At 32.8% G+C, this 144,179-nt stretch overlaps 9 protein-coding genes and 3 pseudogenes across 11 annotated transcripts; 5 read left to right on the forward strand and 7 right to left on the reverse strand.

The window, feature by feature from the left end:
• Positions 1-1,717: 1,717 nt before the first annotated feature.
• LOC120146138 (proteasome subunit alpha type-1-B-like) lies at positions 1,718-5,108 on the forward strand. 2 transcript variants are annotated; one of them, XM_039159795.1, is made up of 3 exons: positions 1,718-2,255; positions 4,404-4,782; positions 4,840-5,108. In XM_039159795.1, exons 1-3 carry the CDS (start codon positions 1,905-1,907, stop codon positions 4,893-4,895), a joined length of 786 nt encoding a protein of 261 aa, XP_039015726.1. In that variant the 5' UTR covers positions 1,718-1,904; the 3' UTR covers positions 4,896-5,108. The 2 variants fall into 2 exon arrangements, with proteins under 2 accessions (XP_039015726.1, XP_039015725.1); XM_039159794.1 differs by having other exon boundaries at positions 4,404-5,108.
• Positions 5,109-5,575: 467 nt separating this feature from the next.
• Positions 5,576-8,815, reverse strand: LOC120145817 (gamma carbonic anhydrase 1, mitochondrial). Its single transcript, XM_039159542.1, has 5 exons — positions 8,654-8,815; positions 8,104-8,247; positions 6,728-6,853; positions 6,483-6,634; positions 5,576-6,115 (listed from the first exon to the last, which is right to left on the reverse strand). Exons 1-5 carry the CDS (start codon positions 8,766-8,768, stop codon positions 5,831-5,833), a joined length of 822 nt encoding a protein of 273 aa, XP_039015473.1. The 5' UTR covers positions 8,769-8,815; the 3' UTR covers positions 5,576-5,830.
• A 3,864-nt stretch (positions 8,816-12,679) lies between these two features.
• LOC120146094 (phenylcoumaran benzylic ether reductase TP7-like) lies at positions 12,680-14,145 on the reverse strand. Its single transcript, XM_039159750.1, has 5 exons — positions 13,847-14,145; positions 13,618-13,755; positions 13,278-13,521; positions 12,979-13,182; positions 12,680-12,897 (listed from the first exon to the last, which is right to left on the reverse strand). The coding sequence occupies exons 1-5, from the start codon at positions 14,027-14,029 to the stop codon at positions 12,731-12,733; spliced, it is 936 nt and encodes a 311-aa protein (XP_039015681.1). The 5' UTR covers positions 14,030-14,145; the 3' UTR covers positions 12,680-12,730.
• Positions 14,146-18,141: 3,996 nt separating this feature from the next.
• Positions 18,142-35,987, reverse strand: LOC120145921 (annotated as a pseudogene).
• A 19,048-nt stretch (positions 35,988-55,035) lies between these two features.
• LOC120146095 (eugenol synthase 1-like) lies at positions 55,036-56,766 on the reverse strand. Its single transcript, XM_039159751.1, has 5 exons — positions 56,516-56,766; positions 56,295-56,429; positions 55,773-56,010; positions 55,480-55,683; positions 55,036-55,392 (listed from the first exon to the last, which is right to left on the reverse strand). Exons 1-5 carry the CDS (start codon positions 56,696-56,698, stop codon positions 55,226-55,228), a joined length of 927 nt encoding a protein of 308 aa, XP_039015682.1. The 5' UTR covers positions 56,699-56,766; the 3' UTR covers positions 55,036-55,225.
• Positions 56,767-58,466: 1,700 nt separating this feature from the next.
• Positions 58,467-62,243, forward strand: LOC120145922 (annotated as a pseudogene).
• An 8,765-nt stretch (positions 62,244-71,008) lies between these two features.
• Positions 71,009-71,670, forward strand: LOC120146044 (mucin-5AC-like). The gene is made up of 2 exons (XM_039159714.1): positions 71,009-71,332; positions 71,432-71,670. The coding sequence occupies exons 1-2, from the start codon at positions 71,100-71,102 to the stop codon at positions 71,544-71,546; spliced, it is 348 nt and encodes a 115-aa protein (XP_039015645.1). The 5' UTR covers positions 71,009-71,099; the 3' UTR covers positions 71,547-71,670.
• A 10,586-nt stretch (positions 71,671-82,256) lies between these two features.
• On the reverse strand, positions 82,257-83,030 carry LOC120145923 (zinc-finger homeodomain protein 5-like). The gene has a single exon (XM_039159627.1). The coding sequence runs from the start codon at positions 82,668-82,670 to the stop codon at positions 82,257-82,259; it is 414 nt and encodes a 137-aa protein (XP_039015558.1). The 5' UTR covers positions 82,671-83,030.
• LOC120145860 (zinc-finger homeodomain protein 5-like) lies at positions 82,747-83,087 on the reverse strand. The gene has a single exon (XM_039159584.1). It carries the CDS (start codon positions 83,076-83,078, stop codon positions 82,755-82,757), a length of 324 nt encoding a protein of 107 aa, XP_039015515.1. The 5' UTR covers positions 83,079-83,087; the 3' UTR covers positions 82,747-82,754.
• Positions 83,088-95,711: 12,624 nt separating this feature from the next.
• Positions 95,712-98,175, forward strand: LOC120146135 (annotated as a pseudogene).
• Positions 98,176-98,479: 304 nt separating this feature from the next.
• LOC120146136 lies at positions 98,480-103,523 on the forward strand. Of its 2 annotated transcripts, XM_039159792.1 has the most exons (7): positions 98,480-98,488; positions 101,369-101,644; positions 101,729-101,836; positions 101,942-102,072; positions 102,250-102,350; positions 103,122-103,181; positions 103,332-103,523. In XM_039159792.1, exons 2-7 carry the CDS (start codon positions 101,386-101,388, stop codon positions 103,414-103,416), a joined length of 744 nt encoding a protein of 247 aa, XP_039015723.1. In that variant the 5' UTR covers positions 98,480-98,488; positions 101,369-101,385; the 3' UTR covers positions 103,417-103,523. The 2 variants fall into 2 exon arrangements, with proteins under 2 accessions (XP_039015723.1, XP_039015722.1); XM_039159791.1 differs by lacking the exon at positions 98,480-98,488 and having other exon boundaries at positions 101,327-101,644.
• Positions 99,377-100,410, reverse strand: LOC120146137 (50S ribosomal protein L27-like). The gene is made up of 4 exons (XM_039159793.1): positions 100,308-100,410; positions 100,030-100,116; positions 99,806-99,930; positions 99,377-99,709 (listed from the first exon to the last, which is right to left on the reverse strand). Exons 2-4 carry the CDS (start codon positions 100,112-100,114, stop codon positions 99,476-99,478), a joined length of 444 nt encoding a protein of 147 aa, XP_039015724.1. The 5' UTR covers positions 100,115-100,116; positions 100,308-100,410; the 3' UTR covers positions 99,377-99,475.
• Positions 103,524-144,179: the final 40,656 nt, after the last annotated feature.

Genomic DNA, 144,179 nt, shown 5'->3' on the forward strand with positions numbered 1-144,179 from the left:
CATTTACATCATCCACGTCTAGTTGCTCCACTTCATTATCATTGACAATCTCTCATAGGTCTTGTCCTTGTAAATATTATATCATGCAAGTTGACTATGTATTGTAGTTGTCATTGTTAAGATTCCTCATTATGCCAACGACATGTAAGTCAGTCATATTGTCAACAAAGAATTATCAAAAAATTAAATGAAATAGTGAAAGTAGTCTGTGAAAAATACATCAGGTAAGTACCAAAGAAAGAGAGGTGGATCACACAGATTGCTTAAATACCAAGTCTTTCAAGTATTTTTCTAGACATGCATTGTCACACTACCACACTACTTTAGCAACAACCTAACAACCCTCGCCAAAACTCTGGTACCAATTATTGAACACCCCACAAACCAACAAAGGCTCAAAACAATTAGAGGAAGAAATGAATAAATGGAAGATAATACTTGATTTAATTATGGTATTTTGAAAGTTAACATAAAGCTTTTTTATATAGGCACTTGAATTACATAACTTTCAAAACAATTAAATTTTACAAATTAAACTTAATATTAATTGAAATAAACACGTAAACTAAATCAAATATGTATACGTTGGTGTTGATATTTCAACATAGGCTTTCTTTACACCTTTTAATGTGGTAATGAAGTATTTTTCATTGTTAAATAGAAGACATCTTAACTTTTTCGGCCAGTTTTAAAATACAATGAGGAAAAATGGAGAAATATCCATATTTGAGGTTGGCATAAAAGGTAACTCGTCGCCCTTAAAAAATCGATTGATGAGTGGAGGTATCTTTGTTGTGGTAGAAGCAATGTAGGGTATTTATCATATCGTGCTGAGAAAAATGCATCTCGACACTTATAGTAGAAACAAAGTAATTCATTTTATCGAGAGGGGATCTTACACTCTTAAGCAAACTCACAAAACAATGGCAGTTAGAGTGTAGGACAACTCCTTCTCGTTATGAATTAGACGGATGTATCTCAATACTTTAAGATGGAAACTTCTCAACTTCATATAAAGTGATGATGGAATAATATATATTCTAAAGATGAAGGCATCCCAACATTTTTCGGATAGTGCTGAGAAGAACTTATATAAGATGAGAGACATCTCAACGCTCCCGATCACTTTATGTGGGACAACTCAGTTTGCAACAACGCACAACAAGTATAATAGAGAGATCTCCATGCTTCAAAATTTTGTAAGCGTGTCTGAGACTTCTTTACCTTGGTAGAAGTGAAGAGTTGAAATTATTCTCGCTAATATAAAAGACATCTCGATGCAGTGTGTTTGCATTGTTATAAGACAAAAATAAATAAACTCTTAAAAGTAATATTTTTTTTGAATTTAAACTTGTTTATTTACACTCTAGTTAATCTTAAAATTTAATTTTTTAGACGTTTATTTTTTTTTAAATGATGAAAAATAAAAAAATTATAAATCTGAATTAAACCAAATCAAGCCAAAATTTTTGGTTCTTATGTAATTCGATTTTGATTTCAGTTTCATTTTTAAAAAATCGCATAGTACGAGTTGATTAATATTTTATTAAAAATTAAACTGAACTGAATATATCCCCATTTAGATGTAAGAATGGTAGTGAATCAGATATTTATAAATTTTAAATTATTCTAATATATAAATCTGTTTAAGAGCTCAACTGAAACCGATATTAAATCTTCATGAGGCCTGTCGGCCCATTTCCATGTCGAATGACCCAATTGTATCGGCATAGAACCAAAAGCCATCAAAGCTCAAAAGGGCTTTCGTTTTCCACACTGTACCGCTCTCGATCTGTCTTGAAGAAGAAGAAAACCCTTTTAAAATACCCACAGGGAAAGAGAGTTGAAAACCTAGTTTTTTCAATTGAGGAAAGCTAGTAATTAAGGCGGTGGCGTAGAGGAAAATGTTTAGGAACCAGTACGATACAGATGTGACGACATGGAGTCCGGCGGGGCGGTTGTTCCAAGTGGAATACGCGATGGAAGCCGTTAAGCAAGGCTCCGCCGCGATTGGGCTTCGATCTAAGACCCATATCGTTTTGGGTTGCGTCAACAAGGCTAATTCCGAGTTGTCTTCTCATCAGAAGAAGATCTTCAAAGTCGACGACCATATCGGCGTCGCCATCGCGGGTCTCACCGCCGACGGCCGCGTTCTATCTCGGTATATGAGGAACGAGTCCATTAACTACAGCTTCACGTATGAGTCGCCGCTTCCTGTGGGCAGACTTGTCGTCCAACTTGCCGATAAAGCTCAGGTCTTTTTCATCTATTGGAGTTCTAATTTTTTTTTAATTTCTTTAAAATGAAAAATGAGCTTCATTTTGAGTGTTCCTAAACTGATGGGAGATTTTGATTTTTGGGTTTTCTTTGAGAAATTGCAATTGAAAACCCTAGTTAGTGGGTCTCTTCTAAGGCATTGAAGTAAATAGAACTGCAAAATTAAGCATAAATAAAATGGTAATTTACTTAACCAGAATATGTTCTTAACCAAGTTTACCTCACAGTTAAAGCTTTTGTTTAGGAAACATTGATAGAATAAATAATGTGGAATTAAAAGTAAATTGAACCTCCCATTTGCATTACTGCTGAACTGATCCATGATTAATATCCGATGTTCAGTCTGGAATAGAGGGAAATGAAATGGGTAATGAGGATTAGTATGATACAAACAGAAAAAAAAAAGGGGGGGGGGGAGGGGAAGTTGTTGATGAGGGTTTGACTGTTCTTTGCTTCAAGTGATTTGGTCAGATAACAATCTCGTGTGTGCTTTTTGCTTCTGACTGAAAACCTCGGGGTATAGAGCAGGCTGATTTGAAAAGATTGTTGGAGTTATGAGTTCCAATTACAATTTTAATACCTTGATATGCTTCTGTTACTCGAATGATTGGAAGTATAATAGGACAGAAGTGCAATCGAGGTTTGAACAGGCTAATGGTTTCTCTGCACCCAAATCAGAGAGCTTGGCATACCTTTGTGTGCTCGATTTTAGTAGTGCTGCTGGTGTTATGTGATCAAGTAGCATTTATTTGCAACTTTGTCATGATTACTTGATCTGTATATTTGTTGATGCTAATGTTGAGATTGAATGATTTCAAGTCTTTGAGATTGGTTATAGTCGGTGGCTTTAACTTGTGATAGGCTATCAAATGGTTTCATATTCCTGTATGATAGCAATATAAAAGTTGAAGAAGCCCTCTGTTTTTCAATCTTTTGCTTTGTGTCCTTACTATTCTGTGCTTACCTATTGGGTTTGCCACTGAATTTGGTATACTACTCAACAGTATCAGTGGCATGATCTTAGGGTATGTTTGTTTGGCTTTAATTGATTTTCCGAAAAATGAATTACTGGAACTAGAAAATGAATTATTGGAATTTGAATTCTGAAAAATGAATTACATTTTTGGAAAATGTTTTCCGTAAAATGAATTACATTTTTCTGAAAAACATTTGGAAAACGTTTTATAATGTTTGGAAGATGTTATTTAAACATTTTTTCCACTAGTTGAAGAGTTTTTTAAAAATTATTTATTACAAATATTAAATATAATAAATAATATTATTATCATAAACTTAATATTATTTTTAAAATATTAAAATAATTTATTTATTATTAAATATTTTTTTATAATTTTATTAATAAAAAATATATTTTGTATATTTTAGTGAAATAAATATTAAAATTATATTAATTATTTATTAAAGTAATAGTGTTATATTATGTTTTAAAAATATTAATTAGTATTTTAAATATCTTTATTAAAATATTATTTAAATATAAATATATATTCATTATTAAATATATAAAAAAATTATTTATATTATTAAAATAAAATTATAATATCTTTATTATTAAAATATAATTGATTATTATATAATATTTAATATATATATTATAATATTAATAAATAAACAATAATATTTTGATGAAAATGATATTAAATATTTATTAATATTTCATAAATAAAATTATTTTGAGTATTTATTCTTTTAAGTGAAAAGTTCGGAAAATGAATCCGTAAGTCATTTTACAGAAAACACAAAGGAAATTCTGTTACTAGGAAAATGAATTACATTCCGGAAAACCAATTACGTGAAACAAACACAGGAAAACATTTTCCGGAAAACGAATTACGTGAAACAAACACGGGAAAACATTTTCCGGAAAATGAATTACATGAAACAAACACGGGAATTCGGGGAAAACCAATTCCTTAATTCTAATTACGGCAAACAAACACACCCTTAATTCAGTTGCATATTTGGGGATCACTTTTAACCCCAATTCAATGAAATGCAGTTGGTGCTAAAGATGGCAATTTCCTGTGGAACACCAAACCTACTAACATAATAGGGTTATTGTTTTGTACAAATTGAAAAGGGGAAATGCTTGAGTTTGTTGGCAGGTGTGTACCCAGCGCTCTTGGAAACGACCTTATGGCGTTGGCCTGTTGGTGGCTGGCTTGGATGAATCTGGGGCTCATCTCTATTACAACTGCCCGAGTGGAAATTACTTTGAGTACCAGGCTTTTGCCATTGGATCCCGCTCACAAGCTGCAAAGACATACTTGGAACGGAGGTTTGAGAACTTTGCAGATTCCTCTCGGGACTATCTGGTCAAAGATGCACTTATGGCAATAAGGGAAACCCTGCAAGGAGAAACTCTAAAAAGCTCAATATGTACAGTTGCTGTGGTAGGGGTTGGGGAGCCGTTCCATGTTTTGGATCAGGAAACTGTACAACAAATGATTGATGCCTTTGAGATTGTGGGAGAGCAAGAAGGACCTGCTGCTGAACCGGATGCTTCTGCTGTACTAGAGGCTGCAGCTGAGCAAGGTGCTGCTGCTGCTGATCAGGGTGGTTCTACAGACGAAGGTGTGGCCCCAATGGATATTTGAGGATACTCGGCGCGTCAGTGCATATCCTCGTCTTTAGATAAGATTTTCTAGCATCTGTTTGTGGATTTGAGTGTGTTCGTGGTAGACATTATTGTGATGGATATTTCTTTCTTTATTTTCCAAACTATCTTTTTACCATTGCTGCAAACATGCAAATGACCTGAAATTAAGTTTTACAGTTTTACTCGAGATACAATCTTTGGTGTTAGATTACTTGAGTGTGTTATTACTGAATTTGTGAAATTTGATGCTGACATGAGGATCTGTGAACGGCATTTTTTAGATTTATAAATATTAAAAGATTGTTTGATCATTTACATAATTTTTTTATTAAACGAGCGGCATTTCAAACGTATTTGAGTTATTATGGATAAATTATTGCTCCCCTAGTAGAATTCAAAATGCTTGAATTCGAGAAATGTATTTTAGCAGGAAAATTGTATGCAATTTGCTTTACATTTGATCATTTTATTTTATAACCAAAGCATGCATGATCCTTGGCTTTATAAGGGGAAACCTTGGATTTATTCACCATTGTTTATTACAACTACCAGAAGTTCTGGGCCTTGGACCACTTGCAATCAATGTATAAGCACAGCAAAGCCCGTCACCTGCTTCACACTGGAGTGGTTCATATTGAGGCGGACCAATTATACGTAGAAAACAAGCATCTTGGATACCAAAGAACACTAGACATCAAAATACATTTCAACAGCAATGAACTGAGTATCCGAGTAACCATACGAACAGTATAGTTTTATAGCTAAAATGAAGCCATGATTCTATCCTAAAACATGTCCGGCATTATTCGGAAAAGAAAAAGAAAAAGAAAAATCATCCCTCTGCGTGTACTTGAACATAACAACAATTTTTCCTTGATGCCAAATCTCAAGGCTTTTGGAACAAATAGAAAGCAACTTGTGAAAACAAAAAGATCATTTTTGAGAAGACTTCTGTTCTTTATCTGGTAGGATATTGTCTGGAAGAATTAGTTCTGGGGGAGTTTCACGGACAACGCCAAGCATCGAGTCATACTCTTCATCCCTATGAGCAAACTTCTTGCGTAGAACTTTCTCAAATTCAATTTCATCGAAGGGTTTTGCATTCTCAGCTGCATGTACCTGTGCAAGGTTGGTATAATTGGTGGCTGACTGGGAAATAAATGCTATCTCTTCATCAGTTAGCTTCCTCAGGAACTTAGCTGGATTACCTCCCCAGACCTAACAGTGAAGATTAAACACCAATCATAAGGTAAAACTTCTAAGTACATTTTCTCAACGCCTGGCACAAAATATTAATTCAAGCAGCAGAACAGTCTTTAAGTATTACACATGTTACCAAAATGTATCCTAACAGTGACACCTGTTTTAACTTTATACTTGCGGAACCCAAGTGTTTTTTATTTCTTTCCAAGTTTGACAACTTCTCATGCATGTTGCTAGTTTATTTTTTATTCATACATGCTACCATAATAAGAAATGAATGTGCCTTTCATAAATGATAAACAGATAAACCAATAAAGTCGTCAAATATTTTCAAGAACATGGCATAAGAACTAAGTTTCAGAAAAATTGGAGTTCACAGTACCTCCCCAGCAGGGATTCTTGTATTCTGTCTCACGAGGGCTCCAGCAGCAACCATAGCATGTTTCTCCAAAACTACACCATCAAGAAGTGTTGCTCCCATGCCAACAAATGATTCATCCTCGACAGTACAGCCATGTAAAACAGCACTATGTCCTGCTCATTTCGATGTTTCAATCATAGCCTATTAATGGAACTTTTAATCAGGTTAATATACATGAAATTTATGGCCGGTGCCACTTTACTCACCGACAGTAACATTGTTTCCAATGTTAGTTGGTAGCACTTTCCCACTGAGATTAGACTTTGCCACATGCACAAGGGAGTTGTCTTGTATATTAGTTCCAGATCCAACACTAATGCTGTTGACGTCCCCTGTTCAAAGCAAAACTAGGATAATATTATCAGCAAAAACTAGTACAAATAATGTCAAAGAAATGCCCCTAATACCCCTCTACACATGGAGTTTAAAAGATAGCGTGGTAGGGTGTGATCTCAGGAACCATCCTCTTCTAGAGATTATAATACTTGAGAGTCAAAATCAACTACCATACATTAAAAATGTATTATAAATGGGAGATGCCCTGAATCTACATTGTAGAAAGGCTTTGCTATGTGGTATGACTGCAACAAATCAATTTTCAACTTTCTCATTAGAATAAAGAGTTAACTGCAGTCACACATATGGTGCATATACTACACGTACCAGGGGATTTCATTTCAGGAAAGTATATAATTGTCTGAACTCTGAAAGCAACTTTTGTAACCAAAAATTCTATCTCCTCCATATAAATAAACACCAATTTATAGTTGAGGAGAAGAATGATGATAAATACTCCAAGCAATAAATATGTTCTATGGGAGAATAAGTTTTCCATCTTATGCATGGTGGCTGTACTTAAGGTTTTAAGAAGCATGTGGAGTTGCAGATATGAATCTGGTGGATTTGACAAGGTATAAGGTACCAGTCGCAAGCATCCCACTTGTGTGTGTAAATAAATTATTAATGAAAGCTAATAGGCTAAGGAAATAGTAATGCGGCAAATGCCTATCAGGAAGACAATATATCACATCATTAATAGAAAATAAAATTAAAAAAATACCAACAATTTATAGTTGAAACCAATAGTTAAATTTACAAGTTACATTCCTCTAAACCAATTGTTAAAAGTTGAAACAATTTATATCCCTCAGAAAGACTGGCCATTTCTTCTGGACAAGTGATAAGACTTAATCTCACTATCTTTATTCATAGTTTTCAAACTTAAACATTAACAATACCTATTTGTTTCCAATAGTTAAATTTACAAGTTACATTCCTCTAAACCAATTGTTAAAAGTTGAAACAATTTATATCCCTCAGAAAGACTGGCCACATTTCTCTGGACCAATGTGATAAGAACTTAATCTCACTATCTTTATTCACATAGTTTTCAAACTTAAAACATTAACAATACCTATTTGTTTCTTATGTCACCATTTAAATGTTCATTGGCATAGTCTTAAACCTTTGATATGCTAATTTATAGGCACGAAGTCAGATACCATCCTTGAATAACTTTAGTAGACCTGTAGGACATTATCAAACAAACACAACAAATTAGGCATAACATGAAGGATCTTACCCCTTAAAACACACCCATACCAAATCGATGATCCCCTTCCCACCTGAACATCGCCAATGACAGATGCGCTAGGGGCTACAAATGCATCCTTGTCAACCAGAGGAGATTTGTCAAATACGTTCATCAAAGTCCGATGCCTAGAAACTAAGAAAAGAACAAAAAGAAGCACGTGAAAACCCTATCTTTGATTACAAAATACAATGATAACAAACAGCCAAATTTCACACAAATTAGCAAAGAAAATAACCAGCACAGGTCAACTAAACAAAGTTATTAAAGATTCTGTTGGAAAGGGGAAAAACAACACCCAGAGTTTAAATCATAACTACACTTGGTGCTTTCATACGTAGGCAGTCCAATAGTTTCACAACAACATCAAAGGAAATGTAAGCTATAAAACGAAAAGAAATTATTTGGTAATTGAAATCAGTTGAAGAAACCCCACAGGTTGAATCCATATTTCAATTCGTAACTAGCAGATATTAGCTTAGGAGTGGATTTTGAAGATGGAAAAAAGAAACGAAGCAGAGAGAAATGGGATGAAACTCACGTTGCTCTTGGAAATAGTAGTTGCCTTGGAGACGGCAGCCGAGGCGATCGAGAGCCTGGCCAGTCTCGCGAATCCAGAATCCGACGGTGTAAATGGCTTTGCCAAGGCTTCCCATCTTCAGCTTTGATCGGTGATCTTTGGGGTTCCCAGGTGAGCGAGTGATTGGGAAATAAAGAGCTCCAAATGATGATGCTCTTAGACCTTAGTTTAGTGGTAAGACTGGTAGGGTTGAATATCATGGGCCTGACTCAGCCCAACTATAGCTGTTCACAAATCAACCGCGTCTGTTGAGTAATGTTTTTTTAGAAGTAAATTATAATTTTATCCTTACTAATGCATAGACTCTACTTAGTTATGTATTTATATTTTATTTTAATAATTCAATACTAACATCTTAAAATTTTTATTATTTTTCATTATTTATTTTAATTGTTTAAAAATAAATAAATGTTATGATTTATATATTAATAGTGAGTTATATAAAATATATATTTATTATAATTATAATTATAATTTATATATTTTATTATAGTTTAAATTGATATAATTTAAATATAATAATATTTTTAAATTTATTATAGTTTAAATTTATGTGATTCATATATAAGTGTAAATATAATTTAAATGTTATATTTTTAATTTACAACATAATGTCTATAATATTTTAAATTGATATAGTTTAAATTGATATGATTCATATGTAAGTGTAAATATAATTTAAATACTATATTTTTAATTTACAATATAATGTCTATAATAGATATTTTATCTTTTTAAACTTATTTTTTAACTATAATCTCAAACAATTAAACTTTAATATGTACTTTTTATAATATTTTTAAAAATTACCTTTTAAAAGTTATATCAAACTGATATGTAGAAAGTAAGAGAGAACTTTTGTTTCTTAAACAAACATAACGCTCAAAGTTGAGCGATTAAAGAAAATATTTTTTATATAATTTCTTGTAAATAAATAGTGCTTAATTGGAACGAAATTATTACTTGAAAATTATATAACAAAATTTTATAGACTTATTTAAATGTAAATTTTAAAATAAGTGCTTAATTGAAATAATTTTATATTGAAAAATATTAACTGAAATAAAATTTTATTTAAGAGTATATTTAATTATCACCTGATTCGAAAGGATTAATTTATCAAATAATTTTTTAAAAGATAATCATAATTTAGAAACTTAATGTGTAATTTAACCCTTTTAAAAATAAAATAAAATTTTTACAATTAATTCCTTTAAAAAACTATTATAAAATATGAATTCAGTTTTAGTAATTAAGTTTTTCTTTAAAGTTTGCCTTGGTTTAAAATCTAATTCTTGTGTGCGATTGATTCTTCCACCTTCACGATTTAAAAATATTTTGTAAGGAAAATTTAGCGCAAGTCGTATGTCGAAACACACCGATACACTAAAACATATTATTAACTAAATTGTACTTATTAAATAAATATTAAAAAGATAAATTACACATTTTATACTTAGATTATCATTTTTGTTTCATTTTTATATCTGATTTTTAATTTTTTTTAAACCATTAACGGTAATGTATATGTGGGACATGTCATTTTCTTAATTTTTAATTACTACATCACATTTTTATACTATTTTTTAGTTAATTTTATTCAACCAATTAGGTGATAACACGTGTCACCGCATATGGGGATAAAATAGATAAATATCATTCTTACTCATAGTGTGAATTGAACGTGGATCTTTTACATGAGAAACAAATCAATCAACCATTGAGTTAAGTTAGTTATTTGAATAAATTTCATCACATTTGTATTTAACTTATATAACAGTATCACCGCAAAAATAAATATTCATTTATGATTATAAGATTCAAATATGAGATACTTTAAATTAATGAACGAAAGCTTAGTCACTCACCTATAGTGTGAATTTTATATTGAACTTAATATTTACTTATATCATTATTAAATTAAAAGACTAATTTTTCATTTTATTTGGAAATAAAAAATAATTAAATAATTTATATATGTTAGAAAAATTATATGAAATCGTTATAAAAATATATTTATAATACTATAAAAATATTTATTTAATTTTTAAAATTATATAATTATTTATTTAAAATAATTTTATTTTTTAATTATTTATATAATTTAAAATTTGTAGTCAATTATATGATTTAGTATTCAACTATCACTTTGGTTTAGTATAATATTATTTAAAATTAAATAAATAATTTTAAAATAATATTATTTCAAAATAATAAAAATTAAGTAAATATTTTAAAATACTTTTAATAATATTATAAATATTTTATTTAGAATAATTTAATATAAATTTTATAAATATATTTAGTGTATTTAGCTGATCCTATGCCCATATGTAATGGGGTAAGGGGAAGGTAGGATAGTAGGCTGCCCCTAACACCGGGTTGAGAGCAGCTTCCGTGGGAGACCTCCAGCAGTCAGAATTATGAATAATTATTTAATTATTTTTTTATTTCCAAATAAAGTAAAGATTTATTCTTTAATTTAATAATGATTTAAGTAAGTATTAAATATGATATAATAAAATATATTCACATTACAGTTGAATGATTAAGTTTTCGATCGTTAATTTAAATTGTCACATATTCAAATTTTATAATCATCGAAAAATATTGATTTTGTGATAATACTGTTATATAAGTTAAATACAAAATATGATGAAATTAACGTAAATGGCTATCTTAACTCAATCATTGAGTGCTTTGCATTTCATGCAAGTGGCATAGGTTTAATTTATGCTAAGAGCATGAATAATTTTTTTATTTTATCGTCATAGTTGGTGATATGTGTCATCATTTATTTGATTGAATAAAATTAATTAAAAATAGAGAAATAGAAAGGTGATGTGAAAATTAAAAAAATAAGAAAATTGATACGTCATACCTCAACAGTATTTTTGTTAATAATTATGAAAAAAAATTAAATATTATAAAGAAATAAAATTGATAGTATAAATATTAAGCGTATAATATTTACTTAATAAAGATAATCTAATTAATGATATATTTTGATGTATTATTTTAATAATATATTACTGTGTACGACATATGCTTTACACTCATCCAAATTTTTAATCCGTTGAAACTTCATAAAGGAAAATTCTCGTACACATTTTGGTTAGGTGAGGGTTATGTATAATATTCGACATTCTAGAAACTAGATGAACGTGGACTTGAATGCTATCCAAATACTTTATACGTTTTCATACGAATATTTAATATTCTAGATATTTTAAGGGAAAAGTACATAAATGGTTCCTGACTATAGGATATTATTTTATTAAGTCATTTGATTATTAAAAGTTACAAAATGATTTTTTGACTATAGAATGTTGATTTATTAAGTCCATCGACTATTAAAAATTACAAATTTATCACATGACTATTGATTATATTCCAAATTTGTTCTTTTCTGTTAAACAATTAACGATTGTCTAAGTTGGATGTTAACATGATGACTAAAATATGATAGTCATTTGAGAGTTTGTAACATAATGAATAGTCGAGGGACTTAACAAAATAACACTATACAATCAGAGAATCATTTTGTAGCTTTTAATAATTGAGGGATTTAATAAAGCAGTATATTATAATTAGGGGACCATTTATATACTTTATCCGTATTTAAATTTTAAATTAACTATTTGAATTGTAGTTTGATATTAAATTAATACATAAAAAAGAAGTTTTTGTCAATAAATTTATTGTAGCACAGATGATTAGGGTATTTGCTCTCTCTTTTTAATGAGAAAATTTTGTGCGCCAATTGTTATTGAATTTTATTTACATATAAACGGATTATTTTGGTTTTCTTATCAATTCTGCAAATCAATTATCCATATATTATTTGAAGTTTTTGTTGGAAAATTTAGATTTGCACAAACACAAAACACGATGACTTACGACAAATAAAACAGGGTTCAGATTTTATTGAATGACAGAAAGTATATACTTCTGAGAAACCACATCAACAGCGGCACGGGCAGCCGTCCCTCGGAGTCAGTTCCTGAATTATTCAAAACAAAAAAGATCCAACTTCGCTCAAACAAAACGTCTCAGCCCTTCTTCCAAAGTGGTGTATTTCACTTCGGGGTATAGCTCAGAAGCCTCGAATCCGATGGACGGTTCGATCTCAAAGTTGGCGCAGTCACCGTTGACAAAGATCGAGTGACTGAGTGCCAAGAAAAGATTGACCGGCATTGGAGACTCTGCAAGCGTTCGATGAAATGCGTGAATAAAATAACAAAGCATATAAGATTTCCAAATCAGAGGCAGGGGATTTTATCAACCTTGGATCTGTTTGAGCATTTGTTCCTCTGGAACGTATGTTTTGTCAAGTGTTTTGCCAATCATTTTCTCCCACAGGGCGACGAGCTCGTTGTACGAGTAGGTGTTGTTGGGAGGCCTGATGAAGAGGGTCTTGTTCAATGTTCTCGGGTCGTCGACGGTCTTCACAGTGTAGGTTGCGATATCGGCTTCGTGGTTTATAACAACTGCGAAATGGTTGTGATTACATATATATGTGGTTTGTTCAATCTCAAAAACCAAGGGTTCATCAACTTTGTGATCATAATTGCTTATAGTTTACCTTTAGGATTTCCATCGCCTAGGATAACCACCTTATCTCTCGGAGGAGAGGCGGTTCCCGGCGGTGCCACCGACAGAGATGGAAGAATGTAGCCTGCAAAGCAGTTGGAAGCCACATAAGTGTAGGGGATCCCTTCGACCTCGATGGCACGACGGATTTGAGCCCTGACTGCGTACATCGATTTGGCTGGCTCGACCGCAGTATTTAGGTCCGAGTCCAACCCAAATTCCGATGGGAAAAATCTCTGATTCGTGATTATTAAAAAAAACCCCATTAGAATGGAATGTAGAAATTGAGGAAAAGAGGAAGAGTAAACCTAAACTGAGAAAGAAAGGCCAACCTTAACGTTACCAGCTTCTTTAATGGCAGCAATGATCTTAACTTGATCTTCTATCTGCTGACCGACACCGACGGTTGAAATCACGACGTCAACGTGCTTTATCGCCTTCACCAAACTCTCATGATCATAGAGATCCCCCTGTGCATAGAATGCCCATAAAGTCAAAATAAATAACATAAATGCACAGCCATGAAATATGAATATGCATGTGAAGAGGTCATAGACTTACGATCAAGATTTGGACCCCTAAGTTCTTGAAGTTGTCGATGATTTTACACTTAACAGGGTCGGAAAGAGTGCTCTGTCTTACCAGAGCAAAAGTGGGGTGACCCTCTTTTGCACTGGCTTCGACGATGAACTTTCCGATGTATCCAGTTCCTCCGATGATCAAAACCTTGCTCTTTTCCGCCATTGATGAGTTTCTTCTGCCACGGGAACAAGAACTATGATGGTTCGAAAGAAGAGGGTTTGGATTATATCAGAGTTTCAAATCACGGTCGCGGTCGTGTTTTTAGTTATTTCGGATTTACTGTGATTGTGGCCGTCGCGGGTAACTCGGACAACGGCGAAACCACTATATTGCGGCCGAAATCACGATCCCAGAATTTTTTTTTGTGATTGCGTTCAATTGTATTTAAAGTGTTTTATTAATATCAATCTAATGATCTTAATAGTTAAAAATTTATTATTATTTCTTGAAGTCTCAAGTTTGAGTAACATATATATATATAGAAGAATAATTATCGTTAAATAGTTAAGAGTCTTTGAACATTTATTACCATCTTAAATTTATTAAAAATATTTTATTAATAAAATAATAAAAACAATATAATTGATAAAGTCCAATGAATCAATTTTTAAAGTAATAAATATTTTTTCATTAAATAAAAATCTAATTTTTGTTAATATTTGTTGTAATCTAAAAAAAATTTAGTGGACTTTTCTGTAATATCCTATTCTTAGATTTGTGTTTCAACTCTTATGATTAACACTCTCCTCTGATGATCAAAAGCATGCTCTTTTCATCCATTGATGGATTTCTCCAGCTAGAAGCGAAAACTATGTTGGTTCGATAGAATAGCTTTTGGATTGTGATTATCGTAATGAAATTTGACCGATAAAAGAGCACAATTTATCGATGAAAGAAGGATCTGAACTTGAAAGAATAGTCTTATTGGTGGCGGTGGGAACTTAATGCCCATGGATAGACTTTTCCTACCATATTTATTCTTCAAAACAACAAAAGGGGATAACACCGAAAAATCACCCTGACGCACTTTAATTATCTGTCAGACACCCTTTTATTTTTATTTATAGATCTCACACCTTTTGCAGGAAGGCGCGCCCCATGCACCGCGCTAGTCGCAGTTTATACCCTGCGTCTTGTAAAACGTGTAAAATAACGGGTGTTAATTTAATCGCGTTTGTTGAGTAATATTTTATAAAAGTTTGATTACAAATTAATGTCAAACGGATAAAAATTGAAGAAAAAATTGTGGTGGAAACGTTGATTTTACTAACCATTAAAATTAGAATTTCTATTTTTTCATTTTTTAAATTTGCGTTTAGAAGTAAATTATAATTTTATCCTTACTAATGCATAGACTCCACTCAGTTTTGTATTTATATTTTATTTTAATAATGCAATACTAACATCTTAAAAAAAATTATTAAAACAAATGTTATGATTTATATATTAATAGTGAGTTATATAAAATATATATTTATTATAATTATATTTTTATTTATATTTTTATATATTTTATTATAGTTTAAATTGATATAATTTAAATATAATATTTTTAAATTTATATAGTTTAAATTTATGATTCATATATAAGTGTAAATATAATTTAAATATATTTTAATTTACAACATAATGTCATAATATTTTAAATTGATATAGTTTAAATTGATGATTCATAAGTAAGTGTAAAATAATTTAAATACTATTTTTAATTTACAATATAATCTATAATAGACATTTATTTTTTAAACTTATTTTTAACTACAATCTCAAACAATTAAACTTTAATCTGTACTTTTCTATAATATTTTTAAAAATTACCTTTTAAAAGTTATATCAAATTGATCCGTAGAAAGTAAGAGAGAACTTTTGTTTCTTAAACAAACATAACGCTCAAAGCTGAGTGATTAAAGAAAATAATTTTTTATATAATTTCTTGTAAATAAATAGTGCTTAATTGGAACGAAATTATTATTTGAAAATTATATAAAAACAATTTATAGACTTATTTAAATGTAAATTTTAAAATAAGTGCTTAATTGAAATAATTTTATATTGAAAAATATTAACTGAAATAAAATTTTATTTAAGAGTATATTTAATTCGAAAGGATTAATTTATCAAATAAATTTTTAAAAGATAATCATCATTTAGAAACTTAATGTGTCATTTAACCCTTTTAAAAATAAAATAAAATTTAAATTTTTACAATTAATTCCTTTAAAAAACTATTATAAAATATGAATTCATTTTTAGTAATTAAGTTTTTCTTTAATAATTGCTCCAGCAATAATAATAAGTTGTGTAGGATAAAATTTGCCGTGGTTTAAAATCTAATTCTTGTGTGTGATTGATTCTCCCACCTTTACGATTTAAAAATATTTTGTAAGGAAAATTTAGCGCAAGTCGTATGTCGAAACACACCGATACACTAAAACATATTATTAACTAAATTGTACTTATTAAATAAATATTAGAAAGATAAATTACATATTTTATACTTAAATTATCATTTTTGTTTCATTTTTATATCTGATTTTAATTTTTTTAAACCATTAACGGTAATGTATATGTGGGACATGTCATTTTCTTAATTTTTAATTACTACATCACATTTTTATACTATTTTTTAGTTAATTTTATTCAACCAATTAGGTGATAACACGTGTCATCGCATATGGGGATAAAATAGATAAATATCATTCTTACTCATAGTGTGAATTGAACGTGGATCTTTTACATGAGAAACAAATCAATCAACCATTGAGTTAAGTTAGTTATTTGAATAAATTTCATCACATTTGTATTTAACTTATATAACAGTATCACCACAAAATAAATATTTATTTATGATTATAATATTCAAATATGAGACACTTTAAATTAATGACCGAAAGCTTAGCCACTCAACTATAGTTTGAATTTTATATTGAACTGAATATTTACTTATATCATTATTAAATTAAAAGACTATTTTTTATTTTATTTGGAAATAAAAAATAATTAAATAATTCATATATGTTATAAAAATTATATGAAATCGTTATAAAAATATATTTATAATACTATAAAAATATTTATTTAATTTTTAAAATCATATAATTATTTATTTTATATCATATTTAATACTTACTTATATCATTATTAAATTAAAGAATAAATTTTCACTTTATTTGGAAATAAAAAATAATTAAATAATTATTTATATATTTTTAATAAAATGTATATTAAATAGTATAAATAGTATATTTATAATATTATTAAAAGTATTTTAAAATATTTACTTAATTTCTAAAATCATATTATTTATTTATTTATTTAATTTTGAATAATATTATACGAAACCAAATGATAGTTGAATACTTAACCATATAATTTACCACAAATTTTAAATTAAATAAATAATTTTAAAATGTGTCGCATATTCGAATATTTGACATTCTAGAAACCTGATGGAATGCTATCCAAATACTTTATACGTTTTCATACGAATATTTAATATTCTAAATATTTTAAGGGAAAATACATAAATGGTCCCTAACTATAGGGTGCTATTTTATTAAGTCATTTGATTATTAAAAGTTACAAAAATGATCTTTTGACAATAGAATATTGATTTGTTAAGTCTGTCGACTATTAAAAGTTACAAATTTATCACCAGACTATTGATTATATTCCAAACTTGTCATTTTCTGTTAAACAATTAACGATTGTCTAAGTTTGACGTTAACATGATGACTGAAATATGATAGTCATTTGACAGTTCGTAATATAATGAATAGTCGATAAACTCAACAAAACAATATTATATAATCAAATAATCATTTTGTAACTTCTAATAAATGAGGGACTTAATAAAGTAGTATATTATAATTAGGGGACCATTTATATACTTTATCCATATTCAAATTTTAAATTAACTATTTGAATTATAGTTTGACATTAAATTAATACATAAAAAGGAAGTTTTTGTCAATAAATTTATTGTAGCACAGATGATTAGGGTATTTGCTCTCTCTTTTTAATGAGAGAAAAATTTGTGCGCCAATTGTTATTGAATTTTATTTACATATAAACAGATTATTTTGGTTTTCTTATCAATGCTGCAAATCAATTATCCATATATTATTTGAAGTTTTTGTTGGAAAATTTATATTTGCACAAACACAAAACACGATGACTTACGACAAATAAAACAGGGTTCACATTTTATTGATTGACAGTAAGTATATACTTCTGAGAAACCACATCAACAGAGAATCCGGCACCGGCAGCCGTCCCTCGGAGGCAGTTCCTGAATTATTCAAAACCAAAAAAGATCCAACTTCTCTCAAACAAAACGTCTCAGCCCTTCTTCCAAAGTGGTGTATTTCACTTCGGGGTATAGCTCAGAAGCCTCGAATCCGATGGACGGTTCGATCACAAAGTTAGTGCAGTCACCGTTGACAAAGACCGAGTGACTGAGTGCCGAGAAAAGATTGACCGGCATTGGAGACTCTGCAAGCGTTCGATGAAATGCGTGAATAAAATAACAAAGCATATAAGATTTCCAAATCAGAGGCAGGGGATTTTATCAACCTTGGATCTGTTTGAGCATTTATTCCTCTGGAACGTATGTTTTGTCAAGTGTTTTTCCAATCATTTTCTCCCACAGGGCGACGATCTCGTTGTACGAGTAGGTGTTGTTGGGAGGTCTGATGAAGAGGGTCTTGTTCAATGTTCTCGGGTCGTCGACGGTCTTCACAGTGTAGGTTGCGATATCGGCTTCGTGGTTTATAACAACTGCGAAATGGCTGTGATTACATATATATGTGGTTTGTTCAATCTCAAAACCAAGGGTTCATCAACTCTGTGATCATAATTGCTTATAGTTTACCTTTAGGATTTCCATCGCCTAGGATAACCACCTTGTCTCTCGGAGGAGAGGCGGTTCCCGGCGGTGCCACCGACAGAGATGGAAGAAAGTAGCCTGCAAAGCAGTTGGAAGCCACGTAAGTGTAGGGGATCCCTGCGACCTCGATGGCACGACGGATTTGAGCCCTGACTGCGTACATCGATTTGGCTGGTTCGACCGCAGTATTTAGGTCCAAATCAAATTCCGATGGGAAAAATCTCTGATTCGTGATTATTAAAAAAAAAATCCATTAGAATGTAGAAATTGAGGAAAAGAAGAAGAGTAAACCTAAACTGAGAAAGAAAGGCCAACCTTAACGTTACCAGCTTCTTTAATGGCAGCAATGATCTTAACTTGATCTTCCTGCTGACCGACACCGATGGTTGAAATCACGATGTCAACGTGTGTCGTAACCAGTTTTCGCCCGGACACAAAAATTTTACTCGGCGGGAAAAGTGATGTGAATAAATAGTTTTTGAAATGTTTTGGGAGTCGACATCGGCCTTTTGGGTCAGGTAAGTCGAATACCTAAAAATTATATTTTAAAAGAGTTTTTAAGAAAACATCAGTTAAAAGATGAACTGATCTGCGTTTATAACCAAAAATTCGTTCTTTTTAATAATAAAAAGGGATTCGTGGTCGGTTACGTTTAGGGAAGGATTAGCACCCCTACAACGCCCAAAATTGGTACTTATTAATTATAAATTGTCTCTATTATTAGAAATTTAAAAATTCAAAGATATATTTAATTTATAATTTTGTTTTTCAAATTTATAATTTTGAAAAAAATATTAATTTATATATATTTATAAATAAAATATTTATTTATTTAGAAATATCAGAAAATGACTTCTAGGTGCCTTAAGACAGTTCTTTTCTTCGATATTAAAAATAAATAAATAATTAAAACAATTAATATATAATTTATAAAATAAGATATTTAATAAAAATATCAGAAAACAGACTTCTAGGTGCTTTAAGACAGTCATTTTCTTAATATTGAAAATAAATATATATTAAAATATGATTAAAAGTAATTTATGAAATATAGGATTTTAAAATAAACAATATTATATTATATATATATATATATATTTATAAATAATAAAAAATATAATGAAATAATAATTAAAGCAATAAATAATAATAATATATAATAAATAATATTGCAAATAATGATTAAAATAAAAGGAATTAAAAATAGTATTAAAATGTAAAATATTAAAAATCATAGTCAAAAATGAAAATTTAATGATTAAAATGTAAAATTATAAACTAGAGTACTAATTCGAAATATAAAAGATGGGCATTAAAAGTGTAATTTAACCATAATTCATAATACGGGACTAAAACAAAAATATTGAAGTTATTGATGACTAAATATTTTATTTATCCTAATTATATATTTATTTACTGATTAATGACTAAAACATAATACATTAAAATTCGAATGCCAAATTAAAATAAATAAAAATAACTGGTGGTGACTATTTTGTAAAGATTATAAACATGGAACACCGCGGATGGGGTTTACCCCTTTACCCAAAACGCACAGTTATACCCATGAAACGACGTCGTTTCATATTGGGTATAAATACCCTATAACCAGCCGGCCCTAAGGGCCATTTCTCATTTGCTTCTTTTCTTTTTCTCTCTCTAATCTGAGAGAGAAAATTTTTCTCTCTTCTCTTTCTTAAAGCCTCCGGCCGGCCGCCTTGTTCCGGCGCCGACGCTTCCCGCCGGCCACTACTCACGGTGGCCGGAAAATACAAAATACCCTTAAACTAAAACCCCGATTTTTCTAAGCCTAAATCCAATGTCGTTTTCGCATAAAGTCTTACCAATTTTTGTAGATCTAAACGAAACCGAAGTTTTATCTTTGATTCTACACTGGTTCAGGCGCCGCTTCGAAGTCCTCCGATGATGGTAAGTCTCTCCCTCTTCTCTCGGTCGATTTTCGTTGCTTTGTGTATGGTTGTTTTCTTTTTTTCGTGGCTGTTGGTGTACTTGCTCTTGGTTACTGTCTGTTTCCTCGTCGTTTTTGTTATCTCCGTTCTTTGTGTTCGTCTCTTTCTCCGTTGCTCTCTGTTTTTTATTTTGCAGGTGAGTCGAGGCTTTTATAGCCTTGACGAAACACTCCTCGAACCGGTCACAGAAGGGTTTCTCAGTGAGTCACCATGCTATGGTGGTGACTCACCATAGAGCTCGACGTGGGGTGATGATGAGGCGTTTCTGGAGGCTTCGATGGGGGCGGCGTGGCATTACTGAAGCGTCGGCAACGGACGTGTGGCCTTCTGGAATCAATGGCGGCGGCTGAGGACTTCTGGAAATAGTAGAGGCGGTTGGGATAGGGTTGAGAAACCCTAGCTAAAACCCCAAATCAGTTCAGGGTTTATATTTGGGTCTGGGCCGGTTCTGGTTGTGCCTGGGATTTGTATTTGGGCTCCCAGGATCTGGGCTTATAATAATTATTTAATAATAATATAATATAATATAATATAATATATATAATAATAATAATTTTAATAATAATAATAAAAACAAAAATGAAAAAATTAGTGTATACAGTTGCCTCTCTTTGCTTATTCTTGTGTTAACAAGAATAGAGCAAAGACGAAAAAAATAATAATTTTGACTTCTTTTGAGTAAGACTGAAATGTTGAAAACATCATTCCAGAGGTCTTAAAACACATCATGCACTGAAGGGCTTACAGCTGACCCGAAGGTTTTTGAAAACATCAAAAAGCTCCCGAAGGCTTTTTGAAAACATCATGCACTGTAGGACTTACAGATGACCCTAAGGCTTTGAAAACATCAAAAAGCTCCCGAAGGCTTTTGGAAACATCATGCACTGTAGGACTTACAGATGACCCTAAGGCTTGAAAACATCAAAAAGCTCCCGAAGGCTTTTGGAAACATCATGCACTGTAGGACTTATAGATGACCCTAAGGCTTTGAAACATCAAAAAGCTCCCGAAGGCTTTTGGAAACATGCACTGTAGGACTTACAGATGACCCTAAGGCTTTGAAAACATCAAAAAGCTCCCGAAGGCTTTTTGGAAACATCATGCACTGTAGGACTTACAGATGACCCTAAGGCTTTGAAAACATCAAAAAGCTCCCGAAGGCTTTTTGGAAACATCATGCACTGTAGGACTTACAGATGACCCTAGGCTTTGAAAACATCAAAAAGCTCCCGAAGGCTTTTTGGAAAACATGCACTGTAGGACTTACAGATGACCCTAAGGCTTTGAAAACATCAAAAAGCTCCCGAAGGCTTTTTGGAAACATCATGCACTGTAGGACATACAGATGACCCTAAGGCTTTGAAAACATCAAAAAGTTCCCAAAGGCTTTTTGGAAACATCATGCACTACAGGACTTACAAATGACCCTAAGGTTTTGAAAACATCAAAAAGCTCCCGAAGTCTTTTTGGAAACATCATGCACTGTAGGACTTACAGATGTGGAAAATAGTTTACTAAGTAAAAAAACTAAGAAAATCGTTTTCTTACTTTTTAACAATTTTAATTTTAGAAAAGATTGAATGAGAAACTATGGAAATCGTTTTCTCATTATTTTTCGAAATAACATGTTGATTGGGTAACATGCCCCAATCTCAAGATAATGCTCATTCTTGTGGATTGCGTCCATCTATTCTTCAGATGTTGGCGTGATTCTTGTATTCGAGGTTTTAAAAACCTTCTTCTTGTAAGGTATTTTTTACCATGAATCTTCTTGTTCTTCCGAAGATATGTAAAACTTCATGTTTGAATGCACTCAGATGTATCAATGTAATGCATTGTCTATTATATAAATGATATTCTTATGAATGCATGAATGTTGATGCAATCTTCATTTGACTTCAAAGTGGTGAACTTGGTCTTCCTTCACTTCATCATTTATTGCCAGGGTTACCTCTGGATATCAGTGTAGAAACTTATGCTATCAAGCTTGCATTTCTGCAGAATCATCTGATCAACTTGTATCTTGGTTCCTTCTTTGCTTCATTTAAGTCTTAGAAGAAATGTTTCATTTATGGAACTCTTGTCATAGTCAAAATTATGACCCTGATACCCCATTTTATCTTGGATAAAACCAACTTTATTTGCTTGGACTTGTGTATAAATCCCATAAAGCTTTCATATTTGAAAAGAGAATCTATCATCTTTAAAAAGAGAACCTATCATCTTTGAAAAGAGAATCTATCATCTTTGAAGAGTGTAGATGTAGATATGTCTGACTCAACAGGGATTAATTAGGAGAGTAGAGTCTGTTCTAATTTAACTCTTGAAACACATTACAAGGAAGATTTATCCCAATTCCTTTCATGTCTCCACATATAATCAGATCTCGAATAAGGCAACTTGGACCATATCATGTCGAGATGCTTAACAACAACCTATCGTTCAACCTTAGTTGGCGCCACTAGTTTCTTGTTGTTAAAATTTCAGCTCTCCTTCTATGGAAATAAATCTTCATCATATCTCATTTCTAATCTTGGGGTTGAAGAAAACAGACTTCATCTTGGATCAATATATGGAAACCATATGATCACAATATTGGTTTAGCACCATAATTACTGGTTCGTATTTGACATCACATTCACCATTTCCTGTGGCTTCTGCTTGGATTGCTGGTCAGGAAAACTCTTTGCACAGTTTTTAAATATTTTGTATGATGTCACAAGACCACTTGAGAACAAAACTCAGTGGGAATACAAATGAGATATTGGTATGACCAAAAAGTTGGTCAAATCCACAAGATATGCTAGAGTCGAATTGAATTAGAGATACCAACTGATCTTGATATCCTCTCGGGCAAGGGCAAATGTGATACTTATCATATTTTCTTCTGTAATGAGCATTATAGAAAGTAGAAACACTTCAGATATATGATCCATGTACAGAACGATATCCATAGAATTCTTGATGCTGGGGATGAAACGTACATGATAAACCCAAAATAGATGAAAACTCAGTTCATCCTAGCTGGCAATGATAACCCCAATAACAACGGGAATAACAATAATATAAGTGAGTTGAGTCTCCCTTTTCAATGTCATCAAGTAAGCAAAAACTGATGTGAAAAACAGCTTCATAATCCCAACAGTATGGTTGAAACTAATTGCCATGAATCTCAAAGAAATATTTTCAATTATCACTGACACACAAAAGGCCAAATTCAAAGCCGAGATCTTGAGGAACTGAACCCTGGATCGAGTAGTCTGCCTGGGGACCATCTTTATCCAACCATGATGTAGTTTAACAAAGAATACATTATCATGTGACATATGTTAAGAATATTGGGTATTTGAAACCATACTTGCTGAGTATATATTTGTTCAACAACAACATGATCAACATGTAACTGCTTGATGAACGAATCAATTATGTATAGTCAGCTAGACTGTCACTGTTTCACCATTTTCATTTTTCATACCTTTCTATCTTATTGGAAATATTTGTTCAAGGCAATAATCTTGACACAGGATGATATGGGTCTTCAGGATGCCCCAACATTTGCTGATACAGACATTCAAAATTCATCAACATTTCTGATTCTGATTGAAATGGGCTTTCAGGATGCCCTAGCATTTGTTTCTTGCTGATCCTTTAAATGTTCTACATGGATCTGTATGAAATAACCTTTAAAATGCCCCAACATTTGTTGATACAGATGTTAAAAAATGCATTCAACATTACTTCTTGTTGAGATAAGCTTCCAAGAATGCACTACATGGATCATTTCTGTCTGAAATGGCTTTCGAGATACCCCAAATCTGTTTATCTTGAATACACTCAATCTGGTATCACTAAACAGCAGTAACTGGAGGAATTCTCTTCATGTTGTCACAAACTTAAGAAGTGTTCAATTATTCTGACAGAAACGTCTGAGATATGTGAATGAGGTGATCATCTTCTGGATATGGAGGAGTCTAGTCAGACAGAGCGGTATAAATCGCTTGGTAATCCATTCCAGGCCGATACAGTGGCTTATCATCTTTCAGTGAAGGCTATTTCTGGAATATAATTTTCTGTAGAAGAGAAACCAATTTATGTGAACAGTAATCTGATGCAATAGCAAGACTACAATATACAGTGGTATAGGCTCTTGAAACATCCACACCCATGCAACATGTTAATTCTGATAACTACTCATCTGATTATGAAGCGATCTTTCAGGATGATTTCACAGATATTGATAGTTCTTCTAATATCGAGGAAATCCTAAATTCTGATTCTGATGAGGAGAATAAACTGTTATACTTGACGAAAATGGGGTACTCAGAAGCTGAGGCTTCAATAGCCATGAAGATATGTGGTCTGAATTCATCAATTGCAGAGTTGACAGATTTTATATGTGCTGTTCAAATATCAAAGGCTGCTGACGCACTTCTTCTGATAGAAGATAGGAATCCATTATGCAATGATCCTAATTACAAGAAAAGGCAAAACTCGAGCTATGATTTTTGGGAAAGGAATAAGCAGAAGAAGCTTGAAAAGAAGCTTCTTAATGAAGACGATCATGCAGTTCATCTTTTAATTCCAATGATTGGTTCTGGGGTTCCTACCGAACCAGATCAGATAACTCAAAGAACACTTCCAGAAGATGCTATTGGGTCTCCTTATTTCTATGAGCAATTCATCTTTCAAATCCAATGATTGGTTTTGGGGTTCATACCAAATCAGATCAGATAACTCAAAGAACACTTCCAGAAGATGCTATTGGGTCTCCTTATTTCTACTACGAGAACGTGGCACTTGCTCCAGTTAATGTTTGGACCGAAATGTCACGGTACTTATACGATGTAGAGCCAAAATTTGTAGATTCGAAACATTTTTGTGCTGCTACCCGGAAATGGGGCTATATTCATAATCTGCCAATTAAGAACAGATTTCCTCTTATTCTACTTTCTCATTGCACCATACATGATGCTTTTCCATTGACAACAAACTGGTGAGTTTCCTGGGATAAAGTTGAACTGTTTACAAACATGTACAGGAAGTGCCAAATTGATAGAAAGGATCCGTAAGGCTCTTGAAGCTTATGACGATGAGTCACCTTCGAGTGTCCAGAAGTATATTCTTGATGAGTGCTGAAAATGGAATCTGGTATGGGTTGGAAGGAATAAAATTGTTCCACTTGAACCTGATGAGGTGGAAATGCTTCTAGGTTTCCCTAAAAACCATACATGAGGAGATGCTAGAGACATGTTCTCCGGTGATATCAATGTCATATCTTTTTCTTTTTTTTTGGATCAGTGATGCAGAGGTCGCCTTCTACTGTCTTGGCATATCTTTGAAAACAGATGTGCAAGAACTGAATAATGATCGGTTGGAGCAATTGATGAGTAGATTTGTCGAATTTGACCTTGTTGTCAGTGGCATCCAGCGTAACAACCTTACTGGAAGAAATAAACATCATAAGGATGAACTAGAAGATTTTTGTTGGTGAATTTTCTTGCAATGACTACTAAGACAACTATCTCTTCTGCTGCTCCAATATATCCCACTCTTTTCGAATCATGGAACGATTTAGTTGACAGTAAAACTGGTCATCTTCAACTTTTGGAATCCTGTAACCAATGTTACCATATATAAAAGGCCTATAAGGGTATATTCTGTTCCAATGTCTTATTCTGTGCCATATGTTCTCAATTTCAAGTTCAGAAATCTTCTGAAAGACATAATGGATATAATCTTGTCAAGGAAATTGATCAGCATGGAAGAAATAGCAATGATGTATCAAGACTTGAGCCAGCATCACGGTATAACCAGAGTGCAGGTAGTGACTTGTTCATTCCCATAATACATCTTACTGGACTTATATCTCTGTGATGTAATCTGCCAGAAACATGGATTAATGGTTGGGGAAAATAATTTGTCTGGTGATGCTTATCGCCCTCAGCATGAAATAAGCGATAATCTTTCTTGATGTAATATGTCATAGGAGAGTGTCACAAGTTCAATTCTCCAGACTTTCTGGCTTCTTGGACCACTTGCTTTCAAAAATGTGAAGTGTTTCATTTTTCTGGCCTCGTTCATTCTTTTTCTACAACAGAGGTAGAATAAGCAACAATTGCTTCAATGACCTTCCTCATTTGAGACTGTCATGTTTGAAAATGTTTTTTCTCCTTTCTTTATCGAAGAATGAAAGAATTTTGCAAAGTAATGCCCTTCTCAGGTTCACAATATAATCAAATCATAAACAATGAATTTAATGAATATCAAATAAATCAACTATATTTTTAAATCATTCAAAAATCATAGTCCTATGGCAAGTGTCAAAATTATTAACTGATTTAAGGTGTAGGTGAATTCTGGTAAAGTAAGGTCTCTCAAATTAGTCCAACATATATGTCTCTTTGGGTTAACTTGAAGAAATGATTGTTATGCTCATCTTGTAGAGATACTTCTCGTTGTTATGCTCATCTCGTAGAGATACTTCTTGTGTCTGACTCTCAGGAACGTCTTTTGGGATGTGCGGTGCTTCATTTAAGAGCTTAAGATCATCTCTTATGTCGTTTGTTGCACCATTCAATATTCGAGCCGCCTTTTTAGGTTTTCAACTCGAATCCTCCTTTGGTTCTAAGATTTTATTTAAAAATTTACATCTTGAACCCCCTTTTATCATTTTTCATATCATGCATTAAGGATTTAAAAAACTAATTTTTGCAAATAAAAATCAATCTTGAGAGGCAGAATGAATTCTGAAGATATTCTCTTTAGATGCCTTCAATCTTGCTTTACTTGACTTGGATCTGCCTTGCTGGGGATTTTTCCATCATCTGGATCCCTCTAGATTTCCAAATTTTGGGTTTATTTCCATTTTCTCATATCTTCATCATTTCTTGCTTTTCTTATTGAATATGAATCTTTGAATTAATTGTACTTGATCCATCTTGTAACTTGAGGCTCCATGGGTTACCCATCTTGATTCAATTTCTCCTCTCTTTTTTCCCCCTTTTCTTTTTCCTTTTTTCTCATTTTTCCTTTTTCATCTTTTTTTTTCATCTTCATCTTTTTTTTCTTCTTTCTTTGTTGGATGAGTATAATACTTCAATTGCTTTGAATGCCTCCTTTTCCTTTTGTCATTTTTCTCTTAAGCATAATATCTCTTGACAGAATCTGAGTTTATTTGGTTTCTCAGAACTTTCCCATCCATTTCTGCCAAGATCGACGCTTCTCCGGAAAAGGTCTCTATTTCCCACGAAAATCTTTATGTAACAGCAATACTAGATCACACACTTGGAACTCTCTAGGATGTGATCTTTCATAATCCGTTTCTAATGCATTTGCTCATGGTAAATAGCTTTCAATTGATTCTCATCAATAAGGTTTAATTGATCAAATCGAGCTTGGATACATTCAGTCTTCTCCAATTTGACCTCCTTTAGGATACAAAATGGGATCTCAACTTCATTAGTAACTGCTTCCATCCCATAGACTAAACAATAAGGTGTTGCCCCAGTAAATGTTCGCACAGTAATTCAATATGCATATAAGGCAAAAGTTAGCTTCTCGTGCCAATCTTTGTAAGCTTCAGTGGTCTTTGTAATGATCCTCTTAAGGTTCTTATTTGCTCTTGCAAATGCCCCATTCATCTTTGGGTGATATGACACTGAGTTGACGTGCTTGATCTGTGCGCGAAGTTTAGTCATCTCATACATAGAAGTCCTTGTAAAAAGAGGTATCTCCAGGGGGATGAATATTCAAGATTAACTTTCATTTACATGAAAACAATGTAATTAATGCATGATATATTTATTTAAATCAATCATTTTTTCTTCTTTGAGTATGCCCTAATCACTCGAAATTATCTTCAATGAGTTGGTCTATGATACCTCATCTCGTCTCTTCTTGTAGTAAGATTCACGGATAATTGAAAGTTTGGTTCTTTTGAGGTCTTTTGGTTTATGACGGTTTTGTGTTTGGAAGGACAAATGTGTGACTTTTAAAGTCATGTATATGGTGGAAGGTAGTATAATGAATCGATCAACTCTACCCGAAAAAGTAAACATCTAGAGTTGGTATCTCAAAAACAGGTGGAGACATTACTTCAAAGTCTCAGATAAATATAGTGTCAGGATTTGGTTTTGGTAAGGGTCGAGTAATTGGCGTTGAATGAGATATGGAAGATATAATTTTACCACTTGCCAAAGATCTATAGCTCTTGAAAATTTAAAAGAATATTTAATCTACTTGATACTCAATAATCTCAAGGTTAAAACTTGATTCCTTGCTCATAACCATAAAAGCAATACACATTTATTTATAGCACAAAAGGTGGAGAAAGGAACAAAAAAAACAAGTTCAAACAAGATGTTGAAAATAGAAAGTACTACAGTGGTAGATAACATTTCCACTTGTTTATGCATCATGGCTCATTATTCCTATTATGTTGGGTATGTAATCGGATCAGGGTTCTTTTCTTCATTTGCCCCCCATTTCTTGATCATTTCTTATGTCAAAACCCCTTTATCAACAAGCATATCAATTTCTTTTAACAGTGGCCTACAATTGCCTGTAGAATGCCCCTTTACCCCCAAGTGGAAATTACAAACACTATCTTGATCATAGCTATGAGCAGAAGGGTTTGGTGTCACTTTAGTTGGTCTTGGTGTGATGTATTGACCTTTAACCAAATGAGGATACAAGTCTGAAATGGAAGTTTAGAACACTTTCAAAGTTTTTCTTGATCGCATGACTTCTTTGGTCGACGAACAGTTACTTGTCTTTTTTTGCAATTGCGAGGACTCTGGATGCGACACTCATTCACATGATCAGCTTTTACTTTTTGATCCGCCGGGCTCCTGGATGTGACTTTTGAGTTTCTTCATTGATTACATCTCAATTAATTTTCCACTTGTCACAAATTCTCAAATTCCTTCGTCGGGTTTGCCTGCATTAACTCGAGAAGGCGCTGGAAGGGAATCACGAAACTACGTGATATCTCTTCTTCTAACATGGAGGTTGAACTTTGCTGCCACCTCTCCATCTTAAGGCATATTCTTGAAATATTTCATTGGTTTTTCTTTACTCTTCGAAGATCCATACGTGAGCTAAGCCTTTAACATACCGATATTGTCCCAAAAATGCCAGCTAAATCAACCCATCTCTTGATCTGTTCTTGGTCAACTGATTACCAGACTACTGTGGGCCAATAAGGCTATCATGGAAAGAGTGAATTAACAGATCATCATAACTTAAATATCCTTCCATTTTTCTGCAAACATTCTCAAAGGATTAAGGGACAATGGTGCCATCATATTTCTCAAAATCAGGCATTTGAAATCATGGGAATAACCAAATTTGGAACCAAGCTGAGCTCTCTTGCTTCTAATTCTTTGTGGTGGGCACTAACATCTTTCATGTTTCTGATTGCTTTCTCTTCCCTCTTAACTCTCTCCTCATATTGTGAATAATGAACAAGGCTATTCTTTGGGTTCAATTGAGATTCCCTAGAGGGTTTTACCATTTTCGACCCTCCAATCTGACAGCATGGTTGCTCTTTATCAATTACTCTTCTTTATCAGATGCCACACACTGAATAATTTGATTTGATCCATCTGGTGAATCTGATGTTTCTTTCCTTATATCCTGAGGTAACCCTGTCAATTGTTCTGGCCATTGATCTTGTAGTCCCTCATAAGATTGCCATTGTTTTCATGATGATGGTACAAATATGAATGAATGATCTCAATTTTACTGTTACAAACCTTTCATGAAGTATTTACATGTTTTTATAATTAATGTATATAACAATACTTAAATAATAAATGTAATGTAAATGCAAAAATGTATAAATGTAAAAATAAGAATGCAAACTGTGCAATGTAAAAGCATATATAAAAGTATGAATACAAAATGAAAATGCAAAGATGTGAAATTCGTGCATTAAATAAAACTTTTACATATAGGGGATGGCTTTTACTCCTAACTTCTCTATTTCCCTTAAAAGCCAAACTAACTTCCTTTCATGCTCAGGTGTGGAGTTCTCAATCTGCTTTAATTCTCTTGCGAAGCCAGCTATGTCCACCAACTTATGAGCCACATTGTTTGCTTGAACAACAGCTTCCTTCATGATATTGTCTTTTCCTTCATCTTTTGCATTAACTCTCGAAGTTGTAAACATATTGTTCATTTTTCTTGTGAGAGAATCTTTATGTTCCAAAAGTTCTCGTACAAGATCTCCATAATCATCTAAACATTTCTTCAATGTCTTGTTCTTATCGATAGTGGCTTTAATTCAGTATCAATTTCATGCTGATGTATCTGATATGATGCTTCCATGTTGGTCATAGCACTATTCAACATTTGATTGTCGACTTGATATTTTCTCGATTTCATGACAGTTGTATTGAGTCTTTCTTCTGCAAATCGTAAATCATGAGAAAACTTCTTGGCTCGTCCTTCATTTATGTTGCAATTCTTTTTCAGTTTGGTGATCCCTGTTATCTACTCTTCTGGGGTGTTTCCTATGCCAGCATTTTGAAAGGCTTGACTTACCTTCTGGAAATCTTCCTGTATGGTTTCCATTTTGGTGCTCAATTTATCGTTTTCAATCTTTAAATGACGTATTTGAGCTTCAAACCTCAGCAAATCTTCTTCTCTCTGGGCGCCCCTACTGATACTCTTACCTTTGAAGATTTTTGGTATTAATCTAGCAGGACCTTCGGTTACCAAACTAGGTCGAACATTTACCATAAATTGTAAGGTTCCATGATCCAAAAGACTTTGGACTCGACGTTTGAAGGCAAGACAATTCTCAATAGTATGTCCTTGAGCTCCGGCATGATATTCACAATAAACGTTGATGTCATACCAATTCAGATATGGAGGTTGGAACGGTTTTATGTAGTACGGGGCCACTTCTTGCCCTTCAAGTAGCTTTTCATATAACTCTTTATATGATATAGGTATAGCATCAACATGAGAACCGCCTTTTATCTTGGATTGAACCTGAGTTTTAGACGTCGGGAGCAGACTAAACTTCATTGATTTTAGATTATATGATTTCTTCTCATCTCTGGGAGCTTCTTCTCATCTTCTTCTCTCTGGGCGCCCCTACTGATACTCTTACCTTTGAAGATTTTTGGTATTAATCTAGCAGGACCTTCGGTTACCAAACTAGGTCGATCATTTAACATAAATTGTAAGGTTCCATGATCCAAAAGACTTTAGACTCGACGTTTGAAGGCAAGACAATTCTCAATAGTATGTCCTTGAGCTCCGGCATGATATTCACAATAAACGTTGATGTCATACCAATTCAGATATGGAGGTTGGAACGGTTTTATGTAGTACGGGGCCACTTCTTGCCCTTCAAGTAGCTTTTCATATAACTCTTTATATGATATAGGTATATCATCAACATGAGAACCGCCTTTTGTCTTGGATTGAACCTGAGTTTTAGACGTCGGGAGCAGACTAAACTTCATTGATTTTAGATTATATGATTTCTTCTCATCTCTGGGAGCTTTTACAGTTGTCACCATTTCCTTGGTATCTCCAGACGATTTGTGAATACGAATGATGATTGTTTGTAATTTCTCAAACTGGTTAAGATCAAAAGTCCCTTGTGCATATGACATTGCAGAGTTAGGTTCATTGAGCTCTCTCTCTTTCTGTGTAGGGGTTTCTTTTTCTTTGTCTAAAACAGATATTCTATCCATCATCTTGGTCATCTGTTCTCTTATTTCGTATCCTTTTGCTCTTCAATGGGCATACGATCTTGGGTGCATAGCTCTCATCTATCCTCGGAGTTCCCTCAGGATGCATTTTCTTGGCCGCATCATATTTTGTTTGATCATAAAACTTTTTGTCCATTTACGATTTCTTTCCAATATGATGAACAGTCTTTCAAGTAAACACCTTTTGATTATGCCATGATCGTGCAATGCAAACAAAATAAATTCATGCAAACAAGTTAGAGCAAAATAAAATGAGAAAAGAAAATAAATTGGTTAGTACCAATTAATAGAAATAAAAATTCTATCTATCAATGTATAAATCTTAACCTCATGCTTTCTATTTCCATGCTTTGTTTGGAAAAAATTAACCTAACCGCATGATTTCTAGTTCACATGCATTTATTCAGGAAAAAGAAAATGAAATAAAATAAATTAAAAGCTAAAGCTTATTTCTCCTTTGTGTATACCTACTGACAAAATTTCGGCATGGTTTCAGATCGGGAGAGTTTCTAGGGTTTATTATATGCAAGGTTTCAGTTCTAGGAGTAAAGGTACTCAAACTGTCCTTGTTGATACCCCCTTAGGCTGTCAAACCCTCAATCCTAGTCCATTACAGACTTTAGTGGATCGAGTTCAATTCGAGGGGACACATTTCTCTATGCCTGACACGGAGAATAAATTGTCACAAAGACATAGAGCATATGAACCCCGAAAGTTACTTGCTAGGTCTGACACAGAGAATAAATTCTCACAAAGACGTCGCTTTCACTCCCACTTAAAAGGGACAAGCTTGATTAGAAAGCTTATGTTATACAATGCAAGTGTTGTGTGTGAGGAGAAATGTTCAAACCTCTAACAGACAAATAAAATAATTAATACCTGAATAAAATAAATAAAAAAATATTAATAAAATAATATAAAAATAATAAGTAATAAAAAATTTCAAAGAAAAGAATTAAAAATTAAATATATGAATTTTTAATTTCCAACTGATAGAGAATATTTACAATTGATTTTAAAGTTTGACAATCCCCAGCGGAGTCGCCAAGCTGTCGTAACCGCTTTTCGCCCGGGCACGAAAATTTTACTCGACGGGAAAAGTGATGTGAATAAATGGTTTTTAAAATGTTTTGGGAGTCGCCATCGACCTTTTGGGTCAGGTAGGTCGAATACCTAAAAATTATCTTTTAAAAGAGTTTTTAAGAAAACATCAGTTAAAAGATGAACTGATCTGCGTTTATAACCAAAATTCGTTCTTTTTATAATAAAAAGGGATTTGTGGTCGGTTACGTTTAGGGAAGGATTAGCACCCCTACAACGCCCAAAATTGGTACTTATTAATTATAAATTGTCTCTATTATTAGAAATTTAAAAATTCAAAGATATATTTAATTTATAATTCTGTTTTTCAAATTTATAATTTTGAAAAAAATATTAATTTATATATATTTATAAATAAAATATTTATTTATTTAGAAATATCAAAAAAGGACTTCTAGGTGTCTTAAGACAGCTCTTTTCTTCAATATTAAAAAATAAATAAATAATTAAAACAATTAATATATAATTTATAAAATAGGATATTTAATAAAAATATCAGAAAACGGACTTCTAAGTGCTTTAAGACATTCATTTTCTTAATATTGAAAAATAAATATATATTAAAATATGATTATTAAAAGTAATTTATGAAACATAGGATTTTAACAAATAAAATATTATTTATTATATATTTATTTATTTATATAAATAATAAAATAATAATAATGAAAATAATTAAAGCAATAAATAATAATAATAATAAAAATTTCAAATAATAATTAAAAAAAAGGAATTAAAAATATAGTATTAAAATGTAAAATATTAAAAATCATAGTCAAAAATGAAAATTTAATGATTAAATGTAAAATTATAAAACTAGAGTACTAATTCGAAATATAAAAGATGGGCATTAAAAGTGTAATTTAACCATAATTCATAATACGGGACTAAAACAAAAATATTGAAGTTATTGAGGACTAAATATTTTATTTATCCTAATTATATATATATTTACTGATTAATGACTAAAACATAATACATTAAAATTCGAATGCCAAATTAAAATAAATAAAAATAACTGGTGGTGACTATTTTGTAAAGATTACAAACATGGAACACCGCGGAAGGGGTTTACCCCTTTACCCAAAACGCACAGTTATACCCATGAAACGGCGTCGTTTCATATTGGGTATAAATACCCTATAACCAGCCGACCCTAAGGGCCATTTCTCATTTGCTTCTTTTCTTTCTCTCTCTCTAATCTGAGAGAGAAATTTTTTCTCTCTTTTCTTTCTTAAAGCCTCCGGCCGGCCGCCTTGTTCCGGCGCCGACGCTTCCCGCCGGCCACTACTCACGGTGGTCGGAAAATACAAAATACCCTTAAACCAAAACCCCGATTTTTCTAAGACTAAATCCAAGGTCGTTTTCGCATAAAGTCTTACCAATTTTTGTAGATCTAAACGAAGCCGAAGTTTTATCTTTGATTCTACACTGGTTCAGGCGACACTTCGAAGTCCTCCGATGATCGAAGTCTCTCCCTCTTCTCTCGGTCGATTTTCGTTGCTTTGTGTATGGTTGTTTTCTTTTTTTTTGTGGCTGTTGGTGTACTTGCACTTGGTTACTATCTGTTTCCTCGTCGTTTTTGTTCTCTCCGTTCTCTGTGTTCGCCTATTTCTCCGTTTCTCTCTGTTTTTTATTTTGCAGGTGAGTCGAGGCTTTTATAGCCTCGAAGAAACACTCCTCGGACCGGTCACAAAAGGGTTTCTCGGTGAGTCACCATAGCTTTGGTGGTGACTCACCCTAGAGCTCGACGTGGGGTGATGACGAGGCGTTTCTGGAGGCTTCGATGGGGGCGGCGTGACATTACTGAAGCGTTGGCAACGGACGTGTGGCCTTCTGGAATCAACGGCAACGACTGAGGACTTCTGGAAATAGTAGAGGTGGTTGGGATAGGGTTGAGAAACCCTAGCTGAAACCCCAAATTAGTTCAGGGTTTCTATTTGGGTCTGGGCCAGTTCTGGTTAGGCCTAGGATTTGTATTTGGGCTCCCGGGATCTGGGCTTATAATAATTATTTAATAATATAATATAATATATAATATAATAATAATAATAATAATAATAATTTTAATAATAATAATAATAATAAAAATGAAAAAATTAGTGTTTACAACGTGCTTTATCGCCTTCACCAAACTCTCATGATCATAGAGATCCCCCTGTGCATAGAATGCCCATAAAGTCAAAATAAATAACATAAATTCACAACCATGAAATATGAATATGCATGTGAAGAGGTCGTAGACTTACGATCAAGATTTGGACCCCTAAGTTCTTGAAGTTGTCGATGATTTTACACTTAACAGGGTCGGAAAGGGTGTTATCTCTTACAAGAGCAAAAGTGGGGTGATCCTCTTCTGCACTGGTTTCAACGATGAACTTTCCGATGTATCCAGTTCCTCTGATGTTCAAAACCTTGCTCTTCTCCGCCATTGAAGAGTTTCTTCTGCCACGGGAACGAGAACTATGTTGGTACGAAAGAAGAGGGTTTGGATTATATGTTTCTTTTTTGTGATGGAATTTGACAGACAAATGCTGCCATTATTTATAGTTTGAAAACAGGATCTAAACTTGCTACAATAGCCTTTTTCGTTGAAACTTTGTGCCCACGTGCATACTTTTCCCGCCAGAATTTTCTTCCATTTTTTATTGCCTTATGTAATCACCATTTTTTACCTTGATTAAGATGGTTTCCTGCTCTAATTAGCACCTGCAACAGTCCCTCCACGTTACAAATTCTAACTTCACATTCCAACAACTTCTACCCACAAAAGCAACCCCTCCACGTTTCAGCAAGCAAAAGCAGCCCCTCCACACGTACCAACAACAACCACACATACAAGGAGGAAAAAAATTATCTTTGATTCTTCTTTTGTAAACTGGGGCTATAAAAATCCCATAACAATATGTAATTTTTACAGAGAAAATCTAGCAGCAATATGTAATATTTTTTAAATTTATTATAGTTTAAATTTATGTGATTCATATATAAGTGTAAATATAATTTAAATGTTGTATTTTTAATTTACAACATAATATCTATAATATTTTAAATTGATGTAGTTTAAATTGATTTGATTTATATGTAAGTGTAAATATAATTTAAATATTATATTTTTAATTTACAATATAATGTCTATAATAGATATTTTATCTTTTCAAACTTATTTTTTAACTGTAATTTCAAACAATTAAACTTTAATCTTTACTTTTATATAATATTTTTAAAAATTACCTTTTAAAAGTTACATCAAACTGATTCGTAGAAAGTAAGAGATAACTTTTGTTTCTTAAACAAACATAACGCTCAAAGTTGAGTGATTAAATTAAATAATTTTTTATATAATTTCTTGTAAATAAATAGTGCTTAATTCGAACGAAATTATTATTTGAAAATTATATAACAAAATTTTATAGACTTATTTAAATGTAAATTTTAAAATAAGTGCTTAATTGAAATAATTTTATATTTAAAAATATTAACTGAAATAAAATTTTATTTAAGAGTATATTTAATTATCACCTGATTCGAAATGATTAATTTATCAAATAAATTTTTTAAAAGATAATCATATTTTAGAAACTTAATGTGTAATTTAACCCTTTTGAAAATAAAATAAAATTTAACCCAACTTAAAATTCTCTTTTTCTAAATCATTTATTTTGATTTTTGAAAAATCTAAATCATTTTTCAAAATTTCATTTTGATTTTCAAAATCAACTTTTGCTTTCAAAATCAAACTATCTTTAATTTTGAGTTTTGAAATTAATTTCGTATATTTGGAATTCATGATCTGAAATCCCAAATACAACCTATTATAAGCATCTTGTAACTCTTCAAAAGTAAATGAATTAAATTCATTTGAGTAAGAAGATACCTTTAAATCTTCATGAGTGGCCATTGGGCATAGGTTGACTACTTCATCATCATTAGAGTCATCTTCATCACTCCAAGCTGCCACATATGCCTTCTTCTTGGAAGATCTCTTCTTTCTTAGAAGGGAACAATCATACTTGACATGTCCTATTCTTTGACAATTAAAGCACACCGGGTGACTCTTCTTCTTGGTTGATTCATGCTTTACTTCCTTGGAAGTCATGAATCTCTTTAACTCTTTTAAGATCTTGACCATCTCATCTTCTTGTTCATCATCGTCTTCATCCACCTCATCACTTGAATCTTGATAGCTTTTATTGGTGGATTTGAAGGCAATGTCTACCTCCTCCTTCTTCTTCTTCTTGTTTTTCTCCTCTTCTTTTTTTTCATCTTGTTTCACCATCATCTCATGAATGAGAAGGGAACCAATTAGCTCGTCGAGAGTGAGAGACTTTAGGTTTCTTGCTTCGATAATAGTTGTCTTCTTCGATTGCCACTCATTTGGAAGATAGTATATCATCTTTCTTACAAGCTTCTCATTAGGGATTACTTATCCATATCCCTTGAGACCGTTGACAGTCACGGGAAATCTATCCGTCATAGCTTTGATGTCTTCATCGGGTTTCATCTTGATGTTCTCGTAGCTATGGTTGAGAAGACTTTTCTTTGATTCCCTCACTTCATCGGTTCCTTCATGAGTGACTTGGAGCTTATCCCAAATCTCTTTGGCACTGGAACAAGATGAGATTATTTCATATTCATTGGGGCCTAAAGCACACAAGAGAATATGTATAGCCTTAGAATTAAGCTGGAACTTTTTCTGCTCTTCTTTACTCCAATCGTTGTACTTGTCGGGTGGAGATGAGTAACCATTCGTAATTGTGTACATCATCTTATTCTTCCAATGAGCATAATTTGCTCCATAGAAGAAGGGTGGCTTGTTGACCGGTCGCGAATCCATAATAGGTATATCTTCAAGGTAATAAGCACCGGTGGTTGAAGCCATTTCTTTTTTGGTTGCGTCAGGAATTGGTAGAGCTTCTTCGAGGATCGTATCAAGGTGGTTAAACGTTCTAACGAGTTAGACTCTGATGCCAATTATTGAGATTTTTGGAAGCTCGAATCGATAATCGGAACGGTTTGTAAAGAGGGGTCGGAACTGTTTTTGTGTTTAGGGAGTAAAGAGATTGAAAGATAGAGAATTGCACAACGATTTATAATGGTTCGACTTCTCAACCGAGTCTACATCCACTACCTTAGCTACTCACCAAAGATTTTCAAACAAATTCACTAATTTGTTCTTTCTTTTTCAAGGACAAAGAGATAACCTTTACAACTCCCTAGTTTTTCAATGGCTAAACTAGAACCTTTCCCTAGCTTTTACACGGGCTTAGCTAGAGCATTTCCCCTTTACAAAATGATAAAATAAGTAAACAAATAAATCTCTCAAAGGTATATGTTTACAAGAATTAATCTCACTAAAACAATATTTACAAGAGAGAATGAAAATAAGAATGAAAAACTTCTTCTCTTGTGTTTGATTGCTTGGATAGTTGTTCTCTTGCTTCTTCAAGTGTCCTCAGCTTGTATTTATAGATTGGAATGAGTTTGAAGTTGTATATAGCCGTTGGGGATATTTTGGAGCCATTTGGGGATTATTTTACTACAAAAATAGGCTGCCCAAAACAGAGTGTATTGGTACACTATCAAGGTGCATCAATACCCCTTCATTAAATTCGAATTTTATAACCGTTGGGCTGCGTGAACAGTGAGTGCATCGGTACATTGTAGCAGTGCATCGGTACACCTTTTACATTCGATGTTTTTGAGCATCGAGTATTGTTCACCACTATTCAAAAAGTATCATTACTGTTCAAATAGTATCAGTATTATTTATACAGTACATTACTATTCATAAAAACATTTTTGTGCTCAATTTCAAATTAAATAGAATTTGAATTATTTTTAAACCTTTTTAAAAACTTTGAATAAATTCAATTCAAGTCCAAAAACATTTTACCTTTAACTTTTTTATATGGAAACATAATTCAACATATATAGTTAAAACCCATGCCAAAATCGACCATTTCCCCATTTGTTTCCTTTATTTTTCTATCAAGGGGAGAGAGAGAGAAAGAGAGTAAAAGCTCTCAACTCTCTCCTCTTCCCTCCTTATTTCCATGCCGTAGGGAAGAACAAAAAAGCATGGCTGCCGTAAATCGACGACGATAGTGGGGTGAAACCAAACCCCAAGACTCCTATTTTTCCTCTACTCTCCAGAGCCCACCAAATCAAACCATTTTACCCCTCAATTCCCCAAATCGACACAAGAAAGAGAAGGCTTTTTTACCTTTGGTGGGACCTTTTCTTGACTCTGATGAAACCAGCGACACGGTCGACAAGGAAAGGTGAAAGTTTTTTTTGCTTGGTTTTGATTATTTTTTCTTTGTTTTTTTCTTGGTTGTTCGAAGTGGTCATTGACTTTTTGGTTCCCTTTTCTTTTTTTGGTTTGTTCAAATTCCCCCCAAATCTCTGGTTGCATGTTGAGTTATAGATGATTTTAGGGTAGGAATCATGAGATCTATTTTGGTATGGGAATAATTTTCCTCGATTTATCGGGATTTAGACGAACTTTTTAATGGGTTTTGGATTTGGGTTGGTATTTGGTTGATTTGAGTGTATTTTTTCATTGTGCGTCTGATTTGTTGACGGCGACAACGTGGAAGTCCTTCGGAGGCGGTTCATGCTACGAGGAGCAAAATGGTGAGGCTTACGCACCGATAAGGTGGTCGATTATCACGGGTGGCGGCATTTGGCTCCTTCACATGTTAAGGTAAAAACATTAATTCATCACAGATCTGGATCGTTGGATGGGTCCAAATCACACGGCTAAGATGGTGCGGCGCCAAAGGTTAGGGATGAAAAACCCTAACCGGGTTTGGGCTTCCAAGCGGGTTTTATTCCTGGGCCGAGTGGACAATTGTATCGGGCCTGTGGTGTTTGTATTTTGGGCTTGCTGGGTTAGATCTGTAAAAATATAAAAATATTATATGTTAGTGTTTTATATTTTATTACTTATTTATTTCATATATATTTAATATTTAATAATAATTAACAATAATAATAATTAGTAATAACAATAAATATTAATAATAATAATAATTAATAATAGTAATTAATAATCATAATAATTAATACTAATAACAATTAATATTTATTAATAATATTAATTAATAATATGCAAAATTGACTTTTGGACAAAATTAGGTGTATACAAAATAAATACTATTCCTTATGGCCCCATTCTATTGAAAAGATCAAGATTTTTTTTCATCTGCCTACCTACCTATTGTTAAATTCTCTCAGGTTTAAAACCTACCAAGACTTTATTTCAAACAGTAAAATAATACTTTTAGGTTCTATTTAGAATTTACATAATAAGAAAATGGTTCGAATTTTAAAATAGTCTTTTTGGTTTACATTTATAAGATCTTATTATTGCATTCAATGTTTATTAATATATTTTATCAATTATATTATAGTTGAAATCAATACTTATAAAATTTTAAACATATAATTAATTTAATAAATATACATTTAATATTTCGACTATCATTTTTATTTTGGTTTGGTCACTCAAGTATTTTTTTAAGTCATACCTAATGTTACATTTTAATATCATTTTGATGATTCGTCATAAAAAATTAACATAATTATTGATGTGATATTTTTTATTTTTCATTGATGATATTACATTATCTTATTATGATACCTCAGTATTATCGTTAATTTTTTTTTAACAATAGACAACTAAAATACATTAGACTATAATTTTAGAAAAGATATAGCTAAATGATTAAAATATAATAAAAGTGATAGTTCAAATGCTATAAGTATAATTTACCTTAAGTATTTTTTTTAGAGAAACCCTAAGTATTTTTCAGTTAAAGTGAAGGTGGGGACATAATCGCACACAATAATTAGATTTTATGGTAAATTACGTATTTAATATTTATTTTATTAGTTTTGGTCTGTTTTATTACTTTTTTTTCAAAATTGAAGACACCAAATTTTGTCCTTTATTTACATTATAATTTATATTATATGATATAGTTCACATATTTACATATTTGTTACAATTTGACAGGCCCAAAACCATAACATGCGTGGCCCAGCAGCAGCCCGTTACACCCTATGTTCCCAAAACACGTGGTCCACCAGAGCAAAACCGGGTTCACGACCCGAACTAGCAAGCTAGGGTTCCAGAACCCTAGCCTTTTTTCCACTTACGCCGCTTCACTCCAACCGTCTGATCCAGGGATGATCTAAAGGCCCAGATCGAAGATGAAACTAGGGTTTGACTCTAGTTGCTTCCAGCCGTTTCTCAAACCCTAGCAGTTTCTCACCAGCGCCGCATCACCAAGACTCCATGGGTATCACACCGCTTCAGCCCTTCTTTCACGTTGTCAGCACCGAGTTTCACGGCAAGGTACACCATTCCTCACGCAACAACGTGGATGTTTGGGACACCAAAAAAACAGCAAACAAGCCATTAGTTTAGTTCGATTAGGACTCCGAAAATAGACTAAAAATAGGGATTTATAAATCCTATAAATGGCATGTAATCGAACACACATTATACAGGCGATTTTCACAAGAGTACTAGGAACAAAATACAAACAAGAATCAGCCGAATCATTAAGGCATTTGTAACATTTTTGAAAGAAATAAAAAGGTGAAAATTTTTACCTTACTCGCTTCATCGTTCTTGCATGCTTGTTTTTTCCGATTTGAAACTCAAAGAGCCGATGACCAGAGGGGGTTATTTTCGAAATTATTTTGTCAGATCTACACCCCCACGAGGCATATTTTGAAAAAACTAATTTGATATTTGAGTTGGGGAGGCGAAGGGCTTTCGAAGAACAAAAAAATCAGCTTTTGTCGCCGATGGCCGACGGCCGGCGTCGATCAACGGCGATGGCGAGGCGACGTACGATGGCCAGTTTCTGGGTTTGTTTAGACCCACGGCCATTTTTCTTGAGTCTCAAGAACACATGAGAGGAAATTAAAACAGGGGAAGGGGATTTTGGTTTGAAACGTGAGAAATAAGCATTTTTTTAAAAAAAAGTTGGCTTTTATACTAAAGCCCATGGAGCAGATCAGTGACCCGTGTGTCGACCATGACCCGGGAAGGATCCGCGTGTTTTGGAATTAAAAGGGGTTAATCCCCAATCCAGTTCTCATGTTTTAAAGCCTTATCTTAACCCTATATTCATCTTAAATTGATCTTTAACTTTGATTTTCTTTTGATTTGGCCACCCAACTTTCTTTTATTTCAATTTAATCATCATATTTTTATTTATTTTATTTTTTAATTTATTCCTATTTTATTTCAATTTAATCATCATATTTTTATTTATTTATTTTTTATTTTATTACTTTGGTTATACGTTATTATATATATATTTCCATTTATTATTATTATTATTTATTATTAACGTGTATATATATATTTTTCTATTTTTATTCATTTTTTCCTTTATTATCATTATCCTTATACCTACTCTTTTTATTTTTTTTCTATGATTACTATATTTATTTATAAACTATATTATATATATATAACCAAACAAATTTGTTGTTTTCTAAGCTTTTCTTCTTAGGCCCCCTTGTTTCATGCATCATCTCTCTCACCATATTTTTCCCGGTGAATTGATGACAGTAGGGCCCTCCTTATTTTGTTTTATTTCTTATTTTCTTTCTTTGTTTTTTATCACGTTTTATATATATATACATAGATATTTTATTCTAACTTATCTTATTTATTAAACACTACATTATGTATATATTTTCTTTTCTTTCTTCCCTTCATTTTGTTTTGTTTTATTTATTTTATTGTTTTGTTTTATTTTTTATTTTATTTATTTTACTTTGTTTTCTCTTTTTTCGTTTTATTTTATTTTATTCTTTATCCATTTTCTGGTTCTTATTTGTTTTTCTTGTTTAATCTTGAATTTAGCATGGTTATTTTTTTTAATTTCGTTAGTAAACTTGTTTCCCTTACATTATTTTATTTTTATTCCTCATTATTATTATTTTTTCATGAATTTTAATATGTGCGCTTTATCTTTATTTTCAATTAATTCCTCATCATATACATTCTTTAAAACATTGTAATTTAACCCTTTTCGGTTTTCTGGTTCAACCTTTTTATCTAACATTTTATCATTTAAGGGTATTTTCGTAAATTTTTTAAGGGTAAGCAATTTTGATCACTATTTTGACCTTTTAATTTAACTTGCAATTTTCTTAACTAAAACAACTGGAAATTACTTAGTACCGAAAGGGCAGTTCAAGAGTGCTAACCCTTCCTTGACTGTAACCAACTCCCGAATCCGACACATCTTTGGTAAGACACAGATCAGGTAAGAAATAAGGTATCAGATCAACCCATTTGTTTTAGATAAATGATCGGTTGCAACTCCAATCCGTTTAACCTAAGTTGAATCCTAATTCCTGGCCCAACCGAAAGACGGTTCCGACAACCTGACGACTCCGCTGGGGACAGGTAAGTGAGTCAGGCTAAGGTAATTTCCTAATGTCTTTTTAACGAAAAAGGCAAGTTTAAATTTTAAGGTAACATTTCGATCCTTATTGCTTACTTTTGATTATATTTTCGAGTAAATAGTTGTATTAACCGTTTTCTAATGATTTCAGCTTTCCAAACTTGTTTTTCACTTAAGGCTCTAAACTCGAGCTCCAAACCTTATTTAAGTGGGGGTGAAAGCGACGCCTTCGTGTGAATTTATTCACCGCACAGGCCTAGCAAGTAGCCTTCGGGATTCATATATCTTATGTCTTTGTGTGAATTTATTCATCGTGCGGACATAAGGGAATGTTTCCTCTCGAGTTTAACTTAGTCCACACAAGCTTGTAATTGGGTTAGGACTAAGGGTATGGTAAGCCCAAAGGGGCGCCGATAAGGAGAACTCGGGTACCATTTTTTAGAACCTAAACCAGGAGACTATGGAGAATTAGAGGCCACCCTGAAACCTCATTTCAAACCCTAGGCTGCCTGAATTATTTCCTGCTTTACTTTCTGTTCAAAGCATGCGAATTAGACAAATATGCGGTTAGGATTTGTTTGAAATTAGCATGTGGGATAGAGATCATGTCCGGGTAGGAATAATAAAGCATGTCGGGTAAGACTTTTCATTTTCATTATTGTTTTGATTTACCTCACTAACTCTTTTCATTTTTTTCTTTCATTTTAATTTTCATCATTTGCATCATTCAAAAGAGGTGTTGATCCATCCAAAAACGTGTTCGTTAAACAGAAATAATTTGCATTAATGGACAAAGAGGTTGTAATACAAGAGATGAAAATGCAGAGGACAATCTACAAGACGACTATATGTCACATTCAATCCAGAAGAAGTGGTACCCACAATTGAAGAGTATATCACTCTGCTGCATTATAAAGGACTCATAATGAACCGGGTCTACATCAAGCACAATGAAAGTCTATCTTTGAAGAATTGACTCGCAGAGGTTGCAGGGGCAAGATGAAGGCTATTGATCTTGGGAGTCCCTTCAAAGACAACAATGCCAAAACGATAGCTGAAATTGGAGACCATTACTGACGAATTCAAGAAACAGATAAATGAACTTCACATAGTTCCTATCAATTGAGGGTTCCAATGACGTATTCGTTGGGAACAGGTTCAACAAAAGATACATGTTAGAGATGTAGTCATTCGAGACTTCTTGGACCAGGACAAAAAGAAACTCAACATTTGCACGGTTCATCCAGAAAAGCCGGAGCGGTTCGACAGGTATTCGACGAAGTCAGAATTGCTCAAATCGAGGAGAACATGTTAAAGCTCCAGAGAGAGTTGGAAGACAAGATAAACCAGAGTAGTCTGAGTACTCTAAATACAATCATGAAAAACCAAGAGTCCTTAGTCGATCAAATTGTGGTCAAGTTGTCCAGTCTATAACAGACCAGTGCGCATAGGGCATGTTCACTGGAAGGGGTAACTATACCACCAAAGGGAAAGCCATATCTGTTGCAGATGTATAAACTTCTGCGACTAACACTGACAATCATCCGGAAGATGATCATATCCCAGATTTTGACGATGAGGATAAGGCAAATAAGATGGAAGAGAAGATCAGGATGTTAGAAGACCAGATGAAGATGGTTAAAGGTGACCATGATTATTATGGAATAGATGCCATTAAGCTGAGCCTAGTTCCAGATTTTGTGCTTCCACCAAAGTTCAAGGTCCTTGAGTTCGAGAAGTTCGACGAGAACAGTTGCCCCTCAGCCCACATAATTATGTTCTGTCGGAAAATGACAGGGTATGTGGGAAATGACCAACTCCTGATCCACTGTTTCCAGGAGAGCTTGTCTGGTTCAGCTATCTGGTGGTACAACCAGCTCAGCCGAACTCATATCAAGACATGGAAAGACTTGACTAAGTCTTTCTTGGAGCATTATAAATATATTAATGATATGAGACCAGACCGGGTTATGCTACAAAGCTTGGGGAAAAAGCATAACAAAAGTTTCCAATAATACGCACAGCGATGAAAGGATTTGGTTGTGCAAGTTCATCCACCCTTGGATGAAAAGGAAACTAGGAATCTATTTGTACAAACCCTGAAAGTACCTTACTTCGGGCACCTAGTGGCAATCACATCGGGAAGTTTCTCAGATTTAGTTATGACTGGTGAGATGATCGAATTGGCCATAAAGAAAGAAAAAATTGAGGGAGATGACTCCAGTAAGAAGCCTCCCATGAAGAACAAAGAGAGATAGATCAACACTTACAACGCCAACAAAGGTGTTACAATCTCAAGTTCAAAAACCACTACTGTTGTACCATCCGAAACTTCTAAACAAACTCAAACAGAACCAATGAATGAAAGAGAATCTTACCTGACTAATATGGGGATTAGACCTCATAATATTTTCCATGAAAAGATTCACATCAGTAAAATCCCAATGACATATGAGGAGTTGCTCCCAATGCTAGTTGAGAATAATCTTGTGACTCCGGTTCAATCCAAACCTAGAGAGGCCCCATATCATGAAGGCCATGATATTAACGCCATATGTAACTATCATATTGGGAGCTTAGGGCACACCACTGAGAACTGTGGGGCATTGAAACGTAAGGTCCAAGATCTGATCGACTCAGGGGTATTAAATTTCAATGTGTAATGGGGCATTCTGATCGAGTTGATTGGGGCATCCATCAGGAGTTTTGATGTATTCTCATCTTGTTTGAAATTGTTATTCTTTTGTGCTTCTTATGTTTAAAGGTCACTTGACATTCAAACATTTTTCTTCCTTATGAGAAAATGATAAAATTTTAATCTTGAAATCCTCGAATATCACCTTAATCAAAAACTTTTTAATAATTGAGGTTGTAAATCTTTGACAAATGAAAAGATTGAACCCTACAAAACAAGGACCACTTTTGATCCAGAACATACACTGGAATACATACCATTCTCTTACATGAACCAAGCTAGCCCTCTCCTCGCATGTATATCCAATCAAAGAGCGAACAGAATAGGGTAACTAGCACATAAAATGGAAAAACTAATTGGTTTATACCTTTGTTTATGACGTTCAATGATGATCATGATCTTATTAGATAGAATGGTCAAGTAAGTGAATCTAGTTTAGATCAATTGCTTGGGAATTGAACTCTAACGATGAGATTTTCTGACTTTCAACAAACACCTAGACTATAACAGGTTCTCCTTAACAAACTTAAGAAATTGGATCCATATACCCAGATTATAATATTATATATATACTATAAAGCTTGAGTTGTCCCTCTAAATCAATTGGTTAAACGCCCCGACTTTATGGATAAGATTAAGCTAAGCCTAATAAAGGTGATTATAATTTACAATAAAACTTGAGTTGTCCCTCTAGAGAAATTGGTTAAACGCCCTAGCTTTATGGATAATATTCAGCTAGCCTAATAAAGTCGATTATAATATCTATACAATGATATTAAGTTGTCCCTCTAGAGCAATTGGTTAAACGCCCCGGCTTTATGGATTCAACTAGCCAGACAATGGCAAATTTAAATAAAGAGTTTCGGTAAAAATGGACTAAGGGAGTTGAGGAACACCTGTTATAGTCTAATTCACACGAACACTCGGAAATCTCATTTTTAGGCCGATATTCCTGCACTACCTTGACTAGGTGAACCTACGAAGCTTAAACAAATGGAATATTTCAGAGAACTGAAACAAAAGTCTTCTGAAAGGTCTAGCCATTGATTATGCTAGTTGTATCATTTTGTTTGCCTCTGATTAAAATGCCAAATCAAGAAAGAGGGACATGCCATGATCTTCACGATGACCAAATCGATGAAATAAACCCACCTCTAAATCAACTTTTCGATTTTGATATCTGTCAAAGATTTGCAGTTATCAAAGTTAAAAGAGAATTTGATTCTTGTGATATCCAATGAACTCTTGTTTTATGATTTGCTTCAATTGTGAAACCTAGAATGGGACAATATTTTTCAAAATTCCTCTTGATATTTTTCAAAATTTTGAAAATTCAAAGGAAGAAAAGAATTTTCAAACAAGATAAGTTCTCTGGAAGCATATCTTGGAATTCAAAAAATATCTCTCCCAAGCTCAAGAACGAAACTGAGGCAAAGTAAGCCATTTTTGGGGGAAAATTTGATAGGGGAAGAAAAAATTATCTTAGGTTGAGGTTTGCAAGAGTACACCCTGGTGGAAATAAAGATAAAATAAGTCAGGGATAGAATGAAGAATGCACACACAATCATTCCTCTCACATATCAACATATACATCAACACATACATATATGACGCATGAAATTTGTATCTTTGCATTCATCATCATGTGTAATAAAGACCTTGATTTTTTCTCTCTTGAGGACAAATTCAATAAAACGGAAAATAAATTTCATCTTGGCATACATCAAACATCCATCATCAGGATAGTTACATCCAAATACATTTTACAGATCTTTCAGGAGAAGATGAGATTAAAAGACAACAAGACATCCTCATCAAGAGGGAACAATCATCTTCATATTCAACATTTCCAATATAAATTTTGTCTCAGTTGAGACAGTCTCATTTAATGCAGATGGTTTATCTCGCTTGATATTGTTTTTCTTAAAATAGACTTTATCTCACTTGAGACTATTTTACTCGAAAGAAGATTTCTTTCACTCAAGTTTTTTTTTCTTAAAACAAGATTTGTCTAACTTGAGACCATTTTCACTCGAAAGAAGGCATTTCATTTCACTCAAAACTGTTTTTAATCTCTCTTGAGATAGTTTCCCTCGAAATAAAAGATTTTGTCTCGCTTGAGATAGTTTCCCTCGAAACAAAATTTTTTATCTCGCTTGAGATAGTTTCCCTTGAAACCAAATTTTGTCTCCCTTGAGACAGTTTCTCTTGAAACATAAACATTGAAAACATTTCCCTTGAAATGAATTTTGTCTCTCTTGAGATAGTTTGCCTTGAAACAAAATTTTGTCTCCCTTGAGACAGTTTCTCTTGAAACATAAACATTGAAAACATTTCCCTTGAAATGAATTTTGTCTCTCTTGAGATAGTTTCCCTTGAAACAAAATTTTGTCTCCCTTGAGACAGTTTCTCTTGAAACATAAACATAGAAAACATTTCCCTTGAAATCAATTTTGTCTCTCTTGAGATAGTTTGCCTTGAAACAAATTGTCTCCCTTGAGACAGTTTCTCTTGAAACATAAACATTGGAAACATTTCTCTTGAAATGAATTTTGTCTCTCTTGAGATAGTTTCCCTTGAAACGAAATTTTGTCTTCCTTGAGACAGTTTCTCTTGAAACATAAACATTGAAAACATTTCCCTTGAAATGAGTTTTGTCTCTCTTGAGATAGTTTGCCTTGAAACAAATTTTGTCTCCCTTGAGACAGTTTCTCTTGAAGCATAAACATTCAAAACATTTCTCTTGAAATGAATTTTACCTCTCTTGAGATAGTTTCCCTTGAAACGAAATTTTGTCTTCCTTGAGACAGTTTCTCTTGAAACATAAACATTGAAAACATTTCCCTTGAAATGAGTTTGTCTCTCTTGAGATAGTTTGCCTTGAAACAAATTTTGTCTCCCTTGAGACAGTTTCTCTTGAAGCATAAACATTCAAAACATTTCTCTTGAAATGAATTTTACCTCTCTTGAGATAGTTTCCCTTGAAATAAAATTGACTCCCTTGAGACAGTTTCTCTTGAAACATAAACATTGAAAATATTTCCCTTGAAATGAGTTTTGTCTCTCTTGATATAGTTTACCTTGAAGCAAATTTTGTCTCCCTTGAGACAGTTTCTCTTGAAACATAAACTTTGAAAACGTTTCCCTTGAAAAATAAAATATTTGAATCAGTTTCCCTTGAAACGAGTTTTTGAGACAATTTCCCTTGAAACACCCACATTTGAGATTGTTTCCCTTGAAACGTGTTTTGTCTCTCTTGAGACAGTTTCTCTTGAAACACCAACATTTGAGATTGTTTCCCTTGAAACAAATTTCATCTCGCTTGAGACAATTTTCCCTTGAAACAAGAAATTTTATCTCACCCGAGAGAGTTTTTCTTAAAACAGATTTTCTCTTGAAACATAAACTTTGAAAACGTTTCCCTTGAAAAATAAAATATTTGAATCAGTTTCCCTTGAAACGAGTTTTTGAGACAATTTCCCTTGAAACACCCACATTTGAGATTGTTTCCCTTGAAACGTGTTTTGTCTCTCTTGAGACAGTTTCTCTTGAAACACCAACATTTGAGATTGTTTCCCTTGAAACAAATTTCATCTCGCTTGAGACAATTTTCCCTTGAAACAAGAAATTTTATCTCACCCGAGAGAGTTTTTCTTAAAACAGATTTCTTATTCATTTTCATCCAGATGTTGAATATTTGACAGGAATTCCAAAGTTAGCAGAGGTTTCATTACACAATTCCATGTTGAAGTAGAAGATTTCAACGAAAAATCAATTCACGTCTTTATTTTTTAAAGAAGTGATCTCAACAAAGATCCGAGAACCTTCGGGTCAATACCTTCGGCTACTTCAAACACAATTATTACTAACACGTGATAATCTTTTACATGTTTGAAAATCTTTAGAGAAAAGATAAACCGATCAACACTCCCAGTAGAGAATTCATAATGAAAAAGATTGTTTAACTTTTGCTTGATTCCATCACCGAAGGAGTTGGATCGGTATCAACTTCTTGCTCGATTCATCACATAGGGGGTTGAATTAGTAACACCTGTCTTGACTGATCAACATTTCTGGAAGAAAGATCAAGATGAAAAAACTTGCGACTTGAAGAACTGAAGATGAAGACTCAACCAAGAGAACAAAGCAAAGATGGCATCATTTGTAGCAAAGAGCATACGATTCTAACTTCACAACGAAGGGTATCGTACCCCAACAGATCGGCCCAACTTCACGACGAATGAGTCTTCTGTAACACAACAACACTGAAGTCTTCAGGTCAAGTTTCAGCTTCACGACGAAGTATCTTGGGCTAGAAGACGATCCAAGAGCTACTTTCTAATACTCTGAGTTCGATTTCAACTTCACGACGAATGATTTCGTGCTCATAATTTCCAATCCGACTCAACCTCACAACGAGGGAGTCATTTTGGGATTCAATTTGAATTAACAGGTCGGTCATTACATCGGATTTCAACTCTACAACAGAGGACATTCGATATGGACGACATTTGTGTCTTTTTATCTTTGCTCTATTTTTGTTACATGATAATGAGCAAAGAGGGGCAATTGAAGACACCAAATTTCGTCATTTATTTATATTATAATTTATATTATATGATATAGTTCACATATTTATATATTTGTTACAATTTGACAGGCCTAAAACCATATCATGCGTGGCCCAGCAGCAGCCCGTTACACCCTATGTTCCCAAAACACACGGTCTACCAGAGCAAAACTGGGTTCACGACCCGAACCAGTAAACTAGGGTTCTGGAACCCTAGCCTCTTTTCCACTTGCACCGTTTCACTCCAACCGTCCGATCCAGGGATGATACAAGGGCCCAGATCGAATATGAAACTAGGGTTTGACCCTAGTTACTTCCCGTCATTTCTCAAACCCTAACAGCTTCTCACCAGCACCACATCACCAAGACTCCATGGGTATCACGCCGCTTCAGCCCTCCTTTCACGTTGTCAGCACCGAGTTTCACAGCAAGGTACTTCATCCCTCACGCAACAACCGCAACAACGTGGATGTTTGAGACACCGAAAAAATAGCAAACAAGCCATTAGTTTAGTTCGATTAGGACTCTGAAAATAGACTAAAAATATGGATTTGTAAACCCTATAAATGGCATATAATCGAATACACAGAAGACATACGATTTTCACAAGAGTACTAGGCACAAAATACAAGCAAGAATCGGCCGAATCATTGAGGCATTTGTAACGTTTTCGAAAGGAATAAAAAAGCTGAAAATTTTTACCTTACTCGCTTCATCGTTCTTGCATGCTTGTTTTCCCGATTTGAAACTCAAAGGGTCGATGACCGGAGGGGGTTATTTTCGAAATTATTTTGTTAGATCTACACCCCCCGAGGCATATTTTGAAAACTAATTTGATATTTGAGTTTGGGAGGCGAAGGGCTTTTGAAGAACAAAAAAAATCAGCTTTTACCGCCGATCAACGGCGGCGGCGAGGCGGCGCACGGTGGACGGTTTCTGGGTTTGTTGAGACCCACGACCATTGTTCTTGAATCTCAAGAACACATTAGAGGAAATTAAAATAGGGAAGGGGATTTTGGTTTGAAACGTGAGAAACGAGCATTTAAAAAAAAGTTGGCTTTTATACTAAAGCCCATGGAGCAGACCGGTGACGTGCGTGTCGACCCTAACCCGGAAGGATTTGCGTGTTTTGGAATTAAAAGGGGTTAATCCCCAATTCAGCCCCCCTTATTTTTTAAAGCCTTATCTTAACCCCATATTCGTCTTAAATTGATCTTTAACTTTGATTTTCTTTTGATTTGACCACCCAACTTTATTTTATTTCAATTTAATCCTCATATTTTTATTTATTTTATTTTATTTTTTATTTTATTACTTTGTTTATACGTTATTATATATATTTCCATTTTTATTATTATTATTTATTATGAACGTGTACATATATATATTTTTCTATTTTTATTCATTTTTTCTTTTATTATCATTATCCTTATACCTACTCTTTTTTATTTTTTTCTATTTATTTACTCATTTTATTTTTATTAGTATTAGTATTAATACTATATTATATATATATAACCAAACAAATTTGTTGTTTTATAAGCTTTTCCTTCCTAGGCCCCCTTGTTTCATGCATCATCTCTCTCACCATATTTTTCCCGGTGAATTGATGACAGTAGGACCCACCTTTTTTTGTTTTATTTCTTATTTTCTTTCTTTGTTTTTTTATCACGTTTTATATATATACACATAGATATTTTATTCTAACTTATCTTATTTATTAAACACTACATTATGTATATATTTTCTTTTCTTTCTTCCTTTCCCTTAATTTTGTTTTGTTTTATTTATTTTATTTTTTCGTTATGTTTTGTTTTTTGGTTTTTGATTTTATTTATTTTACTTTGTTTTCTCTTTTTTCGTTTTATTTTATTTTATTCTTTATCCATTTTCTGGTTCTTATTTGTTTCATTATTTGTTTTTCTTGTTTAATCTTGTATTTAGTATGGTTATTTTTTTATTTTCGTTAGTAAACTTGTTTCCCTTACATTATTTTATTTTTATTCCTCATTATTATTATTTTTTTCATGAATTTTAATATGTGCATTTTATCTTTATTTCAATTAATTTCTCATCATATACATTCTTTAAAACATTGTAATTTAACCCTTTTCTGTTTTCTGGTTCAACCTTTGTATCTAACATTTTATCATTTAAGGGTATTTTCGTAAATTCATTAAGGGTAAGCAATTTGGATCACTATTTTGACCTTTTAATTTAACTTGTAATTTTCTTAATTAAAACAACTGGAAATTACGTAATACCGAAAGGGCAGTTCAAGGGTGCTAACCCTTCCTTTACTGTAACCGACTCCCGAATCCGACACATCTTTGGTAAGACGCAGATCAGGTAAGAAATAAGGTATCCGATCAACCCATTTGTTTTAGATAAATGATCGGTGGCGACTCCAATCCGTTTAACCTAAGTCAAAGCCCAATTTTGGGCCCAACCGAAAGACGGTTCCGACAAAAATCATACCTAACATTTATTTTTTGTTTCATTTTAATACTTTGCCTTTAAAAACTTAAATGTGTTCAGCACTTAACCGTCAGTTTTGATCCGTTTTAGTACCTAAACTTAAAAAAAAATAATTCAAAATTTAACATTCAAATTTGAAAGTAGTATTGAAATAAACAAAAATTAAACTTTAGGTATGATATTGGAAAAAAATACAAATTTTAATACTAAAACGAACCAAATCTTGATAATTTAGATATCAAACACATAATTTTTAAACTACTGCATAATAAAAACCTACACAACTTAATATTGTTGGAGCAATTATTAAAAAAAACTTGATTATTAAAAATGAATTCATATTTGATAATAGTTTTCTAAAAGAATTGATTATAAATATATAAAACTTATTTCTCACAATTAAGTATTTTCCTGAATGAGATTTTGTTTCAATTAAAGTTTCTAAGTGAAACTTTTTTTCAAATAATTTCTTATTTAAAAATATATGGATATATTTGATTATAAAATTTTAAATAACGATTAAGTTGAGATAATATTTTACTTAAAATTTTAATTGAATATTGTTTATTTCAATAAGGGATCAATTTATTATATAAATTGTCATCATATATTAGTTTAAATAGTTATATGATTTAATATAATAATGATTTTAATCCTCAAAATTTATACAACCTATCAAATTGATCTTAATTTAAAACAATTTTATAAATATAATTTTTTATATTTTAAAATTTCATCTTTTTTATTTCTTTTAATTAAAGTCGTTAATTTAATAGATATGTAACTTTTATATTAATTTCATTTATTTTTAATAAAAAATAAAACTTCGAATCATTAAAAAAATCATTATACCTTAAAGAATGTTGATACGAGAGGAAATAAGAAGTTAAGCAGTCATTATTATTGAAACATCATCATGACCCGAAGGTCACAAGTCTGAATGAACCGAGATGGGTTAGGTAAAACACAATATTTTATCGCTATATCTAAAAAAAATAAAGCAAACAAAACCGATCTAACGAACTCGGGCCGGCATAAGACAGAATATTCCAATTAAGAGATAAACTTATAAAATTTTAGAAGAGATAAATCTATAAAATTTTAAGATAAAAATAAATTATTGATAAAAAAATAAAAATAAATTATTTAAAATATATAAACATTAAATTTTTAAGAAATACGACTACTTCCATCTATTCAACTTTGATCCATCCCTAGATATATATGTATGCTCATGTTTATAGATATTTCATAGGTGTAAAAAATATGAGACTTGGTATTGGCTTTTGTGGAAGTTTTTAAAAGAAAAGCTACCTGTGATATTCATTGATACGAAATACGAGTACAACACAACAACAACATGGTTCGCATTAGCATTATGGTGAATAATAGTAATGATAAACTTATGAACACACCAACAGAGAAATCCGCAGTTTCTGAATTATTAGTCCAATAACAAATATTGGGTTAGAATTCCAGGTTTTGTCAAACAAAACGACTGAGGATTTCTTCCACAGTGGTGTATTTCACTTCAGGGTATAGCTCAGAAGCTTCGAATCCTATTGATGGTTCGATCTCAAAGTTGGCTCCATCACCATTGATAAAGATCGAGTGACTGATGGCCAAGAAAATATTGATTGGAATCGGAGACTCTGCAATGCATGAATAAATTACAAAGCATAAGATTTGCATGAATTGCTTGAAAAAATTCCAAATAAGAGCCAGGAGATTTTATCAACCTCGGATCTGTTTGAGAAGTTGTTCCTCTGGAACGTATGTTTTCTCAAGGGTCGTGCCAATCAATTTCTCCCACAGGGCGACGAGTTCATTGAACGAGTAGGTGTTCTTGGGAGGCCTGATGAAGAGGGTCTTGTTCACCGCTCTTGAATCGTCAACGGTTTTGATAGTGTAGGTTCCGATATCGGATTCGTCGTTGAAAACAGCTGCAAAACGAAATGGATGCAAATGGTGATTACAGTTGCTTTGTTTAACCTGTCTTGGTTAACTTTCAGATTATCAATACTTTGTTTACCTTTAGCATTTCCATCGCCTTGGATAACGACCTTGTCTCTTGGAGGAGAGGTGGCTCCTGGCTGTGACAAAGTAGGAAGAAAATAGCCTGCAAAGCAGTTAGCAGGCACATAAGTGTAAGGGATCCCTTCAGCCTCGATAGCACGTCGGATTTGAGCCTTGATTCCGAATGCTGATTTCGCAGGCTCAATGGCGTTATTAAGGTCAACGTCCGTTCCAAATTCCGATGGCAAAAATCTCTGATCAAATGAAGATGAGACAATGCTAGTTACCAGCTAACTTGCTGCAAATTTCTTGGTCACCAATTAGGCAATTACCAAAATGTGTTCAACTCTCATATATGTGTACAAAAATGTAAATTTAAAACTGTTTAATTTGTGCTGTCATAGACGATTCATACCCGAATTCTAGTAAACACATTTACTTAGAAACATAAAATAACTTGAAAATTTTCAAAGTACCAAAGACCAGCAAATAAAAAACAGAACAAATTGAATAAAAATGGAAACGGAGAAGCACCAACCTTGACATTCCCAGCTTCTTTAATGGCAGCAATGATCTTAACTTGATCTGCAATCTGCATTTGACCCACGGTTGAAATCACCACATCGACTTGCTTGATTGCCTTAACCAAACTGTCATGATTGTAAAGATCCCCCTGCATTAAATGCCCACAAAATCAAATTAAAGAATTTTTTTCGCAACCATGATCAATTTATGTGAACTCGATCGAAGACTACTTACGATCAAGATTTGGACCCCTAAGTTCTTGAAGTTGTCGATGATTTTACCCTTAACAGGGTCGGAGATGGTGCTCTCTCTTACTAGGGCAAAAGTGGGGTGACCCTCTTTTGCACTGGCTTCGACGATGAACTTTCCGATGTATCCGGTTCCTCCGATGATCAGAACCTTGCTCTTCTCTGCCATTGATAAGCTTCTTCTGCCACGTGAGCGACAACTACGTTGATACGAAAGAAGAGGGTTTGGATTATGTGATTTCTTTGTAATGGGACTTCAACAAAAATGATCCCTCTATTTATGGAGCCTTCTTGATGTGATGTAGTGCCTGCCACTAACATTAATTTAATATATACTATTATTTTTTTATCAATTAGTTTAATTTTATAAAAAAATAAAATATTAAAAATATCATTAATCCTTAGAAAATCTTGGTATGAAAGCAACTAAGATGTTAAGGAGTCGTTATTATTGAAATTTGAAACATCATCATGACCCAGAAAGTCTGAACCGAGCTGGGTTTGGTGAAGCACAATATTATTATCTTAGAAATAAGGGTAAAGTATTGCTCGACAATATAATAAAAATAAAAAATTGATTCATAAAATATAGTTAAACGACTTTGAAATTATATTTTATCATATTTTAATTAATATCTTAAAAAATATTCTGATTTTTTCATTAAAAAAATATAAGTATGGAATATATGAATAGTCGAGTGATTATTTTATAACTTTTAATAATTGAGAGACTCAACAAAATAACGACCTATAATCAAAGAATCATTTGTATTTTTTAATAATCAAGTAACTCAACAAAGTAATATCCTATAAATAAAGGATCATTTGTGTATTTTACCCTTAGATAAAGGAAACAAAACCGACCTATTCAACATCTAACATGACATTCTAGAAGACCGGATGAACCTGGTCAACATATTTATTTCAATACATTTGGGCCATTCCGATACAATAGTTGGTAAGTTTTCATTCCAAATATACTTGAAAATATGTCAAAATTACAATGCTCTATTTCAAAGATGGCAATAAACAATTAAACTTGCCACCAACAATCAGAACTATTTAATCTATTCTCGACGGTAACATGTAATTAAATTGTACGAAAATGTGCAGTTTTATAAAAAAAATTCATTAAAAGTCTTATTGATTTATAACTTTATTAATTGATTCGATAATAAAAAATATCAATGTTCTTTCATGGTTCAAAACTTAACATTTATCTTAAAAAGATAAATATTTATTTACATAATCAAAAGAGAATACTTGGTAGTGAGTTAAAGATAAAATGAATAATTATCGACTCAGTCCAATTGTCATATTTTCTCCACTCAAATGATTACCCTCGAATGAAGGCGATCACTTTAGGTTATTGAAGTGTTTTTCATTTTAATTTTATTTTAGGATATATGTTTAGGGTTTGTAGTTTTTTTTTCTCCTAATAATCTGAGGTGGTTATAAAATAATATTTGTTTAAATTCATTTATAGTCATTGACAAATGCATACTACAAGAAAATATACCTTTAATGACACAAGAACTATGACACACGCTAATTTATGACTTGCAAAAAATGTGTGTCATAAAAAAATGTCATGTTTCTTAAAATTTGAACGATTTATGACTTACAATAATATATGTCATATTTAATAGTCATAATCCAAAAAATTTAACAAAACACGGAGCACACTTTTCATATGTCATCTCTAAAAATCGTCTTTTAATTTCCCTATAATTTTCATCACGTACACATGCTTTCCCGCTTCTAATCCATTTTGTGTTTCAAAAACAAAATTTTCATTCAAGGATACTGGGACAAAATGGAAAACAACTTCGTTCTCCTGTGTCCCAGTATCTTATTCGTTATCCTCTCCTATCCAGTATCTTATTCGCTATCCTCTCCTATCCAAGTATCTTCAACTCCATTTTGTCGTTTCAAAAATGGCGGCACTCGTTGCGGGGACGCCATGGATGAGAATTAGAGTAATCCCTGAATTCGCTCCTCTGCTTATTTTCCGGTGCCATTTTCGTAGAAATTTCTCCGTTCGTGCTTCAATTGACAGCAATGCACCAGTCAGAGTCCGTTTTGCTCCTTCTTCGACCGACAATATCCACGTCGGCGGCGCTCGAACTGCTCTCTTCAACTACTTATTCGCTAGGTTTTTTTCCTCTCTTTTTTTACATCTTGTGCGTTGTTATCTTGTTTCTAACTTCGTAGAATTTTTATGATTTTCTCTTTTCTTCTCTTTATTTTTTCTCTTAAGATATAAGGGAGGAAAATTGATGCTGAGAATCGAGGATACTGATTTGGAGAGGTCGTCGCGAGAATCGGAGGAGGTTGTTCTTCGAGATTTAGCTTGGCTTGGACTTGACTGGGATGAAGGTAATATTTATATGTCATTGCCATTGTCTTTCCGCTTTAATTAAATTGGTTTGAAATTTATTGCTTCAAATCTTCAATTTTACATGTATGGTTCGATTGTGTTTGTCACTTTTAGCATTAAGTTGATATTGATTCTATCACTTGCCACGTAGGCCCTGGCATTGGTGGGGATTATGGTCCTTATAGAAAATCTTAGAGAAAATCTATGTATAAACAATATTCTGAGAAGCTCTTAGAATCTGGTCAGGTTTATCGTTGCTTTTGTTCCAATGAGGTAATTGATTTGAAGACATTGCAAATGTGAGATATTTGTACCTTGAATGACAATTTTTGTCCTTCATTTCATTGGAATGCCTCTAGGAATTAGAATAACACTATTCTTTTGGAGACAAAAGTGTGAATTTTGTGTCTCACAGAACATAACCTTTAATTCAAATGAACTATGATTATGTGTTTCGAAACATGCTCGGATTTTAACATTTGACTAATAAGGTTTTTTGTCTGTTGATTTGAGGATTTTTGACGTAAAACATTATTATCTTTAAGTTTCAGTGGTCCATCAACAACAGAATGTAGATATATCTGTAATTTACTTTTACAAGCACTAATTTGTTTGATAGTATCATGAAGGTTAGCTGGAAATTGGACACACTTGGGGATTTTGTTATAATGAGGAGCAATGGTCAAGCTCTTTACAACTTTTTTGTTACTGTTGATGATGCTACCATGTTTATTTCACATGTTAAACGGTAATTGAGAAAATAATTGATTATCTTTTTGATACATCTAATATATGTTCTGTTACAACATTTTTAGTCCTTTGTTCTCACACTCTCTATACTGGCATTTCAGAGCAGAAGAGCATTTACCTAATACTCTAAGTCAAGCCTTAATATACAAGGTAATGTTAATGGGCTTCAGTTATTTATTTACTTTTGTTAATATTTAGTGGCTTTTGAAGTTTCTGGTTTCATTTCACCAATATAAGGAATCTAATCTTTAAACTGTAAAAAAAAATTGCTACAGGCTTTGGGATTCCCCATGCCTTCCTTTGCCCATGTTTCTTTGATTTTGCACCTTATAGGAGCAAATTGTCAAAACGTCATGGTGCAACTTCAGTTGGTCAGGTAGTTATCTTCATTATACTTTGTTTCATGGAAAATATTGTAAAATAATTGTATCATCTCCTTGGTTTCCATGGGGTCTACAATATCTTTTTCAATTGAGGATTAAAAGTTTCCACATTTAACAATTATGTTGTTCCAGTTCAGAGATATGGGGTATCTGCCTCAGGCAATGGTGAATTACTTGGCACTTCTAGGTTAGGGTGATGGAACTGAAAATGAATTTTTCACCATTGATCAACTTGGTTAGTTTTCCCTTTCACTTGTATTGATCCGTGTGCCTCTCTATTTCTAGCTCCACAAAGAAAGTGGAGAAATGTTAATGTTGTATTGGATCACATGCATCAGTTATTAAGTGGTGATGAAGGTGGTATACAGCGTTGCATTCAAGATGTAGTTTTATGAGCACCATAGAATTCTTACTTGTGTTGGACAGGTAGGTTCAGACTCATATCAAGGATCAGGGGCACTAACTATGTTTCAGGCCATGAGACACCTTGTTGGTTCGTTAGCCAATAGTTATGTCGGTGACTCGGTGAAAATGCCTTTGACCGTGCAATTCGCCTATCTTTTCTTGGTATGCATATACTGGAAGCTTTTAATTGCACAACTGAACTCTTTGTAATGCTTTTGTTCAGAATTGCGTTAGCGCTTTTATTTCTTTTGAGAATATTTATTCATCGTCTTAAAAGGGAAAAGAGTACCTTTTTAGCGAGTATGTATTTTTATTCTATTTTTAGAAGGAGAGAAATGTCTTAACCTTTGCATGTAAAATATGTAAAACAGGGAAAAGGAGTATATTTGCATGTTGAATATGCAAAATAGGAAAGATTAGTAAAATAATAGGCATATCAACTGAGCTCGAGTGAAACTTGAGCTTATCACGGAGGATCAGTCATGTTAACATGGCAGTTATTGTTTAATCCAAAAACACCTTGTCGCAGCTTATAGACCGACACTGTTTTTGAAACTGGAACAGGCAGCTATGAGCAATCACCTATGCTTTGTTTAAGCTTCTATTTGACAATTTCGAATGGACCGAGCTTTATAACCTTTTTCACTTAAGTCTCATGAACTCAAAGATGAAAGATGGAGCTTATGAGCAATCACCTATGCTTTTTCTCCTCAGACATTCAACAGGTAATTTATGTAATTATTTTTATTTGCATGAATTGCTTGAATGAACTTGCTTAGTTTAAAGCTAAATATGTTACATTGATTGAATTAAAATTTTATAAGCACATTTTTTAGTTACGTTTAGAACAGTTTATTACATTCTGGGCCCTTAGCTAGATGATGCTAGATTCTATATTGTTGAATTTTTGTGAAGGATTTCCAAATGAAATATATTGTTTTTAGTCAACTAGTTTTCTCATTTCTTTTTGTAGGACATTCTAGAAGTGAAAATTTATGCTTCATGTAGCAGTTTTATTTGGATTTATTTGTAAAACCACATTAGTACTGAGAAATTGGATGGATGTGGGACCTGAGATCAATTCTTATATTTGTATATGAAAAATTTGCAATTCTTTTGAATGATTGAGAATCTGCTGCTTTTTATAAAGACATTTTAGATATGTGTGTCTTATTTAGTTGATTATTCTTGCATATACATGGTGTATTTGTATCAGATTATTGCTTCTTGGGATATATGATTCTTAATCCCTTTATTCTTATCTTTTCAACCAAGGCTGATTATTTTCTATTTTTTTATTGAAGATATATGATTCTCCACTGGAATATCTAAACACTGTCTCTCTTGCTCTAAAAAAGGATTATCAAACAAACATGTATCCTTAATCGTATCCCTATAACTAGGGGAAGTTAATGTTTGCAAGCATTAAGAAAGCAGCTTGGATAATCCTTCACGTTGTATTGCAGATTGATTCCTGGAGTTCTTCAGCTACCTACGAACTCAAACTTGATGGTTGATGAAACACAACTAGAATCAGGAAGCCTCAACTCCATTGGAATTGAGAATACAAAGTTGCTGAAAAATCTGATAGAGTTTCAAAAAGTAAGTTGTCACTTGATTTGTTGAAACATGAGTGCATGTTTGTGCATAAATATACTGGACCAAGGAAGGTGTTTTCAGAAGTTTAATGTGTATATTATGAATGTGTTTGTTCTATATATTGCAAATAGTTTTAATTGTTACAATTATTTTCAATTATTTCTTTTGTACATGCCCAGATGGCAAAGGCATATTAATAGAACTTTATTATGCCGTGATATTTTGTATCGACATATAATTACAATATTTTTGATAACTTAATGTGAATATATTGTATGCAAATAGATTGCTTATATATAATATTTTATATATATTTAGTATTATGAGGCATTAAATGTAATTTAGTTTGATTATTTGTCAATCTACAATATATATATATATGTATATGTATATATATATATATAAAATTTATGAAATACAATCACGATACATGAATGTGTGTCATCTTTTTTAATGATGTGTGCTTCAATAACACGCAATGTAAGTCATACATGCGTGTCATATATTTATGACACAAATGTGTGTCATCTTAATTTATGATGGGGCTTCAATGACACTCAATGAACGTCATAAATGCGCGTCATAAATGTGTGTCATAAATGCGCGTCATAGATTTATGACACACAATTGCGTGTCATCTGAAATTTATGTCGGTGGCTTCAACGACAGACATTTGTGTGTCATCCGCACCCATAGATGGCGCGCAATGCGCGTCATTAAAGGGGGTTTTTCTAGTAGTGACATACACCTGTAGATATAACTACTTGAACCTAAGACTTTTAGGGAAACAATTCATTTAACTATTGAGACCATTTGATAATAATATCAAACCTATGTTTTCTCATTAGAAGTATAATATGTCTTAATAATGCAACTCAATACTTGTTGGTTATTGAATTATTTTTTAATGCTAAATTATTCATTATACTAAACTCATAATTAATTAAAGTAGAGAGACATGTTCAAGTACATTCAACCTTGTAATGATCAAATTTGTATTTATTGTTTACATGTTGATGGAGCTTTGGATGAATTGGTTAACTAGAAAATATGGGTTCGATTAGGCTAAGTTTGGACTTGTTAGATGAGAAATAAAACAAGTTAAGTAAAAAGAAGACTTTAGGTGTGAGTGAAAGAAGAAGGACTAAAGGTGTAATTGGACGTTAAATTGAAAAGAAGACTTTCATTCTCTCGCTCCCTCTCTGAATGAACAGTCTGGATTTTTGAAATTATTAGATACTCTGAGATAGAGTTTAAATAATTCGAATTGATGAGTCACGTTATGTCAACCTAATACGTTATAATTTTTTCAATTAAAGCAAGTAAAATGAAATTCAATCCAAATCGAGTCTATTAAATTTATTTAAATTAAATTAAAAAATATGTTAAATTTAGATATTATCAACAATATGATTGAATTTTTAAGTTAAAACATATAAATTTAGGTTCATATAAATTTGTAAACTATTTCCAATACAATAAGAAAAATAGAATATACTTTAAATTTAATAATTTATTTGTTTAAGGCCTTAGATTTTTTTTGATTTGAAACAAATTTAAGATTTTTATAATTTAATATTTTTATTACAAAATATATAAATTTATTGGATCAAAATGTAACTTTTTACATGGATAGAGCTTGGTTAATGCCCAAGTTCCAAATCTAAGTTGGATAGGGCAACAAACAAGTAGGGATCGACCTAGGTAATGACGGGTAGGAGAGGTCCTCTTCCTTAAAATTTTAAAATTATCATACATTTTAAGTTTATTTATTTATTTTTTATTAAAAATATATTTTCTTCTTTTAAAATTTTATAAATTTAAATTTATCTCTTCTAATATAAAATTCTACGTCAGATTCCTGAATACAATATATTTTAGGTTTGGTCACGATCACACACAATCGTGAGCTTTATGAAAACAAGAGAGAATTGTTGTCCCACTTGTTGAAATAATTGCATTATGGGTCCAGTTTATGACTTTATTCAGCTAAGAAACAGACTTAAAAGGGTCCCAAATTTCGGTTGACTGGTCCACCGAGCTGTGATAATGATATGATTATAACACCGCTTGCGTTGCAAGTCAATAATTTGGGGTAAATTACTTATTTAGTTATTTAACTATCACTTCAGTTTTGATTTAGTCACTCAAATATTTTGTTTTTCAAAATTATATCTAACATAACATTTTAGTTTCATTTTCATTACCCATCATTTAAAATTTAACGATGGTGCTGACATGTTATATTGTGGCATTTTTTTAAATATATTTTTAATTTCCATGTCATTACCCTAATGATAAATTTTTAATGTTTTTATTAATAGAATAGTGACACGTGTCACCACCTTGTGTAGAAGAACATTATGCAAGAAGCGCATTTTACTTATCTCGGTCGGTTTGACCGAAATGAAAAAAGGAGAAGGAAAAAAAGTGTCAAAACTATGAAAAAAGTATACGAATTTCGTCTAAAAAGAATAAACATGCGTGGCGTATGTTGAAGACATGCAATTACATGAATACAAGAACAAGTACGAACCGAGTAAGATGGTGACAACATATGTTCAATCACTAAATTAATATATGTTTAAAAGTTTATATTTAAACATATATCTAAACAACATAAGATTTGAAAACTCTCAAAACCTTCTCAAATTTCACATTGCTTTTACTCGTGTTCATGTAATTATGTGTCTCTACCATACATATTTTATTTTATTAAATTTAAATGATTTAACCATATTTTTGGCCCTTAAATTTTTTCTTTGATTTTAATTCAACGCATGTGTCTATGTTGCTGCCATGTAAGCAAAAATCACGTCCTACATAACGCACTTACAAAAGCACATCCTGCAAAACAAATTTTTTGCCTACATGACAAAAAAAATGTTAAATTAAGAAATAATCTTTAAAAGATATTAAAATTAAAATAAATTTTAAATGAGATATATTTGGGTAAAAATGCCACTAAGATGAGCCCAGATTTAAATACCTCCTGACAAAAAATGTTAGACGAGTTGTTTCCAGATTTAGCATGAGTCTCGTCCCAACGCTCATCGTTGGTGGTAGTGATACTAAAAATGTTATAGATGAGCCTTGTTTAATTTTTGAAATGATCAGAAATTAAACGAAGGTTTATGTTAACAAAAACAAACAGAAAACAAACAGAAATATAGTAAGAGAGGGGGGAAGCGTTACCTGAGCCTTGAGGGCCTCGCCGGAGTCTCATCGGTCGTCGCGTCTAGAGGTTCAAAAAACTGAGAGTCCCTAAGTCCAAGGCTTGCGAGAGTCCCTAAGTCCAAGGCTTGCGAGAGTCCCTAAGTCTAAGGCTTGCATGTTGATATCGAGAGTGAAGGGTAGGCTTTTTAGGCCCAATGACGAATCTAGTAAAAATTTATGGGGTAGGCCAATATAAAAATAATAAACTTTTTATCTAAAATAATTCATATATATTTTGATCACTTATAGTTAAAAAAATAACAATGATGTTAACATAATATTTTTTAATTACTTTTCAATCATGACATGATATTATTTTATGATGATACATTAACACCACAGCTAATTTGTTAAAGATGAGAGACCAAAACATAACAAAATGTAACATTAAGTGTGATTTAAAATAAATAATAGTTGAGTGACTAAAACAGAAAATAAATAATAAATGAGTGACTTAATGAGTAATTTACCCTTTTTGGGCATAGATAGTAGGGGTGAGCAACGAAACCGAGAAAACCGAAAAACCGACACGAACCGAGTAAAACGGTTCGGCTCGGTTCGGTTTGGCTTTAAACGGTTCGGTTTTCGGTTCGGTTTAAAGGCTTCATTTTTTGATTCGGTTCGGTTCGGGTTTTCCATATGGAACCCATTTGTTCCATATTAAACCGAATAGGCAATTTTTGTAAAAAAAAATTATAGTTTCAAGTGATTTTTTCATTGAAAAAACCAACCCATTTGTTCCATATTAAACCGAATAGGCAATTTTTGTAAAAAAAAATTATAGTTTCAAGTGATTTTTTCATTGAAAAACCGAAAAATCGAACCGAACCGAAAAATCCGAACCGTTAAAAAACCCGAACCGAACCGAAAAAACCGGTTTCGATTTTTTCGGTTTTTTAACTATTCGGTTTCGGTTTAAATATTGAAAAACCGTTGATTTCGGTTCGGTTCAGTTTTTTATCAAAAACTGAACCGAACCGAACCGAATACACCCCTAATAGATAGGGATGGCCTAGGTAGGCCTAGGCCTAGATACGCTCATGTTTAGGTCGTGGTATAGGTTTAAGGGTAGCCCGACCACCATTAGTGTTGGCGAGAGTTCAAACCAAGCAGATTTACGACGGTTTTTTTAGGGCGTTTTTTTTTTCATTTCTAGATTAGGAGACCAATAAGATCCAATCTGGAAGGTCTAAGCCAACTTCATCAAGGGAGTCAGAACACAAAACACTAAGGCATGACAGTTAGATGGATGATGCTTTCTCAATAAAGCTGTCATCCAACCTCAGACAAAAGATCCTACTACAAAGACGCCCAGGTGAAAATGAAGATGAACCGTTTTTTTTGTCACATAACTTTGTGATATAGGATCAAGCCTATAAGTGGTGAATGTTACTTTTTGTGAAAAATATGATTGTTCATTTTGGGTTTTATTTCACAAAGTTGTTAGCAGGGTAGAGGTTGGTGGTGAATATTACTTTTTGTGAAAAGATGACTCACATATGTATGAACATATGAGAAAATTAATCAATACACATATAAGGTTATTTTGTTCAATTTTATTCTTGTTTATTAGTTGTTACTTGGATATGTATAAAGCTGTTTTGCTTTGCATTTTATTCGATTGTTGTTCAATTCACAGAATATTCTTAACAATTAAAAATACATAACATTTCAAACTCAACAAATTTTCCTTAACATTTCAAACTAAACAAAATATTCTTAACATTTCAATACCCTTACACATTTAAACTTTCAGTACCCAATACACAAAACCTTACCAAATTGGCAATAACCCTTAACCTCACCCTTAACATCATCAAAATTCAAGTACCCAATTTAAATATATCATCAAAATATACTTAACATTTCCAAACCCTTAACAAAATGTCAATTACCTTGACTAAATATAGGTAAGAAAAACTGTCAAAATCATAGCAAATATCCAATTACGTCTCTTATTTTTCCTTTCTTGTTCAACTGGTCTAATTCTTCTTAAAAGACCAAGCATAAGAACCTCTACACGAGGAGTCATTGGTGGCTCATACCACTGGAAAAATTGCATGATTTGTGCCATCTACTACCATAGTTGCCACAGCTGAAAAACCGCCTTCCAGAGTTGTCATTCGACCATGTCGTCTTCAATGCCATTGTAATTCCACACTTGAAGATCAGAATTGATATTCTCTCAGCCATTGATTCCATCTTCTTCTTCTTCACCCAGTTTCCCTTTTTCACGATTGTTTTTTAGCTTTTTAGGGTTAGGGATTTTGTTCCTAAAGTTTAAATAGAACAAAGGGATAATTAATAAATATCCATCTATTTTTAATTATGTGAAAATCTGATGTGGCATAATAAATATTAAAATATTCCACGTCCAGGAGTTGTTAGTGAAATAACGACATAGTGATTAAAAAAGTTCAATCCCTAAAATTGATTGAGCAAATTGAAAATTTTAAAATTAGTACAATGAGTAAAATAAGAATCATATGAAAGTTCAGTTATCAAATAGGTAATTTACCCAAATTTAAACTATACTGTTAGAAAATCTGTGAAAGCTTTTTCAAAAATAAAAAGTAAAAATTAAGAATCCAAATATTAATTCTCCATAACTCATGTTAGAAAATCTGTGAAAGCTTTTTTAAAAATAAAAAGTAAAAATTAAGAATCCAAATATTAATTCTCCATAACTCAATTTGGCTTATAACAATAAGTTGAACTCCATTGTTATCAAGCTTGTAACTACAGTAATTGATTTTTTTTAAAATTTTAGACGAAAATTAGTATTACTATAAAATGCTATGTGTTTTATTTTGTGGTTTTTGAAGAAATACAATAAATGGATCATCTGATTAGGAGATTTTTTTTTTGAAAAACTACTAGAAATAATATATAAATTTTTGGATAAATATTAGTATACAAATGATATAGCTAATCATATATTATTTAGACAATAAAGTTGATCATATATTATTTAGACTAAAAAGTTGATCAAATATTAATCATGCGATATAACCGATCTTTTTAATCTCTTTTTCTCTTTTTCAATCAATGATAAACCTTACTTCTATTTATAAATTTTAATAGTCACTGGATTGTTGACACATGTCAATATCTTAGCCATATTAACCTTACAAATATTTAAATTCTTATATAGATAATTTTAAATATAATATTAACTATTATAAATATTTAGATTGATTTATTAATATTTCTGGATATTACTATTTTTATATTAATCTAGAATATTCTCAAGATATATATTAATGAATAATTATAAATCTATCTAAAAGTTACATTAGCTTTCAAAAATATTACTACTAAATGTTGTGTTTTCTCTTGTTGGTTTGCTTGGAAATACAATGGATAAATGACCTAATTAAGAGAAATTTAAAAATAAAACCATTAGTAAATATTTATATTATTGGATAAAGATTATAGAACTAAGAATGAAACGATCTGCACAAAATTAAAACGACTAAGCACAAAAATAATAGTTATATAATCAACAGAGAAAAATAAAACGCATGTGATTTAGATATAAATAAACCAACAAGTATTTGTGTCGCTTCGAGGTCTGGTTATTGGCCTTTCATGGATTAGCTTAGACTATCCAGTTGTTCCGCAATGAAGTAGTCTTTAATGACGAGAAAGTCGACGAAAAAAAATGTTCGATATTTTCATTGCTAAAATCGTTTAGTGAAGTAAATGCAATTGACCTGATAAGGTGATTTCGATTAATAATTTCATTTTAAATCTTACTATGACTTCGATTAATCACGTGCTTAGAAAAAGAAAACGCCTACTTGTTCATCCCAACTAAGGTCGTTGGTGATGGTAAATTATTGGTAAGGTCATTTTCTACTGGAAAAACCTGTGGCACTTCGTTCACACGTGTTGTGGTTGTGATGAGTTTTCATGGTTTTGTTGTTGTTGTTGTTGTTGTTGTCTGATTAATTAGTTTTGTGTTATGGCATTGCTTGCAAAAATCCGTGTAAGCGTTCGTGGGTGTTTTTATGGTCTACACTCTCTCGTTTGTATTTGGATGAGCTTTTGATTTCTTTCTTGGTCAATTTATTGCGTTCCTATGTGATGCGCTTTTTGTCGCTTCTACTTGCTGTGTGGTGTCGTTTTTTGTGTGGAATATCGCTTCATTCAGTTTCTCTCATATCCTTCGTTATCTCTGGGCCTTCTCGAATTGGCGGCCTTCGTCTCGCTAGTTATTAAGGTGAATTGGTTAATATGTATTCGTAATTATGGAGATTCTTATGGTTAATAGTTGTTTGTGGCTGCCAAGTAATTTCTCAAAGGGGACTTCATTAGGTTGTGCTTTGAAGGTTCGATTGAAATGCGATAGCTGTCTATTCTATTGTGATGGAATTGTTTCCTTGCTTCTGGCACTTAGTGGTGTGCAATGAATCAAATTGCGTTTGGTCTTTCTCAGTACATATGGCAATAGCAGTTTGTTGTAGGGCTATCTCCCTGACGCGTTGACAATGTGCTTATTAAAGAGTGTTTACGTGGGGTTGTTTTTCCTTGTGGATATTGAGGACAACAGTTAATCAAGATCAGAGGCCTTGGTCTCAATGCGTGAAAATTTCAGTTTTTTGGATATTTTTGTTTCTTGGGGTATCATAGTTGGTTCCTTCATGAGTTAGAAGGGGTAGTGGATGCTGGTTTTCTACTTAGGCAGGTTTGACTGGTGACTAGTTTGTACTGGTTTAAGGAGGTTCCCGTCGTGTACTGATATTAATTAATAAAATAATTGAACACTCTTTTTCTCTTTCTGTTGAGAAAGATTTTTAATGAGACTCATATTCCTTTTGGAAAAAAAAACATCCATAAAAAAACCATTTCAGTTTTCCATTTGACCGCTAAGAATAGAGAAAATTAAGATTGTTGTAGCTTGATTTCAATTCTTGAATAACAATCGCATGGGATTTGAAGAATACAACACAATTTTCTTGTTATTATCAAATCAACTGGCGGTAGTAAAAAAGAAGCTGACCTAATTGCAATCTGAATCTGAAGAGAGAACTCAACCAAATCAAGCAATTAACTTAAAATCTGAGTTTGATTTTAACAAAAAGAGTGATTTATGGAAAGGGAAAACAAGGATACAGTGATTTTACGATGACCAAAAAGAGAGCCTAAGATTCAAAAGAACATAAAAAAACAAGGATACAGTGATTTTGAATGTTTTGATTTTATTTTTGAATTTTTAATTGATTTTGAGAAATATTAATTAAACGTTCAAAAATTTAGAGATTAATATAGAATAGAGATAATAACTTAAAGATGAATTTAGAACATTTAAAATTTTATGGATAATATTTTTAGAATTATATAAAATAGAACTATAGTGTCGGTATTAAGTGAATAAAAAAGCAATTACTGAAATAAAATACTACTATAAACATGTATAGGATCAATTAGGCCTTGTTAATTGGACCGCTTAGCAAATCCTGAAATCCATACAATAACATAATGTCATACGTACTCGATTGTTGATGACATTTTCAGCTTAAATTTAAATCAAATAAAATAATCGGAATAAAACACAGATTTTAATTGATTATTTTCAGGTATTATTTACACCGAAATTATCTCATAGTTTACCTCGTGTTCGGTTATTAGGAACTTAACCAGTCGCCTAGCTACGACCTTTCCAAAAATTTCTTCTCCAAAACGTTATAATTTTTTCATAATTCCAAACTCCAAACCATCAATTACATTTCAGTGAATAAATTCATATTCACAAAAATAAATAAATAAATAAATAAATAAATTCTTTACTTTTCTCTTTGCTTTTTTCACCAAGACCAAAGAACAAACAAAAAATGGCAAAGATTGCTTTGGTCGTTGTGTTGGTCTCGATGATGAGCATTCTCTCGGTCCATTCCGTCGCTGATGACGCTGCGACTTCAACTACACCGGCAACAGGCACAGCAGTTCCGGTTACACCGGCGACAGGCGCAGCAGAGGCTAAGGGAGCCGCTGCACCAGCTGCTGACGCTCCATCTGCAGACAAGAAGGACTCAACATGGACCGACTGGGCCAAGGACAAACTCAAGTGAAAAAAAATCTTAATTCTAATAATTTGTAAACGTGTTTGTTATTGTTTATATATGTACATTATGTATCATAACATGTGACGTGTCACTATGTTCAGCGACATTGAGAACTTGTTCTCTTCATCCGGATCAGGATCAGGATCAGCACCGGCACCAGTACCTGCAACCGCAACTCCGGCAGAAACCACAACTCCAGCCGCAGGAAAAGCTTGAGCCGGGAGCTGTCACGACAGATGGGATATTATGCAATAAAATAGCAAAGCATATCAATGTAATAAATTGAAAGTATTCCAATCGGCTATTGTCCAATAATGAGGATGTTCGGATTGGAGAATCACTACTGTCTTCATTTTTTTCCGATTGATCTATTGGTTTTTTGGACCTTTAATACTATTCGAATTAGTAATTAATTATCAAACTAATATTATTTTGAGAAAATAACCTCAGAGACCAAAAATGTCTTATAATATACGATTTTAACCAATGTTTTTTTGGATTTGCCAAAATGATCAACTAAATCGCAATGCGATCGATAATTCGCAATGCGATCTCCAGTATCGCAAATCAGTTTCCAGATTCGCAATGCGAACTTCGACTATCGCATTGCGATTTACATATTCGCATTGCGATAGTCCAAGTTCGCGTTGCGATTTATTCCAAGTTCGTTGCGATTTATTCCAAGTTCGCGTTACGATTTATTCCAAATTCGTTGCGATAGTCCAAAATCGCAACGACTGGTGGTATTGCATTTGTTTCTTAAGAATTTTCTCTAAAAATATAGTATTCACACGGACGTGTCGAAGACACGTATTACCACGACCACGACCACGACCACGACCACGACCTGAGACGAGACGGCGGCGGCGGCGGCGCACGATAGTCCCCCTTGTTCTCTATCACTCAACAAGGAAGTGGGAAAGCCAAGCCTTAAATACCATTCCCAATAGTGTTTTCAATACTATGTGGGATTGAGCATTACCAACACTTGTTCCCAATACTATGTGGGATTGAGCCTTAAATAGTGATATTATTTTTGAATGTTTTGCTTAAAATTACAATAATCGCGATTGATTGTAGATTGACTTTTAATTATGACATTTAATCGTATAATACTAATGCAATTGGTTGCTGATTCAGTTGTTTTAAGGTGCATGATTGTTAATTGTTTCCTAAATAATCACATTGTATTGGAAACAAGTGTTGGTAATGCTCAATCCCACATAGTATTGGAAACACTATTGGGAATGATATTTAAAGCTTGACTTTCCCACTTCCTTATTGAGTGATAGAGAACAAGGGGGACTCTTGCGCGCCGCTGCCGCCGCCGTCTCGTCTCGGGTCGTGGTCGTGGTCGTGGTCGTGGTAATACGTGTCTTTGACACGTCCGCGCGAATACTATCTTTTTAGAGAAAATTCTTAAGAAACAAATGCAATACCATCAGTCGTTGCGATTTTGGACTATCGCAACGAATTTGGAATAAATCGCAACGTGAACTTCGACTATCGCAACGAATTTGGAAAATCGCAACGTGAACTTCGACTATCGCAATGCGAATATGTAAATCGCATTGCGATAGTCCAAGTTCGCGTTGCGAATCTGGAAACTAATTTGCGATATCAGAGATCGCGTTGCGAATTATCGATCGCATTGCGATTTAGTTTGTCATTTTGGCAAATTCAAAAAAAGTTGGTTAAAATCATATATTATAAGCCATTTTTAGTCACTAAAATTATTTTCTCTATTATTTTTACAACTAATACACCCTATTTAAGTACGTTCTTAAATTAATATTTTTATCTTTACAACTAATTTACCTCTTGATGGGTCTCGAATCCCATAAAAATAATATTTTACATGAAAAAAACATATTTAAATTTAGTTGTAAAGGGAGTAGAGTCGATTCTCCAAAATTATTCATGAATAAGGATTTTTTACAGTTTCATACCTATTATTCGACCTAAATTTGTGAAAATAAATAATAATATTTAAACTGATTCAAAACTAATATAAATAAAATATTGAATAAACTTAATGGTAAACTACGCCAATGGTCACTAATATTTGGGTAAGTGTTCGTTTTCATCACCGTTGTTTGAAAAGTCATAAATCAATCACTAACGTTATCAATCACTGTAGTAACGGAATGCTAATGTGACACATTAAACCAATTGACTCAGCATGTTTAATCGACCGTTTGACTTTTCTTCTTCTTTTTATTATTTTTCTTCTTCTTCTTCTTCCCATTAACCACTCACCACCGTTTCAGACAAAACCATGCAAGAAAAAATACAGTAACAAAAAGATAACATCAAAAGTAAAGACAAAACCATGGCGACCACCTGTTGTCTTCTTCTTATATCTTTTCATGTTTCAACTGCTCCTAGTCTTGTCCTAAAACCATGGTGATCACCTGTTGTCTTCTTCTTATTTCTTTTCATGTTTCAACTGCTCCTAGTCTTGTCCTAAAACTATAAGTATAAACCTTAATTTATCTTTAAAAACTAAGAATTCCAAGTAGCTTATTATATTATCATTTTCACTTCTATGTTTTGTTGCTCCTATACATATATCATATAATGTGCAATTGCTACTGTATGAATCCTCAGAGTCTAATGCCATGCTCATGTGCAACTGCCTCTTCTTCTGAGAACTCTTTGATGTTCTAACAATCTGCACTCATGCATAATTAACCAAAAAATCTGGTTCAAATTATGATCTTCATTTTCTTGGCTACCAAACAGAACCCGAGAAAATTATAAATAGGGGAACTGTACCTAGCAACCAAGAGAACTAAACCAGAAGGAATCCACGAGGCTACAATCATAGACCTCACACATGTTGGTCACGCCTTTTTCGAGCCTCGATTGTGGCCTCTCGTTCAAGAAGAAGATCTTGGCACTATTGATAATATATGTTTGAACCAGTGATTCAAATTACGGTCGCGGTCGTGTTTTTAGTCGCGTTGCGTTTATCGCGGTCGCGGACGTAACGGATGCTATCGCGATCACTGCGGGTATTGCAGACGTGAATTTTTTTGAAATTTGCATAACTTATTATAAAATATAGTAATTATAATTATAATTATAAAAAATCACTTTTAATGACTTTTAGAGTATTTTCTAACACTTATAGACTTAGTAAGCACACTAAGAACAAAACAATATTCAAAACTTAAAGCCTTTACTTTTTTTCCCGTTTGATGATTTAATGGACTGCAAACTGTAATAGAATACATGGCAATCAACACCTCAAACAAATTTCCCTACGAGGCAAAAAAAAGAAAAGAAAAGCCTCCTAGTGCAAATATAGAAATTCATATCATCACACATCCACAAAGAGAGCATGGAAAAGACCATACAACAAAATTATAACAGTACAAGTATAAAAACATCAACACTACGTGAAGCATGAGAAATCATTCCCATTTTCATTGATACCAGTAAGGAACAAGCACTGCAATGAAGTAAAAAAAATAGATTGTAACAGAATATACACATAGAAGCTCTGTTTTGGAAAATTACACAAGTATTAAATCGTTTTCCCTCATGATAAAAGTACATGATACGCATTGGTAGGTTTTTAGACCAAAATCAGGCAGTATTGCATCACTAGCACTGCAAAACTAGGAAGACTCAAAGCATTTGAAAATGTCGCCACTATCTTGAGCTATCATCAGGGTCACAATAAAAAACCTAGAAACAAAAGAAACTTTTAAAAATATTTTCTCAATTGAGTTTCATCGAATTCCATCAACCAAAGCCTCCAATTAATTAAAAAAAGCATACCTTTCAAGTGGTAGAGGAAGAATTTAATTTTCACCAATTAGTGGAATGACGAGGAAGTTCAGATCCTTCACCTTCATTTTGAGAGCCTTCTTGACTTGATTCTCGTGGCCTTTGTCCAAAAACATATCCAAAAAAAAGTAACATTTTTACCTTGATTTTCATATAATTGATGTGGAGGATATATCTGAGGAGGATACATGAGAGGTTGAGGTGGTTGATACATTGGTGGCGGAGGATACATTTGAGGTTGATATGGCACACCATAATTAGAAAATGATGGATAATAACCATATGGTTGTGGATAACCATGTAAAGGTTGGAAATATGGAAATTGTTCTGGTGGATAAAAACCTTGTGTGCTAGTAGATGAATCTCCCTGCCCAAGGTTACTAGAACTTGATCTTCTACTAGATGAAGAGCCTACAGAAGTATGCTTCTTGCACTTTCCTTTTGATGGAGCTTTAGGTTCACTTCTATCTCTTCTAGATTTCAGAGATATATTTCCACCAAATTTCGATCTATCACGGAAATGTCCACTAGTTGTACCTACCCCATATTATCTTCCATATCGACTATAAGACCTAATTTCATCTCTACCACCACCACAATCATCATCATCATCAATTGGACTTAAACCATCACCATCAAGTCCATCACCACTTTGACTTGGTGTTGCACTAGAACTTGAATGAGCCAAATTTTGTTGTTGAGATTCATCAACATTCGTTTTATCATCTGAGGTATCCACATGCAACACACCGGCAATTTCACCATCTAACAATGGATTCTCTTTATCTTGAAGCCATTCTGATAATGGATCAACATCTTCAAAGATATGATCAAGGTTGATAGGATTAAAACTAGTGTTTATATCATCGATGCTCGTTCTTTTTTTATGTCTAATCTGGAGCCTCATATTGTAGTAGGTGAACACTAGTTTCTCAAGTCTTTTATACTTCAACCTATTTCTTGCCTTGGTGTGAATATAGCTAAATGTGCTCCAATTTATTTCGCAATTTGATGCAGTAGTTGTTTGACTAAGCACTTTAATTGCTAATCTTTGTAACTCAGGAACACATGTGCCATATATTATCCACCACTCACTGCAAAAATAATTTAAATTTCAAAATAAATTAAAAATATAAAATATAAATTAAATAATTTAGTTAACTATTTACCTGGATTCATTTGCCTCCAAGCTCTCTGTGCTTGTGGAGTACCGAATGTCTCATGTTTATCTCAAAATAGTAACAACTGCATAAATAAAAGATAAAGAAAAAATGAAGAAAAATATTTTCAAATTATGTAGTTAAGTTACAAAAAATAATATTTGAATCTAACTGATTAACCATTCTGATTTGAGTGTCAGAGAAGGTTCTATCTTTCAATACTGATCTTGTACCTTCTAATGTTCTATCATTTGCCTCCAAGCTCTCTGTGCTTGTGGAGTACCGAATGTCTCATGTTTATCTCAAAATAGTAACAACTGCATAAATAAAAGATAAAGAAAAAATGAAGAAAAAAATATTTTCAAATTATGTAGTTAAGTTACAAAAAATAATATTTGAATCTAACCTGATTAACCATTCTGATTTGAGTGTCAAGAGAAGGTTCTAATCTTTCAATTACTGATCTTGTACCTTCTAATGTTTCTATCAATACATTATCAGAATACTCCACCCCAAATTGAAATTGAGGTTTGAGAAAATAACCTAAGCATAATTTATGAGAACATCATTAAATAATAATTTAGAGCTTAAAGTAATAAAATTTCATCTATAATAAAATATAAAAATAATTCTTAATTATATGAATCATTTTATCTTACCAGTTGAATGCAAGTCAGAATGCATAAAATTCCACCTATTGTGAATAATCTTTTCATACTCGGTGAAATATCGACAATCTTGTTGAATCGCCCGTTTTGCTCTATCAACAGCTTCATAAATAAATCCCATTGTTGGTTTTTCATCACTATCCACAAGCCTCAATACTTTCACTAAGGGCTCGTAAACTTTTATGAGGTCATTTGTTTTTTTCCAAAACTCTTTTCCCAAAATAATCTTCTTGGTTTCATAAGTTGGCCCTATCTTTTGTTGTCTCCATTTTGATTCTTTAAATTCATGTATATTCATAAAAAATTAAAATTATATAATTTAAAGTATTTACAAATAATAAATCATTAAAGATTGTTATATTTAAGTAATTATATAATTAATTATAAAATACTGACCTTTGAATTAAACATTTCTCTCAGACCTTGCTTTTGTCTTGTTATCTCTTCAAGCTGGATGAAATGAGTTGCAAATCGAGTAAGAGCGGGTCGAAGTATTTGCTTCCCTTGTGTATACTTCTTCATTAGATCAACAATCCAAATGTGATTGTCTATGAAACAAGTCACTTTCTTAGCCTCTTGTAACACTTTTGCTACACTAGGCCTTTTTCCAATATCTTCAAGGCATAAATCCAAACAATGAGCTGCACATGAGGTCCAATATAAATGCTTTCTTTTTAACATTATTTTTTTTCCAGCGGCTTTCATTGCTGCCTCATTATCAGTCACTATTTGGACAATGTAGCTTTCTCCAATTTCTTCTACAACTGAATCTAACAAGTTGTAGTAGAACTTAGCATCTCTGCTACGAACACTTGAGACATCCATGGATTTCCAGAAAACGGTTCCTTTACTGCAATAAACAAGGAAATTAATGATGTGCATTTGGTTTAAACTGTTGGTCCAACCATCACACATTAGAGTTGCACCAAAATCTTTCCAATGAGTCTTCATTCCATTTACCCAATCACGAACTCGTTCAAATTCTGACTCCAAATACACATCTGAAACCTTATAAGGTGTTGGCAGCTTTACACCTTGTCCAACTTCTATTGACACTTGAATTAAATTATATAACCTTGGAGAACTTGCTAATTGAAAAGGAAGTCGTTCATATATTAAAAATTTAGATACCGCTTCACCCATCTTCTTGCGTAAAGTCTTTTAAAAAAGAACTACTGACCTTTGGTTATTTTGAGCTTGTACTTCTAACCAATTCAGGTGTAGCTCCTCGTAAGGTAAACTCAGACTCACTCGGGATGGATTTACTTGTTCTTTCTTGACGATATCCTCCAACTAATCCATGGGAAGGTCGCCCTTCTTCATAAATATTACTCCAACCACTAGTACTTCGTCTGAATTCTTCTCTTCTATGCCACTCATGTTGTGATTTGATGCTTTCTCGAGTTGCTTGCCTAATTGCATCAATCTCATCAATGAATCCTTCATTTTCATCCCCCTCTTCTCTTAACTGGGACAAGAATTCTTCTGTTCTCCTCTTTTTGTCTATTTTTTTGTTGCATTCTTTTAATAAAGTCATCATATTTTCTCTAATGACACATGTTAATAAAATAAAATAATGTCAATTTTGTATTGTTATCAATTATATATAATCTATATCAATAAATTTATAGTAAAATTTTAAAAAAATAATAAAAATATCACATACCAGTAACATTAGGGCATGGTGCAACATTTCCGGTTTTATGAGCAATGTGTTCTTTAAATCGTGTTATTCCTCCTTTCACAACTTTACCACATAGTTTACATGAAGTGCTTCCTCTCGCATTTGGCACTGGAGTACCAAAGTGCCAACCTATATCATTACTCGGTGCACCTTCTAATCCTTTCGTCGGAAACTCTTCACGTGGTGGCATGCTTTATTTTTATTTATATACAAGAAACATAAATCCAAAAAATAGAATTAGAAATATAAGCAATTCATCACTTCTATTATCAATAATTTAATACAAAAAATAATAAAACATTATTGAAAGTGAAAAAAATAAGTTTATTACATAAACTAATAAATAATAAAAATAATTGAAGTATATAAAATTTAAATTCAACAATTGTTTTAAAAAATTCATAAGGTCATAATATTAACTAATTAAATAGCCTAATCTATTTAATTATATGGGGTAAATTCATAAGGCCATAACATAACAATAACCCAAATACTCCATTTAAATTTATATGGTTCTTTTGGGTCCAAACTTCAAACCCAAAAAGCCTACAAATTAAAAGTAAAAAAAAATAATAAGAAATAAAACATAAAACATCTTTAAATCCCTAACAGGTAAAGATAAAACATAAAAACCTATCATCTTCTTCTAAGTTCTAACGTGAAAATGGAGGGGCATAGGACTGGCAGAACGCAGAAGCCAGAAGCAACAAAGATGTCTTTTTCTTCTTCTTTCAAATGCATCCCTTTTCTTTTCTTTGTTACATTTCTTAAATTTTTCTTGTTATTTCTACCAAAAATATCCACAAAACTACAAAAATTGATGGATTTGTGAAGATTTTTTGTCAAAATTTTTTTCATACCTATCTTGGTTGCTGCATGTTACAAGAAGCAAGAATGAAGAACTTAACAATCATGTATTTTACTTACTTGGAATTGTGAGATTCTCTTCAAAGTGAAAGCTTTTTTCCCTTCTGATTTTTCTTTGATTTTGAGTTTGGGGCAGTGAAATTTTAGAGTTTTGAAGTTGCAAGCAAAAATTTTGGATTTCAATTTGGGGTTGCTTTTTTCTGTTGCTTTTTATTTTTATATTTTGTACCGATTCAATAATTGTGAATTTGTGATTACTTTTTTTTTCAATTTTGATATAAAGTAAACTGATTTTTATAGGTTTTACAGAGAATATATTCTTTCATTTTTACTTTTTTTTACTTTTGCCGTAAAGGAAACTGAATTGCTATTTTTTTGTAGTAATTGTGCTGTTGGTGATTTTTGATGTTGTAACGGGATTAACGGGAAAAACGGTCCGTTATAGCCGCAATCGACCGTTACCCGTTAAATTGCGGCTGTTATCGACCGTTATAGGTGTGATTCCATTTCACACCGTGGTTTCGGCTGATATCGGTAACGGTGGGGGTCGATACCGCGATATAACGGTCGTTTTACCGTTACACAGCCGTTTTTTGAATCCCTGGTTTGAACTCTAGATATGTCTAGATACTTCTGTATTTCAGATACTCTTATTACAACGTGGTACGACGATTGCCTTATTTGTCGAAACATTCAAGTCAATTGCCTATTTGGGTACCGAGAAAATGAATTCTAAAAAATTTGAAGAAAGATTGCCTAACATGAATACAATGATGATCATTGTGATATGCTAAGCAGAGAGAGCAGAGGGAGCCGTTCATGCAATCTAAGCATAACATATTGCACTCAATCTTGTGAAAATCAACATGGTGCATGCATTGAACAAAGAATTGTTCTCTCAACAAAGGTTTCAACCATGGCGACCACCTGTTGTCTTCTTCGTTAAGATCACTGCCTCTCTATCAAACGAAAATCAAAGCCATTAAACACTATTCCAACTAAGAAAAATGGATTTTTTAAGAGTGTGAAATTACCATAATTCTTCTGCTCTTGAGCTTGATTTCACGGACAGTGGCTAATGGGAGGAGGAAGAAGAAGAGTCAAAACGGTTGGTCAAACATGCTGAGTCAGTTGGTTTAACATGCCACATCAGCATTCCATTACTGTAATAACGATTTGTTAATGACTATTAACGTCGAGTGACCATTTTATAACAAATGATAACGTTAGTAATCGATTTATGACTTTTCAAACATTAGTGGTGAAAATGAACACTTACCCAAACATTCATTGACGTAATTTATCCTAAACATAATTAGAAGTTATAGAGTATAAATAAAATAGATATAGCCAATAATAAGGAAAATATAGGTTCAAGACGTCAGCTTTTAGTGTTGGACATATTATAGTTCTTCTTCGATGATCGAGAAGCATCCTCAAACCACCAATCTTTCCCTGGGTGTTAATTGTAAGAACATCTTGATAGATAACTTGTATCAAACAAGCAACCTCTAGAGAATAATTCTAACGATTTAACTCTTTGACAAATTTTTTAATGAGAATAGAGATGAATATTTCACCCGAATTTGATGGATTTAACTTCACCTGACATTAATATTTTATTTCAAAAAGTCAAATTCATGTTCAATATAACATCTAAATTCGATGGATTTTTTAAATCAAGCTCGAGGTATAGTTATTAGCGGTCATATTGAAGCAATGGGCATGCAGTCATCTAATGTTTAGGAGTAGCTCATATGCCTCAAGCCCTAACTTGTGACGCCTTACCTCCAACTAAAGATGAAACAATACTAACAAGACTATCGATGTTACTCTCCAAAGTAGAGGCACTTGCCTCAGTACGAAATGTCCCTCAATGACCAAACTTGCGGACCAAATTTGTTGAGGTGACAATGCTACGAAAGGTACAACGTAAAAGTTGAAATTGACCTGCATATGTTGGAAAGATTGTGAGGAGTAAGGACATCGGAATTTATTATTGGAGACACGCTTTAATGCCCATTTTTTTGTATGTACTGTGCTAACCTTCGGTTTTTACCTTATCTTTTACATAGTAATATTTTGTCTAAAGGTTTAAGATTCGAGTTTATATTGTTAATAACTAAAATAAATTATAAATAAATTATCTCTTATAATCATCTCATACTATTAAAAAAATTACATATAAAATATTAGGTAAAGTATAACAAAATTGCATAATCATGTTAATATTACAAAAGTAAACATATTAATTGGTTAAGAGGGTATAGTCTTCATTTGTTGTGTAAAAAGGCGCCTCCAAATTTCAAGCAGGAAAAATGTGTCGGGCCACAATCTCATGAGAACTTATTGTCCATTTAATTTCCGTTGAAACTTAAGATAGTTCCAAAATCCAAATACAAATAATGCCAAGGGATTCTTGTATAATCTGCAAGGCTCATAAAAGAATACGCATTTTATGTATTCAACCTCACAGACACTAGTGTGCAGTAATGTTAATAAAACCACTGGAAAATGAGCCCGCATGAAATTAAATATTGTGAAGGAGCGAGATACCCATTCGCTGCCCCATTTTCATATTTTCATTTTGGCACAGATGAAATGATGAGAAAGCGACTAGCATTATAACTTAAAGAAATTAAACAATTACTAATACAAGTGCCGAATTAGCCAAGAGAAAACCAAGGCTTTTACAATGAAGAATTATACCAAGTATACATACATATGGCATTATGAAGATGATGATATGTTACTCATCTTGGGGTGGCTTCTTCACGTTCTTCTTGTTGTGCATCCAGACCTTGAAAACCTGCCTTTTGATACCGTACTCGATGCAAAATTTCTCCACTTCATCTTCATCTTGTTTGTTGATTCTCCAGCCCAGTTTCTCGGCTAATTCCGACATCTTATCCTTCTGTTCCTGCGTGAATTTAGTTCTGAATCTCTTTCTTGAAAAGACATAAGGGGGTGCCGGCGGCATTCCCTCGGGATTGTACTGGTACATGTTGAGATCCTCGCTGGAAGACTCGGTACCTCCTCCGCCGAACGCTACATTCATCGGTGCAATCATTGCACTGGGTGGGCTCGTGTACTTTTGATGGTGGTGGTGGTGCAGCATGGTTGGAGATGGCAAAGGTGGAGGCAACTTAAGAGGTTTAAGCATCAAGCTTCTTCGACCGAGATGATTACCTCCGAATTGTTGGGTCTCGCCATCAACCTCCTTGCGGTGGAAGTTCCGGTGGCAGTCTCAGGCAGCGCATTTCAACGCTTCGAGCGTCCCGTCTTCTCCACTAGGCATGAACTCGCCGCACCCGTCGTAAACGTTCCCACCGATGTTGGCAGCGTGGTTCTTTAGACACTCGCGATACCTGACGACGCTTGGCGATGTCTTGGCGTTCGAACTGGCGACACGATCCGGGTGCGGGGATCTTCCGATATGACCGAGCAATTGTTGCCTCTGGGGACGATGGACATGGTCTAGGGTTTGAGTGCAAGTGAGAACAGAAACACCATTATGATTCCCATCACGAACCAGCGTCTTAATGTCGTGCTCTTCACCTCTCACCTCCATAATTCAAGAAGTATGGTCCACCAAAAAAGAAAGAAAAAGCTAAAAACGAAAGCTTCACTATTCAACTATTAATCTAAAACTGGAAACGTTTTTCAAAAGAGAAGATGATGATGAATGAAGAAGCTTATCTAGATAACTTGTTGTTTTCCTTTCTCCCGGCCCCTATATTTCTCCCGATAATCTGCATTATTCAGCCAAAATCCATCGACCCATACCGCTATTTTCAACCGTTACAACATCTGTAATCCGAGAGATAAAAAAGAGAGAGAACGATAAAATAAAATCAATATATTCTTCAAACAAAAACAAAACTAAAGACATTAAAGTCGAAATGGCACCAAAATCAGAGAGAGAGAGAAAGGGATGACCAGAAAACAGCAGCAAACGGCAGGAACTGCAACCGGCCACGCGCTTTTCGAGCCTTTAAGACAACAACATGTAATTAGCGAGGAAGAAAAGACGGGGGGGTTGGGGTTTGAGATTTAGGGTTAAGCATCTGGTTTTGCTTCCGTGCTCCCACCCAACAAGAGACAGCTTGGTTGCTTGAGGTGAAGCGGGGGAAGAGAAAATAACCTCAGTGATCAAAATATCTTATAATATATGATTTTAAGTAACTTTTTTTGGATTTACCAAAATGACTAACAAAATCGCAACACAATCTTAAATTTGCAATATGAACTCTAATTTTTTAACCCAGTTTTGAAATTCGCAATGCGAATATCAAGATTCGCAACGCAATTGTAAGATTCGCAACGTGATTTTGAAAAATGTGTTGTGATAGTTAAAATGTATTGTGATAGCTAAAATGTGTTGCGAGAGTTTAAAAAACGTGTTGTTGCGATAGTGAAAAAGTGTTGCGATAGTGAAAAATCCAAAATAAGTTTACATTTTAACTATTTTAAATTCACGTGGAGTTTGAAACAATAAAAAATGTGTTGCGATAGTATATAAGATTCCCAAGCCATTTGTAAGATCTTAGTTTGAAACAATAAAGGATATGTTGCGATAGTGTAAAAGATTCTCAAGTGTTGGTAATGCTCAATCCCACATAGTATTGGAAACACTATTGGAATGAGTATTTAAGGCTTGGATTTCCCACATCCTTGTTGAGTGGAAGAGAACAAGAGGGACTCTCGCGCACCGTCGCAGCCGTCGTCCCGTCTCGTCTCGGGTCGTGGTCGTGGTAATACGTGTCTTCGACACGTACGCGCGGATACTATCTTTTTAGAGAAAATTCTTAAGAAACAAATGCAATACCACCAGTCGTTGCGATTTTGGAAAATCGCAACACGAACGTGAACTTGGACTATTGCAACGAATTTGGAAAATCGCAACGCGAACTTCGAATATCGCAACGAATTTGGAAAATCGCAACGTGAACTTGGATTATCGCAACGAATTTGGAAAATCGCAACGGGAACTTTGACTATAGCAACGTGAACTTCGACTATCGCAACGCGAACTTCGACCATCGCAACGCGAACTTCGACTATCGCAACGAATTTGGAAAATCGTAACGTGAACTTGGACTATCGCAACGAATTTGGAAAATCGCAACGCGAACTTCGAACGTGAACTTTGACTATCGCAACGAATTTGAAAAATCGCAATGCGAACTTGGACTATCGCAACGTGAACTTGGACTATCGCAACGAATTTGGACTAACGTAAATTTGGAAAATTGCAACGAATTTGGAAAATCGCAACGCGAACTTGGACTATCGCAAAATCGCGTTGCGAATTTGGAAACTGGGTTGAAAAATTAGAGTTCGCATTACGATTTTGTTGGTCATTTTGGCAAATCCAAAAAAAGTTGATTATCGTATATCATAAGGCATTTTCGGTCACTGAGATTATTTTCTCTATTTAAAAAACAAGGGAAAAGAGTCAATCTTTAGAGACAAGGGAGAGAAAGAGTTTTTTGTGTTAAAAGAGAGAGAGAGAGATTCTGATGAGATGGGGGCCCTTATACAGTAAGTCGGATAAAAAAATTAAAAAATGGTGTGACTGGTTAAACAAAGATCAATTAAAATCGATATCGAAAATATTATATAATTTAATCAAAAATATTATTTAAGTTGATAATAAAAACGGTAATAACCGATTATGTTATCGTCCTAAGTAAAATGCGCAAAAAATATATATGATAACATAATCAGTTAATTACCGTTAACTTTAAAAAGCACAATAACATATTAGGTATCACTTATATAACGTAATAGGTAGTGTCTTTTTAAAGCTGATAGGGCTTTGGAAATACGACGATAACATAATCGGTTAATTACTGTAAACATTATCAAGCATAATAGCATATTAGGTAGCGCTTATATAACGTAATAGGTAGCGCATTTTTAAGCTGATGGGCCTTTGGAAATCTGACGATAACAAAATATGTAAATTACTTAATTTGTTATTAGTATTATCAACATATTAGGTAACGCCTAAAATGTTACCAAAGTTTAAGCTGATAAAGCCTTAGAAATCCGACGATAACATAACCGGTTAATCAGTAGAAACATTATCAAGCATAATAACATATTAGGTAGCCTTATAAAACGTAATAGGTAGCGTATTTTTAAAGTTGATGGGGCTTTGGAAATCCGACGATAACAAAATTGGTTAATTACTTAATTTGTTATTTGTATTATCAACATATTAGGTAACACCTAAAATATTATCAAAGTTTAAGTTTATAAACGATAACATAACCGGTTAATTACTAGAAACATTATCAAACATAATAACATATTAGGTAGCGCTTATGTAACGTAATAGGTTGCCCATAATAACAATTATGTGAGTGACATTTGGAATAATGCAGACAACGATCTCAATATATCGTAAGTATCAACATAACTTCTACTGTGTATAAGAAACATGTACAACAACCTATTGTTAACTTTTCTCATCTCATACATAATTATATTCATATACAAAATTATAAAATCATATACAAAATTTCGCTTACATCATCGGGGCTTATTGTTATTCATGTGTCTGATGGAAGCTTGTGTCACTTCCTCTCTCCGTCTATTTTGATCGTGACTTATGAGATCGTTTAATATTCACATACGATCACATTCTCCAACAACCTATATTAAAATTGTCAGTATGTTAAGTATTGTTAACCACAACATTCAATCTACGACTTTTAACATTTTAACCGCAAACTAATTTTTCATTCCACTTACAAAATCATTTGTTGACCCTCTAGAAGCGATTGCTTCCATTCGCATAATCACATAAATGTCGCAATCATATCTATTACAAAATTTGAATACCAAACATGTCAATTATTAAACCTGTATAAATTGCGCTTTCTATTTATGATAACATCTCATACTCATTCAATTGCTCATTCATCTTATGCTCCACAAATTTAAAATGTTTCAATGAGACCTTTAGATGCCCACATGATTTTACAAAAACGTGTTCCTTATTATATTTATCTAATATTGTCATATGCATTAAAAATATCAAGTTATGATCCAAACAAATTTTGCATTATAAATTACATAATTTCCTTTCATACATATCAATTTCTTAGCATCCTTCACTCTGTCTTTGGCCACTGGAGATGAAAATAAACTATCGTATACCGTTGCAACACAAGAAACCACATCCAACACCAATAGATACCAATGGGTACCATTGTCATTTATTGTGATAAGGATCTGCAATAAATTTCACACCCAATTTAATAAAGTTCAACATTATATCTCCTAAAACATTATTTGCAAATCGTATGGTGTCTTACCGTGTCATAGTCAGTGAATTTCAAATAGTCATTCAATACAATCACCCAAAAGCTCACAACACCAGCAACAATTATATTGTCGTCCAACGCCATTCTCTGCATTTACGCAACAATCATTATAATTGACCATCTATAACACTGTTTTTCAACATTTGTATGGAAGGTAGCCAATCTTCCCATTCAGTGGTAACTTATTCGATTCGTAAACCAAAACCAGTCGACCAAATCAATAACCTAACAAAATTAATTACACAATTAGAACATATTCATTAGGTTTTAACATTTTTTACCTTCTACTTACCACACCGCCAACACATTCCATAGGCTTTAACTTTTCAACGTCGGATACTGTAGCGAACTGATTTCCCATTTCGATTACAATATCTTTGTATGAAGCATTAGAATTAATATTTTGTCATGAAATATTTAAATATAAATCACAAAGCAATATATTTCACTTACGTCGATTATAACCCACTATTCCATATAAAATGACGCATTGCAGCTTCGTATTCACAAATTCCGCTTGATATTTTCGTTTTTTCAACCTACAATTTTGCTTACAAATTTTTGTCACAACATAATAATAAAAATCAAATTAAGTTTTCTTTTATTCAGCTTACCTTCTGCTTCTTCTTGGGTGCAAGACATTCTAAATTCAAATCTGCATCTATTACACTCTACGATGTCCGCATAATATCCACATCATTCCTCCTCACTTCATCCATCTTTTTTAAATTCATCGTATTTTTCCTCCACAAAACTCTTCATCTATTTTATTTCACCTTTTATTTTTTCCCCTTCATCACCTTTTATTTTTTCCCCTTCATCCAAATTTTTCTCAACCACTCCCATCACCCCCTTAAGTTCACCCCTCAATTCCACAATTTCCTTTACCACTTCAACAATTTTTCCTCCCATCACCCCTTAAGTTTACCCCTCAATTCCACAACTTCTTTCATCACTCCATCTATTTTTCCACCCAGTTCCCCTTTAAAGCTCTCAATTACCTCTTCGACTATGGATTGTCTTTGCAAACAATCATAAACGACTTTTTTACCTCCACCAATTCAGACATCAAAATGTCAAATTTACTTTGTTTGGCCCCACCATCATCCCCCTACTACCATATATTCTTCCTTATCCTCTTCTTCATCTGCCTCCTCTACCTCCTTGCCAATAACCTTCGAAATTAAATTACAATATTAATACATTTATTATATTATTAATATTATGTAATTACATTTATTACTCTTTCTTGCTTGGTCAGTCTTTCCAACTTCAACTTCGTCATCACTCTAACTACTTCTTCCTTCCCCTATGCACGGATGCGTGCCACTCCGGTTCTTTCGTATGCCGACATACTATTATAGTCCAACCAAAAATCGAACAGTACAATATGCATTTATAATTAAATTTATCATTTTATATAATAATTATACTATCATTTTATATAAAAAACCAACACGTTCTTTAACTATTTACCTCTAAGATTGTTATGCACCATTTAAGGTATCTCTGGCTTCGTCCATTTCGAAAGTTGATTATTGATTTAATCAATCTGGAATGGATATATTCAGCCCAATTGAATTTACCTTTCAAGCCTTAATCACAATTCAACTTCATATTGTCCTTGCTCGGGGATGTATCACCCGTTGGACAAAGAAAGATCCCGACAAGGTACAATAGAACTCGGGACTTCAGGTTATCCCCCTCGTAAGCTCCGCTTTTGATTTCCTCTTCAAGTACAACATATGTCACATTGTGCTTTAAATCATATTTGGAGGCAAGTGTTTTCCAGTTCTTAGTCTTAATGACTTCTTCAACAATTTTGCCTTTATCTTCTACCCCCAAGACGGCTACAACACATGAGACTCCAAAGGAAATGAATATTCACCATATTTAACTATACATTATTCTACATCAAATTGATCCACCAAGGATCGACACAATTTCCTCCGAATTGGTTGATCCCTTACTCCGATTAAATATCCAACTCTCATTTCTTCCAGCACATTAACTTTATTCTTCTCCTCAAGGTGTTCAATTATGGAGTTCAATCTTTTTATGATGCACCTTGTCGACACTTCTTACATTTTTAAAAAATATATAATGTTATTGTTCTTATATATATTTTATCAAAGTATTTACAAGTTTAATATTTTTTTTCATGTTCTTTCCTCCAAGCTTTGTATTATTGTCTATTCTTTTTTGATCGTGTCAGGTAAGGTTCCTTCTCAACATCAGTCATCGACTTCCATTTCTCCAACACATCATGTTTCACCTAAAATTAAGCATAAACGTTTCTTAATCAATACATTAAAGCTAAATAATATTCAATGTCAATTTCATTTTACATACTGAACCGATGTGATTATCAACTTCCTTCATCCTTTGGCATTCAGTCATATTGTCAACATTTAAAATTTGTAATCAATTTAAAGTTCCTAAATACTTTAATCCAATTACCATTTCAACAATAATAACAAAAATACATTGATACTTATTAGAAGTACTTATATCCACCCAATGGTTACTTTCAATTTACTTCATTGTTCATATTATTAGACTCAATTTCAAAGTCATCTTTGCGAACAACAATTGCAAGATTCGTTAACTTCATTTTCCTTCATATATCAATTTACGCAAATCAAAATCAAATATTGGTTACATACACTTTATTCAATATACAAATATCGATAACTACTCTTATTGTAAAACGATTTCCTTCAAAATAATTTAAATGGCCAGTACTACAAGTATTGGTACATTTATACAACCTACAATATCATTTTATACATGTAATATTATATACAGATATCGATATTTATTTTCTACCAATAATATTACTTTCTAACTCTAATCGGTATCAAATCCTTATTGGCTTTGAAATCCCCAAACCAAACACATAAACCTTAATCCCTATTTCATTCAAACGAATGTAAATACTCTATACTACAAGTATCGTTACATTATACAACCTACAATATCATTTTCTACCTATAATATTTTATAAAAGTATTGATATTTATTATATACTTAGAATATCACTTTCTACCTGTAATCGATCTTAAATGCTTCTTTACTTCAAAAACCCCAAACACATAAAACTTATTTCCGATTACTGTAATAATCAAAGACTAAGGTTTTGACAACGTATTCGATTGCAACAACAAACAAACAACTTCACTTTAAAAACGCCTTCCTTCTGAAATGCAGCAACAATTACATTTCAATTTCAAAAACTACAGCCGTGTTCTATATATTTTCAGAGGAAATTTAGCTATGTCTTTGATATTTTAACCGAATATGTTATTTATATTTAATCGATACAATTACCCAAGTCTCAATACTTTTGTGTAAGTTGTCGATACTTTCGATATGTTTTCATTTTTTTCTTATAAAAGTATCGATAATATCTTACATATACTTATTAAAATATCGATACCTTCAACATACCCTGTAGTGTTTTACCGGTTTTATCATACTGAAATCGGTTTTGTCATATTTTTACCTGTTATATTGTTATGTATCGATACATGTTTATAAAATATAGATACTTTATAGGTGTTATTATTGTAATTCATTTAAATTCCTAAAGTATCGATAATATGATACTTATACTTATTAAAGTATCGATACCTTCAACATATCCGATAGATATTTACCGATTTTGTCATAATGAAACTGATTTTGTCATATTTTTACCTCTTATATTGTTATGTATCGATACAAACTTATAAAATATCAATACTTTATAGGCGCTATTATTGTAATTCTTTTAAATTCCTAAAGTATAGATAATATGATACTTATACTTATTACAGTATCGATACCTTCAATATATGCGATAGCGTTTTATCAGTTTTGTCATATTAAACCCGATTTTTTCATATTTTTACCTAATATATTGTTATGTATTAATACTTATTTGAATGGTATCAATACCTATCGACAAGCTAATTTTGCCGGTTGCCAAATTTTTAATTGCACTAAACAACCGACAACGTCATGTTCATCCCTCTCCCACGCCCTGCCACAGAGGGTCCCACTCTTACTCTCAGTATTGCCCTTTTCACCCATTATAAATCTGAATAATTCGTGTATTCCCATCCAATTTATCTTTGAAATTATAAATGATTTGATTTTTTTTATTTTAGATTAAACTCCGTCCCTGAAATGAGCAAGCAGAGAGTGAAAAGTACAATGAGTCCCGTTGATGCGACATACCTTTGCTTCATAATCCTTCCATGAAAACCTCAACTTTTCTTTAATAAACCACCTTTCTACAAACTAATAACCATTCCATTACAAGTTATGACTTGGAAAAAAATATATTTTGTTAGCTGAATGTAAGATTATTAGTAAAAATGTAAGATTACTAGATAATAGGATTACTGAGAATGTTGTATTTTGTGTTTGGTTGGTTTAGGAGATATGTAAGATTACCGTGTTTGGTTAAAGGAATAAAAGATTATTGGAATGTATATTTAACCAAATTGTCCTTATTATATATTTATTTTTTTAACAAGTTAGAAAATATTTATATATTTTCTTTAAAAAATTTAAATTCATAAAATTTATATAATTGTTTTTACAAAATTAAAAATATAAGAAGATTTAATGAAAGGATAAAATTTTATTTTAACCATTGACTTCATATAAAATTTTAATTATAGATTTTTTTTGTAAATCTAAAATAATTTAAATATAAATTTGTAATTTAACATTCGTAGAATTTTTATTATTTAACGACAGAAAAAAATATTTTTTTAAAAAAAATTAAGAGAATTTTAGTAAAAAACACTGGTAATCCAACAATATCTAAAAAAATAAAGATAATAATATTCTCAGTAATATACTCTAAAAAATAACTATTAATAATATTACGTTACCGAAAATAAAATTCTCGACTAACCAAATAAGAAATGCGAAAAATATAATATTTTATTCTCATAAAAATCCTACATTTCCTCTTCCAAACGTCCCCTCAGAGTGAAAAAAAAAGGATGTGTCCGCAGTAAGACTTGTTTGTCTTGTTGCGAAGAGTATAGTGAATGGTGATAAAAGAGGTTAACATGCACCGTTTTCTGCAGAACTCTCTGCCAACAACAGCCAACCACGCCAATGTCTTTGCCTTTCATTTGTTTTTTTGCTTTGGTACTCGATTCAACACTGTTCATATATATTTATATGTTGCGGGTAGTAGTAGAATTGCTGATTCAACAACCAATAGGTTATTCGAAAGAATCACTCGGCAGGACTTCTATATTATGTTTTTGTTTTATCAACTCCCCTGCTTTTCCCATTTCCTTCATATTTCATGTCATCTATTTCCCTATTCAATCACCTCTCTTTATTCATGTCTTCTCTTGTCACTGTCGACAACCCTAATCATAGTTACTTGTATAGCTCTGTACTCATTATTGAAGTTTTAATTTTGATGTTAAATTCTATTAAATGGACTAATTGATTAGATATAATATAAGTTTTGGGATTAAGCACTTATGCTTATAGGTTGTATGCGTTGTTGATGGTTACGAAAGGTTATAAATTTTTTTTAACAATATCTTATAAGTAACCCATACTATTCAAAGAATTAATTAAATTATTTTAATTTTAATGAATAATTAATATAGTTTCAATTTTTTAAATTTTACTCATAATAAAATTTAATAACATAAAAATCAAAAACTGTTATCTCACGTCACAAAGAATCAACATCATCCAAACGATTATCATATTTATAACAATTGAATTACTACGAGGACACGTTTGGTTTGTGAAAAAAGATTATTACTAATTGAAATAATATTTTTCAGAATTATATTCACGCATTTGGCTCACGAAAAAAGATTATTATCATGTAATAATTTATTATCAATTTGTTTTAACTTTTTTGATTAAAATGGTGGAATGCCATTACATCTAAATTCTAAGGTATTAGATAGTTCCTACCACTTTGGATAAGAATATATCCCTAGATAATGAATTCTTTTCATATGGATCTTTCTCCATTGTTGTTCTTAGTGTTTTATTTAAAATTATAAATGATTTAGTAAAATATTAATAAAATTGAGTAGTTAAAATTAGTTTATATTTTTAATATTTAATGAATAAATAACTTATAATTTTATGAGATGATAAATGATATTATCGTAAAAAGTTATAATTTTTTTAAAATAATATTAAATATTGAGTTGTTAAAAAATGGATCTTATATATTGAAAAATAACATCTTTGTTACTCGAGATCATAATATTATATTACATTATATTTCATATAAGCAAATATGATATTTATGAAAATTATTTAAAATAATAAGTTTGATATACTAATTATATTAATTATATGTTAAATTTATTTTTTTCTCAAAAGTTAGATAGTATGATGATTAAAGTATTTCTATGATTTTTCATTCAAATATTTATAATTTAATATTAAAATTTAACTTGTTAATAAAAATATATATCACAATGATAATTTGATAAAATATGCATGTAAATAATCGTATATCCTTTCAATCAGACAATATAATTTCACATTCCTGCTAAATAAATCAAACAAGATAATGTAACATTCCCATGATAATGTAATATAAAAATTCTCATGATAATATTACATCTTAATAATCTTATTTTTAAAGAATTCTCATGATAATATTACATTTTAATAATGTTATTTTATTTTTCGTAAACCAAAAGTTAATTTCAATTAAAACATTATTTTTAGGTAAGTTTACTCTAACAAGGGAATGAAAAAGAATTGAGCGTCAATCAATCAATTGGAAGGATACGGACAGACCCAACTCCAAAAGAAACAGAATTGGATAAAATAATTAGGTATTTTTACAGTTTTCTAAATTTTATATAATTTGAATAAAATAATAAAAACATATTAGTTAAAGGATCAAACACACGATTAATGGATTTATAATTATTTTATCATTTCGTATGTAAAATAACTTTTACAAATAGTTTTTTACATAAAATATTTATATTTTTAACATTAAATATATTTAATTCTAAATTACATTTTCATTTTCCAACGGTTTTTGTATGTAATATATAAATTATGTACAATTCTATCAAATCTTCATATTATGGGAATATTATTCTTAAATATATTCGAGGTCACTGACATCAAAACATAATAATAATAATTGTGTTGATTAAGTTAATATTTAGATGACATTTAAATAATTAACATTTTAATCGGTTAAATGAGGGGAATGAGTATGGTAGAGAATTAATTAGGGAAATTGGGTGAAATTACAGTGAAGGCTAAAGTTGCCGACGGCTAAAAAAAATAGCATAATGTTTAATAAAATAAAATAAAATGACGAATAAAATAGTCGACATTGGTCTCTAATACGAATAAAACAGTTGATATTTTAAAAATATGAATATCTTCCACATAAAAAGTATTTTGGATTTACAAATAAGCAATGTTTTTATGAATCTTCACAGCTGCTTTTGAAACGATGAAGGGTCGTTATTAATGGCGATTTGGCATTGTCAATACTGTATAGTATTTTATGTTGAAAAAATACCGTCTAATATTATAAATTAAAAGGTATAATTTGAATATTAGTAAAATAATTACTCTTTTGAATATGTGAAATTATCTATTTAACTTTAAATAGTAAAAGATATCTGATGTGAGTAAATCTTTCTTAGAAAGGAATATATATATATATATATTAAAAATAAAACTTAGAAAATAACTTTTTTGGACATGAATCAATTGAATATTTTGAATGATATCAAAAAAATTAGAAAGCTTTTGGAATAAACTATATATAAAATCATTGCTTAATTACATATATGATGTTTTAGTGGTCAATTTTTTATTTTTAAAACTTCAATGTGAAAAATAAAAATTTACCCATATATTAGTGATCATTTGTGTAGTTTACCCTTTTTGATTTTATAAATTCACTATAATACGTCAGTAAACTGTTAAAGGTTTAATTACAGTTACTCTCACTTACCACATCATAACTAAATAAAAATGAAAATGATCAAATCTTAATTAAATTGAAGATTTTTAAAATATAGTAATTAAAACATGAGTAATAAGAAAGTTGAGTTATTAAATTTGTAATTTACCCTATAAAATAATAGCGTGGGTTTTGACAAGCAACTGCACCTTTCTTCTGATAGTTTCCAAGTCAATGAACCAGCTATGGAACTCCATGTTACCGCCATTGGAGAAGCTCTGAGTTTGGCTCCACTGAGTCAGTAGGAATAATAACAAATTTTTGAAACGGCAGAGGTTCACTAAATAGTAAACTAACACAGTGTTAGCTGAAAAGCCCGGCGGTTGGGCAAACAAACACTTCCTCATTAATGTCACTTGACCCCTCCTCCCTTAAAACCCCGTGTCATCATTCATTTCCTTTCTTTTTCTCGAGAAACAAACAAGAATTCTTTTTGGTTTGCTAGCTTAAACCTCAAGATTAGCGTTGTTGTTGTTGTTGGTTTGTTTGGATTCAATACATGAAGTTGAATTCAATTTTCTTTTATCAGCTTAAATTATTAATTCTGGATTGGCGGTAACCAAGGAACAACATCGAATGCAAATATATTTTTATTTTTTATAGATAATAAATAAATATTCTTTTTATTTATCGAGTATTGAGTTACCTTTTTATGAACATTAAAATGTACATATTAGTGAAAGAGAGCTCTTTGATGGTAATGGTCAAACATCAGAAACTACCAGTTTTTCTTTTCTTTTTTCTCTTTTTATATTCTTGTAAATATTTTTTATTTATTTATTTTTAATTTTTTTAGAAAGAAGATGAGTAAGAGACTTAGCCTCCATTAATATTTTTTATTTATTTATTTTTAATTTTTTTAGAAAGAAGATGAGTAAGAGACTTAGCCTCCATTGAAGTTCATCAGCATCAGCTTCACATTATCAATGGAAGCTCAAGGAAGTGGATTATCAATCTTCTTGTTAGCTGTAATCTTGCTCTTGATCCAGTGCGCGGCGGCTCAGAAATTCCGGATAAGTTCTCCAATCGAACGGCGGGCATTGCTGGATCTCCGCGCATCTCTAGGTCTCCGAGGCAAAGATTGGCCCATAAAAGCGGACTCGTCGTGGCTCGGTTAATTCTTGATAACAATCTTGCTGGTTCGATTCCTGCTACATTGGGAAAGTTGAGGAATTTAAAAATTCTTGATCTTTCTGTTAATTCGCTCACTGGATTAATTCCTTGAAGCTTTGGGTTTTTTGGGAACATTGAAAGGCTTGAACTTGCTTCAAATTTCCTACCTGGGTCAATTCCACCTAGTTTAGGCTCTTTACAAGGTCTTCAAGTGTTTACTGTTTCAGATAATAATCTTTCTGGTTCAATTCCTGTTCAGTTTTGTAATCTTTCAAGGTTGGTTGAGCTTGATCTTAGTAAGAATTCTTTGTCTGGTTCAATGTCTGAGGAAATAAAGATGTTGAGGAGTTTAACAAAGATGATAATGGCGGATGCGGGTCGATTTGTTTTCGAGTCTTGTTGAGCTGCAAGTTGTGAATTTGAGTAGGAATAAGCTTGATGGTGTTCTGAATGCTGCAATTTGGTCAATGCCTAAATTGCAGTCCCTTGATGTATCAAACAACAATTTTACAGGTCCTTTTCCGGTTTTCGTTCTAATACTAGTTTTGCCACTGCTGCCGTGTTCAATCTGTCGAACAATTTCTTTTATGGAACTTTGAATTTTTCACTTGGGATGTTCAGATTCATTGATCTCTCTGGCAACTATTTTCAAGGCAAGGCTGTTAATGGCGTTGAAAGGAATGGTAGTATCGACAAGAATTGCCTTCAGGATACGAAACAAAGGTAGTGCGGATTTGAGTTGGTGGACTTGGTTTCATTGTAGTTTTGGTTCTGGTGCTTGTACTCATCTTGATATGTAATAAGGGCATTGGAAATCAAAGAGGAAGTGCGGATGTCGGGCCTGTTCCGGAAGGAGATAGTCCTCAACATCCGAAAGATCCTACAAACTTAGCTGGTTCTGGAGACCGATTTACATATGAGCAGTTGCTCCTCGCGACCAATAATTTCAGTGAGACGAATCTGATTAAGGAAGGGCTGCAAGGCCACTCCGGCGACCTATTTCGTGGTATCTTAGAAGGTGGGATCCCCGTGGTCATCAAAAGGATCAATATGAGTTCTTTAAAGAACGAATCTTACATGATGGAATTGGATTTATTTAGAAAGCTTTCTCACCCGAGTTCCATTCCGCTCCTGGGGCACTGCTTGGAGCATGAAAGTGACAAGCTTTTATTTTACAAATATATGCCAAATCGAGATTTAGCCAATTCCTTTTACGGGGCTAGCAATTCAGACGATGATAGCCTACAGTCGCTGGATTGGATTACAAGGTTAAAAGTAGCTACGGGAGCTGCTGAAGGCCTATTCCATTTGCACCATGAATGCAACCCTTCCCTTGTTCACAGGTATTTAGGAACACGCTTTTAGCAACTTCAATTCTCTTTTATGTGTAATAATAGTTAATAATCAATGCTTTTTGCTACTTCAGCTCTCTTTTAGTTACTCATGTTGCCTTTTTGTTAATCTTGTTTTTGTAACTTTTCACAATATGATTACCTTTTCAATAGCCTCAATTGTTTGCTATATTACGTTTGGTGGTTGAAGGGATGTTCAAGCAAACAGTATTCTTCTTGATGATAAATTCGAAGTGAGACTCGGAAGCTTGAGTGGAGTTCGGCCCCAGGAAGGAGATACACACCAAAATGTTCTCAGAAGATTGCTCTGGAAACTGCAGTAAGTATTATATGTCGCTCGTAGAAAATTGCTTGTATGGCCGTTCGCCTTGTAACGAAAGCCTTCGGTGTCATACTGCTGTGCAATCTACTTCAACATAGTTAATTCAACATTGATATTGCTGAAATAGGCAATGAATGAAAAGAGCTTAGCATATGTAACAAAACTTTAGAATCCCACCTTTTTTCTTCGTAGCGCCAGTAATACTTGTAGATCATTTGAATTATCCATTGATAACGTGTTCATCAAGTTTCTTTCTGTTATTTTATATATATTTTCTGTGCTATAATATGATTTTTTTTTCTTTCTGTGATGTGTAGGACCTCCGAGCGAGGCCCTTCGGGTTCAAGTGCGTAAAATTCGATCACATGGTTGTTAATAACCCTAGTTCTATATGTCAGCCTTGCTTGAATTGGTTCACTTGACTGAAATGTAAAGCACTTAATATCATTCACATGTTCAAAGATGACATCCATTACTTGTTCCCATTATTGAAGCTTGATAGTTTAAACTGTAGATTTTTCGGACCAACTGTTATCTCTGTTTATTTAGTGTTTTTCAGTTGCAGGTTGGAAAGAAAACTATAATGCTTATGTGTTTGGAAATGGACTGAATCTTATTTGACTAATTGTTAATTGTGCGTACGATGTGTACTGATTCAGGAAGGTATTACTCGAGCTTATAACAGGTAAGTTTGGCATTGGTAAAGCAGAAGATTAATCTACAAAGGAGTGGCTTGAGCAAACCCTGACTTGCATTAGTAAATACGAAAAGGAATTGGTGACTAAGATCATGGATCCATCCTTGATAGTAGAAGATGATCTATTAGAGGTGGTATGGGCCATGGCAATCGTGGCAACTGGCAAGGTCATGCCTTAACCCGAAGCCTTCTAAACGACTCTCGATGAAACATGTTCTTAAGGCATTGGAAAACCCTTTGAAAGTAGTAAGGGATGAGAGTTTCAGCTCCGGAAGGCTAAGAACAACATCGTCTAGTCGATCTTGGAGTTCAGCCTTATTTGGTAGTTGGCGACAGACCTCATCAGGAAGTGCCACCATTCCAGGCCACCAAAACAGAGGGTTTTAGTGGTTTTTGGCTGTCAGGTAGAGTAGGCTCCTATGGCAGTGAGGGAATTGAACACACTTATTCACGTAAAAAGTTGTCAAATGAAGTTTTCCCCAAACCAGAAACACAGGACACCGAGTCTTTAGACAAGAACTAGCCGAAAAGAATGTTTGCTGTTAACCCCAACTGTTTTAAGTGCCTGCTCAACCATTGTATTTCAACAGTTTTTTGTAGTTGTGCGCCCTTTGAGCTCTGAAGCTATTTTAAAGGGAAACTAGCAGTCAGCAGGCAATCCGATGTGATTGGCTCAATGAAATGGTGGAGCACAACCATGAAGAAGCAATTGAGAGCTCCGATTGTATCCAGCAAGATTCTTTCATATATTCAAAACTCAAAAGCTTGTTTGCTGTCAATTGTTACAAGCGGCAGAAAATTTTCATTGTAAATGGCAATTTCTCACATATCTGAACATGTAGAGTGCAAAATTGTAAAAGGTTATGTCAAAATGTTTACATTTTTTTCAGTAGCAAGTAAATTCCTAGCATAAACCACTTGCATCACAATAACTCCAGTCCATTAAAAGAACATTGAAAGATTAATTATTCAAAAGAGATGAATACCCAAAAAAACTGAAACAAGAACCATGTGATAATCAAAACATGGGAGAGTAAAACTCATGGTTCTTTTAATTTGCATCTCCGAAAATCCTCATACAATTGATAGTCAAATATCCAAGATCATCACGGAACACACAACCTTGATTCCCTAAATAAACTATGGAGCAAACCTTATGTGGCCATCTTCGGCTCTCCTGCAGCATCAGTTGCATAAAGAGGGTGAAGGACATGTCCTTCCTTGGGCTCAATATGTACCCATTTGCGCCCGCTAAGCTTATGTGTCTCAAATTTCACACAACCTTCCTTGAGAGCATAGAGGGTGTGATCTTTACCGATCCCGACATAGTTTCCGGGATGGAACCGAGTTCCTCGCTGGCGAACTATAATGTTTCCAGGAATCACCCTCTGCCACAATAATGTCAACAATAGTATAATATCATATCATATTAATATCTACTATTACTAAAATTTGAAGCATTTGAATCTGGATCACCCACTGACCTCACCGCCAAACTTCTTCACCCCAAGATTCTTGGGTTTTGAGTCTCTTCCATTCTTAGTTGATCCAGCAGTTTTTTTACTAGCCCACCTCTTAAGCATCAAACTTAAGCTGGATGAAGACTCATCTAAGCCACAAAAAATGGAAAATCATTTCATGAAATTAGCTGAAAAGAACTCACAAAATACTAAAAGCGAACAAGACAACCCATTTCATTGAAGAATACCCGTGATTGTGCCGTACACAGGAGCGCTGGTAACAAGCTCCTTCACGCTTAACCTTTTGCAGAACGTCGTTGCAATGTTAAACATATCTGATATTTGCAATTCAGATACACCGGGTAGAAAAATCAGATAAATATGTTTTCATCAAATGTTAAGAAGAGAGAAAATAAATTGCCTAATTACTTAAGAACACAAAAGCCATGAATTGGTCAAAGAGAATAGTGGGGGGCGGGGGAAACTAGGGAGTGTTTTCAGTAGTTATAAAGGGTTGTACCAGTACCGAAATGTGAAAGATTGGATCGTCCAATTGATCAATCTGGGGATTAGGTTATTCTCCTATCTTTTTTCTAGGGTTTTACTTCCCGTTCTATCACGAGCTTCGCCTTTTCCAGACCGGATCTTGACTCTTGTAGTTAGCGACTCATTTATTCTAGGCTAAACTGCATATTTAACCACTCATCTAGTTTTGTAATTTTCTTTTGGTAATCAACTATTACTTTTCTCAAAATTATATTTTTATATTACGTTTAGTTTCTATTTTAGTGATGAACGGCAGATGCTGATGGGAATATATATATTTTTAAAATTTATCTCTTTTAAAATTATATTTAATGTTGAGCTCATCAGGTAATTTTATATGTTAGTATGTGTAATGTTTAAGAAATATTTTAAACAGATATTATTTTATGATCACCTTAGACTATTTTAAAAGAAATTATATCTAATATAACATTTAGTTTTTGTTTTGGCGATGAATGGTATGAAATTAGTGAGAATATGGTGAAACGCTTGACTATGGTGTGTTGTGTATTTAGTTATGGCGATGATTAGAAGAACGTTGATCGATGAAAACACATACGAAAAGAGATTTTCTTTTTTAGCTAAACTATCTATTTAGTTATTCTCACACACACACACACACATATATATATATATATATATATATATATTTGGTCATTAACTTTTATTTTTTTCAAAATCATATATAATGTTATATTTAGTTGTGACGATGATTAGAAGAAAGTTGATTGATAATAACATATACAAAAAATGATTTTCAGTTGTAAATTTGAAAGAAGACTTTAGAATATTTTTAAAGAAAAAGATTATAGCGTGTCACGTTAATTTTTTTTATGGTAACTAATAAAAATAATTGTAATGGAAATGAATTAAATATTCAATAATTGTATTATAAATTTTAAAATATTTGACCAAAATGAAAGCACTCTATGAAATCAGGGACGATTATGTAGTTTATACTCATTTTTAGTATAAAGTTCATCAAGTTTAATCGACTCGTGAAGGCCGTTAAAATTATCCGTTTACTTGAAAGTACAGTAGTCCTTACTGCATCAGCGATGCCGCCACCTATGGTCCGCATTATCTCTAGCGCCTCCGTGTCAACCGTCGCCGGTCTCCCGCCAATTCTTCCTAAACCTTCCATTTCAATTCAAAAGCTCCCCGTCAACCCCAATCAAGAGACTCGACAGAAACTGCAACGCCATCTTCAAAATCAAATCCAATTCTCCCGCAGAGACGCTTCTTTTCTCTCCTCAATCTCTCTTCTTACTTCTCTCTTTCATCCCTCTCAAGCTTCTGCCTTCTCCATTGGAATTTGTGAGCAATTCTCACTTTCTTTTGTTTATTGATTTTTTTCTTCTTTTATTAACTGCTGTTTTGAGTGTTTATTGCTATTCGCAGCAGGACCAAAGGATTGGCTTAAAGAGCAAAAGAGGAAGTCTTCGAAATTCCTGTTGGCCCCAATCGATGCTTCTCGACAAAACCTTCGTTCCGCTTATCTTTTGCTCAGTACATCACATTTCTGTTTATCGTCCCTTTTCTCCTGTAATTATGTGAATGTGTTTGTTGTGTTTCTTTGACTAATTTTGGTCGTTTTGATACTTTTGAGAATAGCGGACAAGGAATCAACTAATTCGAGTAAGGATTTAGAGGATGTTCAAAAGCTCTTGACATCTGCCGCTAGGGATTGTGTTGTACAAGAGAGGAATTCCTTTGTTGCATTTCAAGCCAACACCGGAGTCGAGGTTTGTTCTTGTTCTTAGAATGAAAATCGAAATTTCTTACGCATCCATTGATTCTTAGTGAAATTTTTTTAGGCTTTTTGTTCACTAAAATGTGAAGTTAAAACAAAATCAGAGAGGTGGAAATGAATTCCCCACTTTGGGTTATAATTTAGTAGTTCGAATTTCTATAATTGACAGGTTTGCACATTCCGTTTGATTGTGAATAATGCTTCTTCTTTGCTTGAGAAGAAGAATCCTGTTAAGCTGGAAGCTGAAGCTATGCTAGATGATCTTATAAGGTATCTGCTTTATGGTCCTTTTAAGCTTGATTAATTTTTAGCTTCAATTCTGGCTGTTGATTTGCTATAAATATTGAAGGAAATGACGACAAAGTTTCTTTCTCTGCATACACTGCAGCATGTTTTGCTTTTTGGGTGATTGTTGGAAGAACTAGATATCAAGATTATTTTAAAGCACTTTGGGTCATTTTCCTTGGGTCTCCCTAAGATCCCAATGCCTTTTTTGACTCAGAATTATCCCCCTTCAAGTGTTTTCCTGTCAAGCGCAAATTTGTTTTACTGCCGTCATTCTTTAACATCCATAGTTTGTTGATGCTTATTGTTATTTCTTCGGCAGCTTGTTGACCTCACTTAATATTTTGGCAAAGGAATATCTTTCTCTGCATGCATTGTAGCCTGTTTTGCTTTTTGGGTGGTTTTGGAAGAACATGGATATCCAGATAAACTTTAAGCACTTTTTTATCATTTCCTCAAGTCTTCCTAAGATCCAATGCCTGCCAGATGCCTATTGTTATTCTTCTTTCTTGGCAGCTAATTTACCTTCATAGTTTGGCCAACGATGATGTTCTTTCTCTGCATTCATTGTAGCATGTTTCTTTTTTGGGTGTTTGTTGGAAGAACATTGATATCCATATAATTTTGAAGTATTTCTAATAATTTTCCTTAGGTCACCCTAAGATCCAATGCATGTTGGATTCAAAATTATCCCACCGTAATTTGTTTTCCTGCTTACGTTGTTAATTATTATTGTTATTTTTCTTTCATTTGCAGCTCATTTACCTCACTTAATAGTTTGGCAAGCGAAAGGGATATTCAAGTTGCTTCCAACAGGTATTCTTTCGCAATACTCTTTCATGCAGAGTTTTGATTTATGGCATGTTTTAATTATACGCCCGCTCACATATTCAAAACTACCAGGCCTACTTTTACCGTCACCTGATAACGCAGTTGTCAACTACTTGTATTTCTTTCTTTCCACAGACAAAGGGTTGCAGATGCACTCAACGATACCTTAACTTCTCTTGACAAATTTGAGCAAGGGGTTAAGGACTGCCTGGAAGTATGACAATGGCAGCTTCCGTTAGGAACTGTAAATTTATGGTGCTATGTTACGCCCGGTGATTCTGCAGAAGCTTTCGTACTTTGGACCTGGTGGAGAATGGAAGACTGTAAGAAATGCATATGTTAATTTGATCTTTGTTGTAAATTTTGTTCATTTTTCCAAATTCTCATGTGTTTGTTTCATTGTTCCAGCACTCATTGAGCATTTCATTGCTAGAAATCTAATGATATGACAGGGAGGACCTGGAGGGCGAGTTGGAGGACCGACTTTTAAAAAAAATTAAATTCTTTTTATATTTTACATATTTTTTATATTTTCTATTAAAAATTTATTTTCATCCCTTAAAATTTTATAACTTCGTAACCCTTAACATAAAATTCTATGTCACTAGGGACGAGCAAATTCTCCAAATTCATGTTATTTACATCGGTAACAACTAAGTAATCGTACCGTGCTAAATCAATATCGCTCTCTTGTTATAATTTTGGATAAACTATTCCAACTATCACTTTTTTTTTTCCATTTATCACTTAACTGTTTTTTATTTCAAAATCGTACTTAACTTTACGGTTTGATTTTATTTGGGTCATCCGTCATTAAGAAAAATAAAATTATTAATGTGACATTTAAAAAAAAAATCAATGATGACATGAGATTACCTTATGGTGACACATCAGTAAGTAGACGATTGTAATGAAACAAAAACACAATGTTAGGTATAATTGTGAAACAAAAAAAATAGTTAGGTGACAATAACAGAACAAAAGTGATAGTTGAGGTATTAAATGTGTAGTTTAACCATTTAATTTTTCAAACATTAGTGATTAAAATGTAACTTTATTAAAATATTAGAGACTATTTTTTAATTTTTCCCAAAATAATATTTGCTTTTCAAAATAAAGTTTGATTTAAATTAGGGTAAACTAGACGAATGATCACTAAAGTTTGAGTAAGTTTTGTTTTCCCCACCAAATTTTCAAAAGTTACAGATAAATCACTAATGTTATTGATTTGTAACAAATGGTCACTCAACGTTAACAGTCGTTAGCGGGATGAACAGAATGCTGATGTGGCACATTAATAATATGATTTGGCACTATTTTTTCCACGTAAGATAGTTGTATGTCTTCTTCTACCCTTCCATAGTAACTGTTTTCAAATCCACAAAAGCTAAACCATTATAATAAGCCATCTTCTTTTCTCAGCATTTAAAGGACCACACCAAACACCTAGAATCAACTTCTTCCTTCTTTTTTCATACATATATAACAATTCTTGACGAGGAGGTTGAGAAGAAAAGGGGGAGAGAGATCGAAAAATTGCCACCGGAGCAGTTGCAACTTCGATGTGTCCTGAATGAATCATATTGATGCAAGAAATGGATGTAGAGTGCCGCCCATATCATCACAACTGTAGCTGTGCTTTACATAGCTTAAAAGGTAGTGTTTACTCATCTTTTTATCTTTGCAGATTCAATCTCATCAAAAAGGTGTTTTCCCTGTCTTTTTCAAACAATTGAAGAAAATCTTTTTTATGATTTCAAAGAGGTGCATGCATGGTTGCACCATAATACTGACGTTGATGATAAAATAAGTTCTCTTTATTGTATTTCTCTACTCTTGGCTTTTCTAGATCTTTGTTTTCTTCCTCCATCTCAACGCTAACAACCATTTGTGGGGGTGACTATTCGTGTGGAGAAAACAATGCCTAAACTTTAGTGGATGAAGAAAAACTTCATGCCAATAAGACTAGATGCCTAAACTGAAATTTGACTAGATATATCATTGCCTTCTTCCACCATTTCACCGTCACGATGAACGCATGCACTCCTTATAACACTAAAGCCCGCCAAAAAGAAAAAAATAGGAAATAATAAATTCCAAAAATGGTCTCATCCTCGCTCTCCACACACCTAACCCTTCTGGCTCTCTTATTTGCCTCCATTTTACTTCCTTTATAAGTCTCACCATCGCCTCAAACAACTCCCTTTAGACCTTAACCCTAGAAAATGTAATTTTTTCTTCATTACCCGAACATGAACATATAAAACACTAGCCCAACTTCTCCTTAAAGCCTTTTCCTCCAATAACATTCCTTTCGAGCTCGTCGATCACCAAAATAACGACCCCGAAGATCTCCCTAAAGAATCTCTAATCATTATCATTGCTTTCATATAGGAAGATGAGGTTGTATATGAACATGCACATTCATGATGTGTCCTCTTGGCAAAAATTGAAATGTTCAAGGTTAATGGTCGATAACATACACAGATAGTTGTTGCATGTGTAATGTACTATGCCATGGCATGAAAAGTGTGCAAGTATACACAATCAAACAAGTAATATATAAGTGAGTAAGTATCGTCTCCACATGGATTGGTGGGAATTAAAGTGAAGCTCTAATAAAATGTTGTCACTAAGTAAATATATAATGGTATGGACAAGTGATTAAGAATAATGTGGCAAAATGGTATGTGTAAGAGTGGGAGTATGGAAATGTTGTGGTAACCAGTAAAAGAATGATGTGGAAAATAAAGGAAGAATGCGATAAAAAAATAAAATTGAACTCTGGAGAATAAAATAAGACTTGAAAACCTCACACAATCAAGCTTCTATAGGATAAATGGTTGTGTTTACTATGACAATTAATATTCTGTGCCTAGAATGGTCTATGCGTTCTATGAGTATGCTGCTTGACAGGGTCACTGCTTGTGCTCCTAGGTTACCTCTAGTAAGGAACCTGACAGAGAAAATGTCATAGCAATACCTCTCAGCGTAAAATGCAACACATTCATATCTATTATGTCCTACCCCTTTTAGTCGATGTAACACTCTCCTTATCTCTAATGTAGATTAAAATCTCATAATTCTGTTTTAGTTCCCTTGCTTACGTCGATCAGTCTAGCTCTCTCGATATTAAGCATCCATACTTAGAAAATAGCTAAATCTCAAAATCTCTTACAAGTCTAAGCAAATAAATATATAAACAATGAGAAAAGTAATCATTTAAACATAAAAACATTCAACCATTCATTAAACACAAAATAAAAATCATCCAAGGAAACTCGCGCCAAATAAGTTAGTTCATGGAAGGCTAACTTCAACTATCATCATCGTTTAGTACAAACCCATTTAAAATATTGAAATGAAAGAAAAAGGAAGAAGAAAACTCCCAATGTGAGCTACTGTCGTGACTTAGAACCGATGCCTTAAACCGCCTTAGCAAGCTAGCACTCTTAAGGGCATAGCTTGCTACCCTTTGAAACTCGGCTATGGACGACGCCACAAAAATGAGGAAAAGGGAAGAAAAATAGAAATTTTGTGAGATGTCGCCTCCTTTTCTTGCTTAGGTCACCTCTCCCAAAACCCCTACTAAATGTAAGGTATCCTTATCTATTTATACTAGGGAATTTTCTAGGGTTTTAGGCTCAAACTTCCCTTTGTACCCTATGATTCATTTCATTCACATGAAGAATGGGGTAGGCTAACAAGTGGTCCCAATAGTGACAGCTGACAGGGTATTCACGTTTGGTTGGATAGTAGGGAAACATAATATCTTTGCTTTTTTATCTTTTTCTACGCCCATATTTGCTATCCAAAATACTACAACATTTTTCCTTCTCTATCAGCTTCAACAGTCTTTTAGATCTCCTTATCCAAAATGTTACAACAAGTCACTGCTTCTCCTTTAGTTTTCTTCACTTGCATAACACTAACAAATAAGACATTTCCCCTTCAGTAGCATCAGTTTTGGCATTAAAATAATGAAGTAAAACATTACCACCACGTGCAACTAAATGACTCTAAATGCAACTAAATGATATAACAATGGCTTTTAGATAACCAATAACCTAAGTAAAAAGACACAAAATACAACCTTTTATGAGGTTATCTACTTATTTCCTTTATCGAGATAATAGGATCACATTTCATCATAATCTTGGGGATTACGCTGAAAACTGTTTGTTATCATGAATTATATGATGTTGATTAAGAAACGAAGCACCATCAAGATTCCAGACTTATACAAGTACTTTAAGCATTTAGAGGTATATATTTACTGATACCTTACTAAAACCAACCACTGGGTCCTATGACCAACTTAACCTGATGCTCGGATACCACTAAATGTAACACCCTAAACCTGATTGAACCTAAAGTGTCACATTGGGCTACCGAGACAACCCCTGAATTTTAAAACCTATTTATTTATTTTTTCAAATATTCTAAAATGGTATCATAAATAAAACATAAATGGTTGTTATAAAATTTATTTCATAACTCCATGACACAAAATTAAAAACCAAATAATTCAAAACTGAGTTGCAAGTCTAAATACACGAGTAAAGTCCTATGAATACATATGCCCACTAAAGCTATAATACAATACTCTAAAGGAGATGTTGTAAAGTCCTGCTACGACGGTGCCCCACGAATGACTCAACTATTAACCTGCCAACAGAAAATATCCAAATGCTGAGCTTATAAAGCCCAACAATATAATTGCTAATCTAGAGAAGCATTATGAGTTCCATAAACATAAGCATGCTAATGACATGACATTAAAAAGTATGTACATTCATGATCTAGATCAAGTGCTACCAACTTAGGTTTTAATTGTTCTATCACTGAAGTAGGGGTCTAACATTTCCTTTAATCATCTGCTAAGGGCATAGCCATGAGTACACCTGTTAGCCCTAATGATTGACTCTACTGTGCATTATCTAAATGCAATATTGATGCTCCTATGCACTATCTGAATCAATATTGACTCTACTATGCAGTATACAATAGTTTACATAGGCGTCATGATGTAGTTGAGGGGCTACATCTTAGAGCCCATATCCCTCTAGTTTATCATTGTCACTACTGTATGACACACAATATCAAACACAAGCTATGGAAGGCCTCATAGTGCGGCTGAGGGTTCTGCATCTCAAAGCTCACGCACCCCTGTAGCCTGCCTAAATACCCTTGGGTACTCTAAGGTGAGATTCGGAGCTACATTGGAAACATACACCCCGACAACTTACTCCGTCGAGTCTTTTGGCATCTGTGCCCAGCTGGTAAAAAAGTGCCTTGTCACTGGCTGATATATACCTGGACATACTGACGAATAAGACAATCGCACTACCGCTAAAGTAACTCGGGTGTCCTGTCTATTTTTTGAGTGTCACACAAAGTATAGTTTTATGATAATATTCTCTTAGGATTTATTAAGTTGTTCTGATTTCGTTTACTAGTCTCCTAGCTATTATCTTACATCGTTTTCTCACCTAGAACGTTATGCAAGGGTTTATTAGTATATTATTACTGATAGTATGCTCTAATCTGGTACTTCTCTATTTAAGGACATTTTAGTCAGTTCTCTAACTTTTAGAGAACTATCTACGTATTTTGTGGCTTCACGATGACTACTGTATTCGTTGTTTACTAGTTGTGATATTGGTTGTCCTGATACCTGACTTGGGTTTATTTCTAGGTAGCGATACTCTATCGCTCTTACTAAGCTTCCCTCGACTCACTCTCTAATTAAGGGAAAATTGTACGTCCATTACTCTCTGTCGTTCTTGTGGTACACGACTCGACTATTTTATAATCTGATTATTCGGTCATACCGCTTATCAGTACACCTTATTTAATGGTTTTTCATCCGTAAATACTCACTACTTGTCCAACTAAAGATTTCTTAGATGTTTTATGCATGCTATGGTTACTTTGGTTGTAACTCACTCCCACAAGTGTTTTTGGGCCCTTTTGGTCATTTATGTCCCCTATGGACAGAGTTATACCATTACAGACCATCTCTAGCTCCTTTGCACCTTAATTTGGTCAAATCAGATCATCTAAGGTAGGTAGTATCGATACTCTATTTGTAATATCGATACCTTGGGGTCAAGTATCAATACCCATATTAGTATCGGTACTAAAACTGTATTCTATTGCTGAAATTGTGGCTTGGTCTCGAGACTAAAGCGACAATATCGATACTCTCACAGCATTATCGATACTCTCTGCCTAAAATCCCTAATTTCCCCAAAATCATCCAGTATCGGTACTGTTCATCTCAGTATCGATACTTGAACGCATAAATGGTTTATTTAGGCTCGAGAAAACGCCTAAAATCACTCTGTCATAGTTTGACTCTAAATGTCATAGTTTGGTTCTAAATCATGTATTGAAACTTTTGGTAGTTAATTAGGGTCTTAAGGTAGCATAAAAATATATTCTCTACAACTAAAGCTTCATTTGATCATGAAATTATGTATAAACCCTAAAATGTTCATTTCCCAAATCGTAGCAATTTCTCATATTTATGAAAGTCTTAACACTCCAAAAGATTAGAAATATACTACCTTGATGTTTAAATCCTAAAATGAATCTTCTTTCTTAGCTACACTCCTTTCCTTTGTGATTTGGATGAAACCCCCCTTTTTCTTGCAATCAAAGAACCCAAAGCTTTGATTCACTAAAAAAATTTTGCTAGAGGGATTTAGAACAAAAATGAAGCATGAAAGAGGCAAGAAATGGCTCAAAAGACTTACCCTTGGTATATGGAGCTTAGAGAGAAAAATGGGAGAAATATAAATGAAAGGAAAAAGATGAAATGAGAGATATAAAAGCTCGCATCCTCTAAAATGGGGGTAATTATGCTTTTGGCTCTTTCTCATCTTTCTACCATTAAAAAATATCCTCTTAAGACTAATTGAGCCCAATTTCAACCCAATTAAGCCTAACAACTTGAATTATAAATTCTACGAGGTCCACTTATCTCTCGAGTAAACTTGAAACTACTAACCCATAATTTGGGGCATTAAATTCACTTTTGTTTAATTTTCTTCTTATTTTGATCACTAAATTTTTAATTATTATATTTTGATCACCTATATTATCAATTTATAACCTTCATTTAACTGATTAAAACTGTTATATCGTTTCAATTTTTTTTTGTCGAAAAACCTAAAGTACACAAGTGATAAATAAGGGGTCCACCACTTATGGTTGGCAGAAGAAATAAACTTGATATGTTAGATCTGGAGCCTCGACCTATGAGTTAGTCCTAAGATAGTCACAAATTCCAAGAAAATGAAAGTATAAATGAAAAAAATATATGCACATAACGAGAATTGAACAAACACATAGACAAAGATTACCGCTATATGTGCTATCTGCTGACACCAAAAATGGTGAATCATGAATCTCAAACTCACAACCACCGTTAATTGTTGCCTCAATTATTGTACATCAGTGTTGGTAGGGTGACTATAGACCAAACTTCTTAGCTAACAGAACCAATAAAAATATTTACACTATAGCAAATCCAAAGCCACCCCGCGACTTAAAAACTTGTAACGTATTACACAAAAACTGACATTTAGGTTAGGACTCGCTTAATGGCCTGATATAAAACATGCAAACATCTTTAAGTCTTATATGTCGTTAACCAATCCAACAGTAAAAACTTCATTGCCAACAAATTGGCCAATTCAATCGAGGTTTCTAGGCTTACACTGGTTTTCAAGATGTGACTTTGTAACATCCCTAATCTGGCTTAGTCAAGAATCATATCACATTGATTGTTCGAAATTTAGTCATACTTAAATAATAATTAATAAAAAAATTATCCATTTAAACAATCACCAAACTTTAAATTAAGAACTAAAATGTCACACATATCAAACATGGGGTCTAGTTATAAATCAAAACATTAAAAAGATCTAAATTATAATTTTTAATAAATAGGTTTTATTTTCGAAACTCACCATTTGAGTTTCAAAACCCAATGTTCAATTTTGATACCTTAAATCTATTGATTTTTTAACATCGAAATAGAACCTTTATGTTTCAAAATCCAATAGCTTCCAAGTTTCATAACCTCAAATCTTTATAGAATAAGAGTTTGAAACCTTAATATGACACCCTAAATATGATCTAGTCCGATTCAAAGAATCCAGATGTCACATAAAATCAACAAACTGGGTTGGGAGGATCTCCCTCCCTTCTATACTACCTAAATTGAATTTGTCGATCAATAGATCAGATAGTAGCGATTAATTCAAAAAAAACCTCAAAACTCAAAATCATTGAAACATAATATTCTTGTCATAATAAATAAAATAAATATTGGTTAAGTTATACGAAATACAAACCTCCATACTTTAAATAAAAACAAACTATTAAACAAAATAAAATTGATATTTTTATCTAATATATTTAATTAAATTACATCATTCAACTTTTATTATCGATAAATTAAGCTACTTATACTAACATTGTTAAAACAATATAACAAATAAAACTGAAATTAATTCTTTTACCTAACATATTTTTATATATCATCATCAAATAACATTTAATTGATAATTTAAATAAATTTTGTTAAAATCTTCTCAAATATTTCATTTAAGTAAATTCAAAGGAAAAATAATTAAATTTTCTATAAATTGTAAAATAATTATTTAAACTATCGATTAAATATTATTTGATGATATGTAAAAAATATATTTAGTAAAAGCCTTAATTCATTTTTTATTAAAATCATATTATTGAATTGTTGCTTTAATTCATGGGGTGGTTTGTGCTGTATGGTAGCTAGAGATGAGGCTCAGAAATATTATTTGACGGGCTATATGTTATCTTCCAAGTCAGGTTTGTGGGTGAAGTCTTGGGTGTTTGACCAGCTGAGCAGGTTATCGGTTGAGTGTTGATGGCAGGGTATCTTAGCTGTGTTTTGATGTTAACAGGTGGTTGTTGCTGGTCTGAAGCAACAATTTTTGCGTAAGATGAGCTTGCTTGGGGGTGCTTTTATGGATGGTTGATGATTGTTGTTCTGGTTGCTACCTGGTGCGTTTTCCTTTTGTGATCGTAAATTTTTTGCCACAATATTTGGTTCTTTTGAGTGTTTTGATTAGCCGTTAAGTGTTTCCCTTTTGATTCCTTCATTGGAGCTCATGGGTGTAGGTTATGGTTATGCCAATTGTGTTAGTAATTCGGTTTTAGTTATTTGGGTTTGTTTGGTTGTGCAGATTGGTGCTTGTCGATCCCAATTTCTTTTATCACTAGATTGTTGTGTTATTAGGTTCGATATGTTGTAATTTGGTCTTATCATGTCGACATCAATTGGGTTCACTCTTTTTCTTCTATTTAAGTTTAGAAAGATTTTTTAACGAGATTCCTTTGATTGTCTTGTTTGTATGTCCCGTTCACTTGAATACATACAAAATATCACTTTAAAAAAAGTGAGTTAATTTAATAATAATAAAGGTAGTTAATGTAATTTGATTGAATTAAAAATTTATGATCTAAATAAAAGATGAAATTAAATTCAATGATTTAAATAGAAATCCAATAATTTTTATAGTATTAATAATCAAATTTGAATTTTTAAATCTGAAAAGTAGAACTACATTTCTATCGATAACATTTGAGAACTTCGATTTTTTTAAAAGGAATTTGGATTTTTTAAATATAAATTAAGTGACAAAATACTAAGAAATGACAATGGATGATGATGCAATAAAGCCAACAGCAACGGGATCGTTTATATTTGAGGTAGAAGAGTTGGCGGCTCAGCTGGGATATCCGAATTTGCCTGTCAAACAATCTTGATAGTTTTCTTCAGCAACGCAGAGGAAGTTCTGTTGTGCGGCGGTTAAAAAATAGCGTGATCGGTTAAATAAGTGATTGGTTAAAATTTTGACCAGTAATGTTATATTATTTAACCGGAAATATTATCAAGTACAATAACATATTAGGTAGCGCTTATATAATAAAATAGACATTTAACCGGAAATATTATCAAGTACAATAACATATTAGGTAGCTCTTATATAATGTAATAGGTAACGCTTATATTGACCTATTTTCGAAGTAAACCGGTATATTTATACCGGTAACATTACAAATTTACCTATTACATTATTATTATCGGTTTCGATGTTTTTTTAGATCGATACAATTTTAAATGTATCGACACTTTATGCTTGCACCTCGTTGGTATTCATATTTCATTCTGGAAAAAAGTAACACAAACTAAAAAAGTGTCGATACATTATTTAGACATATTTTCTCATAAAACCGGTATATTTATAACGGGTACATTATAAATTTACCTATCACATTGTAATTTTTTTTCGATGTTTTTGGGATCGATACTTTTAATAAATGTATCGACACTCTATGCGTGCACCCCGTTTGACATATATTATGGACAAAATGTATCGACACAAATTTAACAAGTGTCGATACTTTATGCTGACCTATTTTCTCATAAAATCGGTATATTTATATCGGTTACATTGTAAATTTACCTATTACATTATAATTATCAGTTTCGATGTTTTTGGGATCTATACTTTTAATAAATGTATCAACACTTTATGCGTGCACCTCGTCTGGGCATTCATTCTGGACAATAAGTATCGACACAAATTCCACAAGTGTCGATACATTATGTTGACATGTTTTATAATTAACCGGTATATTTATATCGGTTACATTGTTAATTTACCTATTACATTATAATTATTGGTTTTGATGTTTTTTGGGTCGATACTTGTAGAAAATGTATCGACACATATTTAGGTAGTTATTGTACATACCTAAATATTTACTGCGAATTTAATGTTGTACCCACCCTTTAACTACCACTACCAATACCACATCTTATTGAAAGCAACACGACTGAAACATGTTCAATGAACCTTTGCTTACATCTCCATCAACTCCGAGACCACTGAACTTGCACAACAAATTTTTTGCCATGGATCATACTGATGCATACAATGTTAAGCCAACCGAGGAATGCCATGAAGTACATAATGTTGATGAATCTGACAAATTGGTTGGTCAACTCTTCTGTTCACGTGATCAAGCTTGGTACTTTTACATGGGATTCGCACGGGAACATGGGTTTAGTGCACGTAAGGGAACAACACGGCTTGAAGTGGAAGGGAATATGAAGACACAAGAATTTTGTTGTTCCAAAGAAGGGTTTCGAGTATCAAAAGTCAATACTATTGATTGTCAACGTGCTCATACGCCAGTCACAAGAACAAGATGTAAGGCTAGAGTCGTAGTTATAGCAACAAATACAAACGATCAGTGGGTTATAAGTAAGTCTTATCAGAAACATAATCATGCATTGTGAACACCTGCTATAACACCATTTATGCGTTCTAATAGAGCTGTAAGTAAGGCTGATATCGATGAGACAACAACATTGAAAGAGGTTGGTGTTGGCACGTCACAAGTAATGAACTATTTAACGCAGCAGGCAGGGGCTATCATAATGTTGGATTTACACATAAAGACCTCTACAATGCACTTCAAAGAGTTAAAGCAAAGGAAATCGTCGATGGAGATGTGAATGCACTTATTGCCTACTTTGATTATAAGAAACATGATGATCCCGTGTTTTTTATGACATACTCGGTAGACGAGTCAGGGGTATTGCATAATCTTATTTGGTCGGATTCTACATCGAGATCATATTACACATGCTTCGGTGATGTAATTGCGTTCGACACAACGTACAAAGATAATTTGTATGATTGACCAATTATGCCTATTGTCGGTGTCAATCATCACCATAACACAATTGTGTTTGCCACTGCCATAATCGATGACGAGACGTCTCAATCTTTCGAGTGGGTGCTACAGAATGTTTTAGAAGCCGTGATGAATAAATCATCTATTTCAATTGTCACCGATGGGGATAGGGCAATACAGAGGGCTATCAAATCTATTATCCCTTATGCTAAGCACATATTATGTTCTTGACATCTTTCTCGCAATGCACAAGCTAACATTGGTGACCCAAAATTTACAACAACATTCTCAAAATGCATGGCTTCCTGGTGGACAACCAAGGAATTTGACATTCAATGGCGTTCGGTTGTTTCAGAATTCAACGTCGAAAAGCATCCATGGGTGATTGAGAAGGGAAATACACATCACTTATGGGCACAAGCATATCCAACCGGTCATTTCTTTGCCAATATTCCCTCAACGCAAAGGTGCGAGTCTATGAATGCTTCACTAGCGATTGCCCTGAAACACAAGAAGATATATTTAGATGTTGTTCGTGAAATTAAAGATAGAATTAGTAGAATGTGTATGAACGAGTTGAAAGCGGATTACTTAAGTTCCCATACGAAGCCCTTCCAGATCACAAAACTGGTTGACCTTGAAAGCCATGCTGTTGAGATTTTTACCCGCGAATCTTTTCGTGCGTTCCAAGATGAACTTTTACGGGAGACATTGTACCGGATTGAGGAAGAGATTGAGTCCTTATCAGATGAATGTCAACATTATATTTTGTCAAAGTACAAAGAAAAAAATAGGATATTTGAAATTAGTTTTGATTATCGTACGAAAACCCTAATTTGCTCCTACAAAAAATTCGAGACCATTGGACTTCCATGTCGCCATCAACTTCACATTTTGAAGCACTTGGATTACACATATTTCCCTGGGACTTTGATTCAAAGTAGGTGGACTAAGGATGCGAAGGCTTCTGCACCCAGTTATGTTGACTTGAATGTGTCTCCAGAAGTGATGCAAATGGTAAGGTTCGTTGCTCTACGTTCAACGTCAAGTAGGTTATGCTACATTGCATCAAAGGCAGACGTGTCTTTCAAAACTGCAAGAGATGAGATGAAAAGACAAATAGAAGAATTAGAAAATTCGTTTGGTTTGAATGATTTAGTCAACCAGAGCATTGTAGTAAACAACGTTCGTGACCCGTAACGAAAACAACGCAAACGAAAAGAAGTACCGAAGAACAAGGTCGAGAAGAAAATTAGGCGATGTGGGTACTGTAACGGTGAGGGACACAACAAACTAACATGCTCTCAAGTCAAGCTCAATTTGAATACAAGCACACAACCTACATCAACTGATTTTTTCGAAGACGAAATGAAATGGACATTTAGTCCCGCACGTGATGACAACGATCTCCATATATCGTAAGTATCAACATGACTCCTATTGTGTATAAGAAACATGTACAACAACCAATTGCTAACTTTTCTCATCTCATACATAAATACATCACATACAAAATTATAAATCGTATGTAACTTATACAAAATTAACCCTACATTAACAAAATTTACTCTCTTAGTCTTTTTTGATTGTGGCTTACGAGACCGTTTAATATTTCATCCGCATCATCACATAAATGCCAAACAATCTGTAGACTATAGTCTCCCACAATCATGGTCGGAATAAGTTCTGTAACTGGGATTATCCAGGTTAATTATGTTGACAACATAACCAATAAAACCTGGGGGTCCAATAAAACCTGAATATCTGATCGTCACTGTTATGATAACGCTAGTATTCGTCGGAGAGGAAGAGTTCTCTTCTGCCTTTAGGTTTAGGGTTTGTCGATTTAGAGTTTGTATCGATTATAATCTATAAATAATGAAGGGGGAAAAACATGCGATATTTAAAATAGTATCGACACAAATTTAACAATTGTCGATACTTTATGATGACCTGTTTTCTCATAAAACCGGTATAGTTATACCGATTATATTACAAAATTATCTATTACATTATAATTATGGATTTCGATTTTTTTGGATCGACACTTTTTAAAAATGTATCGCCACTTTATGGGTGCACCCTTTTTGTGCAATCATTCTGGACAAAAAGTATCGACACAAAATTAAAAAGTATCGATACATGTTGTAGACCTATTTTCTCATAAAACTGGTATAGTTATATCGGTTATATTACAAAATTACCTATTACATTATACTTATGGGTTTCGATGTTTTTTGGATCGACACTTTTTATAAATGTATCGACACTTTATGGGTGCACCCTTTTTGGCATTCATTCTGGACCAAAAGTATCAACACAAAATTAAAAAGTATCGATACATGTTGTAGACCTATTCTCTCATAAAACCATTATATTTATACCGGTTACATTGAAAAATTACCTATTATATTATACTTATGGGGTTTGATGTTTCTGTGATCGATACTTTTTATAAATGGATCAACACTTTATGGGTGCACCCTTTTTGGCATTCATCCTGGATCAAAGTATCGACACAAAATTAAAAAGTATCGATGCATGTTGTAGACCTATTCTCTCATAAAATTGATATATTTATACCGGTTACATTGAAAAGTACCTATTACATTATACTTATGGGTTTCGATGTTTCTGGGATCGATACTTTTTATAAATGGATCAACACTTTATGGTTGCACACTTTTTGTGCATTCATTCTGGACAAAAAGTATCGACATAAAATTAAAAAGTGTCGATACATGTTGTAGACCTATTTTCTCATAAAACCGGTATATTTATACCAGTTAGATTGAAAAGTTACCTATTACATTATACTTATGGGTTTCGATGTTTTTGGGATCGATACTTTTTATATATGGATCGACACATATGCTTACTTATTTTTGGGAAACTTTACGTTTGGGAACCATACTGGACAAAATGTTGGAAACAAATCTTTGTGTTTATTTAAATTTAATCGATATATAAAAACCCTATTTCCGATTACTGTAATAATAAAAAACTAGGGTTTCGACAACATACTTTTCGATTCGACTGCAGCAACAAACAAACAAACTTCGCTTTAGAAACTTCTTTTGAAATGCAGCAACAATTACGCTTCAATTTCAAAAACTCGTCCGTTCTATCTATTTTCAGATGATATTTAGCTATGACCTTTATATTTTCATCGGATATGTTATTTATATTTAATCGATACAACTACCAAAGTGTCGATACTTTTATGTCAGGTGTCGATACTTTCGATAGGATAATTACCTATTTCTTTGAAAGTATCTATAATTTATTTAACATACTTATTAAAGTATCGACACTTTCAATATATTCGGTAGCGCTTTACCGGTTTTATTATTTTGATATCGGTTTTATCATATTTTTACTTGTTATATCGTTGTGGATCGATACATTTTTTTAAAAGTATCGACACTTTATAGGCGCTAAAACTGCTTCTCTTTTAAATTCACAAAATGTCGATACTTATATTAAAGTATCGACACTTTCAATATATTCGGTAGCGCTTTACCGGTTTTATCATTTTGATACCAGTTTTGTCATATTTTTACTTGTTATATCGTTGTGGATCAGTACATTTTTATAAAGTATCGACACTTTATAGGCGCTAAAACTGATTCTCTTTTAAATTCATAAAGTGTCGATACTTATATTAAAGTATCGACATTTTTAATATATCCGGTAGCGCTTTACCGGTATTGTCTTTTCGTGACTGGTTTTGTCATACTTTTACCTGTTATATTGATATGGATCGATATATTTTAATTTGGATCGACACAAACCGGCAAGTTAAGTTTGCCGGTTGCCAAATTTTTTAATATTTCTTCATGATTTAGACCTACTACATTATTATTACTCAACATTTCCGGTAACGCTAAATCGAATTTATTAAATATCTTTTAATGTATCCGGTAATACCGTATATTAGCCGTATATTAATCCGCCTTTCCGACAATCCAGCAACGCAGTGATTGATGAAATGCCATAGATACTATAAGAGTTAATTGCACTAGGTTGTCTCCAAACTATGCTTTAGTCCCCAAATTATTAATATCATTTCAAACACATCTTTATGTTAGTTTGGCAAACTATTTTAACATCAAGTGTCAATTCGGGTCTAATGTGAAACATGTTTAAAATTTCTGGATCAGTTTTAAATACTTGCACATGTTACATGGACAGTTTGGATCTATAATGTAAAAAATTGACTGTCATTAAAATTTAAAGGATTACTTTTTTTTTTACTATATTATATCTAAGATGTCCATACAGTGATGCACAATATTTAAAATTTAATACACATGTTAACATATGCTTCACAGTATATCTAAGTTGGCATTTAATACTCAAAGAAGTTTTTTTTATTAAATACTCAAATAAGTTGTTAAACTAACAAAAGGATGTGTTGGGTATGATGTTGGTAGTTAGGGGACAAATTTAGGATGTTTTAAAGTTTAGGGATTAATTTAGAATTTGAGTCATAGTTTTGGGATGCCTGGTGCAATTAAATCGTACAATAATTCTACATTAGATTCAATTTGTAAATGAATCATTAATCCCCATATAATTTAAAGATCTCCCAAAAAGAAAACTTCAAATCAATTTCCTTAGGGTGCGTTTGGTTAACAGAATGTAAGATTACTTCCGAGAATAGGATTACCGGAATGTATCATTACCTAACACATTACTGTGTTTGGTTTGTTTGGCAGGAATGTAAGATTACAATGTTTGGTTGAAGGAAAAAATGATTATTGGAATGTATATTTTACCAAATTGTCATTGTTCTATATTTTGTAACAAGTGGAATTCTAAATATTTAAATGAAAATTATTTATACATAAATTCATCGATAATATATTACTTTATTATTTAAATATATCATATATTATTTTAATTAATATGAATATTAAATTTTACATAATTTATCTAAAAATATATTAAAATTTTACATCAACATTTAACTAAATAAGCATATGAACATTGTAATAGATGGACCATTTTGCTCCTACCAAAATGTATAAAGATGACTTTATTATATTTTTAGAGAATATTTTTAATTTATTAATTATAAAATATATTATTATTAGTATTAAAAAATAATCATATTTTTACTTTTTTTAATTTCTAAAATCATATAATATCTATATTATACTTCTTTTTATCCCTTAAAAAAACTTGTGTTTCCCTCCATCCCTACCACGTCTACTTTCTGGTATGAATATTTTGAAAGTCATCATAAAACCTTTTATATTAACTTGTTTCAATCAACAGTTGGATACCTATAGTCAAGCTGCTTCGAATTTAGTTGCTGGAAATAATCTTGAACAGACTATCCAACAATTGATGGATATGGGTGGTGGCAACTGGGACAAGGAAACAGTTACACTAGCAGTTCGAGCTGCTTATAACAATCCAGAGCGAGCAGTGGATTATCTGTATTCTGCATCTCTAAAACCTTATGAATGTACCTAAGGCTATATTCTAACATTAAACTTACCATGCTTGTTTGGATGTGGTCTCATTGCTATTTTACTTGCAAGCTATATACTGTAAACAACTGTTGCAACAGAAATTAGCCACGATAATTTTGACAAGACTAGCCAAGATACCGAATAGCAGATATGAACTCATCCATACCGAATACAATTTTATAAGCTTACATTCTTTGTTTAGCGTACATAACAAAAAGAAGTATAACATTAACCATCAAAAGTTTGAACAATGTTCACACTCACAAAAGATAATAGCCATGACATTCTTAACTTAATCATATATGTTAGCTATATTATATACACAAAAAATTCTCCAAGTCGAAAGCTTGACATATACCTGGTTAAGCTACACAAGAAAGTTGAGACTATATTCTAAAGTCATAATAAAAAAGAAATCGACATAATTGTATAAGGACCATAGTCAAAAGGATGGTCTAAAGTGATGGTATTCAAGTAATTGCTTAATCACATAATCTTTTTTGAATTCTTTTGGCAAAGAAAAGAAGAAATCTACCTTGTGTGCATTTTTGCTAATATACTCTCCTGCAGTAAGCATTTCATCATTGGAGAGGCCTTCAATTTTCATGATTCCTATGAAAATCGACATTCTTCGACCATTTCCTTCTGCCTCTTTTTTCAATAATGCAATAATATCCTTAATTTCTTTGGCAATTTCTCGATATGCAGCACCAAACTTACTTATCTCCTGTACAAGCTCGGATAACCCATCATCACTTCGAGACCTTTTCTTGCTAGCTACTTTTTTCATTGCAGGGGTAGAGGAAGTAGCATCAGATGTTTGGCAAGTTGAAGCACCAACATCCTCTCTTGATTCAGAATCTCTTACTCTTTTTTATTCAACTAATGCATCTATAAATGCATTGTCTTCAACATCAAGATGTTCCACTGCATCAACTTTTGTCTCAGTTGTTGTTCCTGTTGCTCTTTCTTTTCCAAATATTTGAACAAAGTCGTCAAAGAATGAAAATGACTTGTTTCTCAATCCATCAGCAGTTGGATGACTCAATAATATAATAAAATCTTATATTTAATAAATCTTACAATTACCTATGCAGATAGCAAAGAGTACATAAAGAAGATAAATTCAATTAAAATATTTACTCTAACCCAATCATCAAACACATCATTTGGTACAGTCAAACATTTTTCTTCTTCATTCCAACCAAATCCACTTCCAATATTCAACATTTCTGATAAAGCATTGCATTGTCTTTTGGGTAGCTTCACTCTAGATTCAATGTGTGGATGGGCCCTAATTTGTGATGTCGGAAGCTTGACTTCTAACATCTTTTCAAGATGAGATAGATAACCTGATCTAAATGTTCCATTATCAGCTTTCCAATGTGGGTCTTATGCCAAAATGTGTAAGCATTCAACAAGTGCAACATCCTCCTATTTAGTCCACGTCCTTTTAGTAACTATAGACTTAACCTTTCCAACTGTCTATTTTTCCCTCTTTTGAGATTCCATATTTGATGTTGACATAATGCTCTTCGAAATAATCTAAGAATATGCATATAAAAAATGTATAACATAACATAAAACATGTCATCATTGTTAATAATAATCATAAATAAAATTTAAAATAGTAACATAATAGAAATCAAATGTAGTGAATGACATAATATGTAATGAATGTCTATAACTAAAAAAATTGAAATTTATAGAAGAGAAATACATAAAATTTAATAAAGTTTATGACATAAAATATAAAGATGTCAAATACATGAAAGTAATGACCACAAAAATTAGATAAAATACAAGGTGACATTTCATACATAACATAAAATAACATATATCCTAAAGTACGTGACGCCAACCAACTAGTATACATATTTTGTGCTAATTTGTCTCTCCACTCACTCCAAGCACTGCTTGGCTCACAATGTCTAATCATTTCTACCTCATTAATCTCTTCAACATGTCTACTATGTTCAGTATAGTCAGATTCAATAGGATCAATTGGCATCTCAGATCTTATGAAATTATGGAGAAGACTACAAGCGAAAATGAGTCTACATTGAGTTTTCATTGGATAAAATTATTTTTCCCTTAAAATTTCCCATCTCTCTTTCAATATGCCAAAACATCTCTCAATGCAATTCCTAGCTTGAGAATGTTTCATGTTCAAATATTCTTGAGGGGTGGTAGGTTGGTGTCCTTCTCTCCAATCATTCAAGTGGTATCTTTGACCTCTATATGGTGCAAGAAATCCCTCTCCATCCAGCATTACATAAGTAGTAACACCCTATATTATTTTAATTTAAAAACTGAATTAATATACAAAACTTGTAAGAAGTTTACATTCTTATCTATATATATATATATTAATGACCTAAGCATTTACCTTGTGGAACATTTAAACCATTTCTTCTACTAATGGCATCTCTGAGTATTCTACCATCAGCTGCAGAACCTTCCCACCCAGGTAAAACATAAATGAATTGCATGTTTGGTGTGCAAACACCAAGTACATTTATTGCAATTTCATTTTTTTTATTGTTCTTTACCTAGGTTTATCGATTGAAACAACATTGACCTTAATATATATTTCATCTAGAGCACTCAAACATCCCTATATTCATCAAATAAATTTAAATTACATTATTAGTATCCATTTATGTATTAAGCATTATTAATTAACTTAAAAGTAATTTCAGAATTATGATACAACACCTTAAACCATTTCCATCTATCGTCTATTGAATTATCTTGTATCAGTTATGGTTTTCTAAAAAGAATCAGATGCAGTTTCAAGACTGAAGCTAACACTGTATGGAGAACTCTACTAATTGTTTCACCAGATCTTGTTGTTTGACGTTTTAGAACTCTATTCTTAATATGGTGGGATATAATATGAAGGAAAGTAATAACCATTTCTTCTATAGACATAAATCGACTCTATTTTAACCCACCTTGACTTTGTAATAGGTGACACAATTTAAGAAATGTTCTCTTATCCATTTGACAATTATCAACACTTTGTCTATCACTTTCAAATACAATTTTATGTAAATTAAGTGATCTAATATTATATCTATGAATTTTTCATGTGCATAACTTATTTTAGGTCTATTTTTATATTTTCTAAGAATAAATGAAATAACCATAAGCATATGACACACAATCTCCATCATTTGCAGTTGTAAAATAAGAATTATGGTGATATGTGTCTTCTTTCGCATTGGTAAACGAGTTATTATGAACAAACATTTTAATATTAGAACATAATAATATTGAACAAGAACAATTGTGTGTCATCACAATAAAAATAAATGAAAACTAATTTAACTGTTATTATGAACAAACATTTTAATATTAGAACATAACAATCGAGTCAAAAACTCAATTTTAACTAAGTAGTACTGATATTGTTAAGGCAGTACCGATACCATGAAAATAGAACCTCAAAATGGTACTGATACCATGAAGTGGTATCAATACTACTCTATATAGTAGTATCGATACTCCTTTGACAATATCGATACCGTTGTTTTCCAACGGTCGAATTTTGAAGTCACTTCTGAATCTCTCTTGTTTGAAGCTGGATAATAATCCCCTAAGACAGGTAACGAGGTTACCGTCATTTTAATCTGCAACTGTTGGGAGAGAAATTCATGCTTGTACATGCACAAAATAGTCAAACTCATGATTGCCTCCTAGATATGTAGCAAATTAAATATGCCAAGTTCGTTCTGTCTACTTTGTTTCATCAATAATGGATCATCAATGTAAAGGTTGTGCATTTCAAGACCTTTCTACTAGCAAGATTTGCTATACAGTTTATATCCAGTGCAATAGAAGAACATACTTATCTATTGCCTATAATGTTTCTGTATCCCAACACATGCATGTTACGTTTTAATATGCTGAACTTTCTCTTATCTACTTGATCATAGATTCTAGACGGATGCAGCTACGAGAAGTCTCACCAGAGATAATGAGTTTACACCATCAACTAAACTAACTAAATATAGGCAGAACAAAAAGGCCCTAATTTTACAGAATTTTACAGTTTATAGTTGTGTATCTTTGTTAGGTTAGTGAAATAGTAGACCTAACACATCCACTCCAAAGCCTAAAACAATCAATTCCCGATTCTATACCAACTATATATCATCAACCCTAAACCATGCCAGAACTAAAACGAGCAATTCAAATGAGAGGATATTACAGGTAAAATTTCAGAAAATCTTACATTACAGGTAAAATTTCAGAAGAAACTAAAATGGAAAATTTAAAGGAGAAGAATTTTTTTTGTAAAAAAAAAATAGAGAGGATATTTACAGCTTAAATTTCAGAAGAAGAATACAACTACTCTCTCCTTAAAGCTCCAACGTAAGTTTCCTGTAATTTAAACAAAGAAAAACACAGAATGTAATAATAAAAAATAAGTGAAGAAATGAATTCTTTTCGGGTGGAAAATAGCATAATAGACTAGGGTTTCTTTGCGAAGAAACAAATTACAAAGAAATGTTGAAATCAAAAGAGGAATTGGTGAGCTTCTCTCGCCAAATCAAAGAAGAAGATTTTTTTCCTTCGCATAATCAAGCTTACGGGGAGAAGGGTATTTTAGCCAACAGAGGACGGGAAAAAACAAATACCTAAGGGAGATGTGAGAATAATATTCTCAGTAAAATAGAACAAAAAAATTACTGTTGGTATTGAACTTTTACCCTCACTTGGGAATGTGACCCATCTAAACGTTGGTATCTTAACCCAAAAAAAAAAAAAGATTCCTATATGGAATGTAAAAATCTGTGAACCAAACACCCCCTTATTATCAACTCATAAGAAAGGAAAATTCAACTTTTACTCTCTTTAGGGTAATGATTAAAGTTTGAAACTAATTACCTACCCAATACTGTAAGAATTAAGGGTATGTTTGGTTTATGGAATGTAAGATTACCAGTAGAAATAGGATTACCGGCGGGAATAAGATTATTGGGAATGTTGTATTTTGTGTTTGGTTCGTTCAGTAGAAATGTAAGATTACTGTATTTGGTTAAAGAAATAAAAGATTATTAGAATGTATATTTTACCAAATTGTCTTTATTATATATTTGTTTTTTTAACAAGTTGAACTATACTATAATATTACTATAATTAATTTATATATTTTCTTTAAAAATTTTAAATTCATAAAATTTATATATAATTTTTTTACAAAATTGAAAAGATAAACAGGTTTAATGAAATAATAAAATTTTATTTTAACCTCTGAACTTCATATAAAATTCTAATTATGAACTTTGTTTTGTAAATCTAAAATTGTTTAAGGATAAATTTGTAATTTAACATTCGTAGAATTTTTTTATTCAACGACAGAAGAAGGATATTTTTTTAAAAAAAATTAAGGGTATTTAAGTCTAAAACGTCGAGAATGTAACAATACCTAAGGAAATGGGGTAATCACATTCCCGATAAAATATCCCAAAATACCACTATTGGGAATAACTTATTATCGAGGACTGTAAATGTTTGCCAACCAAACGGGGGAATGACATTCGATTCCCTCGATAATGTGAGATACTCTGAACCAAATGCCCCTAAGAGGTGGAAACAAAATACTGAGAGAAGGTTGATTTTCGGAGAATGTCTGGAATATAGTAAAACAAGTTTGAAAAATGATTGCATTATGAATTAGTCTGGCTGAAAGGCTTAAAGTAAGTCACCTTATGAGGATAAGATGCTGCGAAACGTTATCCTTCAGCATCTGCTTTGCTGTCTGTAAATCATTTTTTTCAACAGCAACACAGATTTTAGTCAAAAATTATATTCTCACTTTGCTAAGCGCAACCAAAAGCAAAAGGGAAAAAAAAGAACGAAAGACAAAAATAACATATGGTTATGTCTTTCTCCGATTATCCATGGCTCATACCTCTGCCTCCGATCCCGCCATCACCTCACCGTCAACCCTCCCCTTCCGATCTCCAAATGTCGTTTAAGTCGCCAATTTTCTCTCCCATTCTAGCATTTAGGAAGAACAGCTTCTTTCTTCCTTTCATCTTTTGTAAAACCCTAACCCTTACCATTTCCCGTTCTACTCAATTTTTGTGTTAATTGAAAGTATTTCTGTAGATTCAGTAGTTTTACAAGATTGATGCGTTTTTATTTTGTTTGGTTTCTTCGAAGTTAGGTTTTCGGTTTATCATTTAGAAATGGAAGTTTTTCTCCTTTTTTTCTTTTTTCCTCATGTTACACTGATGCCACTTTGTGCTTTAAACTAGGGGGTGTCCAAAAAAAATCTAGAACTGTTAATTGTAATCGTTAAATGGTATAATCGTTATATTTTATAAGTTAATTAATCATATCATTTCTATTAAGCGGTTTCAGTCAATGAACCGTTAAAAATAATGGTTAACGGTTAATGTTACGATTATAAATTTTGCTAAACGGTTAACCATTAAAAATTAAATTTATAATTATATTTCTAATATATTATATTTTTACACAAATAACTTAATATAATTTTCTATTATTTATAATTTATGTATATATTAAATAAAATTTATATACAAATAACTTAATATATATATTTTTTCTTTAAAAATATATAAACTACTTACACCAATATAATCATCATGTGTTTATGGTTAGGTATTAAAATATTGAGAGATATACATACTTACGTACCCTTGTAAGTATGTGTTAAGTGTTATATATTTTTTTATTTTATTCACTTACACCGGTATAAGTTAAGTGCTACACTTTTTTATTTTATGAACTTACATCGGTGTAAGTATGTGTCAAGTTCTACACTTTTTTATTTTATTCACTTACACCGGTACAATTATGTGTTAAGTTCTACATTTTTTAAGTATGAATTATAAATGTTTTTTGACATATAATTGTAATAAGTTAACTTGCACCGTATGTTAACCTATAACCGAATCGTTAATAACAATTAATTATTAGCAATTAATCACTTCCTAACTGTTAGAACAATTAACCGACCATTTAAACTAAATGATACGGTTAATCCATGAATAACCCTACTTTCAAGTGGGAGCACTTTAGTTTCCAGCTTACTGCGTAATGGGGACAGACTGACGTTACACTACTTTTTCTGATCGATTCAACTCAAAACTGCTATCGGACATGCTTCTTTAATTTCTTTTTGAGTAAACTACACTGATGGACACTAAACTATGCTGAAAAATCACTTTAACCACCGATATTTCAATTTGATCAAACAGACCACTCAACTATTTAAATAGTTCATTCAAGCCACTCTCCGTTAATTTTTAACAAAGATAGTCACGTGTCCATTAATAAAAATAGCATAATTATACATTTGGTCCTCAATACTTACATATTTCATAAATTTAGTCCTAATTTTAATTTAATTTAAAATAATTAACCCTCTAATCTAGAGATGTTATATATCAACATATTATTGTGACACATTTTCAATTGACATGTGTTACCATATGATTTGAGAATTATTTTTAATATTTTAATTCGATAATTTTATCCACTAATCAAGTAGTGACACGTGTCACCACATGTGTCTGGAAAAAAAATGTGGAAATGTTGTTGCCAAGAGGTTATAAACCAATGACCTTTGGTGCATTTAGGCAAGCCTTAGCCACTGGGCTAACCACTCCGTATGTTATTATATTGCAAACTCTTATATATATTGTTTTTTTCTATTATTTCACACATACACATATATATTAAATTGTTAAAACAAATCTAATAAATAAATTATATTTTTCACACACATATATAATTATAGGTAATACAATATTTATACATAAAAATAAGTTTAATATTTTATATTTTTAAATTAGATTAATTTCTTCATAATTATTTTTAAATAATTATATATGAATTATATTAAAAATTCATTAGAGAATCGAATTCAGAAAAACAACTTAAATTATAAAATAAATTTATAATATGAAACTTAACTACTTGTTTCAATTTAAAAAAAAATATTTGTCATTTGCTTTATATTTATAATCATTTAAAAATAATTTTGAAAAATAATAAAACATTTTATTTTATCAAAAATACCAAATTTGGGTTTGCAAAAACCATAAATCATATTTGAGAGTTGGTTACGTGTGGGGAAATGTTAGCACCCCACAGCTCCCAGAAAATTGGTACCTAGTCGATTACCCTATACTTAAAATTTAGAAATTTTGAGCTCAAAGTTTTATTTAATTTAAAATTCATTATGGATTCAAATCTTGAAAAGGTTATCAATTTATTGAGACAAATAACGAGCATTATTGGTCATATTATGCGAAAGCTTCGTTATTAACCTCAATAAACAGACATTGCCTTGATAATTAAGAAAATATGACGAAGAGTTTTAAAACGAATGTCGATTCACTTCGAGAATTATCAGTGGTCACCTTCTGAGCATAATACGGATGATACATTATTAACTTCTTGATGAATTAACATTGTGTCACACCACCAATTTTCAATTTTCAATTTATTAAATTAATTAATTGATTTTATGAACTAAACTGTAAGTTTCTAAAACTTTTAGGCTAGTTTCAAAAATATAAGAAGTTCATGAACTTAGCCCTAAATTTTCCCTTTTGGGTCGGTAGAGAAAATTTTAAAAAATGGAAAAATGGTGGCTAAGTTGATTTGAACCCCACCCATCCATTTACCATCTAGCTTAGTTATTATTTATGAATAATTTAACAAAAATATGTTTTATAATTTTGGTTTGGGGTTATAACTCAAAACCAAATCTGACAACTTTTCCCCCAGCGTGAACTAACCCAAAATCTCTAATTTTCCACTAACCCCAAACATCGACCTCCATGATTCACCTTGCTTCGGCCGTTGTTGTAGTGTTTGACACCACCAGTTAAATCAACATCCTCCCGTAACCCTTCCCCATCCGTCAGACCCTAAAAATCAGCCATCGTTCGTCACGAAAAGCGTGAAAACCATTCTTTTGCTCCATCGTCGAATCTCCGTCTCCGACCATCGGTGGTTGTCACTGGTTAGCCCAAACGACGTGCCTCGCCAGCCCGACCAAAACCCCCATGGTCGATCATTGTTAGCCGTAAAGAGTCGTTCAAAGTTCGTCGGAAACCTAGGTCACGCGTCGATTTTTCACGAATTTCGACCGTTCAGGCGTTGGTTCGCCTCACCGCCAGTACCATTGAACTTCCTACCTCTGTGCATTCAAAACCCAACCGGTGAGTCAGGTCGTAGCCACCGTTTTCCTTCGTCACATGCGTGGGTAAGCTTCTTAGACATTTTCATTCATTTTCATGGTTTTTGGTTGAAATGTTGAAAATTGTAGGTTTAATTGGTATTTGGATGCTCACAAAATACTCGGCAGCTGCCGCTGCCACACATCGCTGCGAGCGCGTGGGTCTCTCTGCAATCTTGGAATTTCCTAGAACCGGTATGAGTCAACAAGAACCAGTCTGAGTCAACACGAACCGATCTAAGTCAACCCGAACCGGTTTGACCCATTGACTTTGACATGATCGTTGACATGCCCTTTAACCGTTGATCAGACCCATTGACTTTGACATTTGCCCAGTTTGACTGTTGACTTTGACAAAAAAGTTACAATTTTCAAAAAGCAGTATTTTATGTTTTTCGACGTCTTAAGTCCGAATCTGAAGTCTGTTTGGCTAGATTCTAACCCTAAAGCCTCTGAATTAACCTGTAAACCCAAACATGCATATTTATTAAGTGATTTAATTAAGTGTATCTAATTTGAAGTTTAATGACTAAATTATTATGTCATTTAATTAAGGTATCCGTGAATCGTGATTCTCCTGACCGTTCGTCCGTTCGACCCAATTTTTCCCGATCCGCTCGTCTGTGAGAGCCCGTGATTACTCTTATAGTTCTGTAACCCTATTAAATACTTAGTTTAGTGTACTACTCAGATAATAATTTTGTTCTAATATGACTTAGGTTCTCATAAAGTCAAAGAGCGTAGTGAAGCAGGTGCTCGATAAATCAACCGAACTGATTCTTTTTGTGAGGTGTGTTCCTTGTGTGCCGTATATATGTTTTAAACACCTGTTTGAAATACCATGTGCACATGATTATTTTCTCTGATTTGAAATGAATGGTTTGTTCTGATTTGACTACTGTATGATTTATCTGATTTAAGTATTATTCTTTATTTATTGTATTTTAAATCATACTTGCTTGACACATGTTCTCTGGTTATTATTTTTACTGATAATAAATATATGTCTTAACTCCATTTTCTGCTACCACTGGTTATTGTCTGGGATTTGGTATGAAGTCTTTGTATGTTCAATTTCGATCAAACTGATAATTTTTTATATAGGTTCAAGACCGATCAAGCTGGTAATTCTTTATGGATCTAAGGCGATATTTGGGTGGGTTCCTAGGCCCAATAGGCATAGTAGTCAAACCTTATAGACCCTAAACACCAAATATTCACTCCTAAAGACTAACGCTTTCGGCTTCGACGATGGCTTCTAGACCTCGATGATGACAACCCGAGCGACCACTTCTCTGGGCTAAGTTAAACAACTACCCCCTCCCTCTCTATGTTTTGTATTTCGAATCAAGGAAAAAATGATAAAAATGGTTGCTGGGAAATAAAAAAAACCTTAAAAAAAATGCTTGTATTGGTATTGCTTTACTGGAAAAAAAAATGAAAGGAGAATCCCCTCTTTTTATTACACTGATTGAGTCCAATGCTCTCTAGAATGAGGAAGCCTTCATTTATTTCTTCCAAAAATCCAAGGGTGAAGAACCTTTATAGAATCCTTTTTTGGGTTTCTTTATACTCTCTGTTTTTACCCCAAAATGGAGAAATCAAATTTTATATTTTCACTAATTTCTTTTTAACACGTTTTTGGGGTAAAACCTTTGCTGGAAGCGTTGTTGGAGGAGCTGCGGGCGTGTATGTTGTTGGAATGTTGATAACGAGGCTCGGTTGTTGCGAGGAGTGTACGGCTATAGTTGGAGGCAATCTTCCTTGGATCCATCTAAAAAGCGGTAGTAGAGGGTTTATGAAGTTAGGGTTTGAAACTTCGACCCTAATCTTATGATATTATCTTATTTAACCTAGACCACTGATCTGAATAAATCCAACGGTTGAAGTTTGGGGCGGTGGTATCTTCAAATGATGAAGACCCTATGGTGCTAGGGTTTTGGATTGATGCAATGGTTAATGGACTTGGATGTTTTAATTTGGGTGTTGGGTCAATGGGTTGTAAATTGATATTAATGGACTGGTTTAAGGTTGAATCAAATGATTTTTTAATTATAGATTTAAGCTCTCATTAGTGAGAAACCAGCGAGGCCTTTGGCTTGCATTTGACTAGCAAGATTACCGATTTTGATAAAGTTCTTGCATCACCCCACTAGACATTTACTCAACACGTGAAGTTTATCTTTGTTCACCACACCTTCAACTTCACAGTGATTATTCCTCGAAACAACTTCCATCCCAGACTTACGGTGAACATCTGTCGAGGACTTTCTCCAATAAGACTGTCGAGGTTTGAAGTTAGCTAAGGAAACATCAATTTTGCTGTCGTCAATATGAGAACCATTCATTTTTTAGATCGCTTTCCTTGCTTCTTCGATTGTTGCGAAACGAATGAACCCAAAACAAACCCCTTTTGAATTGGAAATCATTAGATATTATTGTTTTCATTCGAATCGCTTTGTAATTTGAAGCCGAAATAGTAATATCCCTTTATTTCAATTGGGGTAATAAATTATTGTTTCAATGCACAAAAGGTCATTTATTCTCGATTGGAAATAATTAGATATTATTATTTTCTCTCTTAAAATTATTTTGGGTGTTATTATTTTGAATTAATAGTGAACTTTAGAATGACATTTTAATATTTCTTTATTTTGATTGGAGTAAAAATCGATTGCTTCAAGGTATGAGAGATCGATTCTTCTCGATAGGAAATAATTAAATATTATTATCTCTCATCCAAAATTTCAAAGAATGTTATTTTAGGGGATCTTAAATTAAAATAGAATCGAATTTGTAAATTTTATTCCAAAGGCAATTATTTAATCGACTAGGTACCAATTTAGGGCGTTGTGGAGGTGCTAATCCTTCCCCGCACGTTACTGACTCCCGAACTCAAATTTTGGTAACGCAGACCGTAAGTTTGTCATTTTAATTAAAATTAAAATTTTATTAAAATGGAAAATACATTTTGGGTGCCCAATCACACCCTAATCAAAGATTGGTAGCGACTCCTCGAACCATGTTTTATCACTAACCAGTCACCAAAGAATTATTTCGAAACGAGACCCCCTTTTTCGTCGGGAAAAAACCGTTTTGACAATCGTACAAACATTAGCTTACGATGAGCCAGTGACGGAGTTACTACGGTAAGAAGTGACTCCTAAGGTTATGTAAATTGTGATTCTAGCCTAAATGTTCATTTATTAATCTTACAAAATTATTAAATTTAGCTAAGGATGTTAATTAAGGAAAGTTGTTTAAAATTAGGATTCAATAAATAAGTTTAGAAATTCACCATAAATTATAAAAAATTTATTAGAAGATGATCTCTACATCGTTAGATTTGTATGTTAGTCTAGCTTATTTTAAAATAGACGATGACTGATTTCGAGGTGTACACAAAAAGATATGAATTTTTAATCGTTAATACGTCAGAAAACAGGGCAGCAGATTATGCTCAAAATAACTAATGTCAGTCAACTTTGAAAATTCGCTATTAATCCTATAAGTTGAACTAGAAGGGTTTCCTTATATGGATAGATTCATATTTGAGTCTAGTTTTCAGTGGTGCAAACATAAAAATGTTTTAGTATATATATTAATACAAATTAATATTTGTTTGAAGGTAGTGCAAACTACCAGAATATGAAATTTTGATAAATTATGTATAGGGGAAGGCAAAGGATTTAAATCAAAAGCTTAGTTAGTCTTATATTTTGATTTAAAAATAATAAAATGTTAAAGTGAGTGCAGTTTATTTTTTTGATTATTATAACCGAGGATGACTTGCGATAAGTCAACCTTATTTTATTTTCAAGTATAATTTATAAATTTTCATTATGGAATATTTCTATAATATTTTTTCAACAAGTTTTATGAATGATATTGGGTATGAACTGCCCAAGTATGATATTTATGATGGTGAATTCTAAATTTTTACAGTTATCTGATGATTTTCAATTATCACATATTTATAGATATAAGATGTTTTACAGTTATCAGACACAAATTAATAAATAATTCTATGATGATACATATAAGCCCATTGTATGTTTCATTGAGAGTCATAGGTACATTTGGCATGCCATTTAGTGAGTACTTTTTAGTTATCAATTATCAGTCAAGCTTTGGTACATTCGTGTACCAATGCTCAGCACCGTTGGTGCTCAGGTTATGATTGCACTAAAGTGCATCATATCGCAGATTCAGTTATGATTTGGCACAGTGTTGTGCCTAGTGTGCACCTTAAACTCACATACCTTATATTCTCTTACATATACATTGGACCATACAGATAAATATGAAAGTTGTGAAAAAATATTGAAATGAATATGAAAGTTATGAATGATGTCCATTTAAAAGAAATTATGATATTGTGATTTTAACTAATATTATTCATCATAATCTTTATGAGTTTATAAATTAAAATGACATGAATATGAATTGTTTACAATAATTATTATTAATTTACATAATTTTTGATGAAATCGTGTGAGGATGATTTTCAGGTTTCGCGGGAAAATCAACTTGAACAACTAGGTTCAAAAGCTTTAGTATTTTCATTAAAATTATAGTTTTATATTATAATACCTTATGAAATTTATATTTTATATCATTTTAGTTATGTTATTATCTTACTAAGTTTTACTTAGCGCGTGATGTTTTCATGCGTAGGTTAGAATAAAGTAGAGGACGTGAAGTGAGGAGTTTGCCAGCATCTTATGATATTTAAACCTATCGATAATATTAGTAAGATATCCTAACTTTGATTTATTAGTGGCATGTACATTATATCTGTTAGGTTGCTTAGTTACATTTATTTTCAAAAGGCTCCTTACTAGTAATTTAGGACTGTTAATTTTGGTTAATTTTAGTTATAGTCGTAAATAGGAATGAATATTACGAACGATTTTTAAATGGTTTTGAAAATAAGCAACATTAGGTAGTTGTATATAAACTAGAAACTGCATGAAACTGCCTAAATGATGCATAAGACCAACATGTTTTGGAATGAGAAATTATTATTACGAATATACATCCTAAATGAAGCAGATATAAATAGGAAAATGAATGTTTTAAAATGAAACTAAATTTTTAGCATTTACTTTCAATGAATGTTCCTAAAGTTGATGCGATATATTTAACTCGTATTTTGAGTCGTATACGGGCTATGGGTGTTACAATAGTGGAATATAAATTATGTTGATTTAATATGATGCCACTTATGTTGGAAATGAGAATGTGAATTATTAATGTTATATGTTGCAAATGATTCATAGGATTTTGGAAACGATTTGTGAAAATCTATATATATTCTGAATGTGAATTGGATGAGTTGAACTTTCTCAATGTCCAAATATGTGGGTTTATAATGACAACCGAATCGATAAGTGTGTATCAAAGTGTACTTGAATAAATATATGAAAACTATACATCATTGACAACAGCTCTTGGTAGATTGGATTAATTGGTTGTTGTTCTTAATAGATCCTTTTGGATATGAAAGGCATGCCTAGGAAAAAGTACTCTATGTGTTTTGTATTAGTGTATGATTTAAGATTATATGGAGTTTGGATGATACGTTGAGTTTTCCTCCAAGAAGATACGAGGTAAGGTTGGGCATTGAGTTTGCTTTGCAATTCGTGGTTTTGGATCTATATTAGTCCGTAAGAAAAATAGGAGTTGTATAGAGTCTGTTTATCCAATGAGTGAGTTGTTTTTTGTACAAAAGCCATTGATCTTAAAATAAAAAAATGTGTATGATTTGTATGCTTTTCCAAGAAAGGTAATTGTGCATGCATGCTTGTGAATGCTTTAAAACTATATGGTACTTGATACTTATTTTATCAGGAAATCAAGTGATTTGAAAAACGTTAACTGGTCATTCAAGTATGTATTGTTGAATTATATGTGTAGTGTAAAGAACAAGTTACGTATGAACATATATGATTCCTCTTTATCTTGGTTATGTGCATTTCTTTGAATGTCAGTAGTTCAATGGACTTTATAAGATCACATCATTAACATTTTTCAGGTAATTAGAGTCGAATTTAGAGGAGAGGAGCTAGGCATCTGTGTGATCAAGAAAGGCTAAGTCATAATGATATACATTGTGGTTTTTGAAAACTTTGTGTGATAATTTAGGGATGTTTGAGACTTAGACCAGTTATTAACTTTGTTATACTTGTTATGGTGGATTTTGGTTTGTAATAAGTGGATTTATGATTCAGATTTGCTGTTGGTTTGATTCGTAGACCTTGGATTTATAAGAATTATTGCTTGAAGCATAAGATTACTCAAATATTGTTTTAGACCCTAAAAAAGAATTTGGAATATTTAGTTAAGTGTAACTTTGTAAACTAAATGTGTTAGACTCTTAGGTTGCATGAAATGACCTTAAATGCAAAAAATGAGTATGTGACTTGTGCTTGAATTGAACTTTTATGCAATTATTGAATTTTGGTGCTAAATCCTTGATTAATGTGTTGACTTATGTTATAAAACATGCTAAACCTTTGTTTTGACATTTATGAAGTGGTTGAATAGTGTTCAAGCATGTTCCTAGTCCATGATTACTTCTATGTGGGTGATTAGTTGACCAAATATACATGTTCTTAGCAAACTTGTAGTTTTTCAGAAAAATGATCGATCCCTTTCAGGAAAGGATCGATCCCTTCTCTATTTTGCTCGATAAAAAAAAGGTGAAATTGCATTCATTAAAGGTCTGAAGTGTTCTTAAATTCTAAATTGACCCATGAATAATTATGTGTGTTAAAGTTAACCCAGAAATTGATTTGCTTAATTACTTAAACTCATAATTTGGAAATTTGATGAGATTTTAGTGATCACTTCTAAAACACACTCAATTACATAATGGAGCCCTCAATTGCATGTCATTGTTTGGTACACAAGTTTTTTATATTTACGTTTAGGTCTTTAATCTTGTATGATCAATTGAGTGATTACTTGATGTCCGATTGGTATGAAATTTTACGTGCTACTTTCTTTTGACAATGTTTAGTGTGTAGTAACTTTAAATGGACAATTTAACTTGTTGATTTACTATATGATGTGAAATGACTGAAATACCCCTAAATATTTAAATTTAATGTTTGTATGTTTAATTGAGATTCAATTTCATGTTAGTTACAATGTTAAGAGATTTTAATTTGTTTGCTTTCACAAAATGTGTATAATGTGGATCCTGATTCGTCCAACATGATTGGAACCTAATGTATGCTAATGTATCTGACTCAAACTCCTGGATCGAGTATTGAGTATTACATTTATTGGTATCAGATCCATGATATGCAAATTTTGTTTTGATTAATAATGTGTATGCTATTGTAGGTCAGGGTAGGAAATGAGAATCAAATTGCCATATAGTTTTGAAATGTTTTTACAGGTTTTGTCTTGATCACTGGTGCACTTTTCACTCTGATGTTGGTTTGTATGTGTCTAGTTAGAGCGATGACACCGTAGCATCGTGCTATATTGGGAGCTTTGGGGTCGAGTTATCCTACTACTGGGGCAAATGTGAATGAGGTTGGAAGTGGTTCTAATAGACCCTGCCAATGGTTTCACAACCGAATCCTCATGTGGATGTGTTGCCTGAGGCACTTGTAGGAGCTTTGCGTTGAGCCATTCCGGTTGAGTTACCTTCTCCTGTGCTGGTACCATCTGCAAGAGGGTTACCACTAGAGCACTTGAGGAATTTAGGAGCCAGAGAGTTTAGTGGTGTTCGCCGTATCGAGCCGATAGTGGTGAAGGAGTGGTTAGAGAGTGTTAGTCGGGTTTTGGTAGGTTGTGTTACGTCTTTACTTCATGGTGACGTCTTTACTTGAAAGTGACGCTCATCGTTGGTGGGTCACGACTAGGATAAGTGTTTCTGAGGATAGATTGATGTGGCCATACTTTCTAGAGGTGTTCGGGCGTAAGTTTCTGGGTACACAATATATGAACGCGGGGAAGAAAGAGTTTCTCAACTTGGTTATCAGGTTTTCAGAGGTGTCCGATGTTCTGGTAGATCAAGCGAGGGATGTCGAAAGTACTTCGGATGGACTTGTCAAGGAGTTCTCTGGAAAGAGGTCTGGTAATGCTAGTTTTCAGAGTCGTTGGGATAAAAGGGGTCAAGTAACAAATCACTGTGATTTTCATTAGGATCAGTCTGGTAGAGTTATTGGATCGTTTGGAGGTTGGTATCAATTTCCACTTTGTTTGTCTTATGGTACGAGTCATCTGGGTGAGTATTATCGTACTACTGGAGGTTGTTTCCATTGTGGAGACAAGAGTCATCAGTTACGATATTGTCTGAGGAGAGTTGAGCCTAGAGATGATGCACTTATTCCTGTCAGAAGAGGTGGTCGAGTTGGAACGGGTGGTCTGATGGGTCAAGCTCATGGTAAAGGCCATGGTCATGTCGGGGTAGTTTAGGCTAGCAGACCTGCCAGAGTGTACGTAATTGGTGAGCCTCAGGATCGTGTTTTGACGGATGTGATCACATGTACTTTTTCTCCTAGAGTCTTTTCATTTGCTTACCTTGATAGACTATGGTTCTAGGCACTCTTATATCCTTGGTAGTTTGGCTAGTCGTTTGAATATTCCTGTTTGTGTTAAGAGTTTGGGTTTGGTTGTAATTGGAGCTTTGGGCGAGAGAGCACTTGTGAATCGTATGTACCATGGGTGTCATTTGATTATTCAAGGTGAGGTTTTTTCGGTCAATTTGATGGAGTTATAGATCCATGGTTTTGATGTCATTCTGGGTACGAATTGGTTACGTGAGCATTTTGTGCACTTGGATTTCGAGTTGTCTTAGGCAATTTTGAAGACCACGAGTTATGTGGAATTAGTGGTTATGGGTGAGCGGTCAGAGTTTCTTTCTAATGTTGTGTTGGCTTTGGATGCAAGTAGGATGTTAGGTTATGGTTACGAGGCTTACTTGGCTTACGTACTTAATCTAGGTGGTCGGGAGTTACGTTTGTAGGATATTCATACGGTTCGAGATTTTTAGATGTGCTTCCAAAAGAGCTTTCAGGTTTGCCACTGGATTGTGAGATTGAATTTCGTATAGAGACTTACACCAATTTAACCCCTGTGTCTATTATTCCCTCTCGCATGGCACCTAAGGAGTTGAAAGTGCAGTTGCAAGAGTTATTGGATCGAGGTTTTATCCGTCTGAGTGTTTCTCCATGGGGTGCTCTAGTTTTGTTTGTAAAGAAGAATAACAATACAATGTGAATATGCACTGATTATCATTAGTTGAACAAGTTGACGATCAAGAATCGTTATCCTTTGTCAATGACCGATGACTTGTTTGACTAGTTTACGGGTGCCAAGGTGTTTTTGAAGATCGACTTATGCTCTGGGTACTATCAGTTAAAGGTTAGTGAACTCGATGTGATGAAGTCATCTTTTTGGGCGCGTTACGGTAATTACGAGTTTATAGTGTTGCCATTTGGTTTAACTAATGCTTAGTTGGTTTTATGGATTTGGTGAACCGTGTGTTTCACCCGTATCTCGATCGTTTTGTGGTGGTGTTCATTGACAATATCTTGGTGTACTCATCTTTTGAGGAGGATCATGATTCACATCTTCGAGTTGTTTTGCAAGTTTTGAGGGAAAATAAGTTGTATGCTAAGTTTTCTAAGTGCGCGTTTGGTTAGGCGAAGTGGCATTTATTGGTCATGTTGTTTCTGCAGAAGGTATTCAGGTTAATCTGATTAAGGTTATGGCGATAATTGTGTGGAAGCTTCCCAAGAGTGTTGCTGAGGTTCGTAGTTTTTTTGGGTTAGTGGGGGTACTATAGATAATTGTTGAGGGTTTTTCATGGAGAACTACTCCGTTAACTAAGTTGTTGTAAAAGGATGTCAAGTTTGAGTGGACGAGTGAAAGGCATAATAGTTTTAAGTTGTTAATGTTAGCTTTGATAGAGGCTCTGGTGTTAGTTCAAGCGGTGTCGATAAGGGATTTTATGGTTTGCATTGATGTGTTAATTGTGGGTCTTGGGTGTGTGCTGATGTAAGATGGAAAGGTAGCTGCTTATGCGTTAAGGTAATTGAAGCTGCATAAGCGTAACTATACTACACACCACTTGGAATTGGCCGGAGTAGTGTTTGAGTTGAAGATTTAGCGACACTACTTGTTTGGTGAGAAATGTATTCTTTACATTGATCACAAGAGTCTCAAATATCTCCTCACTCTGAAGGAGTTGAATTTAGGGTAGAGGTGTTGGGTTGAGTTGCTAAAAGGCTACAACTGTGTGATTGAGTACCATCCCAGTAAGCCTAACGTGGTTGCAGACGCCTTGAGTCGAAAGTCGCTGGGTGAGTTACGTGATTTGTTTTCTCCTTTAAGTTTGCCTAAGGATGAAACGTTAGTAGCTGAGTTACAAGTTAGGTTTATGTGGTCTCAATGTATTCGGGATTTGTAACCAAGTGACGAGAAGTTGGAAGAAAAGTTTAAGCTATTGCGAGATGGTGTTGGAGGTGACTTCTTGTTGATCTCTGAGGGTGTTTTTTGCTTTTGAGGTAGGTTTTGTGTGCCGAGGGATGAGGGACTGAGGCATGAGATTCTCGTAGAGGCACATAGTGGACCATTTGTGATGCATCTAGGTAGTACGAAAATGTTTTTGGACTTGCGAGAGTTATTTTGGTGGCTTGGGTTAAAGTCTGCTATTGTTGAGTTTGTCATATGATGTTTTGTTTGTCAGCATGTTAGAGCCGAGCATCACTATCCTTCGAATTTATTGCAGCAATTTAGTATTCTTGATTGGAATTGAGAACGAATTACGATGGATTTTGTGATGGGTTTCCCATTGTCACCATCGAAGAAAGATTCAATTTTGGTGATAGTTGATCAATTTACTAAGTGTGCCCATTTTATGACGGTTCATACTATATTTTCATTACAGAGATTAGCTGAGTTGTTCATAGATGAGATAGTGTGATCTGCAGTTTACTTCGAGGTTTTGGCGGAGTTTGCATAAGGCTTTGGGTTTGAAGCTTAGTTTGAGCACGACTTATCATTTGCAGACAGATGGGAGTTTGAGTGGGTGATGCATGTTTTGGAGGAAATGCTTAGGGCGTGCGTGATTATGTTTTTGGTTCTTGGGAGCGTTATTTTTCGTTCGTAGAGTTTTCTTATAATAGTAGTTTTCAGGCTAGTATTCAAGTGGCTCCGTTTAAGGTGTTAAATGGGCATAAGTGTCGCACTTATTTGTGTTGGACTGATTTGAGTGAGAAACATGTTGTTTTTTCATAATTGTTTCAAGAGACTGATGATAAAGTTAAGTTGATTAAGGATCGATTGAAGGTTGCTTTTGATTAGCAAAAGTTGTATTCCGATTTGAAGTGTTGAGAGGTTGTGTACGCTGTGGGTGACTTTTTGTTTCTTAAGGTTTCTCCTTGGAAGAAGGTGTTACATTTTGGGTGTAAGAGTAAGCTTAGTCCGAGGTTTATAGGACTTGTTGAGGTGTTAGAGCGTGTTGGGCTAGTTATGTATCGTTTAAGGTTTTCATCTGAGCTCAAACGTATTCACGACGTGTTCCATATGGCGATGTTGCATAAGTATAGGTTGGATCCTTTTCATCTTGTTTTGCGAGGATCTTTCTTACTAGGAATAACCTGTTAAGATTCTGGCTAGGGATGTGAAAGTTCTTCCGTACAAGGTCGTTCCGTTGTAAAAGTGTTGTGGCGTAACCACAATATTGAGGAGGTGACTTGGGATACAGAAGAGTAAATGAGAGCTCAGTTTCTGCAGTTGTTAGCTAAGGTAATTTTGGGGATTGAAATCGTTTTAGGGGGTGAGAGTTGTAACGTCCTAAAGTTGGGTCTGGTAGTCAGGGTCGATTTCTAGATTTACGTTAAAAAGTAAGAAAATTTTATAAAATTCATATTTTGGTTTTAAAAATATTTTTGGAAAGGTTTTAAGTGATTTTAGATGATTAATTTTAATTATGAAAGTTTAATTATGGTGACTGAATTGAAGGAATTGAAAATTATAATTTCGGTGATCATTTTGTAAATTTTCACAATGTCCAAAGTCTATGAAGCAATAATATCAAGTCTTATGTTTAGAGTTTTTCGTCCTAAATTAAAATGTTTTAATTTTCCCTTTTTACCATTTTTTCATCTAGATTTATTTTAATATAAATTATATTTCCTTATTTACTTGTTTTCGTTCACATGTTTTTCATTTTATTCTCATTTTACATTTTAGTAACTTCCCATAACTTCATTTTCTCTCGTTTTCTCCCAAACAACCTGATAAATTCTTTTTCTTTTTAATTTCTAAATTCACTCATCTAAATCTTGATTTTTATTCTCAAGTTTATCGTCTCCTCTCTTCATGTTTTTAAAGCTTGATCATAATGGAGTTCCATTGATGATCTCAATTTCAGTCTATTTCTAGCAAGGTAAGGATTTTTTCCTTGGTTTTCTTTCAAGCTCTAATTTCTTGAATGATTTTTAGGTTTTCTTAATGAAATTGAGTTGTTTTTGGAGTGATTATAATCATACTAAATAATATTTTCAATTGCAAATGATATGGATGTTAATTTCTTGAAAACAATGTTGATTTTCAATATTTTTGGGAATCCAATATTTAGGTTTGTAGATGTTGACTGGTGCGGTTCTATCTAAATTAGATGTTGATTCTAGTTGTTTATAAGCTTTTAGTGTGGAGATTCATGCGTTTTAGTTTGAAGCTTTCTAAGTAATGTTTTGGTAAGGTTTTCGGTGTTTTCGACATTTGTTCTTTGTTTTAGAAACAAAGGATTCTGCTTTGTTTTATATTAGATTTTGATGTGTTAATTTGTTTTTGTAATTTTCTTATTGTGTTTTTGGTTGAGGAAACTTTGTGCTTTGAGTTTGGTGAACATTGAGGTAGTGTTTGGAAGCGTTTTCAGTTTCCGGACAGCAATGTGAGTGGCTCTCATTCTTAGGAAATGAACATGATTCAAGGTTGAGGTTTGTGTAGTGTTGCATTTGTTAATTATGATATATTGTGGTCTTTGGTTAATTATGATGATGGAATATGAATTATATTGATTTGCATATTATGTCACTTATGTTGCAAATGAGAATGCGAATTGTGAATGTGATGTGTTGCAAATGATGTATAGGATTTCATAAACGGTTTATGAAAATCTATATATATGTTGAATGTGAATTGGATGAGGTGAAATTTCCCACTGTCCAAATATGTGGGTTGACCATGACAACCAAATCCGTAAATGTGTTTCAAAGTATATTTGAATAAATATGTGAAAATTATGCATCATTGACAACCGCTCTTCGTTAATTGGATTAATTAAAATTTTTCTTAATGGGACCTTTGGATATGAAAGGCATGACTAGGAAAGAGTACACTATGTGTTTTGTATTAGTGTGTGATTCGGGATTATACGTGGTTCAGATGGTACGTTGACCCTTGATCCGAGAAGATAAGGGGTAAGGTTGGGCATTGATTTTGCTTCACATTTCGTGTTTTTCGATCTATGTGAGTCCATAAGCAAAATGGTAGTTTTATGGAGTCCGTTTATCCAATGAGTAAGTTATGTTTTGAACAAAAGCTATTGATCTTAAAATAGAAAAATGTGTGTGCTTTGTGTGATTTGACAAGGAAAGTAATTGTGCATTCGTTCTTATGAATGCTTTAGAACTATATGGTCATTGATATTTGTTTAATCTAGAAATCAAGTGATTTGGAAAACGTTAGCTGATTATTCAAGTATGAGATGTTGAATTATATGTGTAGGGTAAAGAACAAGTTACGTATGAACATATAGGATTGATCTTTATATTGGTTATATTCATTGCTTTGAATGTTAGTCATTCACTGGGATTTATAAACTCACCTCATTGTTAACATTTTCAGACGATTAGAGTCGAGTTTAGAAGAGAGGGTCTTGGCATCAGTGTGATCAAGAAAGGATAAGGCTTAAAGTTATACGTATGTGGTTTTTGAAAACTTTGTGTGGCAATTTGGAGATGCTTGGGACTTAGACCTATTATTCATTTTGTTGGACTTGTAATTCTGGATTTTAGTTTGTAATAAGTGGATTTATGATTGGGATTCAATGTTGGTTTGATTTGTTGACTTTGGATTTATAAGTATAAACTTATTTCTTGAAGAATGGGATTACTCAAATATTGTTTTAGACGCTAAGAAAGTGTATAGAGTGTTTAGTTAAGTGTAACTTGGTAAACTAAACATGTTAGACTCTTAGGTTGCATGAAACGAACTTAAAAGCCAAAAAAGATTAGGTGACTTGTGCTTGAAATGAACTTTTATACAATTGTTTTGGTACATAATCCTTTATTAATGGGTTGACTTGTATTATAAAGCACGCTACACCTTTTATTTTACATGTAATAAGTGGTTGAATAGTGTTCAAGAATGTTCCTATTCCATGGTTACTTTTATGTGGGTGATTCGTTGACCAAATATGCATGTTCTTAGCAAATTTGCAATTTTTGAAAAAAAGGATTGATCCCTTAG

Source organism: Hibiscus syriacus, unplaced genomic scaffold (assembly GCF_006381635.1).
Source record: "Hibiscus syriacus cultivar Baekdansim isolate YM2019G1 unplaced genomic scaffold, ASM638163v2 tig00110895_pilon, whole genome shotgun sequence".
NCBI lineage: Eukaryota > Viridiplantae > Streptophyta > Magnoliopsida > Malvales > Malvaceae > Hibiscus > Hibiscus syriacus.

Coding starts and splice junctions, on each gene's coding strand:
- LOC120146138 (XM_039159794.1), top strand. CDS start 1,905: ATGTTTAGGAACCAGTACGATACAGATGTGACGACATGGAGTCCGGCG. Junction 2,256..4,403: donor AACTTGCCGATAAAGCTCAG/GTCTTTTTCATC, acceptor GTTTGTTGGCAG/GTGTGTACCCAGCGCTCTTG.
- LOC120145817 (XM_039159542.1), bottom strand. CDS start 8,768: ATGGGAAGCCTTGGCAAAGCCATTTACACCGTCGGATTCTGGATTCGC. Junction 6,854..8,103: donor GTATGGGTGTGTTTTAAGGG/GTAAGATCCTTC, acceptor TGCTTTGAACAG/GGGACGTCAACAGCATTAGT. Junction 6,635..6,727: donor TGGAAACAATGTTACTGTCG/GTGAGTAAAGTG, acceptor CGAAATGAGCAG/GACATAGTGCTGTTTTACAT.
- LOC120146094 (XM_039159750.1), bottom strand. CDS start 14,029: ATGGCGGAAAAGAGCAAGGTTTTGATCATCGGAGGAACTGGATACATC. Junction 13,756..13,846: donor TAGGGGTCCAAATCTTGATC/GTAAGTCTATGA, acceptor TTCTATGCACAG/GGGGATCTCTATGATCATGA. Junction 13,183..13,277: donor AGGCGATGGAAATCCTAAAG/GTAAACTATAAG, acceptor ACCATTTCGCAG/TTGTTATAAACCACGAAGCC.
- LOC120146095 (XM_039159751.1), bottom strand. CDS start 56,698: ATGGCAGAGAAGAGCAAGGTTCTGATCATCGGAGGAACCGGATACATC. Junction 56,430..56,515: donor TAGGGGTCCAAATCTTGATC/GTAAGTAGTCTT, acceptor CATTTAATGCAG/GGGGATCTTTACAATCATGA. Junction 55,684..55,772: donor AGGCGATGGAAATGCTAAAG/GTAAACAAAGTA, acceptor TTCGTTTTGCAG/CTGTTTTCAACGACGAATCC.
- LOC120146044 (XM_039159714.1), top strand. CDS start 71,100: ATGGCAAAGATTGCTTTGGTCGTTGTGTTGGTCTCGATGATGAGCATT. Junction 71,333..71,431: donor TGGGCCAAGGACAAACTCAA/GTGAAAAAAAAT, acceptor CACTATGTTCAG/CGACATTGAGAACTTGTTCT.
- LOC120145923 (XM_039159627.1), bottom strand. CDS start 82,670: ATGCTTAAACCTCTTAAGTTGCCTCCACCTTTGCCATCTCCAACCATG.
- LOC120145860 (XM_039159584.1), bottom strand. CDS start 83,078: ATGGAGGTGAGAGGTGAAGAGCACGACATTAAGACGCTGGTTCGTGAT.
- LOC120146137 (XM_039159793.1), bottom strand. CDS start 100,114: ATGTTTAACATTGCAACGACGTTCTGCAAAAGGTTAAGCGTGAAGGAG. Junction 99,931..100,029: donor TGTGTACGGCACAATCACGG/GTATTCTTCAAT, acceptor TTTGTGGCTTAG/ATGAGTCTTCATCCAGCTTA. Junction 99,710..99,805: donor TGAAGAAGTTTGGCGGTGAG/GTCAGTGGGTGA, acceptor TTATTGTGGCAG/AGGGTGATTCCTGGAAACAT.
- LOC120146136 (XM_039159792.1), top strand. CDS start 101,386: ATGCCGCCACCTATGGTCCGCATTATCTCTAGCGCCTCCGTGTCAACC. Junction 101,837..101,941: donor TTCCGCTTATCTTTTGCTCA/GTACATCACATT, acceptor TTTTGAGAATAG/CGGACAAGGAATCAACTAAT. Junction 102,073..102,249: donor AAGCCAACACCGGAGTCGAG/GTTTGTTCTTGT, acceptor TATAATTGACAG/GTTTGCACATTCCGTTTGAT.